Below are 144,179 nucleotides of genomic sequence, written 5' to 3'. Positions count from 1 at the left end.
ATTGAACGTAATAAATTCTAATATGGATGGAATGGAGATGGGACTCAGGTTAAAAACCTAGCAGACACAAGTACTCACCAACTTACATACTCTACAAAATGTTAACAAGTTAATAAGAGGAAATCCTATCTACACAGCGACAATGAGATAGCAACTTATGCGTGTTGTTGGGCTGGTGGATAAGGCGTTTTAACAGAGTTTTATGTACAATTGCAGTTTAATAATGTAAATACAGAAAATTGTCATGCAATATGAAAATGTACATTTTGGTAGTGATATATATATATATTTGCCACCCTAACTCATCCCAAAGGTGCTCTATAGGGTGTAAATCAGGTGATTGGCTCGGCAATTGCAACAAGCGAACATATTTCTTTCACAAGTAAGGAAGAATCTGGGGCACTGCTCCGAATGCTATTGCACTGATACCATACGATCGATGTCTATTTGACTTCAGTAACCAGGCAAACTTCCATGCCGCTCTGGGGTGCTCAGTCAAAAAAGAGACATATCCAGATAAAAATATATAAGAATGAATGAAGTTGGCACTCACCGGTTCTTGCTGTGCAGGAATTTCTTTATTAACACGTGGAGGTTACATATTTGGGCTAGCGGGGTGGGGAAGAACCACCCCACACGTCAGACAATGGCCGTTTCGCACTTTCTCTCAGTGCTTCAGCTGAAGCATTGAGAGAAAGTGCAAAGCGGCCTTCGTCTGACGTGTTCGTCCCCGCTAGCCCAAGTATGCAACCTCCACGTGTTAATAAAGAAATTCCTGCACAGCAAGAACCGATGAGTGTCTTCATTCATTCTTACATATTTTTATCTGAACAGATTTCTTTGCTAACCTGTTTTTTACTAAATTGGATGTGTGCTTAGGATCATTGTCTTGCTGGAATGTCCAGCCCCTGCATACCACTTTTACCATGTGGCAATATTACATTCTCTAGTATATCCTTGTACATGGTGGCATTCATATTTCCGTCAATTATATACAGACGGCCAATGGCAGATGCAAAAAAGCAGCCCTAAAAAGTATAATAAATTGGTCTTAGATATCTGAAAGTGAAATAATTATAAAAAATCTTTTTGCACATAAACGTTTCTACCTTTATTCTTCATTTTTAAAAAGCAGCCCCAAACCATGACATTGCCACCACCATGTTTGACTGTAGGTGTTTGGCACATTACAGCATTACATTTTACATCACTACCAAACAGATTGAACTTGGATTCATCCAACCACAACACATTAAACAAATCTGTCGCTCTCCATTGATTGTGCTCTTTGGCAAACTCAAGTTGGACCTTCCGGTTCTTTGCAGAGATGGAAAGCTTCTTGATTTAAACTCATGCATTCAAGCCTACTGCTCTTAGCTGCCGCAACAGTTAAGCATCTCTCTTTGATCCCATATTCTTTGGTCATTTCGTGCGACATCTGTACAGCACTTTTATGGTCATCAGATACAGACTTTTCTTAATAAAGTGCTCAACTTCGGAGGACGTTTTCGTTGGTCGTCCACTTCTATGTTTATCAGCTGTTCCATAACCTTCTTTTTCTTTCTTAATTATATGCGCCCACTTGACTCTAAGAACAGTTGAATTCCATAGCTACCTCTTTTTGGCTTTTGCCTGAATTATCTTGACAAATGCATTGTGGGCATGGTTTTTATTAATATATAAGTATTACAGGTTTTATTTCCACAATTGTTAGTTCAGTCTTTCTTGCAGACTGCACAGTCACTGTTCTCAAAATGGCTACTGATGGAGAGGCTTGTGACCAGACCCATATATGACCTTCTTTCAATTGAAAAACAGTGAGAAACACAAAAAAACATTTTTGAATTGGAGAAGGTTGACATATGGACGTCTGGTCGTGTGATGGGGTGACTGTCATGGTCTGAACAGTTGCCCATTTGGGTGATGCATGAACAAGAATAAGATCAGATCATGTCTTGTAAGATCAGGAATATATTTGTAAATGCTTTCTTTATGATCAAATTTCCCATTCTGCTTTGCTTTCCTTAACCTTAACACTGATATAGACCACCAGGGATGTTGGTGTTAATCTATTTGCAATTATAGATTCCAATGATCAAATGTTGACATTGATCAGTAAAGGCCGCTTTACACGCTGCGATATCATGACCGATATCATTAGCGTGCATACCCGCCCCCATCGGTTGGGCGACACGGGCAAATCGCTGCCCGTGGCGCACAACATCGCGCGGACCTGTCACACTACTTACCTGCCTACCGACGTCGCTGGGACCGGCGAACCGCCTCCTTTCTAAGGGGGCGGTTCATTCAGTGTCACAGCGACGTCACAGCAGCGTCACTGAACCGCCACCCAATAGAAGCGGAGGGGCAGAGATGAGTGGGACGTAACATCCCGCCCACCTCCTTCCTTCCTCATTGCCGGCGGCCGCAGGTAAGGTGAGGTTCCTCGTTCCTGCGGTGTCACACATAGCAATTTGTGCTGCCACAGGAGCGACAAACTACTTCATACACCGATCAGCAGCGATATTTGAGAATGGACCTCCATGTCACCGATGAGCGATTTTGAACGATTTTGCGACAATTCAAAATCGCTCATAGGTGTCACACGCAAAGACATCGCTAAAACGACCGGATATGCGTTACAAATTCCGTGACCCCAACGAGATCGCTCGAGTGATGTCGCAGCGTGTAAAGCCCGCTTTATTCAACAAATTATCTCCCTGTGTAAAAAACCCTCCATTCTCCTATGTGATAGTTATGATATATATATAATATACTAGCTGTACTACCCGGCTTCGCCCGGGTTAATAACTGCTGTTAACAAAATAGAATGTATTTACAAAAATTTATTTTGTACACAAAAACCACAAAACAAATAGAAATGTAATTATTAAAAGCCAAAAACTAAGCTAATAGAAGCATTTCACAACATATATTTCAACACCCCAGATATTCCATACAGATTTAACTAAATTGGCCAAGTAATGTGCTCCGTCTGTCTCTTTCCAGGTCTGTCTCTTTCCAGGTCTGTCTCTTTCCAGGTCTGTCTCTTTCCAGGTCTGTCTCTGTCTGTCTCTTTCCCCGTCTGTCTCTTTTCAGGTGCCTCTTTCCAGGTCTGCCTCTTTCCTTGTCTGTCTCTTTCCCCATCTGTCTCTGTCTGTCTCTTTCCCCGTCTGTCTCTTTCCCCCTCTGTCTCTTTCCCCCTCTGTCTCTTTCCCCCTCTGTCTCTTTCCCCCTCTGTCTCTTTCCCCGTCTGTCTCTTTCCCCATCTGTTTTTCTCCATCTGTTTCTTTCCCCGTCTGTCTCTTTCCCCATCTGCTTGTCTCTGTCCATCTCTGTCTTTGTCTGTCTCTATCTCTCTGTTTCTTTCCCCATCTGTCTCTTTCCCCGTCTGTCTCCCCATCTCTTTGTCTGTGTCTTTTCCTGTCTGTCTCTTTCCCTGTCTGCCTGTTTCTTTCCTTGTCAGTCTCTATTTCTCTGTCTCTTTCCCCGTCTTTCTCTATCAAGGTCTGTGTCTTTCCCCATCTATCTTTGTCTGTCTCTCTGGCTGTCTCCTCCTTCCCTGTCTGCCTGTCTCTGTCCCTGTCTGCATGTATGTCTGTCTCTTTCCCCATCTGTCTCTTTCCCCATCTGTCTCTTTCCATGTCTGTCTCAGTCTGTCTCTTTCACCGTTTGTCTCTGTGTCTCTTTCCCTGTCTGCCTCTATCTCTCAGTCTCTTTCCTGTCTGTCTCTGTCTGTCTCTCTCTGTCTCTCTGTCTGTCTCTCTCTATCCGTCTCCCCACCGACATCTTATTACCTCACATATAAGCTTCTTATACTATGAATGTCTTTTGTTCCTACAGCAACCAATCACAGCTCCTACTAATAACCTGTAGTTTCAGGCTACATTTACTTTAATGGAGGCATGTTTTTGAAGCGTAACTGTAAAACGCGGGGTTACATTTTCCTGTCAAAACATAGTCTGCGATGTTCCCTTGGGCACATGAGGTGTGTGTGCAAAATTTTGTGATTGTAAATGCGACGGTGAGGATACACTTTTCGTTTCACTTTTTCCCATTATGTAGATAGGGGCAAAATTGATTGGTAAATTGGAACGCACGGGGTTAAAATTTCACCTCACAACATAGCCTATGATGCTCTCGGGGTCCAGAAGTGTGAGTGTGCAAAATTTTGTGGCTGTAGCTGGGACGGTGCAGATGCCAATCCCGGACATACAGTACATACACACATTTAGCTTTATATATTAGATAATTTTATTTTTTTTTATTAAAAATTATGTCATATCCTTATTTTACAGAAAAATAATAGTTTAGCTTTTAAAACAAAGACAATTGCGGAAACTAGAGCCCTGAGCTTCTTATTTATTGCAATTATAATTAAGTACATTTTATTAAGTTGAAAGAATTCTTGCTGAACGAATAATTTACCATTTTCCGAAACATAAAATGCAAAACAGAGGTACGTTAAATCCAATGTATTAAGAAATTTAAAGAAAATGATCCAGTAGTTATTGCCCCAATGGCTCAGAATTATCTCAGCCAAGGGAACAGTAATTAATAGGAGCTGGCTAGAGTCGTACGCGCAAAGATAGTACAGAAATGTTGAGGAATTTGGAGGTATTACCAGGTAGACTATTTCTAGACATCATTATTCTTAGTGGAGACCAGCTAGGATGCTAAAATAAACACATTTTCAATTATAAACAACTCTGCTTTTTTGCAATATCAATCAAGATAAAAAATACATAAGATTACCTGATGTTTTTTTAATTAGATTGAGAGCGTTTTTTTCCCTTGTACTCAGAGGACACAAACAACAGATGGTACAACTCCAATTTGAAATGCTAAGTTGATCAAGAAATCATTTTCAGAATATTTTCCTGGTTTTCTTTTTTCCTTACGAAATTCTTATATGAAATAATGAAATAAAAAAGAAAACAACTAAAACATTTATTTTCAAATTTCATAGAAAAAATGAAAAATTTTGGCTTAGTGGATGGAATATGTTTTTATAAAAGTATTTAAATTCAATACAATTTAGATAAAGTGGCTTTCTGGTTATATGGGTCTAATCTCTGGCAACTAAGCTGGGTTAAAATAAAACAGTCATATTTATTTACCCTTCCTAATTCCAGCTCTGTATCTAAACCATTGCTCCGGATTGGCTGCTTCTGTGATATCATGCTGAGCTCAGTGATTGTCTGCAGGGGTGATGTGCGCTGCAGTCGTGGCATCACAGTTGCAACCATTTAATAGACATTGAAGTATCAGCAGAGAGGAAGCACTGGAATGGAGGAAGGTGACAAATGATTGACGGCTGGATATTAGAGGCTGGCATGCTACAACCAGAAAAACCTAATGTAATAATATTGTAGCTACTAGTTTGCTACAGCTAAGTTATTGTCACAATGTGACTACAGGTGTCACACCAGGTGCAACTGGTCTCCCAGCGCACAGTGCAACATAGGGGAAGCACCTGGTTGGTGTTACACCAGGAGAGGGGTAAACCACTGGCCAGAAATGCAAGAGAAAGCATACGCGATACAATGGTAGGTCCTTGCGCTAGGAGGGTGAATTGGGGTACCTCATAACAATCCAGTGACACTGATCCCAGCATTCCTTAATGTCCCTAGATGGATCCTTCCCCCTTTGCACCGAACATGTGCCTAGGTTCTCCCTGACCCTGAACTTATTGTGACTAGTAAGGTCCAGTGAGACGCCAGTCTCGCCACTACAATAAGCCAATATGAGGTAGGTAAGACAAACAGGTGAGGAAAGACACATCAATAAAAAGCATTCAAAGGTTTCTTCAGTAGGAACATTCACAGCTGCAATAGCATCAACAACTCAGCTATGCAGCGATGAGCTCCTTCAACATGGTCAGCTTAGGTATGAGCTATAGCTGGCATAGGGAGGTGTGAGGAGCAGATATTTATATCAGAAGGCAGTGGATGCAGCTGAGGTTATGACTAACTGTTAGATAGCTGCAGGATAGAAATGAACCTTAACCTTTCATTACCTGATGGAATTAAATACGCTCCAACTCAAGCTAAATTACAAATTTGCTATCCGCAATACACTGTGATCTTCTGTTCCTATATTGCCCCAAAATCACATCAGGTCGTGACGTACTGATGACAGTTACAGTATAAAGAGCACTATTAAAACTACACTGCCATAGGAGCATTGGGAACATCATTGCATCTCTGTAAAATTTTGAATTCAAATAAAGGCATTTGAATCAGATTCTCAGATCAGTGCAGAGAATTATCTGGAAGCTCAGTGCATTTAGACGTCTAAAGGAGATGTCTCTTGAGTCTGAGCAGATTAGCTACTTGCTGGAAAATGGGTGTTAATAACCTTTTTAGCACATTAGACCACTGGTGATGCTTACATAATCCACCAACTGTCCTAAAGCACACAAATGTTGGCATTAACCCTTACTTGGGCTACAAGGGATGCTTGCATAAACTATTTTGCTGATACCAATCATCTTCCTGAGCCAGTGCTCCGTCATGGCTACCATCCTGCTAGAGAGGCTATGGAGCATAACAAGATGTACCTTGTATTGGTGATTGCATACCAGGTCTGCTGCCAAGAATCTAGCCTTTGACCACTATTTAGTAGATAAAAAGGCCACAATAGGGTGGCCTGAATTTGACAGAAGCCCTTTAAAAAATCACAGTCGAAAACTTCTTTTTATTGGGTTTGGTTTTGAGCATGGACATTTTTAGACTCAGTATGCAAAAATTGTAATAAGTAATATCAAAGGGTAATTCATTTTTACTGACATTTCCCATTAAGCACGGGTAAGCATTTTTAGAATACATAATGGAATAAAAGCCTTTGCAATGCTATTCAAATTGTTGATTGAAAGATCACAAGGGAAGAGTTATATTGAATGGTTTTAAATCTTCAGAATATCTCTTATAAAGACTAAAAAAAAAAAATCTCTCCATATACTTACATTATAAATATACTACAGGATACTCACCTCACCTGACATCAAGGCGTGCAAAATAAGCTAGTCCTGAGGGATGAGTTGTTAACATGACTTCTGGACACGGGATGGACACTCATTTATTAGTACATGACCCAAACTACATAGCCCAATAAAATAAAATACACAACACATTGTTTTTGGTGTCAAAAGACTACAGCTTTTTCTTTAAAAATCAGATGTGCATAGTAAAGAGGGCGTTACAAGCTACAATATCGTTAATGTTTTATCGTCGGGGTTACGTCGTTAGTGACGCACATCCGACGTCATTAACGGTATCGCAGCGTGTAACACTTACCAGCGACCTTAAATGTCCTCCAAAGTGGTGAAAATAGTTTACCATGGAGAGGGCGTCCTAAAACCAAAAATTGTTAATGGTTGTTTATAGATGTTGTTCCTCGTTCCTGCGGCAGCACACATCACTGTGTGTGACACCGCAGGAGCGAGGAACCTCACCTTACCTGCGTCCCGCCTGCAATGAAGAAGGAAGGAGGTGGGCGGGGTGTTCGTCCCGCTCATCTCCGCCCCTCCGCTTTGATTGGCAGGCCGCTTACTGACGTCACGGTGACGTCCCCGTGACGCTGAACGCACCTCCCCCTTGGGGGAGGGATTGTTCGGCAGTCACAGCGACGACGACGACCAGGTAAGTGCATGTGACACTGCCGTAGCGATAATGTTCGCTGCGGCAGCTATCACACGATATCGCATGCACGACGGGGGCGGGTGCTTTTGCGTATGATATCGCTAGCAATTGCCTGAAATATCGTAGCGTGTAAAGCCCGCTTAAGAGTCAGGTGGGATGCTAGACAAGTATTTTTTTAGATTTATGGATATCGTGAGATCTCCGAGCTGCCTGCCATACAACAATTGGCAGACAGCAATCCAGGGACAGCACGCTCTGACTTGCCACAGTAGCGAAGCCAGTCCACATCAAGGGCTCCGAAAATCCTACCAAAGATCCTTATTCCTGTGCTTAACAGCAAAGCCGCCCCTGGATGACGTTACCATTATCACATCCTACAGGCTGGCCACCACAACTTAGCCTATTCACCACCATTGTGTAACAGCTTCTATTAAATTAAAATAAGTCCACCATAACTTGTTGGTCACTTCCGCCCAACTCGCCAACCGCAATATTATAACTGTGACAATAATAAACCAATCTGATTTGATTTAAATAACCTTTCATGTTGACTTTTTAATTTATTTGTTTATTTATAATTTATTTTTTTAAAACAAAACCAGGAAAAAACTACAAAAACACAGTAAACCCCAAACTTAGGAAGAGTCATCCTTCAGCACTCAGGAAAGGAAAAACCTCTGGTGGAGGAAACCTCTAGGGAACCATGACGGAGGAATTTCCCTCCCTTGGACTTAGAAGGTTAATGCCAAAAACACCAATCGACATTTTTGTTCTTTTTTTTATTATTTTAATAAAATTATATACTAACTTGTACATAGGATGGTTACAAATAAAAGATACATACAATTAACTTAGACAAGGTAAGCAGTCAAGTAAGATATCAAATATACAATTGCACAGTAAAACAAAGAAACAGAGGGTGTGTAGGAGGGAAATGCTTCTGCCATCTTTTCTGGTAAGAGAAAGAGGAAGAGACAATGAAGGAGAAAGTTATATTTTCCTAAGCTCCTCCCCTTTATCAAAAATAAGAATCTTGGAACCCAAATGGACTGTTTCTAAAAGGGGAAACACCCAGCCTAATACAAACAATATAAATAAAAACTCAAGGAGTTGAGGGTACCCCTCTTCCTATAGTCATGTGTCCCCTGCGCCTAGTACTCCGGAGAGTTCATGACTTCTGGATGTGGGATAGACCCTCATTTATTAGCACATGACCCAAACTACATAGCCCAATTAAATAAAATTCACAGCACATTATTTTTGTGTCAAAAGGCCACAGCTTTTTATTTAAAAATCACATCAGTATAGTAAGAGTCAAGTGAAATGCTAGGCAAGTATATTCTGAGATTCACAGATACCGTGAGATCTCCGAGCTGCCTGCCATACAGCAATCGGCAGGCAGCAATCTAGGGGTGGCACTCTCTGACTTGCCACAGTAACAAAGCCAGTCCACGTCAATGGCTCCAAAGACCCTACGAAGGATCCTCATTCCTGTGCATAACATCTAATCCGCTCCTGGATAACAGTACCATTATCACATCCTTCAGACTGGCCACCACAGCTCAGCCTATTCTCCACGATTGTGTAACAGCTTATATTAAATTAAAATTAGTCCACCATAACTTGCCGGCCACTTCCATGTGACTCACTAACCACCATTTGGAGAGGCCATTTGACAGCCTAAATGGCTCAATCTCCCCACAATATTAACCAATCTTAATTTCTAATGATTACTATGTTATCTGTAATACTGTATACACCCCTTCATGACTGGGTAATTTTCCGCGTTTCGTTTTTGTTTTTTGCTCCCCTTTTCCGAGAGCCGGAACATTTTTATTTTTTTGTCAATGTTGCCATATAAGGGCTTGTTTTTTGCAGGATGAGTTGTATTTTTAAATGAAACCATGAGTTTTACCATATAGTGTACTGGAAAATGGCAAAAAAATTCCAAGTGTGGAAAAATTGCAAAAAACAGTGTGATTGCATGATTGTTTTGGGGGTATTATAATCCCCGTGTTCACTATATGGTAAAACTGATGTGTCAGAGTAATGTCTCAGGTCAGTACAAGTTCACTGATACCAAATATATATTGGTTTACATTTATCTAAGGGGTGGGAAAAAATTCAGAAATTTGTCCAAAAAAAAGTTGTGCAGTTTTTGTGCCATATTCCGCAACCCGTAGTGTTCTCATTTTTTAGGATATGGGGCTCTCTGACAGCATATTTTTTGCATCTCGAGCTGACATTTTTAAATGCACCATTTTTTAATAGATGCACTACGATCACCTGTTATTGCATTTTGCGCAAAATTTGCGATGACCAAAAAACTTAATTTTGCCATTTGGAATTTTTTGCCGCTACACTGTTTACCGATATGATTAATTGATTTTATATTTTGATAGATCTGAAATTTTATAATGCGGCAATAGCAAATGTGTGTATATTTTGAATCTTTTTTTATTTTTTTATTGTTTAATTTTCAAATGGGGGTGAGTTCAACTTTTAGGTTTTTTTTTATTTTTTTTTCCCTTTTATTTTACTTTACTAGTCCCCTTAGGAGACTATAAGGATCACCAGTCTGATCACTGGTGCATTTCTGTCTGATCAGCAGAAATGCAGCCTTTTTGTTAGAGCTGCTGCTCTGCTGTCACTAACAGGAAATACGAAATGATAGTGAGAAAAGTCATCACATGACCCGTTGCCAGCATGGCAACCATTGGCTCCCCCTGATCGCATCACGGGGCCTCTGATGGCGGCGGTGAACCACCGCGGCCATTTAAATTGTGCTGTCACATTTTGACAGTGCAATCTAAGGTGTTAACAGGCGTGGATGGATCGTGGATCCACCCGTGCCTGTTAGCCACACATGTCTGTTGTTCAAATTAGCAGACATGTGCAGGGATCACAGCCAGCTCACCTCAGGAGCCGGCGGTGATTATACCGACATGACTTATGACTTACCAGTCCTCGGTCTTGAAGTGCAATAAAACATACAATAACCCAGACCTGATTATTGCTAAACTTTAAACTATGTGACAAAATGAAATAAAATAATCCTCCCCTTGCACTGTCTGTCAGTAAAGTATTGAATCCGTACTTATAAAATCAAGACTGCCAAAGCAGTGGGGCAATTGTAAACTAGCATCTATGTGTAGGGTTCCTAACTTACCTCTAACCCCTTAAGAAAATTCAATAATGGCAAGCATAACAACCCAAGACAATGAAATAAAATACTTACCCAAACACGTTTCTGCATCATCTACATTAAAAAATATAATGAACCCTTTATGATAATATGTAGCTAGACTCTGGATAACTAAGGTGTCTGAAACCACCAAAATCCAGTAGCCGCAGACCAAGCCTAGCTACTGTGGTGCCATCTGGGTATCCCTGGTAGAAAAACAGTGTATAAATATATAATTCAGCTTAACAATATTTTAGAACGGTTTACCACAGACAAAAACCTTTTTTTGACCATTCCACAATTACCACAAGCCACTAGCTGCAAAACGATATCAGATATAGTTGCATCATTTGTTCAGTGTAATCTGGAAAACCATGTAATAGGAGATTGTCAGTCATCTTGTGTTTCTTCCATTTTCTAATAATTGCACCAACAGTTGTTGCCTTCTCACCAAACTGCTTGCCTATTGTCATGTAGCTCATCCCAGCTTGTGCAGGTCTACAATTTTTTCCCTGGTGTCCTTAGACAGTTCTTTAGTCTTGGTCATGGGGCGGCAGAGGTGAAAGTGTGATTGATTGTGTGGACAGATGTCTTTTATACAGGTAAGTTCAAACAGGTGCAATTAATACAGGTAATGAGTGCAGAGTAGGAGAGCTTCTTAAAGAAACAATAAGAGGTCTGTAAGAGCCAGAATTTTTGCTGGTTGGGAGGTGATCAAATAGTTATTTCATGCAATAAAATGCAAATAAATTATTTAAAAATCATACAATGTGATTTTCTGGAATTTTGGGGTAATTCTGTCTGTCACAGCTGAAGTGTACGTACAATAAAAATTACAGACCTCTCCATTCTTTGTAGGTAGGAAAACTTACAAAATCGGCAGTGTATCAAATACTTTTTTCCCCACTGTATATATATTTTTTTGCTTAACATACAACAAAATGTGTCATTTTTAACTTTATGACTTTTAGATATCATTTCATGTGCAGCTAGCTTAATGGCTGCTTTACATGGTACGACCGATTGTGCGATTTCACAATCGATCGTACCCGCCCCCGTCCTTTTTGCGTCACGGGCAAATCGCTGCCCGTGGCGCACAAAGTCGGTAACCCCCGTCACACATACTTACCTCTCGTGCGACCACGCTGTGGGCGGCGAACGTCCACTTCCTGGAGTGGGAGGGACGTTCGGCATCACAGCGACGTCACACGGCCGCCGGCCAATAGAAGCGGAGGAGCGGAGATGAGCAGGATGTAAACATCCCGCCCACCTCCTTCTTTCCACATAGAGCCGGCGGCTAACGTGGGAGGCAGGTACGCGATGTTCATCGCTCCCGTGGTGTTACACGGAGCGACGTGTGATGCCACGGGAACGATGAACAACCGGCGCCCGATTTCAGAACCGATATTATGGAACCTAGCGACCAGTACACGATTCACGATTTGTGAGCGATACTGCGTCGCTAGGAGGTGTCACACAGGCCGGCATCGCCAGCGATGCCGGATGTGCGTCACAAAAACTGTGACCCCGACGATCTATCGCACGATAGATTGTCTGGTGTAAAGCAGCCTTAACTGTTCACGATAACAGTAATTTTAACCAGGAGTGTCCAAACTTTTGCATGCAACTCTATGTCCCTAATCCTGGGATATATGATCCCCTTCATCGGCTCATTATGGCATATATGTCCCCCATCATGGTATATATGTCCCTCATCCTGGGTCCATCCTGATATATATGTCCCTCATCCTGGTCTATATCTCCTTCATCCTGGGTCCATCCTGATATACAATGGGTACTGAAAATATTCAGACCCCTTTACATTTTTACTCTTTGTTTCGTTGGAGACATTTGGTAAATTCAAAAGAGTTCTTTTTTTTCTCAATGTACACTCTGCACCCCATCTTGACAGAAAAACAGAAATGTAGACATGTTTGCAAATTTTTTAAACATGAAAAACTAAAATATCACATGGTCATAAATATTCAGACCCTTTGGTCAGACACTCATATTATAGTCAAATGCTGTACATTTCCTTGTGATCCTCCTTGAGATAGTTCTACTCCTTCATTGGAGTCCAGCTGTGCTTAATTTAACTGATAGGACTTGATTTGGAAACACACATCTGATAAGACCTCAAAGCTCATAGTGCATGCCAGACCATATGAGAATCATGAGGTCAAAGGAACTACCCAAGGAGCTCAGAAACAGAATTGTGGCAAAGCACAGATCTGGCCAAGGTTACAAAGAATTTCTGCAGTACTCAAGGTCCCTAAGAGCACAGTGGCTTCCATAATCCTTAAATGGAAGACGTTTGGGACCACCAGAACACTTCCTTGACCTGGTCGTCCAGCTAAACTGAGCAATCGTTGGAGAAAAGCCTTGGTGAGAGAGGTATCGAAGAACCCCAATATCACTGTGGCTGAGCTCCAGAGATGCAGTAGGGAGATGGGAGAAAGTTCCACAAAGTCAACTATCACTGCAGCCCTCCACCAGTTAGGCCTTTATGGCAGAGTGGCACGACGGAAGACTCTCCTCAGTGCAAGACATATAAAGGCCCGCAGAGAGTTTGCAAAAAAACACATAAAGGACTCCCAGACTATGAGAAATAAGATTCTCTGGTCTGATGAGAATAAGATAGAACTTTTTGGTGATAGTTCTACGCGGTATGTTTGGAGAAAACCAGGTACCTCATCACAGTGAAACATGGTGGTGGCAGCATCATTCCTGGGGGGTAGTTTTCAGCTACAGGGACAGGACGACTGGCTGCAATCGAAGGAAAGATGAATGTGGCTAAGTACATAGATACCCTGGAAGAAAATCTCTTCCAGAGTGCTCTTGACCTCAGACTTGGCCGAAGGTTCACCTTCCAACAAGACAATGACCCTAAGCACACAGCTAAAATAACAAAGAAGTGGCTTCAGAACAACTCTGTGACCATTCTTGACTGGCCCAGCCGGAGCCCTGATCTAAACCCAATTGAGCATCTCTGGAGAGACTTCAAAATTCCTGCACACCCATGTTCACCATCCAACCTGAAAGAACTGGAGAGGATCTGAAAGGAAGAATGGCAGAGAATCCCCAAATCCAGATGTGAAAAACTTGTTGTATCATTCCCAAGAAGACACAAGGCTGTACTAACTCAAAAGAGTGCTTCTACTCTATAGTGAGCAAAAGGTCTGAATACTTATGACTATGTGATATTTCAGTTTTTCTTTATTATAAAATTTGCAAAAATTTCTACATCTCTGGGTTTTTTTCTGTCAAGATGGGGTGCAGACTGTATATTAATGAGAAAAAAAAACTTTTTTGAATTTAACAAAGAGTGAAAAATATAAAGGGGTCTGAATACTTTCCGTACCCACTGTATATGTCCCTCATCCTGGTATATATGTGCTTCAGTGCCGAGGGATGGGAGGGATTACGGGCATGAGGAGCAGTGAATATTCATTTTTTTTAATAAGAGACACATATATTCGCTCCAGCTACCAGCTTCCTGTAGCAGTGACCCATTTCCTACCTCCTGTGACCCTCTGCACCATCGCTGCCGCACCCTCCACAGTGTGCCAGGCACATCTGAACAATAAGATGCACCCGCACTTTCCTGCCAAATTTCTAGTCTGAAAAATTTGATATATCCAATTTTAAATTATGTTATAATACTGTTTCTTCCAAACTTTCTATTTTATACCTCTGTCTTTTGTGATTTATTAGGTCCATGCGCTTCAACAAACATAAAAGGTTTACTGTAAATATCTCCTTGCATCAGCAACTACACTATAAAAGTGAATGGATAAAGATAATTATCTCTCAAGCTTGCCATTATTTGTCAATGTTTCCTTAATCACTTCTAAAGACACTTTGTTGCTTTTATAGTGCATCTAAAATGTTTTTTGTTAACATCGTAAGCGGAGACATATTTATTGTTCATGGTTACCCTAGACATTAACATTTAGACAATAAGAGTAATTTATTGATGCAATTACATTAGCTTTTGTAATGATACTTAAAAGAATCTTTTCAAAACTTTAGCTGACACACATTTTTTGGGAATTTTGAAATTTGTCTGCAAAAAAAGGAAATCACCATCCTTTTGCTTACAGATTTTACTAAAATTCTACTCCACTTTTTAATCCTAGAAGAGCGGTGATGATTAAATGCCGCTTTACACACTGCGATATCGTGACCGATATCGCTAGCGTGGGTACCCGCCCCCATCGGTTGTGCGACACGGGCAAATCGCTGCCTGTGGCGCACAACATCGTGCGGACCCATCACACTACTTACCTGCCCTGCGACATCGCTGTGACCGGCGAACCGCCTCCTTTGTAAGAGGGTGGTTCGTTCAGCGTCACAGTGACGTCACAGCAGCGTCACTGAACCGCCGCCCAATAGAAGCGGAGGGGCGGAGATGAGCGGGACGAACATACCGCCCACCTCCTTCCTTCCGCATTGCGGGCGGGAAGCAGGTAAGGTGAGGTTCCTAGTTCCTGCGGTGTCACACGGAGCGATGTGTGCTGCCGCAGGAACGACGAACTACATCGTTACTGCAGCAGCAACGATATTCAAGAATGGACCCCCATGTCACCGATTAGCGATTTTGCACGTATTTGCGACAATGCAAAATCGCTCATAGGTGTCACACGCAATGGCATCCCTAAAGCGACCGGATGTGCGTCACAAATTCCGTGACCCCAACAAGATCGCTTGAGCGATGTCGCAGCGTGTAAAGTGGCCTTTAGACCTCACGAATCTTGGTGTTTAGTAGAATCAATGCATTTATACATAATGATTTTCCACGTCATATCACTACTAGTGATGAGCGAGCATGCTTGTCACTACTCGGTACTCGCACGAGTATCACTGTACTCGGGCTGCTCGGCGGGGACCGAGTAATCTCGCGATACTCGTGCTTTACTCGTGGTCTTCATTTCTGCATGTTGGCGCTCTTTTGAGAGCCAGCCCTCATGCAGGGATTGGCTGGCAGACCACTGCAATGCCACAGCCCTGTTAGTTGTGGAATTGCAGTGATTGGCCGGCCTGCACAGCGTCACCGAGCCTTTATATCGGCCGGCGCGCTGTGCTCTGCTCACAGCTATTCTGACAGTGAGTGTAGGGAGAGTGTCGCTGATTCAGGGAAAGCTTTGCGGCCCTTTATAGCTTTTTCAGTTGCAGGGCTGCAAACAGTGTGACCAAAAGTCCTTCTCAGGACTATTCTAGTTGTATACAGGCAGGCAGGGTATAGCCAGGTCGGAGTACAGTAGCAGAGTCCTTCTCAGGACTATTGTTGCTATATACAGGCAGGGTATAGCCAGGTCTGAATACAGGCTAGTGACCAAAAGAGTCCTTGTCAGGACTATTGTAGCAGTATACAGGCAGGCAGGCAGGCAGGGTAGTGGTGACCGTATACCAGCCTTCATATCTGGGGCTGGTGTACACAGTGTAAAACAGTCCAGATAGTGTCTGACTTGTCTGTACTGTAATTGTCGCTCCCCAAAAAAACCTGTTAGTAGGTTATTATTGCGTCCGTGCTTGGTTTTTAAAACCGCACGTGTGTGCCTGTTGGTGGCAGCGTACAGGTGCACTGGTGTGCGTTTACCAAACTATTATATAACGCACAAGTGTAGTGTATAATACACGTCAGTCAGCAGTGGCTGATAGTGTCAGAGTTCTTAATTTTTGCTCCTAAAACCTGTGTTAGGTTATTATTGCGTCCGTGCTTGGTTTTTAAAACCGCACGTGTGTGCCTGTTGGTGGCAGCGTACAGGTGCACTGGTGTGCGTTTACCAAACTATTATATAACGCACAAGTGTAGTGTATAATACACGTCAGTCAGCAGTGGCTGATAGTGTCAGAGTTCTTAATTTTTGCTCCTAAAACCTGTGTTAGGTTATTATTGCGTCCGTGCTTGGTTTTTAAAACCGCACGTGTGTGCCTGTTGGTGGCAGCGTACAGGTGCACTGGTGTGCGTTTACCAAACTATTATATAACGCACAAGTGTAGTGTATAATACACGTCAGTCAGCAGTGGCTGATAGTGTCAGAGTTCTTAATTTTTGCTCCTAAAACCTGTGTTAGGTTATTATTGCGTCCGTGCTTGGTTTTTAAAACCGCACGTGTGTGCCTGTTGGTGGCAGCGTACAGGTGCACTGGTGTGCGTTTACCAAACTATTATATAACGCACAAGTGTAGTGTATAATACACGTCAGTCAGCAGTGGCTGATAGTGTCAGAGTTCTTAATTTTTGCTCCTAAAACCTGTGTTAGGTTATTATTGCGTCCGTGCTTGGTTTTTAAAACCGCACGTGTGTGCCTGTCGGTGGCAGCGTACAGGTGCACTTGTGTGCAATTTCCAGAAACTTTGATATAACGCACAAGTAGTGAATATACACGTCAGCAGTGCACAGCATTGCAAAATGCGCAAGGGCATTGGCAAGGAACAAGGAAGTGGACGTGATGGTGGTGCAGGCAGAGGCCGAGGTCGTGGGCAAGCTCTAATTTCGCCACAACAAAGGGCCACATCTAGTCGCTCGCACGTCCTGTCCCAAATTCTTGGGGACCGCAGCAGTACACCGCTCTTGAACCAAGACCAGTGTCAACAGGTTGTTAGTTGGATAGCGGATAATGCTTCCAGTCAGATTGGCACCACCACAAACACTCTGTCTTCCACACGGTCAAGTGTCAGTAGCCGTGATACTGCACCGCACATTTCTGAACCTGATCCTCCTTCCTACCACCAGGCTGAGTACACGTCCTCCTCGGACATTAATGATCCCACACTTGGACACTCGGAAGAGCTGTTCACGTTTCCATTCACACATTCTGGCCTCTCGCCAGCTCATATTGAAGTGGGTCATGAGGAGATCGTCTGTACAGATGGCCAAATATTTGAGCAGCCACGTTCTCACGAAGTTGGCAACGTGTCTCAACAAGTGGTGGACGATGATGAGACACAATTGTCAGCAAGTCAGGAGGAGGAGCAGGGTGCGGAAGAGGAAGACGACGTGGTGGATGATCCAGTAACTGACCCAACCTGGCAGGAGGATATGCAGAGCGAGGACAGCAGTGCACAGGGGGAGGGAGGCGTAGCATCACAACAGGCAGTAAGAAGCAGGGTGGTGGCCCCAGGCAGAAGTCAGGCAACCGTTCCCCGGAACAACACGACGACACAAGGTGCCTGTCCAAATGTTAGGTCTTCACGAGTCTGGCAGTTTTTTAAGTTGGATCCAGATGATTCAAAAAAGGCCATTTGCAACACCTGCCGTGCCAGCATCAGCAGGGGTACCAAAACTAGCAGCCTGACCACCACCAGCATGATCAGGCACATGTCAGCCAAGCACCCGACTTTGTGGGAAGTACAACAGAGTCGAGGAGCAGTGCTTGCTGATGTCACTGCTACGTCTTCGCTGGTTGTGCATGCGAGCCAATCCTCTGTCCATGCTGCCTGCGAACAAGCCTCCTCCACTCCTGCACCTACAGTTGCCTACGCAGAAAGAACACCATCATCAAGCACGTCCTTGTCCCAGCGCAGCGTTCAGTTATCCATTCAGCAAACCTTTGAACGCAGGCGCAAATACACTGCCAACACCCCACATGCCACAGTTCTAAATGCTAACATTTCGCGACTGCTTGCGCTGGAAATGTTGCCTTTTAGGCTGGTGGAGACAGAAGCATTCCGTGACCTGATGGCGGCAGCTGTCCCACGTTACTCGGTCCCCAGCCGCCACTATTTCTCCCGGTGTGCCGTCCCCGCGTTGCATAACCACGTGTCACAAAACATCACACGTGCCCTGAACAACGCTGTTTCACCCAAGGTCCACCTAACCACAGACACGTGGACAAGTGCTTGTGGGCAAGGCCGCTACATCTCGTTGACGGCACACTGGGTTAATATTGTGGAAGCTGGGACCCAGTCTGAGCGAGGGACGCAACACGTCCTTCCCACACCAAGGTTTGCAGGCCCTACCTCAGTCAGTGTTTCACCCACACTCTACAGCTCCGGAATGTCATGCTCTTCAGCCTCCTCCTCCTCCTGCGCATCCTCATCCACTGTGCCCTCCACACCAGTCACAAGCTGGAAGCACTGCAGCACTGCCTCGGCGAAGCGGCAACAGGCTGTGCTGAAGCTAATCTGCATAGGTGACAAACCCCACAATGCAGAAGAGCTGTGGACAGCTCTGAAACAGCAGGCAGATCACTGGCTCACACCTCTGAACCTAAAGCCAGGAAAGGTCGTTTGTGACAATGGCCGGAACCTGGTGGCGGCTTTGAGGCGAGGCCAGCTGACACATGTTCCATGCGTGGCCCATGTGCTCAACCTCGTGGTTCAGCGGTTTATAAAGTCATACCCAGAGCTGTCTGATCTGCTGGTAAAAGTTCGCCGCCTGTCTGCACATTTTCGAAAGTCACCTACTGCTTCAGCCGGCCTTGCCGGCTTTCAGCGCCGTTTGCATCTTCCGGCTCACAGACTGGTGTGTGATGTCCCCACGCGTTGGAATTCAACTCTGCACATGTTGGTCAGGATATGTGAGCAGAAGAGGGCAGTTGTTGAGTACCTGCATCACCTAAGCCGTCGGGAAATGGGTCAAACTCCACACATAACACCTGAGGAGTGGAGATGGATGTCAGACCTATGTACCATCCTCCAAAACTTTGAGGACTCCACCAAGATGGTGAGTGGTGATGACGCCATTATTAGCGTCACCATACCGCTACTCTGCCTTCTAAAACGGTCCCTGCTGAAAAACAAACATGATGCATTGCAGGCGGAGCGCGATGAGTTGCAGCAAGAAACAGTAGTGGGTGTGGGTGATAACACACAGCCCAGCCTCGTCTCATCACAACGTGCAGTGGAGGACTATGACGAGGAGGAGGATGAAGACATGGAGCAACTCTCCGGCCAAATTGAGGATATGACATGCACACCAGTCATATCCTCGATTCAGCGTGGCTGGCCAGAGGACAGGGTAGATGAGGAGGAGGAGGAGGAGGAGGAGGAGGAGGAGGACAGCATGTTCAGTCATCTTGTTGGTCAGGCTACTGAAGTCCTGGCTGTTAAGAGTCTGGCGCACATGGCTGACTTTATGGTAAGCTGCCTGTCTCGTGACCCTCGCGTTAAGAACATCTTGGCCGACAATCATTACTGGTTGGTAACACTGTTAGACCCACGCTACAAGGAGAACTTTTTGTCTCTTATTCCCGTGGAGGAGAGGTCAACCAAAATGCAGCAGTTTCGGAAGGCCATACTCACGGAAGTAGGCAAAGCATTCCCCTCACAAAACGCTAGCGGCATAGGTCAGGAATCAGTGGACAACCGAGGCGTACAGCCGAGAGAGGCACAAGTCCAATCCGCCAGAGGTAGGGGAACAGTCTTTAAGATGTGGGACAGTTTTCTCAGCCCCTCACGTACCACAGCCCCTGAGGTGCGGGGTAGTGCCACAAGAAATCCTAAGTTTGCCCAGATGCTGAAGGAGTACCTTGCAGATCGAACAACTGTACTCCGACATTCCTCTGTGCCTTACAATTATTGGGTATCCAAGCTGGACACGTGGCATGAATTGGCTCTCTACGCCTTGGAAGTCCTGGCCTGCCCTGCTGCTAGCGTTTTGTCAGAGCGTGTTTTTAGTGCCGCAGGTGGAATCATTACAGATAAACGCACCCGCCTGTCAACTGAAAATGCTGACAGGCTGACTCTGATAAAGATGAACAAGGGTTGGATTGGGCCAGACTTCACCACACCACCAGCAAATGAGAGCGGAATTTAAAGTTTGCCATGTACCTCCACTCACCCATGGGTACACTTCTCGACTTTGGATAATCGCTGGACTGCTCCTCCTTCTCCTCATGCGCCATCATGATGACCGTTACAATAGTTAGGTCTTTGTTTCAGGTATACCCCCAGTGGTAAATTTTTTCGCCCATTCTTTGCAGAATGGACATTACAACGACAGGAGACCCGCTCCTTTGCAATGGGAACAATGTTTTGAGGCCCTCATGCACGTCTCTACCCAGGGACAACGTGTAGCCTCCCAATTTTTGGCTGCCCTGCCTAAGGGCTATACTATAATACACCCACTTCCTGACAATGGACACTTAATGTTTTGAGGCCCTCATGCACGTCTCTACCCAGGGACAATGTGGAGCCTCCCAATTTTTGGCTGCCCTGGCAAAGGGCTATACTGAAATAGACCCACTTCCTTACAATGGGCACTTCAGGTTTAAAGGCCATCATGCACGTCTCTATCCAGGGACAATGTGGAGCCTCCCAATTTTTGGCTGCCCTGCCTAAGGGCTATACTGAAATACACCCACTTCCTTAAAATGGACACTTAATGTTTTGAGGCCCTCATGCACGTCTCTACCCAGGGACAATGTGGAGCCTCCCAATTTTTGGCTGCCCTGGCAAAGGGCTATACTGAAATAGACCCACTTCCTTACAATGGGCACTTCAGGTTTAAAGGCCATCATGCACGTCTCTACCCAGGGACAATGTGGAGCCTCCCAATTTTTGGCTGCCCTGCCTAAGGGCTATACTATAATACACCCACTTCCTGACAATGGACACTTAATGTTTTGAGGCCCTCATGCACGTCTCTACCCAGGGACAATGTGGAGCCTCCCAATTTTTGGCTGCCCTGGCAAAGGGCTATACTGAAATAGACCCACTTCCTTACAATGGGCACTTCAGGTTTAAAGGCCATCATGCACGTCTCTATCCAGGGACAATGTGGAGCCTCCCAATTTTTGGCTGCCCTGCCTAAGGGCTATACTGAAATACACCCACTTCCTTAAAATGGACACTTAATGTTTTGAGGCCCTCATGCACGTCTCTACCCAGGGACAATGTGGAGCCTCCCAATTTTTGGCTGCCCTGGCAAAGGGCTATACTGAAATAGACCCACTTCGTTACAATGGGCACTTCAGGTTTAAAGGCCATCATGCACGTCTCTACCCAGGGACAATGTGGAGCCTCCCAATTTTTGGCTGCCCTGGCAAAGGGCTATACTGAAATAGACCCACTTCCTTACAATGGGCACTTCAGGTTTAAAGGCCATCATGCACGTCTCTACCCAGGGACAATGTGGAGCCTCCCAATTTTTGGCTGCCCTGCCTAAGGGCTATACTATAATACACCCACTTCCTGACAATGGACACTTAATGTTTTGAGGCCCTCATGCACGTCTCTACCCAGGGACAATGTGGAGCCTCCCAATTTTTGGCTGCCCTGGCAAAGGGCTATACTGAAATAGACCCACTTCCTTACAATGGGCACTTCAGGTTTAAAGGCCATCATGCACGTCTCTACCCAGGGACAATGTGGAGCCTCCCAATTTTTGGCTGCCCTGCCTAAGGGCTATACTATAATACACCCACTTCCTGACAATGGACACTTAATGTTTTGAGGCCCTCATGCACGTCTGTATGCAGGGGCATTGGTGAACCTCACAATTTAGGACTGCCCTGGCAAAGGAAAATACTACAAAGACTCACTTCCTCAAAATGGGCACATTAGACTCAAGAGGCCTTCATGTACGTCTCTTCTCAGGGACATCGGAGTGCCACACAATGTTTTCACGTAAAATCTTTCATGTATTGATCTCAAAAAGTAACATACACCAGCTCTATCTCACTATTGGGTATGTGCCCTTAACATTTCCGCCATGAAAAATCATTTTGGGGTCATTTTGGAAGGTTTTCTGGTGAGTCCGTAAAAATGGCGTAAAACGCGGACAAAATTGTTCACAGCTGTGACTTTTGAGTGATAAATGCTTCAAGGGGTCTTCCCCATGCTGTTGCCATGTCATTTGAGCACTCTTCTGAGACTTTTGTGACATTTTTAGGGTTTCTCCATGCTGCCGGGAGGTCATTTCACAAAAATACTCGGGTCTCCCATAGGATAACATTGGGCTCGTTGCTCGGGCCGAGTACACGAGTATCTTGGGAGGCTCGGCCCGAGCTTCGAGCACCCGAGCTTTTTAGTACTCGCTCATCACTAATCACTACTTTATGACCAAATATTACCATCATCAAGATCAATTACACTACCATGCTATACCTAAGTATAACCACCATATTGTACCTAAATATTACTGCCATACTGTAAGTAAATTACAGTACTTTATATTGATGATACAATGATCAGATAACAGATTTATGCAGTCCATAAAGGACAGCACAGTAATGATCAAACACTGTCACAAATAGACAAACAATAACATTCAATGACTCGCAGGTAACATCTGATTAAAGTTTCCAATTTGTTTTTTTCTACATTGGTCCAAAACCGCCATGACGACTTCTCCCAATCAAGTTTGCTGCACAGACAATTTTGTCTCCATCTTTTAAAATATCACCAACCTCCAATGCTTTAACCCAGGGGTCCCACAACTTTTTACACAGGGGGCCAGTTCACTGTTCCTCAGACCATTGCAGGGCCGCACTATAAGGAAGACTATGAACAAATCCTTATGCACACTGCACACATCTTACTTTAAAGTAAAAAAAACAAAACAGGAACAAATACAATATTTATAATAAAGAACAAGTGAATTTAAAGCAACAAACTGACCAGGATTTTAATGGGTACTAAGGGCCTGCTTTTGGCTAATTAGATGGTCAAAGTCCAGTTCCATATTTGTCACTGCTAGCCGTTACACGTGATGCAAGTGTGCATCAGTTAGTCTAGATCTGGTTGGAGATTTCAGATAATTCATTCTGGAAAAAGTCTGTTCACAGAACTGGTTCCTCCACCACCTTTCCAGTTCACACTACCCTGTGCGACCCGCACAGCGATCTGTGAACTCACACAGGAATCTGATTACATGGGTGAGAAGTCCCATTCAATCAGACTCCACGGCAGGAAAAAAGAAGGCACTACACTATTGTGTGTCCTAATGAGGTCCATATTTATGAATCTGTAATTATAGACCATAATACAAAAAACACATGCCTCACTTCCCCCACAGAATGCAACCATACTCCCCGAGATGCACAACATAATGGCCCCTATAACCTTCCTTTGCCCAAAAGTCTCTCCCCACATTACTACACAGTACAATGGCCCTCATACTCCCCCAGATGCCCAACATAATGGCCCCAATAATAAGCACTATTATGTTGTGCATTTGTGACTCCCTGGGCAAGCCAGGGGTCACAGGTCATAACACCACCACACCCTACACCCCATTTAGGAACACCAAGGCTAACCAAAAATCCTTGTTGCCTTCCTCCAGGAGCTGGTGTCCACACCAGGGGGTGGGCCAGGCGGTTGGCTCCACCCACCGAGGAGTTCACAGCTCTGGAGGCGGGAAAACCAGGCAGTTTAGCTCAGGGAGAGCTTGAGTACACAGTGGAGAGTGGAGTGAAGCTAGGGAAGTGAAGTAGTAAAAGAAGAGATGAGTTTAGGAGGAGGAAGTGGAAGGAAGTGGTAGAGGAGCGAAGGAGAGAAGTTGAGGAAAGGGAAAGTGACAGTTTGTAAAGCCTGAAGCAGGTCCGGGTGTGTGCCCCGGACTGAGAGACAGCAAGGTCAGCAGACGGCGGTGACTGTCTGCAGGGGTGACTGCTTGGAGGTTGCTGGAAGGACCGCGGACGGGTGGTGGCCCGGCGGTACCGGAGTGGTATACGAAGAGCAGTCAGCACCAGTGGCAGGGGCCTTTCGGATCCCGGCAAGGCAAGGAGTCGCCATAATTTGCCAAATCTGTCAGTGAAGGGGACGACTGTCTCCCAACAACCAAGTCCCGATTGAAGGCAACAGTCCAACCGTAACAGAGAGACACCGCCACCGCCAGGGCACCAGTTTCTCAGGGCCAGCGCCTGCGGGCAAAGTAGGGCTCCTCCGGCCCATATCCAAGCTGGGGAGCGGGTTACCGGTGGGAACCCATCGAAACCATCATCATCTTAGGTGCAGGAAAAGGGACTGTCACCGTCAACTACTGGGGAAAAGCAAGTGCAGCCGTCCGTGGGAACCGTCTTTCCAGCCGTGTGTTTTACCGAGAACTGTGTCATCGTTTCAGGCTGAGTGAGTACCACAGTGCCGCAAGGCACAGCGCTGTCCCCGCGTCCCTGCCCCCACCAAGCCCTGCATCTCCCACCACATCACTGGGCCCCGGGACAACCAACCCCCTACCCACGGAGGGGAGGACTAACATCTAGCTGCTCCATACCATCACTCCCGGGATCCCCATACAGAGCAACGGTGGTGTCAACAAATCACCACAACCGTGGGTGGCATCACGGACAATAAACAATCCCCACACCCAAACCCCCCTTTCACTCACGGGCGAGGAGCGCCGCTAGAGTCCCCGGGATTCGGCCCATCGCTCGAGCCACCGAGTAGCAGCAGGCTGCGGCAGCCGCCCCAACCGGACCCAAGCAGTGGGAGAGCGCGGCGTCCCCTCCTCCGCCCGCGACAACTTGGCGTCACGAACAGGATCTTACCGCTCTGCCGTTGGGTAGAGGTGCGCCTTGTAACCGCCGGAGGTGTCCGGCCGGAAAATTTCAGAAGCCGCCATCTTTGGCGCGAAGAGTTCCCGCTCGAGCGTCTTCTCGAGTAGCAGAGGCGCGAAGGCCAAAACCCCGCCCCGATACAGGAGGGGTCGGAGAGAAGCTAAGGGGGACGCGATTGCGGCTGGCTGCATGTGAGTGTGGCGGTGCAAATAGAAACACTGAGGCCCCACGACCCCCCCGACCTTCGCCGAGAATGTCCGCCCCGCCGAGTTATGCGGAGGCTACCGAGCTGGTGCCCGGGACAGCGCCATGGCTGAGGGCCTGAACGGCAGGGATCTGCCGGCACTACCGGAGCCAGATCTGCAGGCTGATGGAACAGTGGACCGCGGAGGTGGAGGATGCAGCTGCGGTTGCACGGGTGTATGGCATGGAGGCCATGATGGAGGAGCTGGTGAGTGACCCACGCCCCTGTGTCCCCGAGGGACCGGCCGCTGCGGCTGAGGGACCCGGTCTGCCCCTGGCCCCCATGCCACCTCCCTTCTTCGTACCCGTGCATCGCGCTACGTATGACCCGTCCAGTGTACACCCCTCCGTGACGGTGGCTGAAAAAGTGGCAAGCCTGGAGGCTGCGGCAGCTGGCAGGAACCCGCCTGGCACGGGGGCAGAAGATAGTGACTCCGGGCCTGACACTGAGCCCGTGTCGGAGGAAGAGGAGGGGGTCGTTGCCCTGCCTGGCATGGAGGCCACATATGTCCCCCGAACTGGAAACAATGGGTATCGGGCGGCCCTTCCACGCCATGCTTGCTATGCACTGGAGGGGCTGGTGCCCGTGTTCTTCCACCCCGAGCCGGGTGAGGAGGACGAAAATGCCCAGTAATGGCAGCGGAGCACCATTGCACCGTCCCCGTTGGGACCACCAGTCTGTGTGAGTTTATGTTTGAAAAAGTTTTGCAAAAATGAGAATGATTACCGAAGCTTTACCTGATTCAACCGTGATTGAGAAAACCGGCCGTTGCCGGCACCGTTGTCCCCGTGGGGACCGTTTAAAAAGTTGCATGTGGAACTGCTCATGGACAAGCCCGTGATCTTGCAGGGCAACCACAAACGTTAAGTGGCATGTAAATAAGTTGTTTTACCGTTACCGTTTCCGCAGTTGCCGCCTCCGGAGAGGCAGGTTGGAGGGAGGGCACGCAGTGGAGCCGGCTGGGGCCCAGCCACCACAGGAACCGGTGGCTACCCTCTGGAGGGGAAGGACAGATCCCGCTCGGGTAACTTGTGCTGGACTGGGGTCAAGGGGTGCTGCCTGGGTTTTAGGGGCAGCATCAGGGCCAGGTTGCTTGGGTGGGAGAGAGCGGAGACCGTAACCGTAAACCGTTTGCAACGTTTAAGTACTGAACCTCCCAATGTGGGATGATGTCATAAATTGTTATGTTTACCGTTTTAGCTTTTATATATTTTCAGAAAATAAAACCGGTGTTGGACGGGCAGCCCGCGGACGGCCTGCATTTTGCTAAGTGGGAATGTGACGCCCTGGGAAAGCCAGGGGTCACAGGTCATAACACCACCACACCCTACACCCCAGTTAGGAACACCAAGGCTAACCAAAAATCCTTGTTGCCTTCATCCAGGAGCTGGTGTCCCCACCAGGGGGTGGGCCAGGCGGTTGGCTCCACCCACCGAGGAGTTCACAGCCCTGGAGGCGGGAAAACCAGGCAGTTTAGCTCAGGGAGAGCTTGAGTACACAGTGGAGAGTGGAGTGAAGCTAGGGAAGTGAAGGAGTAAAAGAAGAGATGAGTTTAGGAGGAGGAAGTGGAAGGAAGTGGTAGATGAGCAAAGGAGAGAAGTTGAGGAAAGGGAAAGTGACAGTTTGTAAAGCCTGAAGCAGGTCCGGGTGTGTGCCCCGGACTGAGAGACAGCAAGGTCAGCAGACGGCGGTGACTGTCTGCAGGGGTGACTGCTTGGAGGTTGCTGGAAGGACCGCGGACGGGTGGTGGCCCGGCGGTACCGGAGTGGTATACGAAGAGCAGTCAGCACCAGTGGCAGGGGCCTTTCGGATCCCGGCAAGGCAAGGAGTTGCCATAATTTGCCAAATCCGTCAGTGAAGGGGACGACTGTCTCCCAACAACCAAGTCCCGATTGAAGGCAACAGTCCAACCGTAACAGAGAGACACAGCCACCGCCAGGGCACCAGTTTCTCAGGGCCAGCGCCTGCGGGCAAAGTAGGGCTCCTCCGGCCCATATCCAAGCTGGGGAGCGGGTTACCGGTGGGAACCCATCGCAACCATCATCATCTTAGGTGCAGGAAAAGGGACTGTCACCGTCAACTACTGGGGAAAAGCAAGTGAAGCTGTCCGTGGGAACCGTCTTTCCAGCCGTGTGTTTTACCGAGAACTGTGTCATCGTCTCAGGCTGAGTGAGTACCACAGTGCCGCAAGGCACAGCGCTGCCCCCGCGTCCCTGCCCCCACCAAGCCCTGCATCTCCCACCACATCACTGGGCCCCGGGACAACCAACCCCCTACCCACGGAGGGGAGGACTAACATCTAGCTGCTCCATACCATCACTCCCGGGATCCCCATACAGAGCAGCGGTGGTGTCAACAAATCACCACAACCGTGGGTGGCGTCACGGACAATAAACAATCCCCACACCCAAACCCCCCTTTCACTCACGGGCGAGGAGCGCCGCTAGAGTCCCCGGGATTCGGCCCATCGCTCGAGCCACCGAGCAGCAGCAGGCCGCGGCAGTGGGAGAGCGCGGCGTCCCCTCCTCCGCCCGCGACACATTTAAGGGAGAATGAGGGCTATTGTACTACCTTGTTTCCCCGAAAATACGACAGTCTATTTTTTTGACCCCCCCCAAAAATGGGCGTGTCTTATAAAATATCCAGTGGAAGTGGTGGGCTTCTCACAGTAGAGGCCCCACTGCTAATGTCACAGGCCAGATCACCGCTATCCGGTGCCTGTATACAGCACTAGAGGCAGTGCTGGGCCTGTGACACTGCATACTGCTGTCTGGGATAACGGAGGCTGCAGCGCTGGTTGTGATGGGCCTCTCACACTTTGCAGCTGGAAGTCACAGACTGGATGTACGTCATATGATGCGCTTCTGGAGTCGTGACCTGTGCTTCCCGTGCCACTGGAAGTAGTACTGTATGTGAGCGATGCCGCACTTTGCGGCGCCACCACATACAGTACTCCAGGAGCACAGGATGTGGATGCATCCTGTGCTCCTCTCACTGATAACCAATGAAAGAGGTGCTCATTCAGGAAGTGTGGCAGGGCCAGATAAATGGCCTCAGGGGGCCGTATTTTGGGGGTCTGTAGTTTGGGGACCCCTGCTTTAACTCATTCTCAATATAGAATGTAACAGTATGTCCTACGTCAGGTCCCCATGTCTGTAATAAATGCGAATGGCACTTGCACCGATCTCGGCCGTTTATCCATTTAAATTCAACGTATAAGCAGTTAAGCATCCTTTTAGTTTGGAACCCGGCTTATAATGAGTGCTTTCAGGATTATTTTTTTTAACTAAGATTAAACTCTGTATTTTAATCAGTTTTGACAGTTTCCCTGTATATTTATCAGGTGGCATATAATAACCAAATCACAGCTTTGCTTCTTTCTTAGAGGACAAGGAGCTTTGATTGGTTGGTATAAGCAACGAATGACATTGTTAGTAGAGGACAGCTTATGTGTGAGTTAATATGATTTCGATGGTGAGAGAGAGAAGTAGAGAGGTAGCGTGGGAGAGAGAGAAAGAGAGGGATAGTGGGAGAGCGACAGAGAGAGGGAGAGTGGGATAGTGGGAGAGAAAGAGAGGTAGAGTGGGAGAGAGACAGAGAGAGGGAGAGTGGGATAGTGGGAGAGAAAAAGGTAGAGTGTGATAGTGGGAGAGAGAGAGGGAAAGTGAGAGAGAGGGAATGAGGTTGAGTGTCAGAGTGGAAGAGAGGAAGTGAGGGAGAGTGGGAGGGAGGAGGAGTGTCAAAATGGGAGAGAGACAGAGAGAGAGAGAGAGACTTAGTTACTATCCCGAGCAACGCCGGGTGCTACAGCTAGTCAGTAATAAAAGGAAAAAGTTATATACAGATTGATGCCTAGCAGCAGATCTGGTGTGACTAGTGCATGGCAACAAGCCTGGCATAAAAAATGGTTAAAGCATAACCTAATAGGTAATGCAAATGTAGAGCCAACAGAACAAAGGGACCTGATAAGGATGCAGCAACACTGATGCATCTGTAGTCTGAGATAGTGATGTCACTTGCTCCATTCTCACCGCGTCTGAGGTTTCCAATATAGCCGCCGGCCAGTGCTCTCCTGTTACGCGTGCTCATTGCCGCCATTAGCGATTTGACTAGTGTTGACACTAGAGATGAGCGAACCGGTCCCGGTTCGGCTCGAGGCCGGTTCGCCGAACGGGGGTCCCGTTCGAGTTCGGTTCGTCGAACGTTCGACGAACCGAACTCGAACCAATAGGCTATAATGGGAGGCAATCACAAACACATAAAAATGCATTATAAATGTACACAAACAGTTAATAAACATTGCCATAACACTTACCGGTCCTCGCGATCCCTTCTGCACTCTGTCTCCTGCCGCTATTCCATCCGATGATCGCTGAATCCTCCCGGTGACCTGCACTGCCAGCAGAGAAGCAGGACCTATCGTGACGTCAAAATAGCCATGTGACCAGTCACGTGGCTATTATCTCATTGGCTACAGACTGGTCACATGACTATGACACGTCATGTAGGACCTGCGAGTGCATCTCTCCGGTACACGGTGCACATATGTGTATCGCCGTGTACCGGCGACATGCTCTAGCACACGGTCGACTCCCCGTTCCGTTAGGGACCGGCTGACACAGCCGGTCATTAACGGAGATCACCGTTGCCATAGCAACGCAGTTAGCGGTGACGTCACCGCTAACCGCGGCTCCGGGAGCACCGTTGCTATGGTAACGCGTCTGTCAGCGTTACCGCTGTTACCGCTAGCAGCCAGCAGTGATCACTCACGGAGTGAAGGCTGCACGCTGCTTCCCGATTGTAGTGAGCATTGTAGTTAGGATGGAGGTTCCCCAGCCCCAAGTGATGCCCCTCACTACAATCGTCACTACTACTACACTAGAAAGAAAGAAGACAGAAGAGCAGGATCGTGGAGGGCTGACAGGGGTAATAAAGATGGAGTCTCTAATGTGTCTGTGTATTTATTTCTATTAAAGTATTTTTTCTCTGTGTGGTGTCTTTTTTTAACCCTTTATTGGAGATTCTTAATGGCCGGGTCAAACGTGCCTGACATTAAGAATCTCTGGCTTAATACTGGCTGGTAAAACAAAGCCAGTATTAACTCATGATTACCCAACAAGCCACCCGGCTCCAGGGCTGTTGGAAGAGTTGGATACAGCGCCAGATGATGGCGCTTCTATGAGAGCGCCATTTTCTGGGACGGCTGCGGACTGAAATCCGCAGCAGAGGCGCCCACAAACCTCGGGCTAACCTGTGCTGCGGATTCCAATCCCCAGCTGCCTAGTTGTACCCGGCTGGACACAAAAATAGGGCGAAGCCCACGTCATTTGTTTTTTAATTATTTCATGAAATAAGTGAAATAATTAAAAAAAACGGGCTTCCCTATATTTTTGGTTCCCAGCCGAGTACAAATAGGCAACTGGGGGTTGGAGGCAGCCCGTGGCTGCCAGCTGTACCTGGCTAGCATACAAAAATATGGCGAAGCCCACGTCATTTTTTTGGTGGGCAAAAAACTTCTGCATACAGTCCTGGATGGAGTATGCTGAGCCTTGTAGTTCTGCAGCTGCTGTCTGCTCTTCTCCATACAGACAGACAGCAGCTGCAGAACTACAAGGCTCAGCATACTCCATCCAGGACTGTATGCAGAAGTTTTTTGCCCCCTGAAAAAATTATGTGGCTTCGCCATATTTTTGTATGCTAGCCAGGTACAGCAGGCAGGTACGGCTGCCCCCAACCCCCAGTTGCCTATTTGTACCCGGCTGGGAACCAAAAATAAAGGGAAGCCCTTTTTTTATTATTTCATGAATTTCATGAAATAATTAGAAAACAAATGACGTAGGCTTTGCCCCATTTTTGTGTCCAGCCAGGTACAACTAGGCAGCTGGGATTGGAATCCGCACCACCGGTTGGCCTGAGCTTTCTGGGCCCCACTGCTGCGAATTGCAGTCTGCAGCCACCTCAGAAAATGGCATTTTCATAGAAGCGCCATCTTCTGGCGCTGTATCCAACTCTTCCAGCACCTGCCTGCTATACCTGGCTAGCATACAAAAATATGGCGAAGCTCACGTCCTTTTTTTGTAGCTTTTTGGCAAAAAAAAAAAAAAATGCTTCCCTGGATTTTCCATTGCCAGTGAAGGTAACACCAAGCAGTGGGGGTTAGCAGCCAGTAGCTGCTTGGATTACCCTTAGCTAGCAATACAAAAAATGCAGTGGGAGCTAACATATATTTTTTTTAATTATTTATTTAAATAACTAAAAATAAAATGGGCTTCCCTGTATTTTGATTGCTGGACATCACAGTGCTGTAAAAATAAATCTTTAAAAAAATGACGTAGCGCTCCGCGGTATTTTTGATTCTCAGCGCAGATAAAGCAGACAGCTATGGGTTGCCACCCCCATCTGCCTGCCGTTACCTTGGTTGGCAATCAAAATACAGGGAAGCCCATTAATTTTTTCTATTTAAAAAATAGTTAAAAAAAAAAAATTACGTTGGGTCCCCCCATTTTTGATAGCCAGCTAGGGTAAAGCAGACGGCTGTAGCCTGAAAACCACAGCTGGTAGCTTTACCGTGGTTGGGGATCCAATGTGGAGGTCCCCTCAGGCTCTTTTTTATAATTATTTTATAAATATTAATAATTACACAATAAAAGTAGGGGACCCCCCAAATTGGATCACCAGCCAAGGTAAAGCGGACAGCTGTGGTCTGGTATTCTCAGGGTGGGAAGGTCCATAGTTATTGGGCCTTCACAGCCTAAAAATAGCAGGCCGCAGGCACCCCAGACGTGGCGCATCCACTAGATGCGCCAATCCTGGCGCTTCACCCCAGCTCATCCCGTGCCCTGGTGCAGTGGCAAACGGGGTAATAAATCGGGTTGATACTAGCTGTAAAGTCACCTGAGATCAAGCCCAGCAGTTTGTGATGTCATGGCGTCTATTAGATACCCAACATCATAAACTGTCAGTACTAACAAAAACAAAAAATCGACAAAAGAAATTTATTTGAAAAAACAGTCCCCAAAACATTTCCTCTTTCACCAATTTATTGTAAGAAAAAAAATAAAGGGGTCCCACGACGACTCTGGACCGTCTAGAATATGGGGGGGAGACACTCAGGGAACGTATCCCCCATTTTCTAGGAGTGCGGACCCTTCATGTGAGGAGTGTGGGTGCAATGAATCTGCACTCACTCTCCCCGGGTCCACAGCAGCAGAGTCCATGTCGTAATGGTTGCTACCAAAGCTGCAATGCCCTGCTCATGAGGTAAGGGCATGCCTAATCAGGAGAACTACTGTAGAGGAAGCTCTGCTCACTGGTATATAGGTGCTCAGAGGTAATAATAGATAAAATTAGTGAGTAACCTCGGCACTCTATATCTCCCAGACTAAGTCAGTAAGTCACAACGGATAGTAATGCAAAATCACTCTTTATTGGTCCGTATTAAGAAAATTTTTTTTTCATAAGCATATATGTTTTTGTCCAAAACAAGTTACAAATGACGTTTCGGCCTGAGCCTTCGTCAGATTGGACTTATCTGCATGTAATCATGAAAAATGACAATAATCAGTATCACATAAGAGTGAGAGAACAATAACATAAACTCGAACAATGTAGAGGTACAATTGGGATGCAGCAAAAAAATTGCAACACAGCAAGAAATGAAACACATGATACAAATGTCATAATACAGTACAAGGACAATATAGTAATGACAAATATGGGGTCAGAGTAGACTTAGACAGCTCTGGTACGAAAGAGATGTCAATCATAAAGTAACATGTGCAGTAGGTGTAGAGCTACACTATGCATGGCAGAGCTAATGGGTAGACCGACCATAGAAAAAGTAGAGAAAAAGTGGAGAAAAAGTGGAGAATAAGTGGAACATAAGAGGAGAAAAAGTGGAGAAAAAGTGGAGAAAAAAGTGGAGAAAAAGTGGAGAAAAAGTGGAGAAAAAGTGGAGAAAAAGTGGAGAAAAAGTGGAGATTAAGAGGAGAAAAAGTGGAGAAAAAAGTGGAGAAAAAGTGGAGAAAAAGTGGAGCATAAGTGGAGAAAAAGTGGAGAAAAAGTGGAGAAAAAGTGGAGCATAAGAGGAGAAAAAGTGGAGAAAAAAGTGGAGAAAAAGTGGAGAAAAAGTGGAGCATAAGAGGAGAAAAAGTGGAGAAAAAGTGGAGCATAAGAGGAGAAAAAGTGGAGAAAAAGTGGAGAAAAAGTGGAGCATAAGAGGAGAAAAAGTGGAGATTAAGAGGAGAAAAAGTGGAGAAAAAGTGGAGCATAAGAGGAGAAAAAGTGGAGAAAAAGTGGAGAAAAAGTGGAGAAAAAGTGGAGAAAAAGTGGAGCATAAGAGGAGAAAAAGTGGAGATTAAGAGGAGAAAAAGTGGAGAAAAAGTGGAGAAAAAGTGGAGAAAAAGTGGAGCATAAGAGGAGAAAAAGTGGAGAAAAAAGTGGAGAAAAAGTGGAGAAAAAGTGGAGAAAAAGTGGAGATTAAGAGGAGAAAAAGTGGAGAAAAAGTGGAGATTAAGAGGAGAAAAAGTGGAGAAAAAGTGGAGCATAAGAGGAGAAAAAGTGGAGAAAAAAGTGGAGAAAAAGTGGAGAAAAAGTGGAGAAAAAGTGGAGAAAAAGTGGAGAAAAAGTGGAGATTAAGAGGAGAAAAAGTGGAGCATAAGAGGAGAAAAAGTGGAGAAAAAAGTGGAGAAAAAGTGGAGAAAGTGGAGAAAAAAATGGAGAAAAAGTGGAGAAAAAGTGGAGAATAAGAGGAGAAAAAGTGGAGAAAAAGTGGAGAATAAGAGGAGAAAAAGTGGAGAATAAGTGGAGAAAAAAATGGAGAAAAAGTGGAGAAAAAGTGGAGAAAAAGTGGAGCATAAGAGGAGAAAAAGTGGAGAAAAAGTGGAGAAAAAGTGGAGAAAAAGTGGAGCATAAGAGGAGAAAAAGTGGAGAAAAAAGTGGAGAAAAAGTGGAGAAAAAGTGGAGCATAAGAGGAGAAAAAGTGGAGAAAAAGTGGAGAAAAAGTGGAGCATAAGAGGAGAAAAAGTGGAGAAAAAGTGGAGAAAAAGTGGAGAAAAAGTGGAGCATAAGAGGAGAAAAAGTGGAGAAAAAGTGGAGAAAAAAGTGGAGAAAAAGTGGAGAAAAAGTGGAGAAAAAGTGGAGAAAAAGTGGAGAAAAAGTGGAGATTAAGAGGAGAAAAAGTGGAGAAAAAGTGGAGAAAAAGTGGAGCATAAGAGGAGAAAAAGTGGAGAAAAAAGTGGAGAAAACGTGGAGAAAACGTGGAGAAAAAGTGGAGAAAAAGTGGAGAAAAAGTGGAGCATAAGAGGAGAAAAAGTGGAGAAAAAGTGGAGAAAAAAGTGGAGAAAAAGTGGAGAAAAAGTGGAGATTAAGAGGAGAAAAAGTGGAGAAAAAGTGGAGAAAAAGTGGAGCATAAGAGGAGAAAAAGTGGAGAAAAAAGTGGAGAAAACGTGGAGAAAACGTGGAGAAAAAGTGGAGAAAAAGTGGAGAAAAAGTGGAGAAAAAGTGGAGCATAAGAGGAGAAAAAGTGGAGAAAAAAGTGGAGAAAACGTGGAGAAAAAGTGGAGAAAAAGTGGAGAAAAAGTGGAGCATAAGAGGAGAAAAAGTGGAGATTAAGAGGAGAAAAAGTGGAGAAAAAGTGGAGAAAAAGTGGAGAAAAAGTGGAGCATAAGAGGAGAAAAAGTGGAGAAAAAAGTGGAGAAAAAGTGGAGAAAAAGTGGAGAAAAAGTGGAGATTAAGAGGAGAAAAAGTGGAGCATAAGAGGAGAAAAAGTGGAGAAAAAAGTGGAGAAAAAGTGGAGAAAGTGGAGAAAAAAATGGAGAAAAAGTGGAGAAAAAGTGGAGAAAAAGTGGAGAATAAGAGGAGAAAAAGTGGAGAAAAAGTGGAGAAAAAGTGGAGAATAAGAGGAGAAAAAGTGGAGAATAAGTGGAGAAAAAAATGGAGAAAAAGTGGAGAAAATGTGGAGAAAAAGTGGAGCATAAGAGGAGAAAAAGTGGAGAAAAAGTGGAGAAAAAGTGGAGCATAAGAGGAGAAAAAGTGGAGAAAAAAGTGGAGAAAAAGTGGAGAAAAAGTGGAGCATAAGAGGAGAAAAAGTGGAGAAAAAGTGGAGAAAAAGTGGAGCATAAGAGGAGAAAAAGTGGAGAAAAAGTGGAGAAAAAGTGGAGAAAAAGTGGAGCATAAGAGGAGAAAAAGTGGAGAAAAAGTGGAGAAAAAAGTGGAGAAAAAGTGGAGAAAAAGTGGAGAAAAAGTGGAGAAAAAGTGGAGATTAAGAGGAGAAAAAGTGGAGAAAAAGTGGAGAAAAAGTGGAGCATAAGAGGAGAAAAAGTGGAGAAAAAAGTAGAGAAAACGTGGAGAAAACGTGGAGAAAAAGTGGAGAAAAAGTGGAGAAAAAGTGGAGAAAAAGTGGAGCATAAGAGGAGAAAAAGTGGAGAAAAAAGTGGAGAAAACGTGGAGAAAAAGTGGAGAAAAAGTGGAGAAAAAGTGGAGCATAAGAGGAGAAAAAGTGGAGATTAAGAGGAGAAAAAGTGGAGAAAAAGTGGAGAAAAAGTGGAGAAAAAGTGGAGAAAAAGTGGAGCATAAGAGGAGAAAAAGTGGAGAAAAAAGTGGAGAAAAAGTGGAGAAAAAGTGGAGAAAAAGTGGAGATTAAGAGGAGAAAAAGTGGAGCATAAGAGGAGAAAAAGTGGAGAAAAAAGTGGAGAAAAAGTGGAGAAAGTGGAGAAAAAAATGGAGAAAAAGTGGAGAAAAAGTGGAGAAAAAGTGGAGAATAAGAGGAGAAAAAGTGGAGAAAAAGTGGAGAAAAAGTGGAGAATAAGAGGAGAAAAAGTGGAGAATAAGTGGAGAAAAAAATGGAGAAAAAGTGGAGAAAAAGTGGAGAGAAAGTGGAGAAAAAAATGGAGAAAAAGTGGAACACCCTTTGGTACCTTTCATGTGGCACTAAGGGGTGCTTAGCTTTGTATTTAGCCAAAAAAATGAAAAAAAATGACATAGGGTTCCCCCTAGTTTTGTAGCCAGCTAGGGTAAAGCAGACGGCTGCAGCCTGCAGACCACAGCTGGCAACCTCACCTTGGCTGGTAATCCAAAACTGAGGGCACCCCACGCTGTTATTTTAAATTAAATAAATAATTAAAAAAAAAAAACACGTAGGGGTCCCCCAAAATTGGATCACCAGCCAAGGTAAAGCAGACAGCTGGGGCCTGATATTCTCAGACTAGGGAGGTCCATGGTTATTGGAATCTCCCCAGCCTAAAAATAGCAGGCCGCAGCCGCCCCAGAAGTGGCGCATCCATTAGATGCGCCAATCCTGGTGCTTCGCCCCAGCTCATCCCGCGCCCTGGTGCGGTGGCAAACGGGGTAATATTTGGGGTTAATACCAGATGTGTAATGTCACCTGGCATCAAGCCCTGGGGTTGGTGAGGTCAGGCGTCTATCAGATACCCGACATCACCAACCCAGTCAGTAATAAAAAAAAAATACACGACAAACACATTTTTATTTGAAAAAACACTCCCCAAAACATTCCCTCTTTAACCAATTTATTAGATTGAAAAACAAATCCAGGTCTGGTGAAATCCAAGGGGTTGCCATGACGATGCACACTGTCCCAGTCAATGAAGAGCAGGATGTTCCCCATTGGCTGGGAGAGCAATGCAGTGACCTGAGCTAACATCAATGGGTCAGCCCAGGTCACTGCAGGGGATGACAAGTGCTGCTGTCAGCGAGGTACATTACCTGCGCTGATCTCCAGCACACTGACAGCCCCTGTCACTGAGGTCAATGACCGGCGCCTTCACATCAAGTATCGCGAGAGGTCCGTGACGTCACCGCCAGTGTCAGTCTCGGGTCGGAAGCGATAGGTGATGTGACAAGCGGCGGCCATGGAGGACAGTGACAGCGCTGAGGTCGGGATGGCGGGACTTCATCACCGCAGGTAAGCCGAGCGAGCGAGCGAGCGAGCGAGCGGGCGGGCGGGCGGGCGGGCGGGGGGGGGGGGTGGATGTGTGTGTGTGTGTGTTTGTGTATGTGTATGTATGTGTACATGCCGCGGGCAGGAGGGGGTGGAGCGAGCTGAGCGGGAAAGTGTGGGCTTCCTGCACGTAACTAAGATAAACATCGGGTTACTAACCAAAGCGCTTTGCTTGGATACCCGATGTTTATCTTGGTTACCAGCTTGTGGCAGGCTGCCAGCGATGGCTCCTGCTCACTGTAGCTGTAAAAAGCCCTGCTTTTTGCTGCTAGAACCGTTCTCGAACGTATCTAGAACTATCGAGCTTTTAGCAAAAAGCTCGAGTTCTAGTTCGATCTCGAACAGCCCAAAAATCACTCGAGCCGCGAACTGGAGAACCACGAACCACGAACCGCGCTCAACTCTAGTTGACACCTGGACTGGGTAACAGGACCACTACCACTGCAGCTAGTGATCTCACTTAAGCTGACACTAGGACTAAATATTAGCATTGCTAGAAGGGCTGCTGATAAGTCTTTGGCTTTGTGATCTTTTCTTGTTTCTATGGTAACGAATGTTACATCACATGAAAGCCTTATGTGTCTAATATATGTTTTCAAAATTTTGTGTTTGAAGCTTATGGCAACAGTGATCTACGCACGCGGGAAAACAAAATGGTGAAGTATAATGCCATATTCACAGCAACTCAGAGCAGAGGAGTGATAAAATTCTTGTTTCTGTAAGGAAAGTCCAAGAAGGATATTCATCATGATATGTTGCAGACGTTGGGGGATCAATGCCCTTCATATTCCACAGTTAAAAACTGGGTTGCCAAATATAAAACGGGCCACTTCAGCACCAATGATGAGGAATGTCCTGGACGACCAAGAGTGGTTGTTGTTTCGGAGATTTTCGATGTTGTGCACAACCTCATATTGGAGAATCGACAAATTTTAGCTAAAGCAATAGCAGACATCATGGGGATTTCCCATGAATGTGTTTGTATCAGTATCCATGAACATTTGGACATGAGGAAGCAATCTGCAAAGTGGGCAGACAATAGATCAGAGAAGCATGTAAGTGAAAACTTCCCGTTCCATTTGTCAGCGTTTCCAGACTGATAAGAACTTCCTGGATGGACTGGTCACTATGGATGAGACCTGGATTTATTTGTAAGATCCTGAAAACAAGGAGCTGTCAAAAGAATAGAGGCACAGTGGTTCTCCTCGTCCACAGAAGTTCAGGGTGCAAAAATCAGCCACTAAGGTGATGGTATCTGTGTTCTGGGATAAGGAGGGCATGCTGCTAGTGGAATACCTTCAAAAGGGTTCAACCATCAATGCAAGGTATTACATTGAACTTTTAGACCAATTGAAAGCATCTCTGAAAGCCAAAAGGTGCGGCAAGCTGTCCAAAGGAATCTTGTTCCTGCAACACAACGCCTCCGCTTACACTGCACAAGCGATCATGGCAAAACTGTCAGAGTTTGGCTTCGAGCTGGTTGACCACCCACCTTATTCACCAGATCTAGCTCCCTCCAACTATCATCTGTTTCCAAACCTGAAGAAACACCTAAAGGGTACCAAATTTCACACTATTTCTGATGCCATGGCTACTACGGATGCCTGGTTTGAGGCACAACCAAAATCCTTCTTTTTGCTAGGCTTGCAGAACTTGGAATACCGATGTAAGAAGTGTGTTGACTTCAGTGGAGAGCATGTGGAATAAACGTAAAGTTTCATCATCCTATCTCATTTCTTTCTGGGTAAAGCCAAAGACTTATCAGCAGCCCCTCGTATCACCACAATAAGGTACATTATACCTACATCTGCGATACCACTGAACTAGATATCTAACTTGAGCTGTTATAGGACTGGTTAAGAATACCGTTATCACCGTATGAGGCACAATATATTTACCTCTGTGCAAGCAGTACGCTTGTTATTTTATGCTTACTCCTTATCTCCCCTTTATTGGGTTTCTTTCATTGATCTCAATTATCTGTGCTCTCCTTTTCTTATGCCTTTATGGGCACATTATTCTATTAAGTCAAAAACCTGATCAGCATTTTCTTAATATTGAATTATTCTCCTGGAAGCAAGCACTTAACACACTATCATCTGTGCAGGCAAGCAAGTGTTTTTGCAACAGCACCACCTCTTTGAATCTTTCGACAGTGTTGCCGCTACTGCCTTTTTAACACGTTATCTGTCATTTACAGTACCTACGAGTCATTAAGCAACATTTATTTTGTAAAGAAGGCACAGACATGGATACATTTTTTCATGCATTTTTGTTATCCTTAAGCCCCTTTGTAACCAGTTTGGCAGTATGCTTCGGGCCATTGTCCATTTGGAAGACCCATTTCTACCCAAGCTTTAAGTTCCTGGCTGATGTCTTGAGCTGTTACTTCAGTATTGCCACATAATCTTCTTTCCCCATGATGCCATCTATTTTGTAACGTGCACCAGTCCCACCTCCTGCAAAACAACCCCACAGCATGATGTTGCCACCCCCATGTTTCACAGTTGGGATGGTTTCTTAGGCTTCAAAGTTTCTCCCTTTTTCCTCCAACCGTAATGATGGTCATTTTAACCAAACAGTTCAATTTTAGTTTTGTCAGACCATAGGACATGTCTCCAAACATTAAGGTCTTTTCTGTGTGCATTTGAACACATTAATCTGTTTTTTTTTTTGTTTCTTTTGGAGTAATGGCTTCTTCCTGGCAGAGTGATATTTCAGTCCATGTTGATACAATACTCGTTTCACTGTGGATAATGGCACAATCGAACAAGCTTCCGCCAGCATCTTCACTTTTGCTTTTGTTCTTGAGTTGATATGCACATGTCTGACCAAAGCACATTCATCTCTGGTACACAGAACCAGTCTCCTTCCTGAGCGTTATGATGATTGGACATTCCCATAATGTTTTTACTTGCATATAATTGTTTGTACAGATGAACGAGGCACCTTCAGGTATCTGGAAATTGCACTTAAGTATGAACTAGATCTGTTCAAGTCCACAATTCTCTTCTTGAGATCTTGGCTGATTTCTATTGACTTTCCCATGATGCTACACAAAGAAGCAGTGTGTTTCAGGTGTGCATTAAAATACAACCACAGGTGTGTCTCTAATTAACTCAGATGTTGCCAATAAATCTATTAGAAGCTTCCAAAGCCATGATTTCATCATATGAGTTGTCTGATATTGTTTAAATGCATAGTACGCACGTACTATAAATGCAAGTGACGCACATCCGGCATCGCATGCGACATCGCAGTGTGTAAAGCCTGGATGATACGATTAACGAGCGCAAAAGCGTCGTAATCGTATCATCGGTACAGCGTCGGCGTAATCCATAATTACGCTGACGCAATGGTCCGATGTTGTTCCTCGCTCCTGCGGCAGCACACATCGCTGTGTGTGAAGCCGCAGGAGCAAGGAACATCTCCTACCGGCCTCACTGCGGCTTCCGTAGGATATGCGGAAGGAAGGAGGTGGGCAGGATGTTTACATCCTGCTCATCTCCGCCCCTCGGCTCTGATTGGCCGCCTACCGTGTGACGTCGCAGTGACGCCGCACGACCCGCCCCCTTAACAAGGAGGCGGGTCGCCGGCCACAGGGACGTCGCACGGCAGGTGAGTGTGTGTGTGAAGCTGGCGTAGCGATAACTTTCGCTACGCCAGCTATTACCACATATCGCTGCTGCGACGGGGGCGGGGACTATCGCACTCGACATCGCAGCATCGGCCTGCGATGTCGTAGTGTGCAAAGCCCGCCTTAGAGTATGTAAACTTTTGACTTTGCGAAAGTAATTAAAATGCCTTGAAACATTCTCTCTCTTCCTCTCATTATTGTAAATATAAATAATTTTGGTTCCTAGTTGACTTAAAACGGGAAAGATTTATATTGATTTCATGTCAGATAGTAAGAAAAACATGCATATGTGTCTTTTTAGTTAGTGTATGTAAATTTCTAATTTCAACTCTTACCACATTTGGTTATCTTGAGCCCATGTGTTTTCTCATTTTTTGCTTTTAGTATAAGGCTGGGATCACATTCTTGTGTTTTGTGCTGAGAACTTATGTTGGGGTTTCCATGTAAATCCCCTAAAAAAGTGATCAAGATGAAACCCCCGATAGAATCACTATAATGAGGCAGATAGAGTCATTTTGGACTACGGTTTGTGCCTTTTTTCGCTGGTGTCCATCTTTTTAGATGTGCACTGAGCTGTGGTCCTCCATATTTGTATCCTAAAAGGATGCCTAAAATGATGACACACCGTTGAAGCAGAGACAAAATGGAGCCCAAACTGTCTCCATCTGCCATATTATAGTGAGTGGCTACAACAGGTTTTTTGCTTGAATGTTTTTTTTGGGGATTTATGTAGCGCCCCACGGGGCAGGTGGTTAACCTACTCGTTGCCGGGCCATTGAGGGTTGGGTCAGGCGATGTCATCTGTTGCCTTGCCCGATTACGTTGCCGTGAGGCGTACAGTAAATGGTGGGGAAAGCGGGGTGTTGGGGAAAGTTTTTCGTGACGCAAACTTGTGGAATGCGGCCAGTAGTAGCCGCCGCTGCAGAATTCCTCACCGGGGCAGGTGTTAAGGCAGCCGTGATGGCATCGCTCCCCACAGGCGGAGCAGGCTCCGGGTGGATGAAGAGGGAAGGTAATGGCGGTTGGTGCCTAAGCGCTGGGCAGCGACGCCGGTAAGAACAAGCCAACACAGTCTCTGCGGGTTCAAGGTGTAGTTTACTCACAGCTTCAGTCGCCAGCCCAGTATCACTGGTCACTGCCGATATGCGCTCCGGTCAATCCCAGGCAAGCAAGAGGCCACCACCGGTGTTTGAACAGAGAAGAAGAAAGAGAGTGTCCTATTTCTAGGGTGTGCCCCTCAGCAGGTAGGTACCCTGGCTGTGCTCCTGCTTCAAGCCCCGGGCCTAGTAAAGTTCAAATTTTCTAGAGATGTCTTGCCAGAACTATGGTCCCGGCGGATCTGATGATGTGCGTCTGAGCCTATATCTACCCCCAGGTGGAACCCGCCCCCCAGGTGGCTGGCTTCAGTGACCGGGGAAGTCCCATGATTGTGATAACCACCCCCCTGCCCACCCTGAGCCATCCCACCCTGTGTGAAGGCTCCTAAGCTGTATGTAGTGTGTGAATGTGAAACACCAGTGATTAACCCCCCTCTTACCTGAGATAGATACCGCACCTTAATTGGGGTGAAGTTGGGATGCCCTGGACTAGCCAGGTAGTCACAGACATGACACCACACACACCCCCTCCCCTGGATAGTTAACACCAGTCAAACAAAACCCTTGTTGCCTCCCTCCAGGGTCTGATGTCCACACCAGGTGGGGTGGAGCCAAGCGGTTGGCCCCACCCACCGAGGAGTTCACAGGACCTCTGTGGAACTGTAGGACCGGGGTCGGGCGGTGGCCTGCCAGTACCGAACCAGACAGCGGAGTGAAGCTAAGCACAAAGGCAGGGCCATCAGACCCAGACTAGGCTTGGAGCCGCCGACAACGGTCAAATCCGAGAGTGACCGGAACCCCAGGGGTTTCCTAACACCCAAGACCCGACAGAAGGCAACAGTCCACACCGGGAGGATACACAGCCACCGCCATTGGCTAGAGATCCAAGGGCCAGCGCCTGCGGGCAAAACGGGCTCCTTCGGTACCTATACGCCGGGGAGCAGACTACCGATGGGAAACCATCGGAGTCAACACATTCTACACAGGTGCAGGGAAAGACAGCCACCATCAACCTGTCCGGGGAGAGCAAAGACACTGCAGCCGGCTGCGGGACCCGTCCATCCAGCCGTTTGGTTTACCAGAGACTCTGTGAATTTGTGCCTGAGTGAGTACCACAGTGCCATCCGGCACCACGCCGCACTGCCCCTGCAACCCTGCACCCCAGCCATCCAGCCTTCCCGTTCCACAACTGGGCCCCGGGATCACCAACCCCTACCCACGAAGGGGACAACATCCTAGCTGCTCCCTGCCATCGCTCCCAGGATCCCCGTCACCAGCAGCGGTGGTGCCCATTATCACCACGACCCATGGGTGGCATCACGGACTATCTCCCCAAAACAAACCACCCGCTTTTCACTCGTGGGCGAGGAGCGCTGCTCAAGTCCCCGGGTCCGGCCCACCGCTCGAGCCACCGAGCAGCAGCAGCCGCGGACCCGAGCATAGCGAGCACGGCCCCTCCACCCACGACACAGTACCCTGTGACGACCAGAGCCTCAGGGATGCCACATTCCCCCACGGCAAATGGCAGCACCCCCAGACTGAAACAAAACACAGTTAACGCCGCAATTTTTATATATGCATGTAACAGGTTAGCAATTAACACTTTCCATTTATGGGAGGCAGCAATAATTTCAAACATTTCAAACATTTTCAACAATATCGGTTACAGGTCATTAAAACATTTCGAAATCAGAAAATATCAGCAATGAGAAAACATTCTGCATATCAAAAACATTAACAATTATTCTTGCTTGGTTACTGGTGTTTCCAGAGGGCAGTGTTGACTTCCCATAAAACATTCTCGAGCAAAATGTCCAGCCTTTCCATAGCGACGGCAGATAGGTATTAAGACATTCACAGTACCTGAGGTTGGCTTCCTCTCAGGAACTGCTCCAGGATAGTCCTCCATGATAGTCTGCTGCAGTGGTTGAATCGCAAATACTTAGGTTTCCTTCCACAATGGCACTCTGCATGATATAACTGCCAAGACCGAATCCCTCCAGGACTCGGGTAGACTGAAGGTGTCATCTTTACTGCCACAGCCAAGTGGGATGTGACGGACAGGTCACAGGGCCTGTCTGCACTTTCACCCTGCGGTTGCAGCGTTGGCAGTTTCTGATCTTCTCCCTTACTAAAGGAGTCCGGTATCACAGGCATGAAGCCTTCAAGGGTTGGAACCACCTGGTCCCCTACATCAATTGACATATCCTGTCCTTCTGCCTCTATGAGCATTAGGGCATCTGAGATAGTAGACTCCACCTCTGGCAATATTTTTCTGAATGTGAACACAGCTCCACCCCTTTCGGCCATGTGTTTCCCATCTCCTATATAAGCAAGTCCTTGGTTACCCCTCTCAACACACAGCAGTTCTTAATTGCAATGAGATGACACACAGTTAAGGTCAAAGAGTTAGGGACCCCAATATAGAGACATACCTTGACGAGGTTTTGGGGCTCAGTTACATTGATCAATGCGATTGCTAAATATCTCCTTTTTCATAATATTCATGGCAGGTATGCATTTCAATATTCACACTTTCAAGTTAGCAAGTGGCATTTTTCATTGTATGCTTCAATATTTTTCGGCATGCTTATGGCATTATACTATTATCTAAGTTTGATGTGCAGCCTTATCCTTATGTAAACATCTCTTATATTCCTATTATTCATAGCAGTTATGCATATACCATTTTCATGTTTTTCATTTTTTCAGATAGTTCATTGTATTTTTCAGTCTAGTATTCCCATAGCAGTTTTGCTTTTCATCATTCCCATATACATTGTGACTTGTGTGCAACTCTTTATCCTATTGTGTAGAGGAAAGATTGTCGTGATGCCACATGTAGAATGTGGCCAGTAGTAGCTGCCGCTGCAGGGAAAAAGTGCCCCTGGAAAATGCGCCTTAGCAAAACGATTGTTGGGGGATCCCCCCTCCCTCCCACCGTGACCACACATCTCCACAGGTAAATATTGAACCCCTTCATAAAGATTCCTTATCATTGTTGCCCCCTATTTCCATCTTTGTGTCATTGCTAATCATGTAAGATATCTCTGCTATCCAATATAGCCTCAGTTCACACTTACTATCAACTATTTCTCCTTTATATGATTGCATACTACACAGGATATTCAGCCATGTTACAGGCATGCTGTCAGCCCCTTTAAATTGCTGCATATCTACTCCATTTATATGCTTAATACAGAGGTGTATCTAAGCTTTCCAGCACCTGGGGCAATAAGTCAGTTTGGCACCCCCCCACCAAGCAATTTGGGTGGTCGTCATGTGACCAGTCACTCATATGTGATTTGCACACTTACAGTCATGTGGTAACGAGCTTCTCTTAATAATTCTTTCAATGTTCAATGAGAAACGTGTGAAGAAAAGCGAATTGTCACATGTAAGTATGAAAATCACTTATGAGTGGAGTGGCCATGTGGTGACCAGCGAGCGATACTGAATTGTGACAGTGGGTATATTACACACTGTTAGAACTGAGGATACTACACTACTTAATTTTGTAATTAAAGGGATTGTCCAGATTAGAGATGAAAGTCTGCAGTGACTCTATTCGTGACTTCAGGCTTCTGAATTCCTACAACGCATGCTCTGCACACTTTTAGGATACTCCAGTGCTAGTGATGAGAATGGACGATCATGTGAGCACAAGTATGAGATTTGTAGACATCTGGCCACATTCTGGTTTGATGTGTCCAGCCTCAGTCAATTCATTTTCATTGAGCATGTCTGTTCAGCACGTGACCACATCTATGTAAATCGCATACTTGCAGCTTCATAAGCTCCCACTGTCACTGCCGGCATCAGAGAATCCTGACAGCAGGCAGTGTGCGCACTGTGAGAATTCAGAATTCTGCAGTCACATAAAGTGACACATAGAGTGACTGCAGACTCATCACAAACTTGTACAACCCCTTTAATTCTCCTAACAACATAAATAAAAACATAGTAACCCTTAACTTGTCAGACGGCACAAGACTTTATTAAAGAGATTGTCCACTACTTTAACACTGAAGGCCTTTGCTTAGGATAGATCCCCAATGTCTGATTGTTCAGGATCCGGGAATCTGGCACCCCCGCCAATCGCCTGTTCTAGGTGCCGTGCCCGTGGTGGCAGGTGGCCGGAAGTGCTCAGTTCTGGATCTGCTCCGTCTTCAGATAGTGGCAGCAGGTTCTTATTAAAATCAATGAGGTGGACATGCAGTACCCGGCTGCGGACACTATCAAAGAACGAAGCAGATCCAGAAATAAGCATTTCTGGCCACCTGCACCAAGAACAGCTGATCAGTGGGGGTCCCATTGCGCTCACATCAGAAGCAATGCGCAAGTGGGACCAAGGACTAATGATGGGACATAGTCAGTATCACAAATAAACATTTACATTCAGGTACCTTATAGATGATGTTGCCTTGTTAAGGTGAACTCTTAACCAGAGATCACTAGTTGCCTACTGCCTGGCCGAATTGATATGGGCCAAGTGCATGCATAAAAGAATTCACACCAGACACAGTCGGATATGAAGTCTCTTCTTGGTCACAGTAGAAAATGGCACAAAACAGACTGAGGAGACCCATGCATCCTCTTGATATAGGCTAGGGGCGTACACAAGTTCAGATATGCCCATTTAGTGGGACAGTTCATGGGCTAGCGAATGGGGAGATCCGTGTTGCTGTTGATGGGCAGGTCTGACTCCAGTGGATGAAACCATGACGATGGGAGGGACGTCATCTGGTGCATCCATGCTGATGGTTTGGTCTGTGATGTCTTCTAGCTTGACCAGGGATCTTCCCTTATATGGTGGTCTTCTTTCATCTGGACATTCCTTGCATTCCAAGCAAGGTGTGGATAACAGGAAATGGTGGCCATCTTTATATCTGTGTCATGTATATGATCTGAAACCTGAATTATGTAAGGCAAATCGATATATTTCCCACAATCCCTTGTCAAAAGGTTAATTAAGTATTTGATGTAAAGGTCCTCCTCAACAGCCTCTGAGTCGTTTCTTTCTATTCACCTTGTCCTGACGCCTTGATGAATTTTCACATTCACATCTCATCTCTGCAGATTTCCATCTTCTCCAGTCTTCTGCAGCACATCCCATCATGATGCCCCTAAAATAGCAGAATAATTATAATACTTCTATTTAAAAATATCTGCCCTACACTGTGCCCCAGAATAAATAATGGCCCCTCAATGTGTTCTCTGCACAAAATATGACCCACACACTGCCCCTCTTATCTTACATGCCCCACACACTCCCTCTTCTTTCCATACTACTCTTCACACTGTGCTCTCACTGTATCACCCTATACTGCCCAGTCTTTATACTGTGCCCTCTCATCACACCCCCTCCTCGCTATGGCCTCACACTGTCTTCCAATTCTGCCCCCTCTCCACACCACGTCCCTCCACTACCCAGTCTCTATTCTGTGCCCCCTCACATTTTTCTCATCCCTTACTGTCTTCCTCACTACCTCTTGCGTGTCCATATACCTTTCCACCCAACTCCCCATCCTGCCCACTTGCTCCTCATACCATGTCACTCCTTATTCTGTGTCCTCAAAATTTCTTTCCCATTTGCTCCCCATACCATGTCTGTATACGTCACCCCTCCCTCTCCCCATACATCCCCTCGCATCCTCCCTCTCCCCATACATCCCCCCACATCCTCCCTCTCCCCATACATCCCCCACATCCTCCCTCTCCCCATACATCCCTCCGCATCCTCCCTCTCCCCATACATCCCCCCGCATCCTCCCTCTCCCCGTACATCACCCCTCATCATTTCTCTCCCCATACATAATCCCTCATCATTTTTCTCCCCATACTATGCCCAAAGATGCTTCCCCCTCCCCAACCTCTCTTCCCACCATACTGTCAAAAGATCGTTCCCCCTCACCCCTACTGTGTCTATAGATACTGCCCCCTCCCCAACCTCTATCCACTCATAATATGTCCACTGATAGTTCTCTCTCCCTACCCTCTGTCCCCCCATTCCGTGTACATAGATACCTCCCCCCTCACCCCATAAAGTTCCTCCGTCCGTGTCTTCAGCTCCCCAGTGGAGCACTTATCAGCGCTCTCTGCCGCCTCTGCGCTGCGGCCCTGACTTCCGGGTCAGCAGTGTAATCAGCTGACCTGATCACATGACAGCCGTCGCTCTGACCCGGAAGTCAGCACGGGCGTCACTGCTCCAATTGTCCTCGGGTCTGACAGATACAAGGACAAGTGAGCAGTGGGAGCCGCGTGCTGCACTTTCTATGAGTGCGGCTGTCAGCGTGACAGCTGCGCTCAGAGAATAGCGGCTCCCACTGCAGATCGGTAACCGCAGCCCCCGGGGAGACTTTCACAGCGCAGCATCTGGCAGCCCGACAACGCCCCCCTCACAGTTGTGCCCGGGGCAGATGCCCCACCAGCCCCCCTGGATATGCCTCTGCTTAATAATTTCTTTGAGCTGGAATTATAACGGTTGCTTTTTTGATAGCCTCCATTTTTGACCTTATATGCCTGATAATTTCCTCTGGCCTTCCCTCTTATTTACTATAGGAGTTTTGCACTTTTTTATGAGGACACTTTGATATTTTACAGTATATGGAATCACATCATACTTGCAATACATAGGATTATATCCATATAATCCTTTTTGTGTGGTCACGCTGCCTGGGAGGGGGGCTCTATTCCTTTTTTCCTGTCTAAATCTGTGCAGGTTATTATGCAACCTGGCTGTCATTGTCTTTGTACCTGATCTACATCTTTTTGTAATTTTTCACTTTTTGCATATCTAAATTGTAAAAAATATACAAATGTTTATTAATAAAATTAAATATATTTTATTACAAGTTTTTGGTTTTCGTTCTTCCTTTCTCCTTCTCATATACACAATCATGGGGAAGAATGCTGACTTGACAGATGTCCAGAAGGCGCAGTCATTGACACACTTCACAGAGAGGGTAAGCCACAAAAGGTCATTGCTAAAGAAGCTGGCTGTTCATAGAGTGCTGTATCCAAGCATATTAATGGAAAGTTGAGTGGAAGGAAAAAATGTGGTAGAAAAAGTTGCACAAGCAACCAGGATAACTGCAGTTGTTATAGAATTGTTAAGAAAAGGCCATCCAAAAATTTGGGGAAGATTCACAAGGCGTGGACTGCTGCTGGAGTCAGTGCTTTAAGAGCCATCACATACAGACGTATCCAGGAAATGGACTACAACTGTCGCATTCCTTGTGTCAAGCCACTCATGACCAATAGACAAGCCAGAAGCATCTTACCTGGACCAAGGAGAAAAAGAACTGGACTGTTGCTAAGTGGTCCAAGGTGTAGCTTTCAGATGAATTTAAATATTGCATTTTGTTTGCAAATCAAGGTCCCAGAGTCTGGAGGAAGAGAGGAGAGGCCACAATCCAAACTGCTTGAGGTCTAGTGTGAAGTTTCCACAATCAGTGATGGTTTGGGGTGCCATGTCATCTGCTGGTGTAGGTCCACTGTGTTTTATCAAGAGCAAAGTCAGCGCAGCCATCTACCAGGAAATTTAAGAGCACTTCATGCTTCTCTCTGCCGACAAGGTTTTTGGAGATGGAAATTTCCAGCAGAACTGGCACCTGTCCACACTGCCAAAAGTACCAATACCTGGTTTAATAACCACAATATCACTGTGCTTGATTGGCCAGCAAACTCGCCTGACCGAAACCCCCATAGTGTGGCATTGTCAAGAGGAAGATGAGTGACCCCAGACCCAACAATGCAGACAACCTGAAGTCTGCTATCAAAGCAACCGGGGCTTCCATAACACCTCAGCAGCAGTGCCACAGGCTGATCGCCTCCATGCCACGTCGCATTGATGCAGTAATTCATGCAAAAGGAGCCACGACCAAGTATTGAGTGTATTTATTGTACATTCTTTTCAGGATGCGCCAACATTTCTAAGTATAAAATCATTTTTTCAGTTTGTCTTATATAATATTATAATTTTCTGAGATAATGACTTTTGGGTTTCATTGGCTGTAAGCCATAATCATCAACATTAACAGAAATAAACACTTGAAATAGATCCCTCTGTGTGTAATGACTCTATATAATATATGTGTTTCACTTTTTGTATCGAATTACTGAAATAAATTAACTTTTTGATGATATTCTAGTTTATTGAGATGCATATGGGCATCCAATCTGAGCTCTGCATCCTCTGTGTCCTCTGATGATCTTGTGACTTTGTCTCCGCAGGTGCTGGTGGGCAACAGCTTCGATCGTTCAACAGATGGAACTGTGGCATTTGAAGGAAGTGTGTAGGTTGCAGCCCACCGGCGGACACTGATAATTGGCAGTGTTCATGTGACATTAACAATGTCAGAAAATCGCCAGAGGACACAGTGCTTACAAAAGAGATACAGTGCTGGTCCAGGAGGTAAGTATGCTTTTTCTCTTATTTTATTTAGCTCACAAGTGGCCTTCAAACAGAGTTTTCCAGTAGTGAATGACCACTTTAAGAAATATTGAATAATCTAATAAATTATAAAATAAAAATATTACAAATTCTGTTTTGCGATAAAACTTTTACATCTTCCAAGTGATACCAAAGCCATACAAGAAAATAAAAGATTACAGTAATGTACTTATATTCATAGCCAAAAGCAAGACACCTGCTAAATAATTAAAAACCAGATCTCAATGTTCAATGATTCCGCTTTAATGATATTAATATTCTTTAATATTACAAACATGGAAAGAAGTTCTGTTCTCAATCTTTTGATTTGCCAGAGGATACAATTAAATTTCAAAAAGGGTTGCTTTTTTTTTCTTCAATTAAATCATTTCTTGAGCTAGGCGGAGTTGTGGGCATTTATGGGTGCTGAATGCTAATTAGTTGATTAAAGTGTTAAAAGGTTATTAAGGAGTCTATTATTCAAGGCTTTTGGTTTATTATCTTTTGCCTCCCCAAGCTCTCTTTAGCTTTTAGGGATTTGTCCTTTTCCTTTTCTAGGCCAGAATATTATTATTATGCAAATGTTGCGTTCAGTGTCCAACTTTATGTCTTTGATTTTTTTATTGGCTTTTTTATCACTCCGTAATAATACAGTATCAGTACGTATCATTACAAAACAATAAAAGTAAATGTCAGTGTAAAGTAAATATCTGATTTCTAGATTGGAAAGATATGTTGACCTTGAAAAGGAATCTCTAATTACGGAGCACAGTTTGACATTCCCACTTATATCATTAGATATAATTTACCAGCCATGTCTACAGCACATAGAGATAACGTAATATTTTTGTACAGTTTAGCATTGAATTGCCTTTTTATACTCTAGCCTATTTCCTAGTCCTACATAAAAGATTAATGTACGGGGTAGATTTTTGTTATTCTAGCTAGACGTGATTGTTTCTAAGAACATTAATCCTGTCTGTATTTAGCGCTCCTGTGGTGCAGATCAGATGTGCAAAATGCTATGAACAGACAGGCAGTGTCAGCTTAGAGGAACATAACAAAACAAATAATGTCTCCAGAAAAAGTTTTGCATCTGGTAACTAGACGTCTTAATGGAATATTTCCTATTGTGAAAAGGTCATGTTTTTCTATGAAGGTTCTGTAAGAGTGGTGGACAATGGTGGTCACATTCCTACTCCAGAAGACATCAATCAAGGGTGTAGCTGACAGGAAAAAGATGGTTCATTCTAGGAGGAGTCAGTGAAGGCCTAGTGAGCAAATGTAACAGACATATAGTTGGTTGGTCATGAGGGTTGCATGCAGTGGGTACTTTGTGGCAAAAGAGCAAAGGATTCAGAAGGCAAAATAGTTGATTCTCAAGAGAGGTAGGAGACACAGGGTTTGAATAGCATTGTAACCAGAGTTCCATCCTCAGACGGGGAGGGAAGCCTTACATCCAGACCCCTTAACTGTCAAGGTACAGGGTGACTACTTCTACTGGTGCGGGACTCTACTGGCCAGGCCGCTTAACCGTCAAGATACTGGGTTAACTTCTACTGGAGTGTTATGTTGTCAACCAACCTAGCGGTGTCCTGCTAGACATCCAGGTGTGCAAAACTTTACTCTGGTCACTATGGGATCCCTGAGGAAACTGGATGTGCGACCGCAGGAAGGGAAGGAGACTGTCATAGTGTGCACTGTCACTCTGGCCTTGGTTGCACTGGGACTCACTGGACCAATTAGATCAAACGCAACCCAGTGGGAAGTTGAACTCTGTCTGTTAATGCAAAGTAAATATGTAATGTTCTGGAAGAAGCAGTATGCCCGCTCTCTGGAGTGTAGAACTGTGATTAGGCATTCTTTCCCCCTTAGCTCCGCATCCCCCCCTTCTCCCTTCCCTGGGTATTTAGTATGTATAATATTGTACCGCCCCAGCAGCGGTCGAACCGCTTGGATCCGGGTGTCACTACTCGTGGCTCGAGGGTCTCCGGACCCTTAGGCTCAGGGTCACTCTAAAATGTGATGGGGGATTATTTACAGGGGATTAGATAGTTTGTGAAGCCACCCGTGGTGTGCGGTAATAGGGAGTACCGCCGCTGCCGTTGGGAATACCCGGGGTAACGGAACGGGGGCAGCCAGATGACGTTACCCTCCACGGGTAGCTAAGGTCCTGGGACTCTGGATAGTGGGATGGATTGCAGGGAAGCGCAGACTCGCTGGGAGCAGTGGGTGATCAGGTACTCACTCAGAAGGAAAGCAGACGCTGACAACGTAGTAAACTAAGTCTCTGGGTGCCGCTGCCCTCTTGGGGGAGCTCGTCCGGGTCTCTGTCCCCTGCAGTACTGCCTTATGGTCCGGAACCTGCTTCCGTGCACAAATTTTAGTAGTGTCCAAGTGGCCCGTAAGCTTCAAGCTGTCCGGGCCCCGCTCCCCAATTTTTGGTGTGAAGGAGCTCACGCTTGGGATTTCAGTAGGCTGTTTTGGTTGGAAAGCCCTATCCCCCTCATTGCGCTAGTGCCCCCGATCTCTGAGCTTCATGGGGACAGTCCATAAAGGCCTTATCCTCCTCAGGTTAATTGCCGGGTTACTTGAAGCCTCTCCCCGACCGAGGGTCCAGTACCCCGAAGTGCCTTCGGTCCCAGCCCGGCTATTGTACTTGAGCTACCGACCGTCCTCAAAGACTAAATGCCTATTTACACACAACGATATCGCTAACGAGATATCGTCGTGGTCATGGTGTTTGTGACGCACATCTGGCCTCATTAGCGATGTCATTGTGTTTGACACCTTTTTGCGATCAGTAACGATCGCAAAAAGGTGTCAAATCATTCATTGTTTACACGTCGTTCATTTTTAAAAAATCGTTCCTCGTTTGGAACACAGGTCGTTTGTCATTCCTGCGGCAGCACACATCGCTATGTGTGACACCGCAGGAACAAGGAACAATGTCGTACCTATGGCCGCTGGCAATGAGAAATGAAGGAGGTGGGCGGGCTGTTCCGGCCGCTCATCTCTGCCCCTCCGCTTCTATTGGGCGGCCGCTTAGTGACGCCGCTGTGACGCCGAACGAACCTCTCCCCTAAAAAAGAGATTGTTCAGCGGCCACAGCGACGTCGGTGAACAGGTAATTGCGTGTGACGCTGCCGTAGCGATATTGTTCGCTACGGCAGCGATCACCCCGTGACGCGCCACCGACGTGGGCGGGTGCTATCGCTCACGACATTGCTAGCGATTTCGCAGCATGTAAAGCCCGCTTAAGTCCAGGTACCCAGTCCCAATATCCCACGACTGGGTCTCCGACTCCTCCGGTTCCAGACCATCGTCTGCAACCCAATCTTCTCCTCCCCGGGAGCCATACGCTCCCTCCTAGCTCTTCACTGCTCGAGGGCTACCACTGAACTGACTTGTCACCTCCCACCTCCCTGCCTGACCCCTAGGTGGGTGGCCCTATTCCAGCTTAGCAGCCTATTGGTATGCCTGATAGGGTGTGATGCGAGGTGTGATTGGGATTTTTGGATGCTGATGGAGGCAGTACTGCAGGTTGGGAACCCGGAGCCAAGAGGGGTGGAGTCTTGCACTAAGAATAAAGAGCGTGCAGTACCCTGTGATGCCCTGACTAGTCCAGGGGCGTCACAATATGTTCTTGAACTTTGTTCTCTATATTCTTTGATGTAGAATAAAAGACATAAGCTTACTATACATTTAATTGGAAGAATACTCTTATCACCTTGTTTTTATAAGCCTTATGAAAATCAATAAAGTTTTTGTTTAAAAAATAAGTTTTGGTTTAATGATTGATGATGTTAATATTTGGTCCCTAGTGTCTACTGATCACCATAAAGTGGCTAAGGAATGTCGTTCCTTTGATAGGCCATTTGACAGTACCAAAAGTTGCTAAGACAATTAATTATTAGTTGCAGGAATTGTTTATCATGTGGTGCATCATGGGTCAAAAACATCCATTCCTGAGTGGTGCCCAGAGAAGTTAATTTGCCTTGAGACTATTATAATTCCTACAGTCCTACAGTATGTAGAGAGTTTCTCTCAACATATAATGCTAATACTTGTTTTCAGTCTCCAAAATCACATATATTTATCCTTCTTTTCCAACAAAGCCGGATATTCGGGTTTGGGGGTAATTTTTGAGGATTAGTGGTGTGCAGAACAATGCATGGAGCCCTGGTGCTCCAGGGGTTTGACAAAAAAAATCTAACTTTGATAGAGATGTTCCCTATCATTGCAGCCATTTCTATTTGGGGTTCTTTGCTCTAGTAATAAAGTTACTCAATTTCATGGTATTAAAATTCCTAATTTTTAACATCTGGTTTTGGGCTCGTCATGTCCCAGGTGTTGATAATATAATTGCTGAATCTCTTTCTCATTTTGGTTCGCAGAGATTTATAGAGCTTTGTCCCAATGCCGAAGTGGAGGGTCATGTATGTCCATTCCTCATTTGGGAAGTGGTGAAGAACAGCTGATGATTCTGATGAGGTCTTCGGTGGCTCAGTCAATGTGGCAACTTTACAATAAGGTGTGAAGAGAGAGTGGTATGACTTTGTGCATGATACACCTATTTCGTCATCTGATTCCATTCAATTGGATATTACTGTTCAGTGCTTATTTTGCCTTCATAGTACGAGTATTTCAGGTACAGTTGCCTAGCTGCCTAGCTGGTTTAAATTTTGATTTACAATGTGTCTGGACAGATGTTATGAAGTGTTTCATCATTCGCCAGGCAATTAACAGCTGGAGAAGGGTTCACACATAAGATGGACCTTCTCTTTTTATCTGATTGACCTTGCCACTGGTTTTGTCTAAAATAGTCGGGATCGCCAGGTCACCTCATCTCCCATTATTTTAGCACTTCTTGCTGGCGGAAATGACCTCTGCTTTTTCTATTTAGTTGAACTGCTCACCATGATGAAGTCTAATGTGGAAAAGTTCAATCAGTTCTTGTCAGAGCTTGTTCTAGAGTGGTCGGAAGTGATTCCTAGAGTTGTATGGCAAGGTGCCATGGAGGATGTGGCAGTTCAGCACTCGCGACTCATTCTGAATGCATGAATGTCTCAATTTGTACGTCTTAAGGCTGGAGTTATTGTAAAACACCATCTGCTTGAACGGACTAATTTGCAACTCATGTTGCCAAATTTTGTCCACTTGACGGATATTGGCACTATATTTGATGGGTGGGGGTCGGAGCCAGAGTTTGAGACTTTGCTCCTCCTTGGTGGTAATTTGTACAATCTTGATTCTTTTGTAAGTAGGCTGACTAGCGCTGGGAGACCAGTTGTTGCATAACGCTTTGTACCAATTGTTTACCAAGCCAATCATTCCTTACTTCTATGATTCAAATTTTTTCTGCTGTGACCAACCACCATCCATTAAAATATTAGAATTGTTCTATACATATATCTCCATTAACCCCTTTACCCCGGACGATTTTCCGTTTATGTTTTTTGGTCCAATCCTTCCGAGATCCATAACTTTTTCATTTTTACATCTGTCTTGCCATATGAGGACTTTATTTTTGCAGGACAAGTTTTACTTTGGAATGAAACCATTAGTTTTACCATATAGTGTACTGGAAAAAAGAGAAAAAATCCAAGTGCAGTGAAATTGCAAAATAATTCAACTGCACGATTGTGTTGGAAATATTTTATTGACCATGTTCACTATATGATACAACTGATGAGTCAGTATGATGCCTCAGGTTGGTATGAGTTTGTAGATACTAAATATGTATACTTTTATCTAAGGGGTTAAAAAATTTCAGAAGTTTGTACAAAGCAAATTGGCACCTTTTTGCGCTATTTGCTGAGACGGCGCGCTGTTTCATCTCGCTGTCAGAATTTGACAGCGAGATGTAAGAGGTTAATAGGCGCATTTGGAACGCAATTCCACTTGCGCCTAGCAGGCACACAAGTCAACTGTTGATATCAGCTGACATGTCCGCAGATCGCCGCAGACTGCACACAGCAGGCGGCGGGGATTAACCTCACAAGATCCAAGACGTACCCAGTACGTCATGTGTCATGAAGAGGTTAACAGATGTATCAGCATGACTGTCTTCAGCAGGCTTCTGGCTTCCATGGCAACCCTTCACCAGTCAACAGTCACCAAAATCCAATGTGTGGCTAAGGGCTCGCTTACATGTCTGAGTGCAATCCGATGTTTTATAGGATAGAATGTTATTCTATGGTTGCAGAGCCGATCAGCACTTTTTTTCTCATGCTGATTTGGCATGCTGTGATTGGCAGCTTATATTGGATGGTGCGCACCCATACAAGTCTATGGCTGCAGGTGCATGGAAATAATTGGACTACATTAGGATGTACTCTAATTTATGCCAACATCGACAAGGGAGAAGATGGATAAATTAAGTTCTTTATCTTCTCCACACCTGTGATCAGATTTTTGCATGCGAGAGAATGGGATCACAGTAAACTGACAATTAACGCAAATGCGTATCATTTGCATTATCAGGCCGATCTTCTCACATGAGTGAATAAACGCCGATGTGACTCCAGCCTAATATGTATGTCACCTGTCAAGAAGAGGTTAACCGGTGAGTGAATCTCATGTGTTCATTTTCCTTGAGCAACACCAAGGGTTTTATACACTTACCTGTCCTACCCTCCTGCACTCTACCTCCATTCTGAAGAGCCACTGTTCTGAACTGTTCTGATGGCAGAAAGGGCAGCTCTTGGGTTATTGGTGAGTGAACAATGGCACAAATTAGTCAGCAAACCAATAGTAGGACAGATTTAGTGACTTATCAGGATACATGCCCTTTTTAAATCCCATTATGTCATCATGTTCTTGACAGTTATTGTATTATTCTGCTCCTGATGCGGCTATTACTGATACCAAATTGGATCATTTACTACTACTCTGCGTATTATCCTTAGATTAATACTTTAACTTAACCCTGGGCTGCCTTAATCCTTCCCTTGCCTGCTGATTTTGTCATTGCTTCCATTATTCTGGTTATCCACTTTTCTTTGTCCCCCCTGGCTAGTCACCTTACTTCATTCTTGTACAGCGGTGAAAGGGTGTACACCAAAGTTTTTCCAGTGACTGCTAAACAGAGAGTTAAGTGCAAAGACATGGAAGCCTTAATAAAGGTTGCCAAAATTCACATATAGGGATGAATGGATCTTTTGAAATTCTAATTGCCAACTTTGTCAAATTCTTCTTCAAAAATGTGATCTACGGTGAATAAATCTGAGCAAATGTCAATGCAGAAAAGCTTGTAATTGTTCAGAAAATACACAGAGTGGAGAGGAAAAAGCGAACTCTGCTGACCAAAAGAATTTGCACTCTACAGAAGAGAAAGAGGACCCGGCAGGTCATAAGAGCTTACACTCTAAAGTACAGAAATACTTACCCAGTTCTTCTGGCTGTACAAACTGCTCCATTGGGAACCACTGATCTGTGATGGCCAAGGTATTGACCCCCACTGTACAAGGTATGATAATCTGTTAAATGTCATAGCTAGAGTTGAGCGCGGTTCGTGGTTCTCCAGTTCGCGGTTCGAGTGATTTTGGGGGCTGTTCTAGATCGAACTAGAACTCGAGCTTTTTGCTAAAGCTCGATAGTTCTATTTACGTTCGAGAACGGTTCTAGCAGCAAAAAGCCAAGCTAATTACTAGCTGGCTTTCCGCTGTAATAGTGTAAGTCACTCTGTGACTCACACTATTATGAAATTTCAGCGTATAGTGTGCGGGAACAGCGCATTCAGATCACTTCTGCTGGGATAATGGCGATCGCCATTTTGTTTTTTTCCTTGTCTTCCTTCCCTAAGCACGCGCGAGTAGTGGGGCGGGCCAGCATGTCAGCCAATCCCAGACACACACACAGCTAAGTGGACTTTTAGCCAGAGAAGCAACGGCATGTGTGATAGGATGTCCATGTCACATGTCCCTGCATTATAAAAATGGGTATCTGCCCGTCCGGACGCCATTATCTCTTCTGTGTCTGGGTGTCAGTCACCGCTGGCGTAGCTCCTGTCTCTGATACTGCTGTGTACGCTCTACACACAGCGCTATACAGAATAGGGATAGAAGTTTCTATTAGCCCTTGTAAGGGCTAATTACAGCAGGCTCAGAGCCATAGGTGACAGTCAGGTCCGTGGAAACAGATTTTAACAGCTACAGAAGATAACAGCGTCTGTGTAGCTAAGGTCAGGGACTTCCTCGCTGCATTTCCCCATTAGGAGGGATAGAAAGTGAGGCTTCCTTTCCTGTACACTGACCCACAACCCTGCCACTCTACCCTCCTGCCCTTTGCACACTCAAGATCATTGTTACTAAGCCATTATACTAGTAAACACTGAGTAAACTTAGTGGCATCCTAAAAGTGACTGTTGGACTTCCATTAGTGTCCCACTAGTGCAAAGCTATTTGCAGCACCACTGCATTGCACACTCAAACTCATTGTTACTAAGCCAATATACTAGCAAACACTGAGTAAACTTAGTGGCATCCTAAAAGTGGCTGTTGGACTTCCATTAGTGTTCCACTAAAGCAAATCTATTTGCAGCACCTCTGCATTGCACACTCAAGCTCATTGTTACTAAGCCATTATACTAGCAAACACAGAGTAAACTTAGTGGCATCCTAAAAGTGGCTGTTGGACTTCCATTAGTGTCCCACTAGTGCAAATCTATTTGCAGCACCTCTGCATTGCACACTCAAACTCATTGTTACTAAGCCATTATACTAGCAAACACTGAGTAAACTTAGTGGCATCCTAAAAGTGGCTGTTGGACTTCCATTAGTGTCCCACTGGTGCAAAGCTATTTGCAGCACCTCTGCATTGCACAATCAAACTCATTGTTACTAAGCCATTATACTAGCAAATACTGAGTAAACTTAGTGGCATCCTAAAAGTGGCTGTTTGACTTCCATTAGTGTCCCACTGGTGCAAATCTATTTGCAGCACCTCTGCATTGCACACTCAAGCTCATTGTTACTAAGCCATTATACTAGCAAACACTGAGTAAACTTAGTGGCATCCTAAAAGTGGCTGTTGGACTTCTATTAGTGTCCCACTAGTGCAAATCTATTTGCAGCACCTCTGCATTGCACACTCAAACCTATTGTTACTAAGCCATTATACTAGCAAACACTGAGTAAACTTAGTAGCATCCTAAAAGTGGCTGTTGGACTTCCATTAGTGTCTCACTAGTGCAAAGCTATTTGCAGCACCACTGCATTGCACACTCAAACTCATTGTTACTAAGCCATTATACTAGCAAACACAGAGTAAACTTAGTGGCATCCTAAACGTGGCTGTTGGACTTCCATTAGTGTCCCACTAGTGCAAATCTATTTGCAGCACCTCTGCATTGCACACTCAAGCTCATTGTTACTAAGCCATTATACTAGCAAACACTGAGTAAACTTAGTGGCATCCTAAAAGTGGCTGTTGGACTTCCATTAGTGTCCCACTGGTGCAAAGCTATTTGCAGCACCACTGCATTGCACACTCAAGCTCATTGCTACTAAGCCATTATACTAGCAAACTATGCTGCCAGTTTAAGGGCCGTAGCTGCATTATCAGGGATAGTTATTGTTGTTTATTCTGCTGTTAATAAAGATAGACCACCGCTGCAATCTACACCACCTCTTAATTTTTACTAATACATTTTAAGTGCACAATCTTGTCGCAATCAAAATGAGTGGCAAAATGACAGATGCTGGTGGAAAGGGGAAGAGAGGTGTTGGAAAAGGAAAAAAAGGGTGTGTCCGTGGGGAAGGTGGCAAAGCTCCATTAACATCTGCTGAAGATAGACCATCTTGCAGCAAAAGTAAGATGTCTACTACTTATTTTTACGGACACGAACAACTGGAACAAAGGTAGATGATGGCCAAAAAAAGACAATGCTTGCATGGATCTCAAGTAGTCCAACAAGTGCCCTCTCCGCCACCTCAACTACCGCAGCCAAAAAATACTAGTCCTCTGAGTTGTCATCCCAATCACACTTGCTTTCTCCCAGCTCTGAAGTCTCCATCCGCCCTGCACAGTATGGTGGAACTGAGATGGCTGAGTCTGCAGAGCTGTTCAATCACACTATAGCCTGGGAATCAGAGGTGTGCTCCCAAGCTACAGTGAGTACGGACCAGGAAATGATCTGCAGTGATACCCAGAACCTTTGTGACTCTGATTCAGGCGTGTGGACCAAGTTTCTGAGCATAATGTTGACCCTTTTTCACAAACTGTAACACCTGTTGTTATAGACAATGAGGAACATACTGATGACGATGAGACGCAGGTACCAGATTGGGATGACAACTTAAATATTCGGTCAGGGCAAGAAGAGGCTCGGTCTGAGTGCAAACACAACAATTGATGAGGAAGTTCTAGATCCCACCTACTGTCAACCCACAGTCAGGCACTCGAGGAGGTCAACAGAGGCGGTGGAGGAGGATGCTACTGACGACAAAGTTACCTTGTGCCTTCCTGGACAGAGGAGTAGTACTGGTAGCACGTCTACAACTGCATCCTCAGCCACCACTCTGCCTCTGAGCACTTGTCGGGGGGTCTCAGCAGGTCACATGCCCTCTAAGCCTTGCCTAGCCTGGACCTTTTTTGACATAGAAAAAGATCGCCCAAATCATGTGATCTGTAAAATATGTCGCGATTCTGTTAGTAGAGGGCAAAACCTCAGCAGTTTGACAACTTCTTCCATGAATCGTCACATGAATAAATATCATATGTCCCGGTGGGAAGGTCACCGTGCTGCAATACGGCCTAGCGGAACGAACCATCCACCGCCTGCCCCTTCCAGTGCATGAATGCGCTCTTCATCTTCTAGGACTGTGGGGACAGCTGTCACACCTGGTTTTCCACGCACAACTTCCACCACTGTAACCGCAACAGGCAGTTTGCTTGGTAGGTCGTCAGTTGGTTTGGAAGGGGAAACAAGTGCGTGTGTACAGCTCTCTCAGTGATCTATAGCACCAACGTTGGATGAAGGCAACATCATGTCTACGCCTTCACTTTCCTCACAAACCTGCATTTTTCCAGGGACACCCTACTCAACACCGTCTACACACAGGATTTAAGAGACCTTATGTCTGTCGCTGTGCCCCAGTACCAGATGCCCAGTCACCACTACTTCTCTAAGAAAGGTGTGCCTGCGCTACACCAGCATGTCCCACACAACATCACTGCTTCCTTGAGAAACTCTGTGTGTGAACGGGTGCATTTCACCACCGATACGTGGACCAGTAAGCATGGACAGGGACGTTACATGTCGCTGACTGGGCACTGGGTAACTATGGTGATAGATGGTGAAGGGTCTGCTGCACAAGTCTTGCCATCCCCACAACTTGTGTGTCAATCCTCTGTCTGTCCAAGTTCCGCCACTGCTTCTGCCTCCTCCACCTCGTCTGGGTCCTCCATCTCCGCCCCAAGCCTACCTGGTCAGGCCACCAGCGTTCTAACTGTGCAGAAGGAATCACGCACCCCTCATTACTATGCTGGCAGAAGAGCGCAACGGCATCAGGCGGTCTTTAGCTTGAAATGTCTTGGGAAAAAGAGTCACACAGCGGCTGAGTTGTGGGCAGCTCTGGAGACTGAGTTTAATAAATGGTTGTCTCCACTCAACCTGCAGCCTGGTAAGGCCATGTGCGACAATGCTGCAAACCTGGGTGCGGCCCTTCGCCTGGGCAAGGTGACACACGTGCCTTGTATGGCTCACGTGTTGAACCTTGTTGTCCAGCAATTATTAACACACTATCCCGGCCTAGATGGCCTTCTGAACAGGGCAGGAAAACTGTCTGCTCACTTCCGCAGTTCAACCACCGCTGCTGAGCGACTTGCATCGCTCCAGAAGTCTTTCAGCCTGCCGGTTCATCGCCTGAAATGCGATGTGCCGACACGCTTTAATTAGACTCTCCACATGTTACAGCGATGGTGGCAGCACCGTCGAGCCCTGGTGCAATACGTCATGACGTATAGCCTGGGCCAACGAGATGCAGAGGTGGGGCAGATCACCCTGATGGAGTGGTCTCAGATCAAGGACCTATGCACCCTTCTGCACAGTTTCGACATGGCGACGAATATGTTTAGCGCTGACAATGCCATTATCAGCATGACAATTCCAGTCATTTACATGCTGGAGCACACGCTAAACACTATTCGGAGTCAGGGGGTGGGACAACAGGAAGGGGAGGAACTACAGGAGGATTCATATGCGCAAGACACAACAACATCACCAAGGTCCAGACGTTCATCATCACCAACGTGGCAGGCATGGGACCATGGGGGACAGGGATCAACAAGGGCGCATAGTAGCAGGCGAAATGTTGAGGAAGGTGCAGGAGAACATGAAGAAATGGAGGACGAACTGTGCATGGACATGGAAGACTCAGCGGATGAGGGAGACCTTGGTCAAATTTCTGTTGAAAGAGGTTGGGGGGAGATGTCAGAGGAAGAAAGAACGGTTAGCACCTCTATGCCACAAACACAGCGTGGACTTGGTCCGCATGGCTGCGCAAGACACATGAGCGCCTTCTTGCTGCACTACCTTCAACATGACCCTCTTATTGTCAAAATTAATACATAATAAAATTACTGGCTTGCCACAGTATTAGATCCCCGGTACAAGTCCAAATTTTGTGACATAATTCCAGCCATAGAAAGGGACGCACGTATGCAGGAGTATCAGCATAAGCTGTTACTTGATCCTAGCTCGGCTTTTCCACCAAACAACCGTGGTACAGGGAGTGAATCTCCCAGTTGTAACTTGACAAACATGGGACGGTCTCGTCATCTTCAACAGTCTACCTGTACCAGTAGCACCGTATCTGGTGCTGGTACCAGCAATTTTATTGAATATTTTCATAATTTTTTTAGACCATCCTTTGCAAGGCCACCAGAGACAACAAGTCTGACACATAGTCAACGGCTGGAGAGGATGATACAGGAGTATCTCCAAATGAACATCGATGCCATGACTTTGCAAATGGAGCCTTGCTCATTTTGGGCTTCAAATCTTGAAAAATGGCCAGAGCTCTCCACTTACGCCTTGGAGATTTTGTCGTGTCCAGCTGCCAGCGTTGTCTCTGAACGTGTCTTCAGTAGAGATGAGCGAACCGGTCGCGGTTCGGCTCGAGGTCGGTTCGCCGAACGGAGCTCCCGTTCGAGTTCGGTTCGTCGAACGTACCACGAACCGAACTCGAACCAATAGGCTATAATGGGAGGCAATCACAAACACATAAAAATGCATTATAAATGTACACATACAGTTAATAAACATTGCCATAACACTTACCGGTCCCCGCGATCCCTCCTGCACTCTGTCTCCTGCCACTATTCCATCCGATGATCGCTGAATCCTCCCGGTGACCGGCACTGCCAGCAGAGATGCAGGACCTATCGTGACGTCAAAATAGCCATGTGACCATTCACGTGGCTATTATCTCATTGGCTACAGACTGGTCACATGACTATGACGCGTCATGTAGGACCTGCGAGTGCATCTCTCCAGTACACGGGGCACATTTGTGTATCGCCGTGCACCGGCGACATGCTCTAGCACACGGTCGACTCCCCGTTCCGTTAGGGACCGGCTGACACAGCCGGTCATTAACGGAGATCACCGTTGCCATAGCAACGCAGTTAGCGGTGACGTCACCGCTAACCGCGGCTCCGGGAGCACCGTTGCTATGGTAACGCGTCTGTCAGCGTTACCGCTGTTACCGCTAGCACCACTGATCACTCACGGAGTGAAAGCTGCACACTGCTTCTCGTGCAGCTTTCACGGAGTGAATGCTCCACGGGAAGCAGCGTCTTCCCCCATGCAGCAGTGATGTAGCAGAGCTGCATTTGTTGAACGAGAAAGACAGAAGACCATGGATCGTGGAGGGCTGACAGGGGGTAATAAAGATGGAGTCTCTAATGTGTCTGTGTATTTATTTCTATTAAAGTATTTTTTCTCTGTGTGGTATCTTTTTTTTAACCCTTTATTGGAGATTCTTAATGGCCGGGTCAAACGTGCCTGACATTAAGAATCTCTGGCTTAATACTGGCTAGTAAAACAAAGCCAGTATTAACTCATGATTAACCAACAAGCCACCCGGCTCCAGGGCTGTTGGAAGAGTTGGATACAGCGCCAGATGATGGCGCTTCTATGAGAGCGCCATTTTCTGGGACGGCTGCGGACTGAAATTCGCAGCAGAGGCGCCCAGAAACCTCGGGCTAACCTGTGCTGCGGATTCCAATCCCCAGCTGCCTAGTTGTACCTGGCTGGACACAAAAATGGGGCGAAGCCCACGTCATTTGTTTTTTAATTATTTCATGAAATAAGTGAAATAATTAAAAAAAACAGGCTTCCCTATATTTTTGGTTCCCAGCCGGGTACAAATAGGCAACTGGGGGTTGGAGGCAGCCCGTGGCTGCCTGCTGTACCCGGCTAGCATACAAAAATATGGCGAAGCCCACGTCATTTTTTTGGTGGGCAAAAAACTTCGGCATACAGTCCTGGATGGAGTATGCTGAGCCTTGTAGTTCTGCAGCTGCTGTCTGCTCTTCTCCATACAGGCAGACAGCAGCTGCAGAACTACAAGGCTCAGCATACTCCATCCAGGACTGTATGCAAGAGTTTTTTGCCCCCTGAAAAAATTATGTGGGCTTCGCCATATTTTTGTATGCTAGCCAGGTACAGCAGACAGGTACGGCTGCCCCCAACCCCCAGTTGCCTATTTGTACCCGGCTGGGAACCAAAAATAAAGGGAAGCCCTTTTCTTATTATTTCATGAATTTCATGAAATAATTAGAAAACAAATGACGTAGGCTTCGCCCCATTTTTGTGTCCAGCCAGGTACAACTAGGCAGCTGGGGATTGGAATCCGCAGCACAGGTTGGCCTGAGCTTTCTGGGCTCCACTGCTGCAAATTGCAGATGGCAGCCGCCTCAAAAAATAGCATTTTCATAGAAGCGCCATCTTCTGGAGCTGTATCCAACTCTTCCAGCACCTGCCTGCTATACCTGGCTAGCATACAAAAATATGGCAAAGCTCACGTCCTTTTTTTGTAGTTTTTTGGCAAAAAAAATAAAAAATGCTTCCCTGGATTTTCCATTGCCAGTGAAGGTAACACCAAGCAGTGGGGGTTAGCAGCCAGTAGCTGCTTGGATTACCCTTAGCTAGCAATACAAAAAATGCAGCGGGAGCCCATATATATTTTTTTTAATTATTTATTTAAATAACTAAAAACAAAATGGGCTTCCCTGTATTTTGATTGCTGGACATCACAGTGCTGTAAAAACAAATCTTTAAAAATATGATGTAGCGCTCCGCGGTATTTTTGATTCTCAGCGCAGATAAAGCAGACAGCTATGGGTTGCCACCCCCATCTGCCTGCCGTTACCTTGGTTGGCAATCAAAATACAGGGAAGCCCATTAATTTTTTCTATTTAAAAAATAGTTAAAAAAAATGACATTGGGTCCCCCCATTTTTGATAGCCAGCTAGGGTAAAGCAGACGGCTGTAGCCTGAAAACCACAGCTGGCAGCTTTACCGTGGTTGGGGATCCAATGTGGAGGTCCCCTCAGGCTCTTTTTTATAATTATTTTATAAATATTAATAATTACACAATAAAAGTAGGGTCCCCCCCAAATTGGATCACCAGCCAAGGTAAAGTGGACAGCTGTGGTCTGGTATTCTCAGGGTGGGAAGGTCCATAGTTATTGGGCCTTCACAGCCTAAAAATAGCAGGCCGCAGGCACCCCAGACGTGGCGCATCCACTAGATGCGCCAATCCTGGTGCTTCACCCCAGCTCATCCCGTGCCCTGGTGCAGTGGCAAACGGGGTAATAAATCGGGTTGATACTAGCTGTAAAGTCACCTGAGATCAAGCCCAGCAGTTTGTGATGTCATGGTGTCTATTAGATACCCAACATCATAAACTGTCAGTACTAACAAAAAAAAAAATCGACAAAAGAAATTTATTTGAAAAAACAGTCCCCAAAACATTTCCTCTTTCACCAATTTATTGTAAGAAAAAAAATAAAGGGGTCCCACGACGACTCAGGACCGTCTAGAATATGGGGAGAGACACTCAGGGAATGCATCCCCCATTTTCTACGAGTGCGGACCCTTCATGTGAGGAGTGTGGGTGCAATGAATCTGCACTCACTCTCCCCGGGTCCACAGCAGCAGAGTCCATGTCGTAATGGTTGCTACCAAAGCTGCAATGCCCTGCTCATGAGGTAAGGGCATGCCTAATCAGGAGAACTACTGTAGAGGAAGCTCTGCTCACTGGTATATAGGTGATCAGAGGTAATAATAGATAAAATTAGTGAGTAACCTCGGCACTCTAAATCTCCCAGACTAAGTCAGTAAGTCACAACGGATAGTAATGCAAAATCACTCTTTATTGGTCCGTATTAAGAAAAAAAATTTTTCATAAGCATATATGTTTTTGTCCAAAACAAGTTACAAATGACGTTTCGGCTTGAGCCTTCGTCAGATTGGACTTATCTGCATGTAATCATGAAAAATGACAATAATCAGTATCACATAAGAGTGAGAGAACAATAACATAAACTCGAACAATGTAGAGGTACAATTGGGATGCAGCAAAAAAATTGCAACACAGCAAGAAATGAAAAACATGATACAAATGTCATAATACAGTACAAGGACAATATAGTAATGACAAATATGGGGTCAGAGTAGACTTAGACAGCTCTGGTACGAAAGAGATGTCAATCATAAAGTAACATGTGCAGTAGGTGTAGAGCTACAGTATGCATGGCAGAGCTAATGGGTAGACCGACCATAGAAAAAGAACGGAGAAAAAGTGGAGAAAAAATGTAGAAAAAATGGAGAAAAAGTGGAGAAAAAGTGGAGAAAAAGTGGAGAAAAAATGGAGAAAAAATGGAGAAAAAATGGAGAAAAGGTGGAGAAAAAGTGGAGAAGTGGAGAAGAAGTGGAGAAGAAGTGTTTGTTCATGCCAGATGGGAGATAAATAATTTTTTACCGGCGCTGTCATTTACTGTAACGTGATCATCGGTGTACGGTGTATACCTGTGATCACGTGAGCGGGGACCGGAAAAACCGTCCTGAATCATGATCTCCAGGGTCTCAGCTAGCCCTGAAACACCGGAGATTTTCTGACGCCGGGGGGCGCTATTCACTTATTTCTGCCTGCTGTTTATCAACGGCAGATCAGAATAAGGCTACATTAACACGACCGATCCATTTTTGCAGTCTGCAAAAAACAGTCCGTTTTTTTTCACGGGTGCATCCGTGTGGCATCCGTTTCCGTTCCGTAGACGGTCCGTATGTCATCGGTTTGTCATCCGTGTGCCTTCCGTTTTTTTTGTGTACTGCAAAAAAACTGAAGGAGGGTAAATGCATAAATTTACCCAGGATCCATAGCTTCATCCTACATGAGGCGGTCACATGTTCACTCCAGTGCCATTTTCTACTGCTTTTCACAGCGTAGAGCGCTCTGGTGATTTTCTTGTGCTTGTGCACGTCATATCAGTCTTTTCTGTCATTATAATGGCAGAAAGACACATAATGTACCACTCTCCTGCATTTTGTAATTTTGCACCCTTTGGTGCCTTTCATGTGGCACTAAGGGGTGCTTAGCTTTGTATTTAGCCAAAAAAATGAAAAAAAAAAATGACGTAGGGTTCCCCCTAGTTTTGTAGCCAGCTAGGGTAAAGCAGACGGCTGCAGCCTGCAGACCACAGCTGGCAACCTTACCTTGGCTGGTAATCCAAAACTGAGGGCACCCCACGCTCTTATTTTAAATTAAATAAATAATTAAAAAAAAAAAACACGTAGGGGTCCCCCCAAAATTGGATCACCAGCCAAGGTAAAGCAGAAAGCTGGGGCTGATATTCTCAGACTAGGGAGGTCCATGGTTATTGGACTCTCCCCAGCCTAAAAATAGCAGGCCGCAGCCGCCCCAGAAGTGGCGCATCCATTAGATGCGCCAATCCTGGTGCTTCGCCCCAGCTCATCCCGCGCCTTGGTGCGGTGGCAAACGGGGTAATATATGGGGTTAATACCAGATGTGTAATGTCACCTGGCATCAAGCCCTGGGGTTGGTGAGGTCAGGCGTCTATCAGATACCCGACATCACCAACCCAGTCAGTAATAAAAAAAAATAGACGACAAACACATTTTTATTTGAAAAAACACTCCCCAAAACATTCCCTCTTTAATCAATTTATTAGAAAGAAAAACAAATCCAGGTCTGGTGTAATCCAAGGGGTTGCCATGACAATCCACACTGTCTCAGTCAATGAAGAGCAGGATGTTCCCCATTGGCTGGGAGAGCAATGCAGTGACCTGAGCTAACATCAATGGGTCAGCCCAGGTCACTGCAGGGGATGACAAGTGCTGCTGTCAGCGAGGTACATTACCTGCGCTGATCTCCTGCACTGCTGACAGCACCTGTCACTGAGTTCAATGACCGCCGCCTTCACAGCCAAGTATCGCGAGCGGCCCGTGACGTCACCGCTAGTCAGTCTCAGGTCGGAAGCGAGAGAAGGTGATGTGACAAGCGGCGGCCATGGAGGACAGTGACAGCGCTGAGGTCGGGATGGCGGGACTTCATCACCGCAGGTAAGCCGAGCGGGACCATGTGTGCAGAGTGTGTGTGCAGAGTGTGTGTGTGTGTGTGTACGTGTGTACATGCCGCGGGCAGGAGGGGGCGATGCGAGCTGAGCGGGGAAGTGTGGGCTTCCTGCACACCTAACTAGGATAAACATCGGGTTACTAACCAAAGCGCTTTGGTTGGATACCCGATGTTTATCTTGGTTACCAGCTTGTGGCAGGCTGCCAGCGATGGCTCCTGCACACTGTAGCTGTAAAAAGCCCTGCTTTTTGCTGCTAGAACCGTTCTCGAACGTATCTAGATCTATCGAGCTTTTGCAAAAAAGCTCGAGTTCTAGTTCGATCTAGAACAGCCCCCAAAATCACTCGAGCCGCGAACTGGAGAACCACGAACCGCGAACCGCGCTCAACTCTAGTCTTCAGTGCTGCTGGGTGTGTGCTGACAGATAAGCGCACGCGTCTGTCCAGTGACAATGTGGACAGACTAACGTTCATCAAAATGAACAAGTCATGGATCCACAAGGAATTTACTACCCCTGTGTCATCCTGGGGAGAGTAAATGCTTGTGGATTTTGAATGTGCTTGATGCAAATCTAGCTGTGAAGTGTACAACTGGGGCACAAGTGCTGCCACTGGAGGGGTGGGTGTGTGTGGGGCCCAATTTTTGGAAAAAAGGGAGACTCCGCTTGGAGTAACCCTTGCTTGCTGTGTTTTTTAAAAGGAGCCAAGATGAACAAGTCATGGTTCAGGAAAGACTTTGCTACCTTCCCCGGGGTCATCCTGGGGATGGTTAAGGATGGCGTATTTTTGAATGTGCTTGATGCAAATCTAGTTGTGAAGTGTACAACTGGGGCACAAGTGCTGCCACTGGAGGGGTGGGTGTGTGTGTGGCCCAATTTTTGGAAAAAAGGGAGACTCCGCTTGGAGTAACCCTTGCTTACATTGTTTTTAGAAATGATCCAAGATGAACAGAGCTGGGATCAGGAAAGATCTAGCTACCTACCCCGGTGTCATCCTGGGGACGGATAAGGATGGCGTATTTTTGAATGTGCTTGATGCAAACCTACCTGTGAAGTGTACAACTGGGGCACAAGTGCTGCCACTGAAGGGGTTGGTGTGTCTGTGGCCCAATTTTTGGAAAAAAGGGAGACTCTGCTTGGAGTAACCCTTGCTTGCTGTGTTTGTTAAAAGGAGCCAAGATGAACAGAGCTGGGATCAGGAAAGATCTAGCTACCTACCCCGTTGTCATCCTGGGGACGGTTAAGGATGGCATATTTTTGAATGTGCTTGATGCAAATCTACCTGTGAAGTGTACAAATGGGGCCCAAATGCTACCACTGAAGGGGTGGGTGTGTGTGTGGCCCAATTTTTGAAATTTTTTGAAAAAAGGGAGACTCCGCTTGGAGTAACCTTGCGGTGTTTTACATGATTTTAGAAGGGCATGCCATGCCTATTTCTGTGTCTCCTCTTTTTCCTTGTCCAGCTCTTTTGTTTTCGCATGAGTATATGTCCTTGTCACTTTCCCATGTGTTTGTGTTGTTTTGTGAGTTGTTTGTCACCTTTTGGACACCTTTGATGGTGTTTTCCAGGTGTTTTTATGTGTTTGTGATTGCCTCCCATTGTTTCCTATGCGGTTCGAGTGGTTCGCCGAACCAAACTCGAACGAGACCTTCTCGACCTTCCGTGACCGGTTCGCTCATCTCTAGTCATAGCTGCAGGTTATTATGGGGAAGCCCACTTGGCAGCGCAAAATGATTTTAGCCTTCTCACTGATTCTTTTACAGTGTGGGAAATGGTGGTGGGTACATGTGCAGTGTGTGAGGAAGTCAGGAGGAGGACCTCTAATACCTATTAGTAAGTACCACAAAATAATTTCCCTAACCTATTTGTTAAAATCCAAATATAGTGTATAACCTCTTTAAATGGATTTTTCCAAGTTCAGAAAAGTGGACCCCAATTTCTTTAAACTACATAACACCTCAGTACAGCCGCTAATCTCAGTTGATGCAGCCAGTGGAGGGTGAGTACCCATTTTGTTTGTTATTTTAGAGCACTTGGAGTTTGCTTTCCTGAAAGTGGAAAACCCCTTATGCTTTACAGAGCTCCTGCTAAAATAAATGCATTGTGGAAGAGTTAAGGGGGCTTTACACGCTGCGATATCGTTGATGTTTTATCGTCGGGGTCACATCGTTAGTGACGCACATCCGGCGTCATTAACGATACCGCAGCATGTGACACTTATGTGCGACCTAACCTGAAACAATCACAAAAGCGGCCAAAATAGTTTGCCACAGAGAGGTTGTCCTAAAACAAAAAATCGTTTACCTCTTATTAGCGATGTTGTTCCTCGTTCCTGTGGCAGCACACATCGCTATGTGTGACACCGCAGGAGCGAGTAACATCTCCTCACCTGCTTCCACCGGCTATGTGGAAGGAAGGGGGTGGGCGGGATGTTACGTCCCGCTCATCTCCGCCCCTCCGCTTCTATTGAATGCCTGCCGTGTGACGTCGCTGTGACGCCGAACGACCAGCCCCCTTAGAAAGGAGGCTTTTCGCTGGCCAGAGCAACGTCGCAGGGCAGGTAAGTCCGTGTGATGGGGGAGTGCGATTTTGTTCGCGATGGGCAGCTATATGCCCGTGTCGCACAAACGATGGGGGCGGGTACGCACGCTAGCGATATCGGTACCGATTATCGCAGCGTGTAAAGCCCCCTTTACGCTTTCAAGTTTCCTTATGTTTTTTGCTAATCAAAGAAAGCCGTGAACACTTGACCATCTCTCTCTAAACTCGGTATTCTCTAGTAGAATTTTCTAAAACAGATATTCCATTTGACAGTTCAGTACTAAACTACAAACAGCAAAAAAAGAACTAGATCCCAAAAGATTTCAGGATTGATTAAGTATGAGGTCTTTAAAACCTGCATAAAACCATTCTCTCTGACTGCACGTCTCTGAAAAACCATTAAGATTCTTGTTACTAATTCTCTTCCCGTACGTATTTCAGTAACGCAGAAATGTTCTCAGAGTCAAAGTTCAATTTACAAAAAGAAATTTGAAAGAATGTCATGCTGCTGACTCTGTGTGTGTTAATGGAAGCAGAAACAAACTTTCTCGAGTTGTGTCAATGTGCAATACAGGGTAATATTGTGGTTCCGTTTTAGCCATTAAAATCAATTGAAATACTATGTCCTGCGCATGCGCATTTCAGGACACCATTAGGTTATGATTAGAAACATATGTGCTGACCCTTCATATAGCTGTCAGCACCACTAGACACCTTATCTCCCTCGAAAAAGCGCTCAGGCGAAACAGACGTTGGGACCGCTCATCCGCCGCCACGCTCCATCACCCCACCCGGTATACCTTGATTTACTTCCTAGCTGTGCCAGCGACGCACTATTTTGTGCGGTACTTTCGCTCGCTGGCACATCTAGTACCCCTCTCCCTTTTTTCCACTTGCTCAGTTTAGATCTCCCTGTGCTGACCAGGAGTTGCGCCCAGTTTTGGCACCACTGCCTTACCTCTTTTCCCCACGACTATTGTCACTCTGGACGCATTCTCACTTTTTCGCTTTTTCTTTCATACCTTTACCTCTCTGTTCCATGACTAGTCTAGTTGCAGCCAAACCAAAACTATTTTTCATGGTACCTCTCGGCTCCATGACTATTTTCTAATACATTACTAGCCAGTAGCTTCTTCTTTCCTGGCTCCACGACTTGTTTCTGCAACTTTCTATATCACTTGCACCTCTCTTTTCACGACTATTTTTTACCCTTCACCCTCCCCCTTTCTTCCCCCCCCCCCCCCTCTCCCCTGGTGTACGGGAGCACCAGTGACAATCCTCATTATCCACATTTTTCAATTTTTGTTTACTATTTTCCCTTTGGCATTCCCTGTTTTATACAGGTTTATGCATCTGGACGGTAATTAACCCTTACCCATTTTTCTTTTACGGACTGCCACTGGTGCACCTGTTTTAACACCTTTCCTCCCCTTCCCCTGGTTTTCACCACCTGGGTACATCCTCTCAGCCACTGATAGCGAACAGAGCCTTGTCTGTATCTTATTCAGTCGTTTAGGGGCCTTACGCTGGTTTTTACCTGCTGGGGTTTGTTTTTGGAGGCATCATCTTTCCCATGTCCTGTTGTAACATTCATTTAAATGTTGTGATTTGGTCTCAGTAATTCATTTGTAATTTGCCTGAAGAAGGAGCATTTGTCCTCTGAAAGCTTGCTAATATAATTTTTCTGGTTAGCCTATAAAGGTATGACTCCTAATATACTTTTGTCATTCTTGGGACATAGTATTTCAATGGAGTTGTGTCAAAAGCAAAGTCAAAGTATTCAGGACACAAAATGCATCCCACCAGGTATGTAGTGTCTGCCATAAATCCCTTGCAAGACGGGCCCATGAAATGTTTACATATAGAACAATGAACCTTTTTGTACCCTGGGTTGAAATGCCTGACATAACGTTGGCAAGTGTAAAGCTGGGTTTACACACTGCAACATCTCAAACGACATCGCTGTAACGTCACCGGTTTTGTGACGCAATAGCGATGTTGTTTGCGATGTTGCAGTGTGTGAAACCTATCAGCGACCCGGCCCCTGCTGTGAAGTTGTAATCGTTACAAATCGTTCAGGACCATTCCTAGGTCCTTTGTTTCCCGCTGTGCAGCATGAAGTTTCAGTGTGTGAAGACTTTGCAGCGACTTTGTTAGCAACTTCCCTTTCAAAAGGCTGCTTATCAACGTCCCCAACAACCAGCTAGGTCGCTCTGCAGGTCCGGATCGCTGTTGAGTTGTTGGCCAGGTTTGCCTGTTTGAACGCTCACCAGAGACTTAGCAGAGACTTAGGGAGGTCGCTATTGCGTCACCAAACCGGTGACGTTACAGCGATGTGCTTTGCGTTGTTGCAGTGTGTAAACCCAGCTTTAGTGTGAATCACTGTACAGAATTACTAACTTCTAAATTTTAGACAGCGGTATAAAGTTTAAAATCACAGACTAAAATTATCTATCAGCAAAAAAACCTTGTTACCCTTTTTTCACTGAAAAATGTTTCTGAAAACTTTCTATGACTCAAGTCTGCTGGAAACAATTATTCAATGTGGATCCAAGTATTTCCTTATATATAAGGATTCCCAGATTGAAATACTCCATTGTTTTCACGGCAAAGACTAAATCTTAAATATGATGTTAAACGAAAAAGCTGAAAAAATAAATACATTGGCTGTTTGGAACTGTCTTCCAGTTTAGAGAACTGCCAGCAGGATTTAACCTCCAAACTATTGCTATGTGCATGTAGTTGTTTCAGAAACAGTCCAGCAATTCCCTTACATGGCCAGTCTTTTGCTCTGTTATTAAAAAAAAATCAGAGTTTAAAATCATTTGCAAGTGAAGCTGAATAAGGGTATGTGCTCATGATCAGGACTCACTGCGTCCTGGACACAACGGGTCCTGAACTGCAAGGCCGCTCGTCTCCTCCGCAGGAGAACACAGTAGACCGCAGCTGCTCATTCCCACGATCAGGATTCAGTGCACTGTGGTCTCTTGCTTGTGTTCTCCCTACGGAGGACGTCTGCGAATCCGCAGAAAACAATTGACATGCTGTGGTCTGGAAAGACTCATCACAGGTCAGTGTTTGCTGCGGAAAAAACAAGCACAGTGGGCACAGGATTTCTAGAAATCCTCTCCACTATGTTTGTACTGTACACCGCAGCATGTTGGACGCAGCTGAAGCATGCTGCATTCAAAGCGCTGCAAACACTGATCGTGGGCATGCAGCCTAAAGGCCCTGTCACACACAGAGATAAATCTGCGGCAGATCTGTGGTTGCAGTGAAATTGTGGACAATCAGTGCCAGGTTTGTGGCTGTGTACAAATGGAACAATATGTCCATGATTTCACTGCAACCACAGATCTGCCAAAGATTTATCTCTGTGTGTGACGGGGCCTTAAGAGTTTGTAGAGCTAAAGATTCAGTCACTTTAACTATATTCTCCACCCAGTCCCACCTCCTCCTATGACTGGAAAAGGGACCATCAATAATGCTGGAGAAGGCAGCACTTGGTTGAGAGTAGAGCTGGAATGACAGAGGCTTCAGATCTACCATAGGCCTTCAACCTTATTTGCAGTGGAATACTGCAGACAACACAGTCGCTATGACACCGGGCCCCCTCACCCTTCATTGCACATTCAACTATATCAACATTGTAGATGCCTTCTCCATCATTCTCTTGCTGTGTCTGAGATCTGATGTCTCAGCACAGCGGGCTTTATCATGTTGCTACAGCGCTCCTGCTTTGCCGAGATGTACAGTGCTGCAGAACACTCGGCATGGAGATCGGAGCAGCTTGGGAACAAGGGCAGGTGAGTTGTTAGTTTTTGGGTTTTTTTTAAAATCATTGAGTATGCAGGTGGCCATAATACTACATGGATGACAGTGGACTGTGCATTATACTATATGGGTGACTATGGACTCTGCATTATACTATATTGAGCACTATGGAGTGCATGAAACTATTTGGAGGACTATGGGGTGTGCATTATACTACATGGAGGACTACGGAGTGCATTATACTATATGGAGGACTATGGGGTGCATTACACTATATGGAGGCCTATGGGGGTCCACTGACAAGTAGAGATGAGTGAACCTTTCAAAGTTCGATTCGCTGAGCCTTCCCAAAAAAATGCTATGTTCAACAAGCCGAACTCCGAACCTTTTCAAACCTTTTCCAAACCCATTGTATTTAATATCCCCCCATTTCCTCATAGTGTGTTTGCACACCAGGCAAGTATAGTCCATGCTACACACAGGATGTGGGCTGGCATTTTAATTTTAAAAATCAAGGAATGCATGAGTGACAGGCATAAGCCTTTTGCACCCAGAACCCTGTCAATATAAACAAAAGACAATTTGGAGATCCATCTTGGAGTCTTGAGATTAAAAACTTTTCAGGCAGACAGCAGGTCAGTGTCATCAATCCCCTCCCCCCATTTCCCCATAGTGTGTTTGCATAGCAGGGAGGAATGGTCAATGCAACACATAGGACGTGGCTTCGGTGTCTCACATGGCTCAAAAACACCAGGCATGGTCACTTCCATAACAGCTGATGGGGTCTCACTCACCCTGACTGTTCAAAAAGTGTAAGAAAGCAGGTTGATATACCGCGCCACACCACAGAAGCCAAAGGTTGTTAAAAGTAAATCCCTTGTTCTTTATTTTCACAGGTCTACGCGTTTCAGGGACATATCCGTCCCCTTCCTCAGGACAATGTACAGAAAATACTATAACAAGAGGCAGGTTGTGAGCTCTCATATATACATCTGGAAAAAAAGAGCCACGTAATCATTCAGTGCGTCATGATACTCTGACTCATAGGTGCACGAGGTGGAGGATAAAGCTGTGAACATTGACAAAAGAAAAAAAGGGGAAAAAAAAGGGAGGAAAAAAAAGGGAGAAAAAAAGGAAGAGAAAAAAAGGGAGAGAAGAGAAAAGAAAAAAGAAAAAAGAAAAAAAGGGGACGAAAAAAGAAGAAAAGAGAAAAAGAAAATAAGAAGAAAGAGCTATAAACAGAGGAGAATGAAAGGAAGAAAGAGAGAAGAAAAACGCAGTGAACAAATATTTATTAATATTAAAAGATGGAAGGATTTCGAGGCCTTCAAATGGATACAAAAACCATGAAAATATATATGAAAATATATATATGTAAAAAAAGAAAATGAAATATGTGTATATGTATAACTATTGTAAAAATATGAATAATAAATAAAAATTTGAGAAAAATTAAAATAAAAATAAACCTGAACTGTAAGATTGTTAATTTAGCCCATAAGTGAAAAAGGGAAAAAACTTGTATATATAAAAATGGAAGGAAATACCCCCAAATGTGGACAGATTCACAACATAGATACAGGGAACTAATCAATTAGGTGAAACTGAAGGGAGAATTATGCCAGCGATGGGAAAATAATCGAAAGCTAAGCAGGAGCAGGAGGAGCCCGTAGGGAAGATAATTGCAGGGTGACAGCGTGGGAAAAAAACTAAACACGCTTGCGCGAAAGGTGAATTGAGTTTAAGGAACAGTAAAAGGCGCCTGCGCAAGGGGTGACCCGAGGTTAATACCGTGAAACAATGTTAAAGTGCCTTGCAGTGCAGGGATAATACTATATCCAAGCTGCACAAGTGATAGCCGTATCAGCGGCTATGTGATCATATCAGGATAGTGCAAGGGAAAAAGATGAGTTAAATGTTCAGAGCAGGGAAAGAGAAAAGTGTGCCGACGTGTGAGGAAATATACTAAAACCGGGCAGTAAGAAAGTTAACATTATCAGCAGCTGGATCGTGAATAGCAAAAAAAAGGGGTGGTATCACTAGAAAGGTGAAAAGCTAGGCGTGGTGGTAAAAAAATATATATAGGCATATTTAAGCAAACCTTCAAAGGATAGGAAAAAAGAAATGGAAAAAATAAGAATAAAAAAATAATATAAAAATATAAATAAAAGGGGAATGAACAAATACATAGAAAAGGAGCTCCCAACGGAGCTAGATGTGGTTTTTTAGGGTCCAGAACAATAAAGGACCCAAAAAGCCGAAAATGTTCAAAAGTGAGGCCATGGGAAATAATTTAAAAATAAAAACCATTTCTTATCAAATCTCTATAAAAAAGGGGGGGGCTTGATGATACCTATTTAAAAGGTATAAAAATCTCAGGATAAAATAGAATGAACTAACAAAATATATCATATTATGTATACCCCATTAAGGAATCTACCATATAGAGATGAATGTTCATAATTCCGAAAAAGAAATACAAGAAATTAAAGAAGAAAAGATAGTGAGAGGTATATCATGAACCATACAGAGAAATTGTAAATATATCTACAACATAAGTATATACATGAAGTAAATATATGGAACTGAAGTGATGCAACTATTAAATAATGATGAAATAAATAAATACAATTGAAGAATATTAAAAGACAAAAGCTATAAATAAATTCAATAAATATCATATAGGACCTCATGGGATATATAAATATATGTATATATATAAAAAATATTTAAAAAATTTTATTAATTAAAAAATATAGAATAAAAGGATTATAATTACTTATTAAAAAGACAAATCAGTTACTAAATTCAGTCCCATGGGTTTCAGAGTGCCCAGTTTATGTATCCAATATGATTCTTTTTTATTTAGACTATCCATTCTATTGGGACAATTCGGAGGTATTTGCTCAATAGGAGTGATAGTAAAGGCCATAGTTTTATTATGGAATAGTGTACAATGCTTGGACAATCCATGTAGCATATAACCGATCTTAATGTTATGCCTATGCGCATTTAGTCGGTTATGCAGGGCTTGACAAGTCCTGCCTATATACTGTTTGCCACAATTGCAGTCTATAAGATAAATAACAAAATTAGACAAACAGTTTAAATGATTCTTGATGGTAAATTCCTCTGCTCCCTTCGAGGAGCTGAAGGATGTCCGTTTATGACTGATAGTTCTACAACAAAGGCAATTCTTAGAGCCACATCGGTAAGATCCTGGGGGGGCAGCAGAAATGGAATTACTAATATGGTTCTTGAGAGGGGCAGGTTTAAGCCGACTGGGGGCTAAAACATTCTTAATGCTGGAGGCCTTCCTAAATGTAATACCTGGAAGGGGGGGAAGGATAGTTTTTAGAAAGGGGTCATTTAACAGAACTCCCCAATGTTTAGAAAAAATCTTCCTAATAATATTATTATCACTGCTGTAGGTAGTCAGAAAATTCAAAGTGAAAGTGTTCTCAGTGTTGCAGGAGGTGGAAGCAGTGGAAATTTTGGGTAAAATCAGGTCTTTTTGTTGCAAGGTAGCAGTATTTAGGTAAGCTCTTTGTACAAGAGTTCTAGGGTATTCTTTATCTAAAAACCGTTTCCTAAGTATTTTAACCTGATCATTAAAATCATTAAAACGAGAGCAGTTCCTCCTAATGCGCTTATACTGGTTAATTGGAATGTTCCTCAGCCATTTGGTATAGTGTTCACTATTATACTGGATATATCCATTAGAATCTACCTGTTTGAAATACGTTTTGGTTAAAATGTTACTGTCACAATGAAAAATGGTGAGGTCCAAAAAATTAATCTCAGATTTGTGGACAGTAGAGGTGAAGCTGAGCCCCCAGTCATTAGAATCCATGTGCCCCAAGAAAGAATCAATATCATTGTGTTTATTATCCCAGATTATGAACAGATCGTCAATAAAGCGTTTATAAAGAACAATGTTATTTTTAAAATTACTATTTTGGATAAATAAGAATTCAAATATCCCCATGAAAAGGTTAGCATATGCGCATGCAGCTCTAGAGCCCATCGCTGTGCCAAGCTTCTGGTGGTACAGATTACCTTCAAAAGTAAAAAAATTATTATTCAAAATGAATTCCATACTCTCTAAAATAAACTTTTTTTGAATGGGTGGAAATCTACTATCTTTTTCCAAAAAGAGGGACAAACTAAACAAACCAAGATGGTGCGCAATATTAGAATATAAAGCCGATACGTCAATGGTAAGAAAAAGAAAGGAATCTTCCCATTTAATGTCATATAGTGAAGTAATGAGGTGAGAGGAATCTCTCAGAAAACTATCCAATTCACGCACATATGGTTGCATTAATTGGTCTAGGTATGCAGCCAGATTTGCAGTAAGGGAGTTGATACCTGCAATGATCGGTCTCCCAGGTGGATTAATAAGATCTTTATGAATTTTTGGAAGGTGATAAAAAAACGCTAGGTTGGGATTTTTTATTTGCAAAAATTTTTTCTCCTGAGCATTAAGGATTTTATGTGTCACGGCAGTTTGTATGAGCCCCTGATAAGCAAGGATAGCTGCATCATATTTACTCATTTTAACTATTTCATAATATATGGGGTCTGAAAGAATCCTCCAGGCTTCCTTTAAGTAATCCCCCCTATTCTGGATGACAATGCCACCCCCTTTGTCTGCTGCCCGAATAACAATGGCCTGATTATTTTTAAGGTTATCCAATGCTAATTTTTCATTTTTGGTGAGATTATGTTTCAAGTTCCTTTTTGTGCTCATAACAGTTTTGAGATCTGTTAACTAGAGATGAGCGAACCGGTCCCGGTTCGGCTCGAGGCCGGTTCGCCGAACGGGGGTCCCGTTCGAGTTCGGTTCGTCGAACGTTCGACGAACCGAACTCGAACGTATAGGCTATAATGGGAGGCAATCACAAACACATAAAAATGCATTATAAATGTACACAAACAGTTAATAAACATTGCCATAACACTTACCGGTCCTCGCGATCCCTTCTGCACTCTGTCTCCTGCCGCTATTCCATCCGATGATCGCTGAATCCTCCCGGTGACCTGCACTGCCAGCAGAGAAGCAGGACCTATCGTGACGTCAAAATAGCCATGTGACCAGTCACGTGGCTATTATCTCATTGGCTACAGACTGGTCACATGACTATGACACGTCATGTAGGACCTGCGAGTGCATCTCTCCGGTACACGGTGCACATATGTGTATCGCCGTGTACCGGCGACATGCTCTAGCACACGGTCGACTCCCCGTTCCGTTAGGGACCGGCTGACACAGCCGGTCATTAACGGAGATCACCGTTGCCATAGCAACGCAGTTAGCGGTGACGTCACCGCTAACCGCGGCTCCGGGAGCACCGTTGCTATGGTAACGCGTCTGTCAGCGTTACCGCTAGCAGCCAGCAGTGATCACTCAAGGAGTGAAGGCTGCACGCTGCTTCCCGATTGTAGTGAGCATTGTAGTTAGGATGGAGGTTCCCCAGCCCCAAGTGATGCCCCTCACTACAATCGTCACTACTACTACACTAGAAAGAAAGAAGACAGAAGAGCAGGATCGTGGAGGGCTGACAGGGGTAATAAAGATGGAGTCTCTAATGTGTCTGTGTATTTATTTCTATTAAAGTATTTTTTCTCTGTGTGGTGTCTTTTTTTAACCCTTTATTGGAGATTCTTAATGGCCGGGTCAAACGTGCCTGACATTAAGAATCTCTGGCTTAATACTGGCTGGTAAAACAAAGCCAGTATTAACTCATGATTACCCAACAAGCCACCCGGCTCCAGGGCTGTTGGAAGAGTTGGATACAGCGCCAGATGATGGCGCTTCTATGAGAGCGCCATTTTCTGGGACGGCTGCGGACTGAAATCCGCAGCAGAGGCGCCCACAAACCTCGGGCTAACCTGTGCTGCGGATTCCAATCCCCAGCTGCCTAGTTGTACCCGGCTGGACACAAAAATAGGGCGAAGCCCACGTCATTTGTTTTTTAATTATTTCATGAAATAAGTGAAATAATTAAAAAAAACGGGCTTCCCTATATTTTTGGTTCCCAGCCGGGTACAAATAGGCAACTGGGGGTTGGAGGCAGCCCGTGGCTGCCAGCTGTACCTGGCTAGCATACAAAAATATGGCGAAGCCCACGTCATTTTTTTGGTGGGCAAAAAACTTCTGCATACAGTCCTGGATGGAGTATGCTGAGCCTTGTAGTTCTGCAGCTGCTGTCTGCTCTTCTCCATGCAGACAGACAGCAGCTGCAGAACTACAAGGCTCAGCATACTCCATCCAGGACTGTATGCAGAAGTTTTTTGCCCCCTGAAAAAATTATGTGGCTTCGCCATATTTTTGTATGCTAGCCAGGTACAGCAGGCAGGTACGGCTGCCCCCAACCCCCAGTTGCCTATTTGTACCCGGCTGGGAACCAAAAATAAAGGGAAGCCCTTTTTTTATTATTTCATGAATTTCATGAAATAATTAGAAAACAAATGACGTAGGCTTTGCCCCATTTTTGTGTCCAGCCAGGTACAACTAGGCAGCTGGGATTGGAATCCGCACCACCGGTTGGCCTGAGCTTTCTGGGCCCCACTGCTGCGAATTGCAGTCTGCAGCCACCTCAGAAAATGGCATTTTCATAGAAGCGCCATCTTCTGGCGCTGTATCCAACTCTTCCAGCACCTGCCTGCTATACCTGGCTAGCATACAAAAATATGGCGAAGCTCACGTCCTTTTTTTGTAGCTTTTTGGCAAAAAAAAAAAAAAATGCTTCCCTGGATTTTCCATTGCCAGTGAAGGTAACACCAAGCAGTGGGGGTTAGCAGCCAGTAGCTGCTTGGATTACCCTTAGCTAGCAATACAAAAAATGCAGTGGGAGCTAACATATATTTTTTTTAATTATTTATTTAAATAACTAAAAATAAAATGGGCTTCCCTGTATTTTGATTGCTGGACATCACAGTGCTGTAAAAATAAATCTTTAAAAAAATGACGTAGCGCTCCGCGGTATTTTTGATTCTCAGCGCAGATAAAGCAGACAGCTATGGGTTGCCACCCACATCTGCCTGCCGTTACCTTGGTTGGCAATCAAAATACAGGGAAGCCCATTAATTTTTTCTATTTAAAAAATAGTTAAAAAAAAAAAATTACGTTGGGTCCCCCCATTTTTGATAGCCAGCTAGGGTAAAGCAGACGGCTGTAGCCTGAAAACCACAGCTGGCAGCTTTACCGTGGTTGGGGATCCAATGTGGAGGTCCCCTCAGGCTCTTTTTTATAATTATTTTATAAATATTAATAATTACACAATAAAAGTAGGGGACCCCCCAAATTGGATCACCAGCCAAGGTAAAGCGGACAGCTGTGGTCTGGTATTCTCAGGGTGGGAAGGTCCATAGTTATTGGGCCTTCACAGCCTAAAAATAGCAGGCCGCAGGCACCCCAGACGTGGCGCATCCACTAGATGCGCCAATCCTGGCGCTTCACCCCAGCTCATCCCGTGCCCTGGTGCAGTGGCAAACGGGGTAATAAATCGGGTTGATACTAGCTGTAAAGTCACCTGAGATCAAGCCCAGCAGTTTGTGATGTCATGGCGTCTATTAGATACCCAACATCATAAACTGTCAGTACTAACAAAAACAAAAAATCGACAAAAGAAATTTATTTGAAAAAACAGTCCCCAAAACATTTCCTCTTTCACCAATTTATTGTAAGAAAAAAAATAAAGGGGTCCCACGACGACTCTGGACCGTCTAGAATATGGGGGGGAGACACTCAGGGAACGTATCCCCCATTTTCTAGGAGTGCGGACCCTTCATGTGAGGAGTGTGGGTGCAATGAATCTGCACTCACTCTCCCCGGGTCCACAGCAGCAGAGTCCATGTCGTAATGGTTGCTACCAAAGCTGCAATGCCCTGCTCATGAGGTAAGGGCATGCCTAATCAGGAGAACTACTGTAGAGGAAGCTCTGCTCACTGGTATATAGGTGCTCAGAGGTAATAATAGATAAAATTAGTGAGTAACCTCGGCACTCTATATCTCCCAGACTAAGTCAGTAAGTCACAACGGATAGTAATGCAAAATCACTCTTTATTGGTCCGTATTAAGAAAATTTTTTTTTCATAAGCATATATGTTTTTGTCCAAAACAAGTTACAAATGACGTTTCGGCCTGAGCCTTCGTCAGATTGGACTTATCTGCATGTAATCATGAAAAATGACAATAATCAGTATCACATAAGAGTGAGAGAACAATAACATAAACTCGAACAATGTAGAGGTACAATTGGGATGCAGCAAAAAAATTGCAACACAGCAAGAAATGAAACACATGATACAAATGTCATAATACAGTACAAGGACAATATAGTAATGACAAATATGGGGTCAGAGTAGACTTAGACAGCTCTGGTACGAAAGAGATGTCAATCATAAAGTAACATGTGCAGTAGGTGTAGAGCTACACTATGCATGGCAGAGCTAATGGGTAGACCGACCATAGAAAAAGTAGAGAAAAAGTGGAGAAAAAGTGGAGAATAAGTGGAACATAAGAGGAGAAAAAGTGGAGAAAAAGTGGAGAAAAAAGTGGAGAAAAAGTGGAGAAAAAGTGGAGAAAAAGTGGAGAAAAAGTGGAGAAAAAGTGGAGATTAAGAGGAGAAAAAGTGGAGAAAAAAGTGGAGAAAAAGTGGAGCATAAGAGGAGAAAAAGTGGAGAAAAAGTGGAGAAAAAGTGGAGCATAAGAGGAGAAAAAGTGGAGATTAAGAGGAGAAAAAGTGGAGAAAAAGTGGAGCATAAGAGGAGAAAAAGTGGAGAAAAAGTGGAGAATAAGTGGAGCATAAGAGGAGAAAAAGTGGAGATTAAGAGGAGAAAAAGTGGAGAAAAAGTGGAGAAAAAGTGGAGAAAAAGTGGAGAAAAAGTGGAGAAAAAGTGGAGCATAAGAGGAGAAAAAGTGGAGAAAAAAGTGGAGAAAAAGTGGAGAAAAAGTGGAGATTAAGAGGAGAAAAAGTGGAGCATAAGAGGAGAAAAAGTGGAGAAAAAAGTGGAGAAAAAGTGGAGAAAGTGGAGAAAAAAATGGAGAAAAAGTGGAGAAAAAGTGGAGAAAAAGTGGAGAATAAGAGGAGAAAAAGTGGAGAAAAAGTGGAGAAAAAGTGGAGAATAAGAGGAGAAAAAGTGGAGAATAAGTGGAGAAAAAAATGGAGAAAAAGTGGAGAAAAAGTGGAGAAAAAGTGGAGCATAAGAGGAGAAAAAGTGGAGAAAAAGTGGAGAAAAAGTGGAGCATAAGAGGAGAAAAAGTGGAGAAAAAAGTGGAGAAAAAGTGGAGAAAAAGTGGAGCATAAGAGGAGAAAAAGTGGAGAAAAAGTGGAGAAAAAGTGGAGCATAAGAGGAGAAAAAGTGGAGAAAAAGTAGAGAAAAAGTGGAGCATAAGAGGAGAAAAAGTGGAGAAAAAGTGGAGAAAAAAGTGGAGAAAAAGTGGAGAAAAAGTGGAGAAAAAGTGGAGAAAAAGTGGAGAAAAAGTGGAGATTAAGAGGAGAAAAAGTGGAGAAAAAGTGGAGAAAAAGTGGAGCATAAGAGGAGAAAAAGTGGAGAAAAAAGTGGAGAAAACGTGGAGAAAAAGTGGAGAAAAAGTGGAGAAAAAGTGGAGCATAAGAGGAGAAAAAGTGGAGAAAAAGTGGAGAAAAAAGTGGAGAAAAAGTGGAGAAAAAGTGGAGAAAAAGTGGAGAAAAAGTGGAGAAAAAGTGGAGATTAAGAGGAGAAAAAGTGGAGAAAAAGTGGAGAAAAAGTGGAGCATAAGAGGAGAAAAAGTGGAGAAAACGTGGAGAAAACGTGGAGAAAAAGTGGAGAAAAAGTGGAGAAAAAGTGGAGAAAAAGTGGAGCATAAGAGGAGAAAAAGTGGAGAAAAAAGTGGAGAAAACGTGGAGAAAAAGTGGAGAAAAAGTGGAGCATAAGAGGAGAAAAAGTGGAGATTAAGAGGAGAAAAAGTGGAGAAAAAGTGGAGAAAAAGTGGAGAAAAAGTGGAGAAAAAGTGGAGAAAAAGTGGAGCATAAGAGGAGAAAAAGTGGAGAAAAAGTGGAGAAAAAGTGGAGAAAAAGTGGAGCATAAGAGGAGAAAAAGTGGAGAAAAAAGTGGAGAAAAAGTGGAGAAAAAGTGGAGCATAAGAGGAGAAAAAGTGGAGAAAAAGTGGAGAAAAAGTGGAGCATAAGAGGAGAAAAAGTGGAGAAAAAGTGGAGAAAAAGTGGAGAAAAAGTGGAGCATAAGAGGAGAAAAAGTGGAGAAAAAAGTGGAGAAAAAGTGGAGAAAAAGTGGAGAAAAAGTGGAGATTAAGAGGAGAAAAAGTGGAGAAAAAGTGGAGAAAAAGTGGAGCATAAGAGGAGAAAAAGTGGAGAAAAAAGTGGAGAAAACGTGGAGAAAACGTGGAGAAAAAGTGGAGAAAAAGTGGAGAAAAAGTGGAGCATAAGAGGAGAAAAAGTGGAGAAAACGTGGAGAAAAAGTGGAGAAAAAGTGGAGAAAAAGTAGAGCATAAGAGGAGAAAAAGTGGAGAAAAAGTGGAGAAAAAAGTGGAGAAAAAGTGGAGAAAAAGTGGAGATTAAGAGGAGAAAAAGTGGAGAAAAAGTGGAGAAAAAGTGGAGCATAAGAGGAGAAAAAGTGGAGAAAAAAGTGGAGAAAACGTGGAGAAAACGTGGAGAAAACGTGGAGAAAAAGTGGAGAAAAAGTGGAGAAAAAGTGGAGCAAAAGAGGAGAAAAAGTGGAGATTAAGAGGAGAAAAAGTGGAGAAAAAGTGGAGAAAAAGTGGAGAAAAAGTGGAGAAAAAGTGGAGAAAAAGTGGAGATTAAGAGGAGAAAAAGTGGAGAAAAAGTGGAGAAAAAGTGGAGAAAAAGTGGAGATTAAGAGGAGAAAAAGTGGAGTATAAGAGGAGAAAAAGTGGAGAAAAAAGTGGAGAAAAAGTGGAGAAAGTGGAGAAAAAAATGGAGAAAAAGTGGAGAAAAAGTGGAGAAAAAGTGGAGAATAAGAGGAGAAAAAGTGGAGAATAAGTGGAGAAAAAAATGGAGAAAAAGTGGAGAAAAAGTGGAGAAAAAGTGGAGCATAAGAGGAGAAAAAGTGGAGAAAAAGTGGAGAAAAAGTGGAGCATAAGAGGAGAAAAAGTGGAGAAAAAAGTGGAGAAAAAGTGGAGAAAAAGTGGAGCATAAGAGGAGAAAAAGTGGAGAAAAAGTGGAGAAAAAGTGGAGCATAAGAGGAGAAAAAGTGGAGAAAAAGTGGAGAAAAAGTGGAGAAAAAGTGGAGCATAAGAGGAGAAAAAGTGGAGAAAAAGTGGAGAAAAAAGTGGAGAAAAAGTGGAGAAAAAGTGGAGAAAAAGTGGAGAAAAAGTGGAGATTAAGAGGAGAAAAAGTGGAGAAAAAGTGGAGCATAAGAGGAGAAAAAGTGGAGAAAAAAGTGGAGAAAACGTGGAGAAAACGTGGAGAAAAAGTGGAGAAAAAGTGGAGAAAAAGTGGAGCATAAGAGGAGAAAAAGTGGAGAAAAAAGTGGAGAAAACGTGGAGAAAAAGTGGAGAAAAAGTGGAGAAAAAGTGGAGCATAAGAGGAGAAAAAGTGGAGATTAAGAGGAGAAAAAGTGGAGAAAAAGTGGAGAAAAAGTGGAGCATAAGAGGAGAAAAAGTGGAGAAAAAGTGGAGAAAAAGTGGAGCATAAGAGGAGAAAAAGTGGAGAAAAAGTGGAGAAAAAGTGGAGCATAAGAGGAGAAAAAGTGGAGAAAAAGTGGAGAAAAAAGTGGAGAAAAAGTGGAGAAAAAGTGGAGAAAAAGTGGAGCATAAGAGGAGAAAAAGTGGAGAAAAAGTGGAGAAAAAGTGGAGAAAAAGTGGAGCATAAGAGGAGAAAAAGTGGAGAAAAAAGTGGAGAAAAAGTGGAGAAAAAGTGGAGAAAAAGTGGAGAAAAAGTGGAGATTAAGAGGAGAAAAAGTGGAGAAAAAGTGGAGAAAAAGTGGAGCATAAGAGGAGAAAAAGTGGAGAAAAAAGTGGAGAAAACGTGGAGAAAACGTGGAGAAAAAGTGGAGAAAAAGTGGAGAAAAAGTGGAGCATAAGAGGAGAAAAAGTGGAGAAAACGTGGAGAAAAAGTGGAGAAAAAGTGGAGAAAAAGTAGAGCATAAGAGGAGAAAAAGTGGAGAAAAAGTGGAGAAAAAAGTGGAGAAAAAGTGGAGAAAAAGTGGAGATTAAGAGGAGAAAAAGTGGAGAAAAAGTGGAGAAAAAGTGGAGCATAAGAGGAGAAAAAGTGGAGAAAAAAGTGGAGAAAACGTGGAGAAAACGTGGAGAAAACGTGGAGAAAAAGTGGAGAAAAAGTGGAGAAAAAGTGGAGCAAAAGAGGAGAAAAAGTGGAGATTAAGAGGAGAAAAAGTGGAGAAAAAGTGGAGAAAAAGTGGAGAAAAAGTGGAGAAAAAGTGGAGAAAAAGTGGAGATTAAGAGGAGAAAAAGTGGAGAAAAAGTGGAGAAAAAGTGGAGAAAAAGTGGAGATTAAGAGGAGAAAAAGTGGAGTATAAGAGGAGAAAAAGTGGAGAAAAAAGTGGAGAAAAAGTGGAGAAAGTGGAGAAAAAAATGGAGAAAAAGTGGAGAAAAGGTGGAGAAAAAGTGGAGAATAAGAGGAGAAAAAGTGGAGAATAAGTGGAGAAAAAAATGGAGAAAAAGTGGAGAAAAAGTGGAGAAAAAGTGGAGCATAAGAGGAGAAAAAGTGGAGAAAAAGTGGAGAAAAAGTGGAGCATAAGAGGAGAAAAAGTGGAGAAAAAAGTGGAGAAAAAGTGGAGAAAAAGTGGAGCATAAGAGGAGAAAAAGTGGAGAAAAAGTGGAGAAAAAGTGGAGCATAAGAGGAGAAAAAGTGGAGAAAAAGTGGAGAAAAAGTGGAGAAAAAGTGGAGCATAAGAGGAGAAAAAGTGGAGAAAAAGTGGAGAAAAAAGTGGAGAAAAAGTGGAGAAAAAGTGGAGAAAAAGTGGAGAAAAAGTGGAGATTAAGAGGAGAAAAAGTGGAGAAAAAGTGGAGCATAAGAGGAGAAAAAGTGGAGAAAAAAGTGGAGAAAACGTGGAGAAAACGTGGAGAAAAAGTGGAGAAAAAGTGGAGAAAAAGTGGAGCATAAGAGGAGAAAAAGTGGAGAAAAAAGTGGAGAAAACGTGGAGAAAAAGTGGAGAAAAAGTGGAGAAAAAGTGGAGCATAAGAGGAGAAAAAGTGGAGATTAAGAGGAGAAAAAGTGGAGAAAAAGTGGAGAAAAAGTGGAGCATAAGAGGAGAAAAAGTGGAGAAAAAGTGGAGAAAAAGTGGAGCATAAGAGGAGAAAAAGTGGAGAAAAAGTGGAGAAAAAGTGGAGCATAAGAGGAGAAAAAGTGGAGAAAAAGTGGAGAAAAAAGTGGAGAAAAAGTGGAGAAAAAGTGGAGAAAAAGTGGAGAAAAAGTGGAGATTAAGAGGAGAAAAAGTGGAGAAAAAGTGGAGAAAAAGTGGAGCATAAGAGGAGAAAAAGTGGAGAAAAAAGTGGAGAAAACGTGGAGAAAACGTGGAGAAAAAGTGGAGAAAAAGTGGAGAAAAAGTGGAGAAAAAGTGGAGCATAAGAGGAGAAAAAGTGGAGAAAAAAGTGGAGAAAACGTGGAGAAAAAGTGGAGAAAAAGTGGAGAAAAAGTGGAGCATAAGAGGAGAAAAAGTGGAGATTAAGAGGAGAAAAAGTGGAGAAAAAGTGGAGAAAAAATGGAGAAAAAGTGGAGAAAAAGTGGAGAAAAAGTGGAGCATAAGAGGAGAAAAAGTGGAGAAAAAAGTGGAGAAAAAGTGGAGAAAAAGTGGAGAAAAAGTGGAGATTAAGAGGAGAAAAAGTGGAGCATAAGAGGAGAAAAAGTGGAGAAAAAAGTGGAGAAAAAGTGGAGAAAGTGGAGAAAAAAATGGAGAAAAAGTGGAGAAAAAGTGGAGAAAAAGTGGAGAATAAGAGGAGAAAAAGTGGAGAAAAAGTGGAGAAAAAGTGGAGAATAAGAGGAGAAAAAGTGGAGAATAAGTGGAGAAAAAAATGGAGAAAAAGTGGAGAAAAAGTGGAGAGAAAGTGGAGAAAAAAATGGAGAAAAAGTGGAACACCCTTTGGTACCTTTCATGTGGCACTAAGGGGTGCTTAGCTTTGTATTTAGCCAAAAAAATGAAAAAAAAATGACATAGGGTTCCCCCTAGTTTTGTAGCCAGCTAGGGTAAAGCAGACGGCTGCAGCCTGCAGACCACAGCTGGCAACCTCACCTTGGCTGGTAATCCAAAACTGAGGGCACCCCACGCTGTTATTTTAAATTAAATAAATAATTAAAAAAAAAACACGTAGGGGTCCCCCAAAATTGGATCACCAGCCAAGGTAAAGCAGACAGCTGGGGCCTGATATTCTCAGACTAGGGAGGTCCATGGTTATTGGAATCTCCCCAGCCTAAAAATAGCAGGCCGCAGCCGCCCCAGAAGTGGCGCATCCATTAGATGCGCCAATCCTGGTGCTTCGCCCCAGCTCATCCCGCGCCCTGGTGCGGTGGCAAACGGGGTAATATTTGGGATTAATACCAGATGTGTAATGTCACCTGGCATCAAGCCCTGGGGTTGGTGAGGTCAGGCGTCTATCAGATACCCGACATCACCAACCCAGTCAGTAATAAAAAAAAAATACACGACAAACACATTTTTATTTGAAAAAACACTCCCCAAAACATTCCCTCTTTAACCAATTTATTAGATTGAAAAACAAATCCAGGTCTGGTGTAATCCAAGGGGTTGCCATGACGATGCACACTGTCCCAGTCAATGAAGAGCAGGATGTTCCCCATTGGCTGGGAGAGCAGTGCAGTGACCTGAGCTAACATCAATGGGTCAGCCCAGGTCACTGCAGGGGGGTGACAAGTGCTGCTGTCAGTGAGGTACATTACCTGCGCTGATCTCCAGCACTGCCGACAGCCCCTGTCACTGAGGTCAATGACCGGCGCCTTCACATCAAGTATCGCGAGAGGTCCGTGATGTCACCGCCAGTGTCAGTCTCGGGTCGGAAGCGATAGGTGATGTGACAAGCGGCGGCCATGGAGGACAGTGACAGCGCTGAGGTCGGGATGGCGGGACTTCATCACCGCAGGTAAGCCGAGCGAGCGAGCGAGCGAGCGGGCGGGCGGGCGGGGGGTGGATGTGTGTGTGTGTGTGTGTTTGTGTATGTGTATGTATGTGTACATGCCGCGGGCAGGAGGGGGTGGAGCGAGCTGAGCGGGAAAGTGTGGGCTTCCTGCACGTAACTAAGATAAACATCGGGTTACTAACCAAAGCGCTTTGCTTGGATACCCGATGTTTATCTTGGTTACCAGCTTGTGGCAGGCTGCCAGCGATGGCTCCTGCTCACTGTAGCTGTAAAAAGCCCTGCTTTTTGCTGCTAGAACCGTTCTCGAACGTATCTAGAACTATCGAGCTTTTAGCAAAAAGCTCGAGTTCTAGTTCGATCTCGAACAGCCCAAAAATCACTCGAGCCTAGAACTGGAGAACCACGAACCACGAACCGCGCTCAACTCTACTGTTAACACAAGATCACTAAACGTTTTTATGTGGTGGCCTTTATTTTCAAGGGGGTAGAATTTGGATTTGGCCTTGCATGAAGTGTGAAAAAAAGGACTAGGTTCCGGGGCAACTTGGACGTCATTGCCTTTGACTAGAAAGTGTCTCTTTAGTGTTAGTTTACGAATATAGTGTTGGACGTCCAAAAAAACGTCAAATTCATTAGATTTTTTTGAAGGACAGAAAGATAAGCCTTTATTCAGCAGGCTGATTTCATCCTTTAAAAGTTGGTGACTGGATAAATTATATATATTATTAGTGCCGGATGTGCTGGGGGGAGCCGAGAACATTACATTTTCGTTTTTTCTTTTTTGTTTGTGCTTAACTCCTGCTCTAACTCCTCTGTGAGGTTTTTTCTTTTTTTTGGAGTTTATTTCGGCACAAAAAAATTTGTAATTAAGTTGGAGGTTTTGGCTGGGGGCAAAAAAGGAACCAAAGGTGTGGATTTATTAGAGTTGTCTAAAGTGATGATCTCTCCAATATGAAGGGAATCAGAAGAAATGCCATCATTGGAACAACCGGGGAGGGGGTCATCATGAATGGACAATTCCATTAGATCCATGATATCATTGTTCTGGGGAAAAGGGTTATCCACAGTATCAGTGATATCAATGGGTGTATCTAATTGTGCTCTTTTCTTTTTAATATTTTCTATTTGCAGCCTAATGGAGGCCAGCTGCTGTCGAGTAACTTCACTATTATCAGCATTAGAATTAGTATTAGAATCTGGGGCACCAGAGGAATTAGGAGGAGGACAAGGACTAGTTTTACTAGTCCTGGAAGCGGCATCCAAATTAGCCTGGGAAAAAACCTCATCTGTTAATAGATCAATTTTATCAGGAATGTGATTGATGACATCCATGGTTCTTACGATAGGGGGGGGATTCATCTCTTTGGTATCAAGGGGAGCAAGATTTTTAGATGGTTTACTTCTATTAATATGGTATTTGCTATTAGAGAAACTCCGATAGGAGGTAGAACTAAAGCGCCTGTCTATTTTAGTGGGAAAGACCGGCGGTTCATTGGACACTTTTGTCATGGGTTTGTGTAGTTTGTCATGTCTGTCCCTTTGCAGTTTCTTCGATTTCCTAATGATTGTGTCATGTTCAAGTTGGGCAAGACGTGTGCTAATGCCGGAATTAAGATTCCTGTATTCAGGATGCATGCTAAAACGAGCCAAGTCCTCATACAGACTATTAATAAGTTCAGGGGACACATCTGCAAAATGAGTCCTTTTCTTATGGAGACATTTAAGCATACCTCGCATGCATGTGGAGAAAAGTCCATCCCATTCAGCCGAAAATGTGGTATCCTGGGGGTAAGGAGAAGTCCGATGGATGTTGAGTCCTCTAGGGCATAGGTTTTCATCCATATAAATGGAAAGAAATCTGGCATCCAAACTGAAATGCAATTCTTCTTTGAGGGAATCTTCCAGACGATGAAAAAGCTTCCTCATGGACGAAGTATCCTCTTCAGTATATGAAAGCAGCGGTGTTATATCCGTATCAGGAACACTATCCTCCAATGATCCGACAGTTTGCAAAATTAACCTCTCCCTGGATGAGAGTCGATTATTAAAGTAATCCATGATCTGGGGTAAAAGAAACGGTGACCCTCTGCTGCCTAGATCCACAAGGAGAAAGGTATACGTCCAATCCCAGGGTCCAATAGATAAGATAACTGTGGAAAGATAAGGCGCAAATAGGGTCTTACCCGGTATACACGTGGAAGTGAATACTGGCAGGTCAACTCACCTGGTTCGGTTGTGCCAGTCACAACCCCTTTCAAAGCATGTAAATCACGATGTGATGGTGTGGGAGGCAGCGGTCCCGCGGTGATGAGAAAATTCAAAAAGTGTAAGAAAGCAGGTTGATATACCGCGCCACACCACAGAAGCCAAAGGTTGTTAAAAGTAAATCCCTTGTTCTTTATTTTCACAGGTCTACGCGTTTCAGGGACATATCCGTCCCCTTCCTCAGGACAATGTACAGAAAATACTATAACAAGAGGCAGGTTGTGAGCTCTCATATATACATCTGGAAAAAAAGAGCCACGTAATCATTCAGTGCGTCATGATACTCTGACTCATAGGTGCACGAGGTGGAGGATAAAGCTGTGAACATTGACAAAAGAAAAAAAGGGGAAAAAAAAGGGAGGAAAAAAAAGGGAGAAAAAAAGGAAGAGAAAAAAAGGGAGAGAAGAGAAAAGAAAAAAGAAAAAAGAAAAAAAGGGGACGAAAAAAGAAGAAAAGAGAAAAAGAAAATAAGAAGAAAGAGCTATAAACAGAGGAGAATGAAAGGAAGAAAGAGAGAAGAAAAACGCAGTGAACAAATATTTATTAATATTAAAAGATGGAAGGATTTCGAGGCCTTCAAATGGATACAAAAACCATGAAAATATATATGAAAATATATATATGTAAAAAAAGAAAATGAAATATGTGTATATGTATAACTATTGTAAAAATATGAATAATAAATAAAAAATTGAATAATAAATAAAAATTTGAGAAAAATTAAAATAAACATGAATTTATTTTAATTTTTCTCAAATTTTTATTTATTATTCATATTTTTACAATAGTTATACATATACACATATTTCATTTTCTTTTTTTACATATATATATTTTCATATATATTCTCATGGTTTTTGTATCCATTTGAAGGCCTCGAAATCCTTCCATCTTTTAATATTAATAAATATTTGTTCACTGCGTTTTTCTTCTCTCTTTCTTCCTTTCATTCTCCTCTGTTTATAGCTCTTTCTTCTTATTTTCTTTTTCTCTTTTCTTCTTTTTTCGTCCCCTTTTTTTCTTTTTTCTTTTTTCTTTTCTCTTCTCTCCCTTTTTTTCTCTTCCTTTTTTTCTCCCTTTTTTTTCCTCCCTTTTTTTTCCCCCTTTTTTTCTTTTGTCAATGTTCACAGCTTTATCCTCCACCTCGTGCACCTATGAGTCAGAGTATCATGACGCACTGAATGATTACGTGGCTCTTTTTTTCCAGATGTATATATGAGAGCTCACAACCTGCCTCTTGTTATAGTATTTTCTGTACATTGTCCTGAGGAAGGGGACGGATATGTCCCTGAAACGCGTAGACCTGTGAAAATAAAGAACAAGGGATTTACTTTTAACAACCTTTGGCTTCTGTGGTGTGGCGCGGTATATCAACCTGCTTTCTTACACTTTTTGAATTTTCTCATCACCGCGGGACCGCTGCCTCCCACACCATCACATCGTGATTTACATGCTTTGAAAGGGGTTGTGACTGGCACAACCGAACCAGGTGAGTTGACCTGCCAGTATTCACTTCCACGTGTATACCGGGTAAGACCCTATTTGCGCCTTATCTTTCCACAGTTATCTTATCTATTGGACCCTGGGATTGGACGTATACCTTTCTCCTTGTGGATCTAGGCAGCAGAGGGTCACCGTTTCTTTTACCCCAGATCATGGATTACTTTAATAATCGACTCTCATCCAGGGAGAGGTTAATTTTGCAAACTGTCGGATCATTGGAGGATAGTGTTCCTGATACGGATATAACACCGCTGCTTTCATATACTGAAGAGGATACTTCGTCCATGAGGAAGCTTTTTCATCGTCTGGAAGATTCCCTCAAAGAAGAATTGCATTTCAGTTTGGATGCCAGATTTCTTTCCATTTATATGGATGAAAACCTATGCCCTAGAGGACTCAACATCCATCGGACTTCTCCTTACCCCCAGGATACCACATTTTCGGCTGAATGGGATGGACTTTTCTCCACATGCATGCGAGGTATGCTTAAATGTCTCCATAAGAAAAGGACTCATTTTGCAGATGTGTCCCCTGAACTTATTAATAGTCTGTATGAGGACTTGGCTCGTTTTAGCATGCATCCTGAATACAGGAATCTTAATTCCGGCATTAGCACACGTCTTGCCCAACTTGAACATGACACAATCATTAGGAAATCGAAGAAACTGCAAAGGGACAGACATGACAAACTACACAAACCCATGACAAAAGTGTCCAATGAACCGCCGGTCTTTCCCACTAAAATAGACAGGCGCTTTAGTTCTACCTCCTATCGGAGTTTCTCTAATAGCAAATACCATATTAATAGAAGTAAACCATCTAAAAATCTTGCTCCCCTTGATACCAAAGAGATGAATCCCCCCCCTAGCGTAAGAACCATGGATGTCATCAATCACATTCCTGATAAAATTGATCTATTAACAGATGAGGTTTTTTCCCAGGCTAATTTGGATGCCGCTTCCAGGACTAGTAAAACTAGTCCTTGTCCTCCTCCTAATTCCTCTGGTGCCCCAGATTCTAATACTAATTCTAATGCTGATAATAGTGAAGTTACTCGACAGCAGCTGGCCTCCATTAGGCTGCAAATAGAAAATATTAAAAAGAAAAGAGCACAATTAGATACACCCATTGATATCACTGATACTGTGGATAACCCTTTTCCCCAGAACAATGATATCATGGATCTAATGGAATTGTCCATTCATGATGACCCCCTCCCCGGTTGTTCCAATGATGGCATTTCTTCTGATTCCCTTCATATTGGAGAGATCATCACTTTAGACAACTCTAATAAATCCACACCTTTGGTTCCTTTTTTGCCCCCAGCCAAAACCTCCAACTTAATTACAAATTTTTTTGTGCCGAAATAAACTCCAAAAAAAAGAAAAAACCTCACAGAGGAGTTAGAGCAGGAGTTAAGCACAAACAAAAAAGAAAAAACGAAAATGTAATGTTCTCGGCTCCCCCCAGCACATCCGGCACTAATAATATATATAATTTATCCAGTCACCAACTTTTAAAGGATGAAATCAGCCTGCTGAATAAAGGCTTATCTTTCTGTCCTTCAAAAAAATCTAATGAATTTGACGTTTTTTTGGACGTCCAACACTATATTCGTAAACTAACACTAAAGAGACACTTTCTAGTCAAAGGCAATGACGTCCAAGTTGCCCCGGAACCTAGTCCTTTTTTTCACACTTCATGCAAGGCCAAATCCAAATTCTACCCCCTTGAAAATAAAGGCCACCACATAAAAACGTTTAGTGATCTTGTGTTAACAGATCTCAAAACTGTTATGAGCACAAAAAGGAACTTGAAACATAATCTCACCAAAAATGAAAAATTAGCATTGGATAACCTTAAAAATAATCAGGCCATTGTTATTCGGGCAGCAGACAAAGGGGGTGGCATTGTCATCCAGAATAGGGGGGATTACTTAAAGGAAGCCTGGAGGATTCTTTCAGACCCCATATATTATGAAATAGTTAAAATGAGTAAATATGATGCAGCTATCCTTGCTTATCAGGGGCTCATACAAACTGCCGTGACACATAAAATCCTTAATGCTCAGGAGAAAAAATTTTTGCAAATAAAAAATCCCAACCTAGCGTTTTTTTATCACCTTCCAAAAATTCATAAAGATCTTATTAATCCACCTGGGAGACCGATCATTGCAGGTATCAACTCCCTTACTGCAAATCTGGCTGCATACCTAGACCAATTAATGCAACCATATGTGCGTGAATTGGATAGTTTTCTGAGAGATTCCTCTCACCTCATTACTTCACTATATGACATTAAATGGGAAGATTCCTTTCTTTTTCTTACCATTGACGTATCGGCTTTATATTCTAATATTGCGCACCATCTTGGTTTGTTTAGTTTGTCCCTCTTTTTGGAAAAAGATAGTAGATTTCCACCCATTCAAAAAAAGTTTATTTTAGAGAGTATGGAATTCATTTTGAATAATAATTTTTTTACTTTTGAAGGTAATCTGTACCACCAGAAGCTTGGCACAGCGATGGGCTCTAGAGCTGCATGCGCATATGCTAACCTTTTCATGGGGATATTTGAATTCTTATTTATCCAAAATAGTAATTTTAAAAATAACATTGTTCTTTATAAACGCTTTATTGACGATCTGTTCATAATCTGGGATAATAAACACAATGATATTGATTCTTTCTTGGGGCACATGGATTCTAATGACTGGGGGCTCAGCTTCACCTCTACTGTCCACAAATCTGAGATTAATTTTTTGGACCTCACCATTTTTCATTGTGACAGTAACATTTTAACCAAAACGTATTTCAAACAGGTAGATTCTAATGGATATATCCAGTATAATAGTGAACACTATACCAAATGGCTGAGGAACATTCCAATTAACCAGTATAAGCGCATTAGGAGGAACTGCTCTCGTTTTAATGATTTTAATGATCAGGTTAAAATACTTAGGAAACGGTTTTTAGATAAAGAATACCCTAGAACTCTTGTACAAAGAGCTTACCTAAATACTGCTACCTTGCAACAAAAAGACCTGATTTTACCCAAAATTTCCACTGCTTCCACCTCCTGCAACACTGAGAACACTTTCACTTTGAATTTTCTGACTACCTACAGCAGTGATAATAATATTATTAGGAAGATTTTTTCTAAACATTGGGGAGTTCTGTTAAATGACCCCTTTCTAAAAACTATCCTTCCCCCCCTTCCAGGTATTACATTTAGGAAGGCCTCCAGCATTAAGAATGTTTTAGCCCCCAGTCGGCTTAAACCTGCCCCTCTCAAGAACCATATTAGTAATTCCATTTCTGCTGCCCCCCCAGGATCTTACCGATGTGGCTCTAAGAATTGCCTTTGTTGTAGAACTATCAGTCATAAACGGACATCCTTCAGCTCCTCGAAGGGAGCAGAGGAATTTACCATCAAGAATCATTTAAACTGTTTGTCTAATTTTGTTATTTATCTTATAGACTGCAATTGTGGCAAACAGTATATAGGCAGGACTTGTCAAGCCCTGCATAACCGACTAAATGCGCATAGGCATAACATTAAGATCGGTTATATGCTACATGGATTGTCCAAGCATTGTACACTATTCCATAATAAAACTATGGCCTTTACTATCACTCCTATTGAGCAAATACCTCCGAATTGTCCCAATAGAATGGATAGTCTAAATAAAAAAGAATCATATTGGATACATAAACTGGGCACTCTGAAACCCATGGGACTGAATTTAGTAACTGATTTGTCTTTTTAATAAGTAATTATAATCCTTTTATTCTATATTTTTTAATTAATAAAATTTTTTAAATATTTTTTATATATATACATATATTTATATATCCCATGAGGTCCTATATGATATTTATTGAATTTATTTATAGCTTTTGTCTTTTAATATTCTTCAATTGTATTTATTTATTTCATCATTATTTAATAGTTGCATCACTTCAGTTCCATATATTTACTTCATGTATATACTTATGTTGTAGATATATTTACAATTTCTCTGTATGGTTCATGATATACCTCTCACTATCTTTTCTTCTTTAATTTCTTGTATTTCTTTTTCGGAATTATGAACATTCATCTCTATATGGTAGATTCCTTAATGGGGTATACATAATATGATATATTTTGTTAGTTCATTCTATTTTATCCTGAGATTTTTATACCTTTTAAATAGGTATCATCAAGCCCCCCCCTTTTTTATAGAGATTTGATAAGAAATGGTTTTTATTTTTAAATTATTTCCCATGGCCTCACTTTTGAACATTTTCGGCTTTTTGGGTCCTTTATTGTTCTGGACCCTAAAAAACCACATCTAGCTCCGTTGGGAGCTCCTTTTCTATGTATTTGTTCATTCCCCTTTTATTTATATTTTTATATTATTTTTTTATTCTTATTTTTTCCATTTCTTTTTTCCTATCCTTTGAAGGTTTGCTTAAATATGCCTATATATATTTTTTTACCACCACGCCTAGCTTTTCACCTTTCTAGTGATACCACCCCTTTTTTTTGCTATTCACGATCCAGCTGCTGATAATGTTAACTTTCTTACTGCCCGGTTTTAGTATATTTCCTCACACGTCGGCACACTTTTCTCTTTCCCTGCTCTGAACATTTAACTCATCTTTTTCCCTTGCACTATCCTGATATGATCACATAGCCGCTGATACGGCTATCACTTGTGCAGCTTGGATATAGTATTATCCCTGCACTGCAAGGCACTTTAACATTGTTTCACGGTATTAACCTCGGGTCACCCCTTGCGCAGGCGCCTTTTACTGTTCCTTAAACTCAATTCACCTTTCGCGCAAGCGTGTTTAGTTTTTTTCCCACGCTGTCACCCTGCAATTATCTTCCCTACGGGCTCCTCCTGCTCCTGCTTAGCTTTCGATTATTTTCCCATCGCTGGCATAATTCTCCCTTCAGTTTCACCTAATTGATTAGTTCCCTGTATCTATGTTGTGAATCTGTCCACATTTGGGGGTATTTCCTTCCATTTTTATATATACAAGTTTTTTCCCTTTTTCACTTATGGGCTAAATTAACAATCTTACAGTTCAGGTTTATTTTTATTTTAATTTTTCTCAAATTTTTATTTATTATTCATATTTTTACAATAGTTATACATATACACATATTTCATTTTCTTTTTTTACATATATATATTTTCATATATATTTTCATGGTTTTTGTATCCATTTGAAGGCCTCGAAATCCTTCCATCTTTTAATATTAATAAATATTTGTTCACTGCGTTTTTCTTCTCTCTTTCTTCCTTTCATTCTCCTCTGTTTATAGCTCTTTCTTCTTATTTTCTTTTTCTCTTTTCTTCTTTTTTCGTCCCCTTTTTTTCTTTTTTCTTTTTTCTTTTCTCTTCTCTCCCTTTTTTTCTCTTCCTTTTTTTCTCCCTTTTTTTTCCTCCCTTTTTTTTCCCCTTTTTTTCTTTTGTCAATGTTCACAGCTTTATCCTCCACCTCGTGCACCTATGAGTCAGAGTATCATGACGCACTGAATGATTACGTGGCTCTTTTTTTCCAGATGTATATATGAGAGCTCACAACCTGCCTCTTGTTATAGTATTTTCTGTACATTGTCCTGAGGAAGGGGACGGATATGTCCCTGAAACGCGTAGACCTGTGAAAATAAAGAACAAGGGATTTACTTTTAACAACCTTTGGCTTCTGTGGTGTGGCGCGGTATATCAACCTGCTTTCTTACACTTTTTGAATTTTCTCATCACCGCGGGACCGCTGCCTCCCACACCATCACATCGTGATTTACATGCTTTGAAAGGGGTTGTGACTGGCACAACCGAACCAGGTGAGTTGACCTGCCAGTATTCACTTCCACGTGTATACCGGGTAAGACCCTATTTGCGCCTTATCTTTCCACAGTTATCTTATCTATTTCACCCTGACTGTAGCAGGTAAACAGCTGGAGGTTATGCAGTCGGAGACCTGTGTGGGAATAGTTTAGAGAGTCATGCAGGAGGAGGAAGAAGCAGCAGACACGGTTGATTTGGAAGCCAGTGGTTGTGTAGGCCCGGTAGTCTACATTTTAGTGCAGTAAGATACCCACAGTAATGCATGTTGTTTGTGCATGTGTTGGTTCATGCATGTAGTAGTCAAATAATTTGAATTTTTACCTCAACTGAGTCGTTCTTTACAAAATTGGCAGGTAACGAAAGTTGGGTCATCCTCTGCAGTTTCAAAAAAATCCCAAGCTAGGCAACCCTTCCTGCGAATTGCAGACCCACAACCACTGCTGGACACATTCAGAGTTGTGGCTGAGGATGCAGTGCTTCTCATGGTTGCATCACTATGTGTTTGTATGGGAATTGCCAATGTAACCTCCTTGGCTTCCTCCTACTAATCATCTGCTAAGCTACACAGCTGCATGCCTCTGGGTTCACACTGTGTTGGATTTACAACTTCATCATCAGGCTCTATGTTGTCCCACTCTTCCTCTTCCTGACCTGACATCACATAACATTATGCGTGCACCTCCAGTATATGAGTCCCATCATTATCACCTCCACCCCTAGGGGATAACTTCAGTGTGATGGGGGGTCAGGATCCAACTCGAACCCTACTTCGTCCAGACCAAGATCCAAATCACAAAGATTTTGGGAATCTGTACATATGCTTTCCTCCTCTTGAGTCTGGGACTCTTTGGAGGAATGAACTATTTGTGATGTTGAGATATGGGAAGAGGAGAGGCCACTTGATGCAGCTCTTGCCATCCACAGTAGCACATGCTGTTTATCAGTCTCATTTGGAAATTGAAATGATATGTGGCTGCCAAAGAAATCTAGTGGAGTAGGCTGTCCAGTAATGGAAGTTGTTCTCATTTCTTTTGGGATAGGATGAGCTGTCGTTTTCTCACTAGAGCTTTGACTAACAGAACGTCCCACATTCTCGAAGCACTTATTCACTTCCCTAATCTCTGCTGCCTTTCTGTTGTGGCAGGTTATTACCAGGCAGTATTTTAAAAAATACTACCTTTGAGTACCTTGACTTAAGCTTTTGGTCCACGTCTAACATTGTCATTGGTGCTAAAAGGCTCTGCGTCCTCCCCAGCCCCTCCCAGTAATCTGTAAACCTAGTTTGCAATGTGTCAAACTTGAGCACCAGGAAGGTAACTCACCATTCAGCGATTCTGGTCTTTGTGTCTTATTGCACTGTATGCTCCCTTAATAATAAAATCCTCCACTGCCATCACCTGCCCTGTGCTCCTATTTCGCCCTTTATTGGAGAAGACATTTCCACAGCTTTCAGTGGACATTTCTTGTTGCAGCAGTGCTACACTTAAGAGGGTGTTACGCAGCTAGCGATATCGCTGGTGGAAGCACCCACCCCGTCGTTTGTGCGTCACGGGCAAATCGCTGCCCGTAGCGCACAATATCATTCGGAGCCGTCACATGGGACTTACCTGCCTAGCGACGTCGCTGTTTCCGGTGAACCGCCTCCTTTCTAAAGGGGCGGTTCATGCGGCGTCACAGCGGCGTCACTAAGCGGCCGCCCAATAGAAGCGGAGGGGGAGAGATGAGCGGGACGTAATATCCCACCCACCTCCTTTCCTTCCGCATTGCCAGCGGCCGCAGGTAAGCTGCAGTTTGTCATTCCCGAGGTGTCACACGTAGCGATGTGTGCTGCCTCGGGAACAACGAACAACCTGCATGCTCAACAATCAACGATTTTTTGAAAAGGAGCGACATGTCAACGATGGACGATTTGGTGAGTATTTTCCATTGTTAATGGTTGTTCATGCTTGTCACATGCAACGACGTCACTAACGATGCCGGATGTGCTTCACGAATTCCGTGACCCCGGCGATATATCGTTAGATACGTCGCTGCGTGTGACGGGGCCTTTATACTGACAGCCCTCTCATCTGCCATTATTGGGGTGTACCAGATCAGGACTAGACTCCCTGACACACTTCTCTCTTCCCAACCTCAAGAGAGCATTATATTAGTTGATTTATGAAGCAATTATTAGCATTTTATATAGTCATTGCAATAGCTCCATTTTTTTCTATAGCCACATTGACTTTTTGTAAAAAACAAAAGTAATATAAGCATGATGTCTTAGAAAAGTTGCTCTCTGGTTTGTTTAATCGAAGAAAGTCCTAAACACTTGACTATTGCTCTATAAGCTCAGTATTCTTCAATAGGATATTTGAAATTATTTTTTCAAAAAAGATATCCCCTTTAACCGATCGGCATTAAACTACAAACAGCAAAAAAAGAACTAGATCCCAAAATATGGCAGGATTGGTTAGATATGGGATGTTTAAAAAAAAGCATAAAACTTTTGTCTCGGACTACGAGTCTTTGAAAACTATCAAGTTTCTTTTTACTAATTCCCTTCTCGTAGGTCTTTCAATAACTCAGAATGTTCTCGGATTCAAAGTTGATTCACAAAAAGAAATTTGAAAGAATGTCATGCTGCTGACTCTGTGTGTTAATGGAAGAAGAAACAAACTTTCTGGAGTTGTGTCAAAATCAAAGGGAATGTATTCAGGACACAAAATGCATCCCACCAGGTATGTAGTGTCTGCCATAAATCCAGTGCAAGAAGTGCCCATGAAATGTTTACATACAGTACAATGAACCTTTTTTCTACCATGTGTTGAAATGTCTGACATAAAGTTGGTGGATATATAAGTGTGAACCACTGTACAGAATTACTAAATTCTGAATATTAGACAAAGAGAGATAACATGTTGATCTGGGTAAGTATGATTGGCTATTTCTGTGGGGATCCATGTTTAGTAGCATCTTTTGATTATATTAATTTTGCTGCTGTGGTGATCATTGCAAAATTAATGTTTACTCTGCTAGGTTATCTGATGGGGTTTCTGTTCTTTTATACCCTTACCCTCCTGATGAACCCCTAACTATGGGGAAATGCGTTGAGGCATAAGTATGTACGATTAACCGCTTCAGATGTTGGAGGACCCGGTTGCCCGAGTTTACATCTAAGCAATGATTTACTACAAGCAGTTCCCGAGTAATCATCCTATATACATCTCTGCATAAGAACTCTTAAGGTTTTTCTTAGGGAAGCTGAATATCTTTCTTTGGAGTTTATTGCATCATTCTATCTACCTTGGGAATGTCACAATGTGCAAAGGGCTAATAAGATGTAGTACAGCGTATTCCCCACTAGGTGGCAGCAGAGTAGTGAAGGAGAGACAAAGTGACACTGTAGCAGATGCTGCAGCTGAAGTACAGCAAAGTAACTTTAGCAGTCAGTTAACAGGCAAACCTCCAGGGGGCAATAGAGTAGTCAAACAGTCAGGGTCAGCCAGAAAAGCTAAGTCACTGCAAAGGGAGGATCAAAATCAAGTCAAAAAACAGAACCGAGTCAGAAGCCAATCAGGTATGCAGAGGGAAACACAAATGACGCACCCACTGGAGCCTGGGGCGACACGTTACCGGGCAGCGGTTCTGGCTCTGGGGCACAGCGGTGGCATGGCCCGGTTCCGTGACCCCGGCGGTGTCGTTTAATATAAGGGAAGGAGATGATGATAGTTTATTCGTGACACCATCTGTGGTATGCGGCAAGTTAGGTGCTGCCGCTGCGAGATGGGGCTCCCTGGCGCAGATGGTGATGCAGCTTAGATGATGCAGCTCCCCACAGGTAGAGCTAGGCCTCAGGGTGGATGGTGGTGGTAGTAGTCTAGGATGGCGGGCGAGCGCAGGCGAATAATGGAGCAACACAGGGATGCAGTCTCAAGGTCTTTACTCACTGTAGCCGGTTACACAAGCCAGGGACCACCTTTGGAGTGTCGGGATTCACTGTGATGGGCTCCAGACGATCCCGGGTGGTTCGGAGGTCGAGTTCGGTGCACCTTTCTTAAGTGTCTCTTTCCTGGTCGTCTCTGTGCTTGCTTTGCCCTCCTGCCTTGTGACCTCGCTCACTTCACCCTGTATAAGTGCCCATGAACCCTGTGGGATGGTGTGAAGCTTTATGCTATTGGTCCTTGAGAGTCACCTCCCAGTGAATTCGTGGTGATGGTAGCTTTGGTGCTTGAAGATACATCAGCCGTTGATTTTGCTAGCGGAGCCCATAGGTTATACTCCTCTAGCCTAGAAACCAATCCCCGTGATGCGACCTAGTCCTTCCACCTATAGATTATATGTGGAGCAAGGCCACGGAAGGTTAGCTCCCGTGGTCTCTAGGACCCATTCTGTCGGTGCCCGGGCCAAGTGGTACCTACTCCAGGCTGCGGGTCTTAGTAAGTCCACTACTCCTCCAACTGAACTCCCTCCACACTTCACATTGTGTTCCCTCTTGTACTATGTGTTCCCACCCCTACGACTCCACCCGCCAGCATGGCTTTGTGTATTATCACGCCTTCTGCCATGTTTGATGAGGTGTTTCTGAGCCTGGGTGTTTGCTTTTGTGTGAACCGGTGTTGACCTCCTCCTTACCCGAGATGGAATACCACACCTCTGGCTGAGGTACAGTACCTCTGTGGCGACTGAAACCTCAGGGGCGCCACACAAACAACAGACAGGAGTGGGAAGTCAGGGACCGGGACAGGCAGACAAACGGGGGAGGGGGTATAAGTCAGGACACAGTAGCAGGGAGGCAGGACAGATCGGGAGCACTCACCAGAGCCAGTATACATGCTGCAAGGCAAAAAATCACTGGCACTGAACCATAGTTAGAAAGGCAAGATATAGCGTCCTGGGATCCAGAATGAGGCAAGGGAAGTTAACCCCTGACATGACCAGGCCAGTGCTGGGTGTAACCACAGCAGGGAAAAGCCGGCCTGCATCATGACAGGGAAAGTGGTTTTCCTGCAGTTTCACATGCATCTATCTATATATACCTAGGCTTTCTCCTGCTCCTTTTTGTGAGGCTTGGAGAGTCGTTAGGTATAAATGGGTGCTTTCATTAGCATTTTTTGATATCTTAGGGTCCTGTTACACGTAGCGACGTTCCAGCGATCCCGACAATGATACGACCTGGTCAGGATCGCTGGTACATCGCTACATGGTCGCTAGTGAACTGTCAAACAGGTAGATCTAATTAACGACGCAGCAATGATATGGCGATCCGTATAACGACTTTGGCGGTCATTAGGATGATATCTGAGTGCAGTGCGATAATTGCATCAGCTGACAATGGAGGAGATTAATCACTCCCTCTCCTCCTCAGTTGTGATCCCATCGCAGGATCAGATCACAGTTGAAGCACAGCTGGAGTCGATTTGCATTAGCATATTGCATCTGATGTTCTCTCATCGGATACTGTACCATCATGTGAATCCCGCCCTATACTCAGCCTCCAGTGTTTTTATCCTTTTTTTGTGCAGCTCCTGTCTTGCCCATAACTTTTGACTAACCGGGAGTCAAAAGTTATATCACAAGCTCTCAATACAACTCTATGAGAGACAGAATGACGCTCTCATAGAGATGTATGGAGGTTTGACCTCCATGAAACACTGGAGCTACTGGCAGATCATAAATCGCCAGAGACTGACCCATGGAAACAGATGAAAATGGCGGCAGGTGAGTATAAGACAGGTGGCAGGGGATTTACATTTAAAACACTACTCCAGTTCTGAAATAAAAAAAAACACTGGAGTTGTCATGCAATGTTCGGCTCTGCACGCACTTGGTGGCATGTTCACACCATAGAGTGAGACAAGCAACCTGTGGCTTCAGAATTGTTCAGCCAGATCTGGGTGTCAGCTGATTTAGGTTCTTTGGTCTTCAGCCCTGCAGGAGTTAGTGAGCAGTAACTAGGAGCTCAGGTTACTAATTACCATGTGCAGCTGCCTCCTTCCTATTTAAGGCCAGAGTCACACTTGCGAGTGCTTCGCGTGTAACTTGCGCGAGTCTCGCATCGCATCACCTGGCACGGCCGCACACTCTCCGGACAGGAGCGTCTCAGCTGCATAGAGATACATGCAACAGACCCGTTCCTGTCACTCGCAAGTGTGACTTTGGCCTAAAGGGGGCCTTACACACTACAATATCGTTAATATTTTATCATCTGGGTCACGTCGTTAGTGACGCACATCCGGCGTCATTAACGATATCACAGCGTGTGACACTTTTGTGCGACCTAAAACAATCGCAAAGGTAGCCAAAATCGTTTGCCTCGGAGAAGTCGTCCTAAAACAAAAAATCGTTTACCTCTCATTAGCGATGTTGTTCCTCGTTCCTGCGGCAGCACACATCGCTGTGTGTGACACCGCAGGAGCGAGGAACATCTCCTTACCTGCCTCCACCGGCTATGCGGAAGGAAGGAGGTGGGCGGGAGGTTACGTCCCGCTCATCTCCGCCCCTCCGCTTCTATTGGACGCCTGCCGTGTGACGTCGCTGTGACACCACACGACCCACCCCCTTAGAAAGGAGGCGGATCGCCGGCCAGAGCGACGGCGCAGGGCAGGTAAGTGCATGTGACGGGGGTGCGCGATTTTGTGCGCGACGGTCAGCGATATGACCGTGTCGCACAAACGATGGGGGCGGGTACGCACGCTAGCGATATCGGCACTGATATCGTAGCGTGTAAAGCCCCGTTAAGTCTCAGGAAATCACTGCACACTAAAATTTTGAGCAACAATTTTTTTAAATGCAAATTTTATTTGTGAAATTGTGAACAAGAACGACTGTCTCTGACAAAAAAATATACAAAAAAAATATTTACGATATATACAAGTGAAAAAATAGATGTATCGCTTCATAAGGCAAAATACAGAATGAGAAAAGGCAAAATGCAACTTAAAAAAATGTGTGAAAGAATATTTCTGGTATAATGGAAAATGAAGAAGACTAACACGTAATACCATAAACATGCTGAGGGTATACTGATAAATTCATATATTCATGAGGTTCATATGGTGGGGTACACGGAGTTACATGATAAAATATGAGAAAAAGAAAATGTTCAGCTCACCCCTCTTCACTCTAGGATCCACCACCGATGCACGGAACGCCCTGGCCCGGGCGGAGAAACACAGTCATGGAGAGGAAAATATCCAGCATCAGAAGAAGGAGAGGTTGTAGTAAAACTGGAATTTTATTGAATCCATTAAAAACAGGATACAACACGCAAAAAAAGCTGGGGACACACAGTGAAACACAGGACTATCCTACGCGTTTCAACCTTACGGTCTTAATCATGGATTATTTGGTATCTCCAGAATGAGAAATTTAAGGCTGTGCAAAAAAGGGGCGTCATAGGTGCTAATTAAGAACAAACATTCACAAAGCTGTGCACTCATTTAAAATCATAGGAAAAAAAGCACAATGAAACCACAATGTGATGTAAAGACAGAGACACCAAAAAAACACAAATAAACACAAATTAATGGAAAGAAAAAAGAAATTATTTTTTTTTTAAAAAAAAAAAATACATGAAAAAACAGGATAAAAGTGAATGTGTGTATATTCATAATAAAACCTTTATATCCATGTATATGAAATATAAGGAAGCAAAAAACGAGATTTCTTTATGCATATGCATAAATACATACAAATACTTAGGCATGTATCTATGCAAATATAAGACATATATGCCTATATGCAGGAGTGTAAAGAGAGCAGACGACTTATTGAGAGAAAAAATATGTACCCCCCAATAAATATAGGAGCTATAAAGGAAGACTTGTTTTAATATTAGTGTCAAGTGCCCTACTGATTTATTATTTCATAAAAACAAAAAAGTGAGCCGGAGTATGAGATGGTATACATGGAACTTGTGAGACCATGTTCACACTGGCCATGAGACAAAGAGAAACCAAGGAAAAAAAAAAGGAAGACTTGTTTTAATATTAGTGTCAAGTGCCCTACTGATTTATTATTTCAGTGGGAGCTGCCAAACTTATGTATAAAGTATTTTCACTTTTGTGAAGTCGCAGGTGCGGCCCGCCACGGCCAGACACTCAAAAACACCGCAGGAGAAACTGCAGTGCAATTAGTATGTGGTCGTGGCGGAAGCCGCAGCAGCGGCAATGTATATCAGCACTAAAGTAGCTTGTAATATGTTTATTAAAGAGTTGAATGGTTAGGAAAGTAAGGCATACTGTAGTACAACAAATTGGTTGTAACATGCATTGGTGTGGGGACATAAATGTGAAAGAAGGAAGATGAAAATATTCTTTGCTAATGTGTCAAAGAATATATAAGTCAAGGTAATGTCAGTTTAGCTAAGCTGTGAGTGCGGCTCGTCGAGACAGGACCCAAAACACGCCGCAGCAGAGGCTGCAGCGTGATTTAATGCGGCCACGACGAGAACCGCAACAGCAGCCCAGTACATATCCACACCATCAAAATGTATCAAACCAATTGTTCTATAATTGAAAAGTATGACATATCATTAGAGATTTGATAGTCATAATATATGTTAATTTAAAGATATTCAATATGGCTTCATGGTATAGCATATGATTGGAGGAATTGTATTAATAATGTATATTGGTGTGAAAAACATCAATATGAAGGGTGAATTTAAGGAAAGAGAAAACTAACTTCGTCAGGTATGAAAAAAAAAAAATAATATATATATATGTCAGAAAAATGAAATATTATTATTAGAGATGAGCGAACCGGTCCCGGTTCGGCTCGAGGCCGGTTCGCCGAACGGAGGTCCCGTTCGAGTTTGGCTCGTCGAACGTTCGACGAACCGAACTCGAACTGCATAGGAAACAATGGCAGGCAATCACAAACACAGAAAAACACCTAGAAAACACCCTCAAAGGTGTCCAGAAGGTGACAAACAACTCAAACACATGGGAAAGTGACAAGGACATATACTCATGCGAAAACAAAACAGCTGGACAAGGAAAAAGAGGAGGACACACAGATATAGGCATGGCACGCCCTTCTAAAGTCATGTAAAACACCGCAAGGTGACTCCAAGCGGAGTCTCCCTTTTTTCCAAAAATTGGGCCACACTGACACCCACCCCTTCAGTGGCAGCAGTTGTGCCCCAGTTGTACACTTCACAGCTACATTTGCATCAAGCACATTCAAAAATACGCCATTCTTATCCGTCCCCAGGATGACACCGGGGTAGGTAGCAAAGTCTTTCCTGATCCCAGCTCTGTTCATCTTGGCTTCTTTTAAAAACACAGCAAGCAAGGGTTACTCCAAGCGGAGTCTCCCTTTTTTCCAAAAATTGGGCCCCACACACACCCACCCCTTCAGTGGCAGCAGTTGTGCCCCAGTTGTACACTTCACAGCTAGATTTGCATCAAGCACATTCAAAAATACGCCATTATTATCCGTCCCCAGGATGACACCGGGGTAGGTAGCAAAGTCTTTCCTGATCCCAGCTCTGTTCATCTTGGCTTCTTTTAAAAACACAGCAAGCAAGGGTTACTCCAAGCGTTGTCTCCCTTTTTTCCAAAAATTGTGCCCCACACACACCCACCCCTTCAGTGGCAGCACTTGTGCCCTAGTTGTACACTTCACAGCTAGATTTGCATCAAGCACATTCAAAAATACGCTATTCTTAACCGTACCCAGGATGACACCGGGGTAGGTAGCAAAGTCTTTCCTGATCCCAGCTCTGTTCATCTTGCCTTCTTTTAAAAACACAGCAAGCAAGGGTTACTCCAAGCGGAGTCTCCCTTTTTTCCAAAAATTGGGCCACACAGACACCCACCCCATCAGTGGCAGCACTTGGGCCCTAGTTGCAAACAGGATGTTTTGATTTGCATCAAGCACATTCAAAAATACGCCATAATTAACCGTCCCCAGCATGACACCGGGGTAGGTAGATAAAGTCTTTGCTGACCCATGACTTGTTCATCTTGGCTTCTTTTAAAAACAATGTAAGCAAGGGTTACTCCAAGCGGAGTCTCCCTTTTTTCCAAAAATTGGGCCCCACACACACCCACCCCTTCAGTGGCAGCAGTTGTGCCCCAGTTGTACACTTCACAGCTACATTTGCATCAAGCACATTCAAAAATACGCCATTCTTATCCGTCCCCAGGATGACACCGGGGTAGGTAGCAAAGTCTTTCCTGATCCCAGCTCTGTTCATCTTGGATCATTTTTAAAAAACACAGCAAGCAAGGGTTACTCCAAGCGGAGTCTCCCTTTTTTCCAAAAATTGGGCCACACAGACACCCCATCAGTGGCAGCACTTGGGCCCTAGTTGCAAACAGGATGTTTTGATTTGCATCAAGCACATTCCAAATCCACAAGCATTTACTCTCCCCAGGATGACACAGGGGTAGTAAATTCCTTGTGGATCCATGACTTGTTCATTTTGATGAACGTCAGTCTGTCCACATTGTCACTGGACAGACGCGTGCGCTTATCTGTCAGCACACACCCAGCAGCACTGAAGACACGTTCAGAGACAACGCTGGCAGCTGGACACGACAAAATCTCCAAGGCGTAACTGGAGAGCTCTGGCCATTTTTCTAGATTTGAAGCCCAAAAGGAGCAAGGCTCCATTTGCAAAGTCATGGCATCGATGTTCATTTGGAGATACTCCTGTATCATCCTCTCCAGCCGTTGACTATGTGTCAGACTTGTTGTCTCTGGTGGCCTTGCAAAAGAGGGTCTAAAAAAATTATGAAAAGATTCCATAAAATTGCTGTTACCAGCACCATATACGGTCCTACTGGTACGGGTAGACTGTTGAAGATGACGAGACCATCCCATGTTTGTCAAGTTACAACTGGGAGATTCCCTCCCTGCACCTGCACGGTTGTTTGGTGGAAAAGCCGAGCTAAGATCGAGTAACAGCTTCTGCTGATACTCCTGCATACGTGCGTCCCTTTCTATGGCTGGAATTATGTCACAAAATTTGGACTTGTACCGGGGATCTAATAGTGTGGCAATCCAGTAGTCATCATCACTTCTAATTTTGACAATACGACTGTCATGTTGGAGGTAGTGCAACAAAAAGGCACTCATGTGTCTTGCGCAGCCATGCGGACCAAGTCCACGCTGTGTTTGTGGCATAGAGGTGCTACCCGTTCTTTCTTCCTCTGACATCTCCCCCCAACCTCTTTCAACTGAAATTTGACCAAGGTCTCCCTCATCCGCTGAGTCTTCCATGTCCATGGACAGTTCGTCCTCCATTTCTTCATGTTCTCCTGCACCTTGCTCAACATTTCGCCTGCTACTATGCGCCCTTGTCGATCCCTGTCCCCCATGGTCCCATGCCTGCTGCGTTGGTGATGATGAACGTCTGGACCTTGGTGATGTTGTTGTCCCTTGCGCATATGAATCCTCCTGTAGTTCCTCCCCTTCATGTTGTCCCACCCCCTGACTCCGAATAGTGTTTAGCGTGTGCTCCAGCATGTAAATGACTGGAATCGTCATGCTGATAATGGCATTGTCAGAGCTAAACATATTCGTCGCCATGTCGAAACTGTGCAGAAGGGTGCATAGGTCCTTGATCTGAGACCACTCCATCAGGGTGATCTGCCCCACCTCTGCATCTCGTTGGCCCAGGCTATACGTCATGACGTATTGCACCAGGGCTCTGCGGTGCTGCCACAGTCGCTGTAACATGTGGAGAGTTGAATTCCAGCGTGTCGCCACATCGCATTTCAGGCGATGAACCGGCAGGCCGAAAGACTTCTGGAGCGATGCAAGTCGCTCTGCTGCAGCGCTTGAACGGCGGAAGTGAGCAGACAGTTTTCGTGCCCTGTTCAGAAGGCCATCTAGGCCGGGATAGTGTGTTAAAAATTGCTGGACGACAAGGTTCAACACGTGAGCCATACAAGGTACGTGTGTCACCTTGCCCAGGCGAAGGGCCGCACCCAGGTTTGCAGCATTGTCGCACACGGCCTTACCAGGCTGCAGGTTGAGTGGAGACAACCATTTATTAAACTCGGACCGCAGAGCTGACCACAACTCCTCAGCTGTGTGACTCTTATTCCCAAGACATGTCAAGCTAAAGACCGCCTGATGCCGTTGCGCTCTGCTGCCAGCATAGTAATGAGGGGTGCGTGATTCCTTCTGCGCAGTGAGAACGCTGGTGGCCTGACCAGGCAGGCTTGGGGCGGAGGTGGAGGACCCAGATGAGGTGGAGGATGCAGAAGCAGTGGCGGAACTTGGACAGACAGAGGATTGACACACAAGTCGTGGGGACGGCAAGACTTGTGCAGCAGACCCTTCACCATCTATCACCATAGTTACCCAGTGCCCAGTCAGCGACATGTAACGTCCCTGTCCATGCTTACTGGTCCAAGTATCGGTGGTGAAATGCACCCGTTCACACACAGAGTTTCTCAAGGAAGCGGTGATGTTGTGTGCGACATGCTGGTGTAGCGCGGGCACACCTTTCTTAGAGAAGTAGTGGCGACTAGGCATCTGATACTGGGGCACAGCGACAGACATAAGGTCTCTAAAATCCTGTGTGTCCACTAGGCAGAAAGGCAGCATTTCGGTAGCCAACAGCTTACAGAGGGATAGAGTCAACCTCTTAGCTTTGTCATGGGTCGCAGGAAGTGGCCTTTTATTTGTCCACATCTGAGGGACAGAGATCTGGCTGCTGTGTGTAGACGGTGTTGAGTAAGGTGTCCCTGGAAAAATGCAGGTTTGTGAGGAAAGTGCAGGCGGAGACATGATGTTGCCTTCATCCAACGTTGGTGCTATCGATGTCTGAGAGAGCTGTACACACTCACTTGTTTCCCCTTCCAAACCAACTGACGACCTACCAAGCAAACTGCCTGTTGCGGTTACAGTGGTGGAAGTTTTGCGTGGAAAAACAGGTGTGACAGCTGTCCCCACAGTCCTAGAAGATGAAGAGCGCGCGGATGCACTGGAAGGGGCAGGCGGTGGATGGTTCGCTCTGCTAGGCCGCATTGCAGCACAGTGAGCCTCCCACGGGGACCTATGATATTTATTCATGTGACGATTCATGGAAGAAGTTGTCAAACTGCTGAGGTTTTGACCTCTACTAAGAGAACCATGACAAAGTTTACAGATCACATAATTTGGGCGATCTTTTTCTATGTCAAAAAAGGACCAGGCTAGGCAAGGCTTAGAGGCCATGCGACCTGTTGATCCACCCCGAATAATGCTCATAGGCAGAGTGGTGGCTGAGGATGCAGTTGTAGACGTGCTACCAGTGCTCTGACTCTGTCCAGGAAGGCGCAAGGTAACTTCGTCGTCGGTTGCATCCTCCTCCACCGCCTCTGTTGACCTCCTCGAGTGCCTGACTGGGGGTTGACAGTAGGTGGGATCTAGAACTTCATCATCAATTGTTGTGTTTGCACTCCCCTCCCCCTCAGACCGAGCCTCTTCTTGCCCTGACCGAATATTTAAGTTGTCATCCCAATCGGGTATCTGCGTCTCATCTTCATCAGTATGTTCCTCATTGTCTATAACCACAGGTGTTACAGTTTGTGACAAAGGGTCAACATTATGCTCAGAAACTTGGTCCTCACGGCCTGAATCAGACTCACAAAGGTTCTGGGCATCACTGCAGACCATTTCCTGTTCTGTACTCACTGTAGCTTGGGAGCAGACCTCTGATTCCCAGGCTATAGTGTGACTGAACAGCTCTGCAGACTCAGCCATCTCAGTTCCACCATACTGTGCAGGGCTGATGGAGACTTCAGAGCTGGGAGAAATCAAGTGTGATTGGGATGACAACTCAGAGGACTAGTGTTTTTTGGATGCGGTACTTGAAGTGGCTGAGAGGGCACTTGTTGGACCACTTGAGATCCATTCAAGCATTTTCCTTTTTTGCCCATAATCTACCTTTCTTCCTGTTGTTCGTGTCCGTAAAAAAGGGAGCACATCGGATTGTCCACGGTAAGTAGTAGACATCTTACTTTTGCTGGTAGATGGTCTATCTTCAGCAGATGATAATGGAGCTTTGCCACCTTCCCCACAGACAAAACCTTTTTTGCCTTTTCCACCACGCCTCTTCCCCTTTCCACCAGCATCTGTCATTTTGCCACTCATGTTGATTGCGACAAGATTGTGGACTGAAAATGTGGTAGTAAAAATTGAGAGGTGGTGAAGATTGCAGTGGTGGTCTAGCTTTATTAACAGCAGAATAATAAAGAATAAATATCCCTGACAATGCAACTACGGCCCTTAAACTGGCAGCAAAAATTGCTAGTATAATGGCTTAGTTATAATGAGTTGGAGTGTGCAATGCAGGCAGACGCGCTCTGCAAATGTCTTTGCACTAGTGGGACTATAGCAAAGTCCAATAGCCACGTATAGGATGCCACTAGGTACACTGAGTGTTTGCTAGTATAATGGCTTAGTTATCATGAGTTGGAGTGTGCAATGCAGGCAGACACGCTCTGCAAATGTCTTTGCACTAGTGGGACTATAGCAAAGTCCAATAGCCACAGATAGGATGCCACTAGGTACACTGAGTGTTTGCTAGTATAATGGCTTAGTTATAATGAGTTGGAGTGTGCAATGCAGGCAGACGTGCTCTGCAAATGTCTTTGCACTAGTGGGACTATAGCAAAGTCCAATAGCCACGTATAGGATGCCACTAGGTACACTGAGTGTTTGCTAGTATAATGGCTTAGTTATAATGAGTTGGAGTGTGCAATGCAGGCAGACGCGCTCTGCAAATGTCTTTGCACTAGTGTGACTATAGCAAAGTCCAATAGCCACGTATAGGATGCCACTAGGTACACTGAGTGTTTGCTAGTATAATGGCTTAGTTATAATGAGTTGGAGTGTGCAATGCAGGCAGACGCGCTCTACAAATGTCTTTGCACTAGTGGGACTATAGCAAAGTCCAATAGCCACGTATAGGATGCCACTAGGTACACTGAGCTTTTGCTAGTATAATGGCTTAGTTATCATGAGTTGGAGTGTGCAATGCAGGCAGACGCGCTCTGCAAATGTCTTTGCACTAGTGGGACTATAGCAAAGTCCAATAGCCACAGATAGGATGCCACTAGGTACACTGAGTGTTTGCTAGTATAATGGCTTAGTTATAATGAGTTGGAGTGTGCAATGCAGGCGGACGCGCTCTGCAAATGTCTTTGCACTAGTGTGACTATAGCAAAGTCCAATAGCCACGTATAGGATGCCACTAGGTACACTGAGTGTTTGCTAGTATAATGGCTTAGTTATCATGAGTTGGAGTGTGCAATGCAGGCAGACGCGCTCTGCAAATGTCTTTGCACTAGTGGGACTATAGCAAAGTCCAATAGCCACGTATAGGATGCCACTAGGTACACTGAGTGTTTGCTAGTATAATGGCTTAGTTATAATGAGTTGGAGTGTGCAATGCAGGCAGACGCGCTCTGCAAATGTCTTTGCACTAGTGTGACTATAGCAAAGTCCAATAGCCACGTATAGGATGCCACTAGGTACACTGAGTGTTTGCTAGTATAATGGCTTAGTTATAATGAGTCGGAGTGTGCAATGCAGGCAGACGCGCTCTGCAAATGTCTTTGCACTAGTGGGACTATAGCAAAGTCCAATAGCCACGTATAGGATGCCACTAGGTACACTGAGTGTTTGCTGGTATAATGGCTTAGTTATCATGAGTTGGAGTGTGCAATGCAGGCAGACACGCTCTGCAAATGTCTTTGCACTAGTGGGACTATAGCAAAGTCCAATAGCCACAGATAGGATGCCACTAGGTACACTGAGTGTTTGCTAGTATAATGGCTTAGTTATAATGAGTTGGAGTGTGCAATGCAGGCAGACGCGCTCTGCAAATGTCTTTGCACTAGTGGGACTATAGCAAAGTCCAATAGCCACGTATAGGATGCCACTAGGTACACTGAGTGTTTGCTAGTATAATGGCTTAGTTATAATGAGTTGGAGTGTGCAATGCAGGCAGACGCGCTCTGCAAATGTCTTTGCACTAGTGGGACTATAGCAAAGTCCAATAGCCACAGATAGGATGCCACTAGGTACACTGAGTGTTTGCTAGTATAATGGCTTAGTTATAATGAGTTGGAGTGTGCAATGCAGGCAGACGCGCTCTGCAAATGTCTTTGCACTAGTGGGACTATAGCAAAGTCCAATAGCCACGTATAGGATGCCACTAGGTACACTGAGTGTTTGCTAGTATAATGGCTTAGTTATAATGAGTTGGAGTGTGCAATGCAGGCAGGCGCGCTCTGCAAATGTCTTTGCACTAGTGGGACTATAGCAAAGTCCAATAGCCACGTATAGGATGCCACTAGGTACACTGAGTGTTTGCTAGTATAATGGCTTAGTTATAATGAGTTGGAGTGTGCAATGCAGGCAGACGTGCTCTGCAAATGTCTTTGCACTAGTGGAACTATAGCAAAGTCCAATAGCCACAGATAGGATGCCACTAGGTACACTGAGTGTTTGCTAGTATAATGGCTTAGTTATAATGAGTTGGAGTGTGCAGAGGACAGGAGGGTACAGTGGCAGGATTGTGGGGTCTGGGTAGAGGAATGGAAGCCTGCCTTTCTATCCCTCCTAATAGGGAAATGCAGGGAGGAAATCCCTGACCTTGGCTACACAGACGCTGGCGCTGTTTTCAGGACCTGTCACCTTAACTCTGACCCTGCCGGTTTGAGCCCTTAAAAGGACTGCTAGAAAGTGCTATCCCTATGCTGTCCAGCGCTGTGTATGGAGCGCATACAGCTGTATCGGCGATAGGACTCAGGAGGACGGAGCTGCGACAGTGATGTCTGACACCAAAGACGCAGAAGAGATAATGGCGTCCTGGAGGAAAATGTCCGTTTTTATAATGCAGGGACATGTGACATGGACATCCTATCACACATGCCGTTGCTTCTCTGGCTAAAAGTCTACTTAGCTGTGTGTGTGTCTGGGATTGGCTGACATGCTGGCCCGCCCCACAAGACGCGCGCGCTTAGGGAAGGAAGACAAGAAAAAAAAAAAAAAATGGCGATCGCCATTATACAAACAGCAGTGATCTGAAGGCGCTGTTCCTGCACAGTATACACTGAAATGTCATAATAGTGTGATTCACAGAGTGACTTACACTATTACAGCAGAAACCAAGCTAGGATTTAGCTGGTTTTTTGCTGCTAGAACCGTTCTCGAACGTTTCTAGAACTATCGAGCTTTTGCAAAAAAGCTCGAGTTCTAGTTCGATCTAGAACATGCCCCAAAATCACTCGAGCCTAGAACTGGAGAACCTCGAACCGCGAACCGCGCTCAACTCTAATTATTATGTATACGTTATATGTATATATGAATTTGGGAAAAATGTAATAAATGTTTGTATTATTTTTATATACTAAAAGTATTGAGTAATGAGATCCTGACGAGTATTTAGGCTATGTGGTATACGGGTATTAAGTTTGAAAATCCAGAAGGATTCCCTGTTTAGGAGTTTTCTCCTGTGATCTCCTCCTCTAGCTGGCCTAAAAACCTTTTCTATACCCATGAACTTGAATGTATCAAGACATCTATTGTGTGTATCTTCAAAATGTTTAGAGACCGCTGAGATGTTGATGGCAGATACATTTAAAGTATCAGACATGTGCCGTCTAATTCTTTTTTTTAGAGGACCACCTGTACAACCTATGTATTGAATTCTACAGGTGGTACACTCAGCAAGGTAAATTACATAAGGAGTATTGCAATTTATGTAGCTTTTTACGTTGTATGTGGCGCCTGTGTGTGTGGAAGTAAAGGTTCTACTTTTATTTTTGTAGCCAAACGAGCAACGAGTTTAGCTAACATCTTGTCGCCAAGTGTCATTAACAGCCAAATAACAAGAAAAACGTGGTTATCCTGTTCTGGCTTCTATGGCTGTGGACATAACCAATGCATTTCATGCAAACATGTAAATAAAAGTAGAACCTTTACTTCCACACACACAGGCGCCACATACAACGTAAAAAGCTACATAAATTGCAATACTCCTTATGTAATTTACCTTGCTGAGTGTACCACCTGTAGAATTCAATACATAGGTTGTACAGGTGGTCCTCTAAAAAAAAGAATAATAATATTTCATTTTTCTGACATATATATATATATATATATATTTATTTTTTTTTTTTCATACCTGACGAAGTTAGTTTTCTCTTTCCTTAAATTCACCCTTCATATTGATGTTTTTCACACCAATATACATTATTAATACAATTCCTCCAATCATATGCTATACCATGAAGCCATATTGAATATCTTTAAATTAACATATATTATGACTATCAAATCTCTAATGATATGTCATACTTTTCAATTATAGAACAATTGGTTTGATACATTTTGATGGTGTGGATATGTACTAGGCTGCAGTTGCGGTTCTCGTCGTGGCCGCATTAAATCACGCTGCAGCCTCTGCTGTGGCGTGTTTTGGGTCCTGTCTCGACGAGCCGCACTCACAGCTTAGCTAAACTGACATTACCTTGACTTATATATTCTTTGACACATTAGCAAAGAATATTTTCATCTTCCTTCTTTCACATTTATGTCCCCACACCAATGCATGTTACAACCAATTTGTTGTACTACAGTATGCCTTACTTTCCTAACCATTCAACTCTTTAATAAACATATTACAAGCTGTGCTGATTGATTTATTAGTGCTGATATACATTGCCGCTGCTGCGGCTTCCGCCACGACCACATACTAATTGCACTGCAGTTTCTCCTGCGGTGTTTGAGTGTCTGGCCGTGGCGGGCCGCACCTGCGACTTCACAAAAGTGAAAATACTTTATACATAAGTTTGGCAGCTCCCACTGAAATAATAAATCAATGGGGCACTTGACACTAATATTAAAACAAGTCTTCCTTTATAGCTCCTATATTTATTGGGGGGTACATATTTTTTCTCTCAATAAGTCGTCTGCTCTCTTTACAATCCTGCATATAGGCATATATGTCTTATATTTGCATAGATACATGCCTAAGTATTTGTATGTATTTATGCATATGCATAAAGAAATCTCGTTTTTTGCTTCCTTATATTTCATATACATGGAGATAAAGGTTTTATTATGAATATACACACATTCACTTTTATCCTGTTTTTTCATGTATATTTTTTTTTTTTTTAAAAAAAAAAAAACATTTTCTTTTTTCTTTCCATTAATTTGTGTTTATTTGTGTTTTTTTGGTGTCTCTGTCTTTACATCACATTGTGGTTTCATTGTGCTTTTTTTCCTATGATTTTAAATGAGTGCACAGCTTTGTGAATGTTTGTTCTTAATTAGCACCTATGACGCCCCTTTTTTGCACAGCCTTAAATTTCTCATTCTGGAGATACCAAATAATCCATGATTAAGACCGTAAGGTTGAAACGCGTAGGATAGTCCTGTGTTTCACTGTGTGTCCCCAGCTTTTTTTTTTTGCGTGTTGTATCCTGTTTTTAATGGATTCAATAAAATTCCAGTTTTACTACAACCTCTCCTTCTTCTGATGCTGGATATTTTCCTCTCCATGACATGATAAAATATGGTGTTGTCATAAACGGTACAATTAGTGGTATATACGTACTAAGGGAATGACCATACATGTATCTACATTATTTAATTAGTAACATATCACTCTGGAAAATACATTTAGGATGCATGGAATGGGAATAAAGGAAAGAGGAATCGGGTAGTCAAGCTCTATGTGAATATATATAGAATGTACCTGTCACAAATGGTCCTAGGAAAAGGATATTTAGTGTGCAATATAAGGTATGCTGACATTCCTAGGGAGGATAAAGATGGTAAAGGTGAAAAAATTGAAATGCAGCCCAGGTAATATAAGCCATACCTACAGTATGTTAGGAATTCTGTCGAAAGGATAGACATATATAGAAATATATCCTGTAAGAGACAATGAGAAGTTCCTGGGTAAATGCTCAGCCTGGTTACGCTAACTAATCAAAGTGTCTAGGTAAATATTCAGCCTATTCAGGCAATCCCCACTATCACAATCACAATGCCATAATACCTGTATTCTGGTGGCATGAGGCACCTCAGTGACTATTCTTGCTCCTGTGCAGCTAACAAGCAACCTGTGGCTTCAGAATTGTTCAGCCAGAGCTGGGCATTGGCTGATTCAGATTCTCTGGTCTTCAGCCCTACATGAGTTAATTCCTGCAATCTTGTGAGCAGGAACTTGGAGCTCAGGTTGCTAATTGCCATGTGTAGCTGCCTTCTTCCTATTTCAGGCATAGGTTTCATCCAGTATGCACCAATGTTAGCTTCAGCATAGCTCCAGCAATCCCGGTCTTTGTGGTGAACCTGTTTATGGTGATCTCTGTTGCGATTTTAAGTGGTGTGGATGTTGCCCTGTCGTGTGTTAACTTCCAAAATGTAATGATTTCACCTCAGGTCAGGTCACACAGCTCTGACCTCAGGTGAACTCAGTAACGTCACCGTTCACAACTGTGGCTACATCAGTGTGTTCCTGATGCTGCAGTGATCAGTCACATGTTCTAATGTGACCATGCACTGCGACTTCAGATGTAGCAGCGCCGGGATCGTCGTGAGACCTCGTGTGGATTATGTAGGACCAGCATGATGTTTTGGGGATTAATAAATTGGATTGGGTGGTTCTTTTTGTGTTGTCGTTTTTTTTAAATAAAGGATTTTATGTGTGTGTAGTGGGATTTTTTGCTTACAGGGTTAGTAATGGGGTTCATAAACCCATTTCCATTACTAACCTCAGGCTTCATGACAGCTGTGATTTTTTGACAAATCACACCTGTCATTAATCCCTTATATTAAACCGAATGCAACCGCACCAGGGCAATCAGGATGAGGTTGGTAATCTAATAGATGCAGCAATTCCAAGGTGGCTGCAGACTGCTATTTTTAGGCTGGGGAGGCTCAAAAACCATGGGCTTACCCAGCCTGAGAATACCAGCCCACAGCTGTTGACTTTATCTTGGCTGGGTATCAAAATTGGGGGGGCACCGTTTTATTTTATTATTTATTTAAATAATTACAAAAAAAGCCACATGGGGTCCCTCGTATTTTGATACAGAGCCAAGATAATGTACGTAGTTGGGGGCTACAGTCTGTAGCCATCTGTAGCCATCTGGTTTATTTTCACTGGGTATCTATATATGGGGGACCCTTTGCCATTTTTTTTCCAATTATCTATTTATTTTTACACTCCACTACCAATCGCTGACTGCAACTAATCACAGATGCTGTCACAGAGGGTGGATGGGGAAACAGTGAATATGTATGAGAGCTAATGAGCGAACCCAGAAGCAGTGTGACAGACTCTAAGTATAATTCTCCTGTTAAAATCTCTATTTTGCTTCCCTTTATCCTTTTTTATTTTTTTATCTGGATGGCCAAACCCGAACAGTAATACGGATTTCCCTAAGGAGTACATGTTCGGGGTCCACACTAGGTGCCCAGTACGCACTCCAAATTTTACAGTTCAGGTTCATCCATCACTACTAAAGAGTTTTATTGAATGGCTGTAGAGCCAATCAGCAAGCTTTATGCATGTGGAAGATGAGCACTACTGTAAACAGTAAAGATAAAAATAATGACTTGAGCTCCCATCTATTTTTGATTACCAGCGCAGATAAAACAGATAGCTGTGGGCTGAAACACTCGGCTGTCTAATTTACCTTTGCTTTTGATCAAAAATAGAGAGATCCCACACCGTTTTTTTAAATTATTTCTTTAAATATTTTTTTAAAAAAACAGCATGGGATTCGTTTTATTTTTGATAAACAGCCAAGGTAAAGCAGACAGCTCGGGGCTGGTATTAACAGGCTAGGAAGGCCCGCAAAACCAAATTCTGGAGCTTTACTCTTCCCGATTGCCTTGGTGTTTTGGCAATCATGATAATTCTTGTGGGGTGACCTATGGAGTGTTGTTCTAGGATAGTTCTCAGACCAAAGTTCTGAGACCAAAGGAGACCAAAGCAGAGCTGAATGGGTTGAAGAAAACAGAAGACCATGGATTGTGGAGGGGTGAGAGGGAGTAATAAAGATGGAGTCCCTAAGTGTGTCTGTGTATTTATTTATAATAAAGAATTTTTTCTCTGTGTGGTGTCTTTTTTTAACCCTTTATTGGAGATTCTTAATGGCCGGGTCAAACTTGCCTGACATTAAGAATCTCAGGCTTAATACCAGCTGGTAAAACAAAGCTAGTATTAACCCCTTATTACCCAGCATGCCACCCAGCACCAGGGCCGCTGGAAGAGATGGACACAGCGCCAGAAGATGGCGCTTCTATGACAGTGACATTTTCTGAGGTGGCTGCGGAATGCGATTCACAGCGAGGGGGGCCCAGAAAGCTTGGAACAACCTGCGCTGCGGTTTCCAATCCTCAGCTGCCTAGTTGTACCTGGCTGGACACAAAAATTGGGCAAAGCCCACGTCATTTTGTTTTAAATTGTTTCATGAAATTCATGAAATAATTAAAAAAAGGGCTTCCCTATATTTTTGGTTCCCAGCTGGGTACAAATAGGCAGCTGGGGGTTCGGGGCAGCCCGTTCCTTTATACTTGTCGGATTAGTAATGGAGGTGTCTAAGAGACACCTATCCATTAAGAACCCCTTAATATTAGCTGTAAATTCACAACTGACATCAACCCAACTGACATCAACAAGTATTATCCCAATTGCCACCGCACCAAACCAATTGGGAAGAGTTTGGTAAAGCACCAGAATTGGTACCTCGAGTGGATGGCAGCTGAGGGCTGCTATTTGTAAGGCCGTGAAGGGCCAAGAAACCATGGGCCTCCCCAGTCTGATAACATCAGCCCCCAGCTGTATGCTTTACCTTGGTTGTTTATCAAAAAAAGGGAAGAGCTCATGCGGGGTTTTTTTTGTTTTTTTTTTAAATAAATAAACACAGAAAGCTGAAGGTTGCAGTCCACAGCTGTCTGTTTTACCTGTGCTGGTTATCGCAAATAGGCAAGAGCCCACACACTTTTCCTTTTTATTTATTCATATTTGCCGGGTAATTTCCCCCTTTTTACTACCTTTTGTAGCCCCCTAGCCATTACTATGACCATTTTGCAGAAATTTTACATTTTGAACAGACGTTTAGGTTGCTATTGCCTTATATGGGGTTTGGGGTCTGGGGTCAAGTTCGGGTCAAGTCCAGGTACCAAACCAATCTTAATTAAAGTCCGGCCAAATTTGGCAAACCTGAACTACCACGTGTCCACTCATCCCTACTGCTGAGCTACAGCTTGGTCAGTCCCTGTCCAAATGCTGATGGTCTTTTATTTTTGCTTCTATCCTTTTTGTTTGCAGTTATCTGAAGTTTTTATGTGCTCATTTTCTCTGTCTTATCACATCCTGGGTGTAGCTATTTATACTCTCCTTACACCAGCCTTCTGTGCTGGCTATATTTCTATGTGGATTTCTGCTAAGAAGTTCCAGCCCTACCGCTAAGGAATTTAGGCAAAGACCAATGTTGTTTTATCTGGTTTTTTTTTATTTAGCTGTCCTACACCTATCTTCTGTTAGGTTGCTAGGAGTTTACCCTTGCTTGCATTTATTATTTCTCCTTTCTCTACTTGTGTAGGTGTTTTATGTTTCCTTACCTTGGTTTCCTGTCTCTCACTTTACTTTTTCCCTTTCTTTGTTTGAAGTGGGTTGCGATCTCCCTTCTGATTTCTTAGGCTGTTTTCACACTTGCGTTGTTTTGCATCAGTCACAATCCGTAGCCTTGAGGAATTACTGAATCCTGCAAAATATTTTGCAGGATACGTTTTTTCCCCATAGATTTCTATTAGCGACAGATTGTGACTGATGGCCCTGTGTTTCATCCGCCGCGTGACGGATCAGTCGTTTACTGACTGACCGTCAGGTGAGAGCAACACTGAATATAACGTGTTTTGTGTGTGGTGGATCGTTTTTTTACTGTGAGCATGCGCACAGTAAAAAACCATGATCTACTGTAAATTCAGTTCCAGGGCCGGAACGATCAGCTGATCGCCCGGCAGCCACTGATCATTCACAAAAGCCGGCCCCCGGTAAAACAGTAAAAAAAAAAACCAAAACAACTGATCGTTTTTTTGCAGCATCAGTCACATCAGTTGTGCCACTATCGGCAACGCATCCGTTGCATCAGTCACACAACTGATTGAGACAGATGTAAAACAACGCAAGTGTGAAAGCAACCTTAGGAGAATATGAGAAACAATTCAATTGCCTTTCAGGAAGACCAAATTGTGGTTTTCAGTTGTGCGGCCGGGGATACTCCAGTTTGTTAGAGACTATAAGGCCCTGTGCACACGCAGTTTTTTTTTAAATATGCATCAAAATCTGCATGCCTCTCCTGAAGCCAGCAAAGTCTATGGGATTTTAGATTTTGCTGTGCACACAGTGCAATTTTTCTGCATCAAATCTGCAGGATTTTCACATTGCCTTAGCCTTGATTTGGTGCAAAAAATTTCTGCACCAGATTTGCACGCTGTGGCAAAAAAGTGTTAAAATCGAATACAGTTTTGACGCTGTTTTGATGACGGTTTATTGTGGTTTTGATGTGGTTTTTTAAGTCAATAGGTGAAAAAATGTTGCTAAACCTGACCAATAATTGAAATGCTGCAGATTTTTTCGGAATCAAAATCTGCACCACAACCACACTGAAGAAAAAATGCACCTTGTGCACAGCAAATTTAAAATCCCATAGACTTTGATGGCTCAGGAGAGGCATGCAGATTTTGATGCAGATTTCTGAAAAACTGCGTCAACAAATGCAGCGTGTGCACAGGGCCATATGGATACTAGTAGGGTATGGTTGTGGTTGCAGTGGGATAGACTTTCTACTCTTTTTACGCTTGTTGAAATATGTACGGGCAAAACACATTTCTCATACGGTCTTCTTTTCTTTTCTCCCGCCACAGGTCATCCACTGCATGCAGCATTGACAACCTACTGACTATACATCCGTTTTTGACATGCACTGAAACTTTTCTAACTTTCTAGAAGAAACTCTCTTTCTCCAGAAGCTAACCCTCCCATTTTGGGCTAGACCCAATGTAACTCTAACTGTCCCTACGGTCTGCTGCTGTGCAGAACCCAACCTCCTCCCAGCACAGTGTAATTATAATAATACATCATGCATTACATTGAACAGGCAAATATCACATCACATTACATTACTACATATCATAGCTCACATGGCACATTATCTACAAAGACCAAATTCACATGACCATTGAGGAAGGATTCTCCAGTCGTGCTGTGTGTGTGTGTTACCCACCAATACCATTTGTAAATAATACTCGGACTGCATGTGACTTGGTTTAAATTGGCCACAGCAGCCTTTATTACCTATTATTTGCATTCTAAACACAAGGGGGCGCCGTCCAACAAATAACAATAGGTAACACAGTAACCAATACAGTAAATATATAACCCTGAGTAGGCCCAGTCCAGGAACAACTTCTCACTCCAATATCCCTGGCCGCAACACACCGACCCAGAGATGAGGTATTAATCACCGATGGATTAATACCCCCAACTTTGCAGAACCCCGTGCCTGCAACATCCCGGAACCCGGAGCCACCATACCAAGATGGTGTCTCTCTGTCCAGTTACCATTGCCTTCAACCGCCTCTGGACCAGACCTACCCCCCACCACAGGACAGGGCACGTGACTCCTTACGTGGCCTGGACCCGCCACTCACCAAAAGCTTGTGCCACACCTCCACGCAATCCCAGCGCCCACAAATAGCACCAATATCATTAAGATGCACCCCCATTGCATCACCGGAACCGCCAGTTCAGCGACACCAATTTTTGGTGCCGCACCCCAATAAGGCTCGATTGATACCGCCTACGGAACGAGACCCTCTCCACTCCAAACTGGCCACACTATCAAACCACCCCACGATTAAAGCCCGGGTACATCTTCCACAAACGCAACAACCAATTTTTTTTTTTTTTTTTTTTATAAACATTCTAACTTAACTCTTGAGATGCCCGGACCGCCCAATCGCTGCTTCCCACATACAGGACCAGAACAATCGACCCATCCCGACCCCGCTGGCAACAATTCGGGCGAGCCTCAGCCCGCCGAGCCCTGAAAACAAACGAGTGCCTAAATATCCAAATGAGGCACACCCTCACCACAAAAACCCACAGGTTATGAACCCACAGATACAACACCAACCGGTTACACTAACCAAGACAAGTTCCACATCCAAAAGACTCAACCCCCCCCCCATTGGCCTTAACACGATAACAACGTAGGCCGAACGTAACAACGAAAATAAAACAAGAGGACTCCCCGCCTCCAAAGACGTTTCCCAACCTCTTTCCCGAGACCACACTGAGGGGCCTCCGTAGCAGCCCCAATCCAGAAGGCATGCGACCTGTAGTACTCCGGGTCCAGGCGCCCACCCCCCGCCCCTTGCAAGCAAGTCTTCAGCACTGCCACAAACTGGTACCTTAACAAAAGAGGAGGGGGGGGAGGGGGCCCATCCACGTGACACACTAACGGGCCTGGGCGTTCTCCCGACATAAGTCCGCACCCAGGGACCGCGTATAACCTCACCAACCTGCACAACCCGCCTGATCTCACTCCGTGAGCCACTAAGCTGGCACTCAACCCTCTGCCCCACCGCAGACACATATTCCAACATCAAACCACCGCCCGTAACCGTAGATAGGCTGACCAACTCCCCGACTTGCAAAGCCCTCAAAAAAGGCTAACACAAACCGTTTCGGACAAAAGGAAACAAAGACCTGCTCATAATCAGAAGAACATATCAACCACATACCACTCCCAAAACGCTTTAACGCAACAAAGGAGATCGGACCCTTGTGTCCTGCTCCTTCATACCCTTGCGAAAAAACCCTTTAAGGCCTTGCCACACCCGAAAATCCTGCGAAAACATCCCTCTCACCCCTAGACTTCAACCAAAAGCCACAGCCACCACCCCATGGTCCACTGCTGATGCCAACCGACAAACCTGAAAATGTGTTACTTACCGCTGCCAACAATACCACCAAACACACCACCGGGCCCTCCCAAAACCTGCTCCCAAACAACGTTATCCATGCCGCCCACACTTCGGTATATCAACACCAATTAACATCAGTCACCGAGGTCCTGAACCAGCTCCCAAAACACACCTCACCAAAGTCCACAAGCCCTCCTGGCCACCCCGTTTCAACCTCGTCCGCTCCCGGCTTCAACTCCCGAGACCTGCGGAACTGAAACAAAACAAAGCCACAGCTACCCTTTTGTTGACCCCCGGCACAGGTTATGCCACACCTGTAATTTTTTTTTTTTTATTTTTTTTTTTTATTTTACTGCATAGATTTGAGAACCAAATGCCGCAAATACACCACCCTTGGCCCAGAATTAGCCAACAAACCATTAATCGAATCCACCAGCACTGATAGTCACTATGACAGCACACCTGCCTCTCAGAAAAACTGATCACCCCCACAACTCGACCACCACCACAAATTGGAAGCAATACCCACCATGCCAAACCAACCAACCGGTCTCGCTGCATCCGAGTACAGCTGCAACGTTCCATCAGGTACCACCTTACCCAGCCACAACGCGCGACCATTGAGTCGCCTCAAAGAGAAACATCCTACACCATCAGATTGTCCTTGATCTCCCTCGTGCTCCCCCATGTAATGAGCCGATGGCTGCACCCTTGGTGCGGCCGTCGACAGCTGTCCCGCAAACACACGCCCCATCGGCGTAACTCTGCACCCGCAGTTCAACTGCCCCAGCAAAGACTGCACCACCTTAAACCGCACCGTCTTAGCCGATCTAACTGTCTCTATCGCAGCCCATAGGACCACACCATTACCCACGAGGCCTACACTCCATAGCCATAACATCAATCTCTATCCCCCACCAACCGCATCACTGACGCTGGACCTTCAGTCCCTTTCTGCGACAACGGGTCGCTAAAAGGGGTATCTGCCACCTGCTGCATTGAAACAACAACCCACACGAATCATTGGACCCGCCGACCCAATGCAAAAGAGAATCATCCTATAATGAATGAGTGATGTAAGCTTGGACACACCACGCACAATCCACTGCACAAAGAAATAACCGCCTCAAATAGGAACACGAAATGGAACAACCCGTCAGCAAACCGATCAACGTAATAACTCCCATCCCCACAGCAGCACCAGAACTGCTGTGGGGATGGGACTGCTGGTGGACCAGTAACAACCTAAATGTCGCCTCCACATCCGCCTTCGCCATCAATGCTCCACGGCTCACTGCCTTTACCAAATCCCACACTCTGTCAAACGACACATAATAAACCGCCGACCATTCTGGAGCAAAGCAGGCATATACCGATGACTCCTCCGGATAAGATACGTTTTTGAACAAGCTGAAATATATTCGGCTCCTTTTTGGCACCAACCCCAACAGAGAAACCCAATCATGAGAAGGAGGGGGCCCCAAATGGCCACCCATCCTGCCCAAAGCCACTTCCTTACCCCAATTTCCACTAACAACATCCGGGCGTCCCCTAGCCAAGCGCCAATTCCAATAAGGAGGCGAAGATCCACCAACACCAACAGAATGCCAAAACGCGGGAATTACTATGTCTCTTTCCCCAGCCCCGAACACTTATGCTTAAGACAACCGGCTGTGCCAAATCTGCACTGCCCGTCATTCTACAGCCCCCCAACAAACCCCCATCATCTGGTTCGCCGGGATTCCAAGTCCTGAACACCCGACTGCCCCCCGAAAGGGCTGACTAGGAGCCGCCATTAACCGCATCCATAAGGATATGCCCGTATGATCCTACCGCATACTCGCACGCAACACCTTTCCCTGCCGAAATTACTCGGCGTACAGAAGCCAGGCTAAACCACCATATAACCGAACAAGCCTACCCAAATGCATCCATATAACCAAACCATGCCGAACAAGTACCCAATTCCTTCTCCCGATACACACACCAAAACGCAAATGCCCGCAGCCACGTTGCAAATGTACGAGGGGTGAGCCTATAACGGCACTTCCCCTCCCTCTACTTCTCCTTCCTGGAGTCACTTGACTTGACCTTATCCAGGTGAAACTGTTCCAGGGGGAGCAGCGAAATTATTTCTACACTCTCCCCATTCAAATCTTATCCCTCACATCCTCCAGCAGGTGAGCCCCCCAGCGGGCCTTCGAAGCACCCATACCTCTCACACTTGGCCACTGTCATCCAAACGCACCGCCTCATCCCCCTCTTCTTTCCTCACCACTTACTCTGTCACAGCCCTTGCTGCCTCTGCCCGAAAACGCTCCCCTGCCGCCTCATGCGCCCTCACTCTGCCTGCCGTACCTGCGCCTACTACCACCGATCCCGTCCATGCCGCCAGCGGCGCATGCGCACTCTCCGCAACGATATACACCATCCCCTGCAGTAAAACCCCATACCTGGTCAAAATCACAGACCCCCTCGGAGCTGCCGTGTCCGCAGCCGCCCCCCCCATCAACTGTGCCCCAACCCTGCCGAATCCACGGCCATCTCACCCGAACGCGACCCAGCGTATCCTGGAATAAAAGTCACGCCATCCTCCGTCATCCGGACATCCGATTCTTCCGTCGCTGCTTCCTCCTCCTCGCTGGAGCCGACCGCCTCTGGCTCATGTAACGCAGATGCCGCCGAAGAGCTGCCGCCACCACGGCCATCCTCCTGGTACGCCGCATGGGCACTGTCCTCCAAGCTCCATCTTCTGTCCCGCGGCGACAACCCTGGAAACCGTCCCGTCCCACGGACTTTCACCGCGGGCCTCATCTTCTGGCCCGACCCCCCCCCCCGCTGCCTGCAAGGACAGGGGTTACCTGTGGCCCGACCCGCTGCCAGCACACTCCCATCTAGAGCCGCCACCGCATCCTGCCCTCCTGGGCCCAGAAAGCATCCGTCCACTGGGCCCCCTGCTGGGGGGGGGGGTAACGCTGGCCTCCGTCCTCGCCGGGCACTCTCCTGGCCAGGAGCCGCCGCATCCGGCCCTCCTGGGCCCACGAAAGCCTCAGTCCGCTGGGTCCTCCCCCTCCTGGGGGAGACCGCCGCGGCCGGGAGCTGCATCTTGATCTGGGTGACCGGGCAGGAACTGGAGGGCCCCCTACTGTCACCCCCACTCACCGCCACCTCCTGGGCACCCGTCGCACCAGGCTCGCCTGCCCTGGTGCCGGACTCACCACTGGCTGCAGCTCTGCGGCCCCCCCCACCGTCCGCGGGGGGTAGAGCTGGCCTCCGTCCACCGCCGGGCGCTCTCCCCGTCCAGGAGCCGCCGCATCCAGCAATCCAGGCTGCGGCTCGAAACCGGAAGTAGGCCGCAGACTAGCCACGCCCCCCTCCCAGCTGCCGCGGCCCAGACGGAGTTTCCTCCCGCGGCTGGAGGAGCAGCTGAGTACCATTGCTGCCCACGTCACTGCTGCGGAGGGTCCCCGAAGGGGCTCTCATATCTTCTCCTCGCTCCCCCCAAACACGGCAAGTACCTGAAAGATGAGGGGGGGGGAACACCGCCCGCTGCTGACAGGGGAGCGAGGGGAAAGTGCCAACGGGTTAACCTCCGGCAGCCAAGACGTGGGACCGCGCTGCCAGGGACCCGTGCACTGCCATGTTGAATCCGCTGGTCCTGGATAGCAGCCTTCCTGTCGCACGTCCGGATCGCTCCATATCCGGAAGTCAAGAGAGAGGGGGTAAGACAAGGTTCTTTACTTACACCCCTCATCTGCCCCACCTCTTCCACCGGAGAACTCCTCCTACCCACCAATCCCCTTTTTCTGCCCTATACACAACCATTCCTGCTCCTATTAACCCCCATCACTCCTTCCCTTCCCTCTAGTCATGTCTCCCCTCCACCCTATGGGTTTCATGGCTTTCTTGACATAAGTAATCCTCTAATGATAATCTACTGCTGATTAAACAGTGATTTTATCAAAACTACACTAACCAGTGACACATATCAAGCATATTCATGAGCTCTGTATAACTGCTAGATCTGCAGAAAAAATGTTATGACAGCAAACAGCTCATTAAGTGACACATCGTTGGAATCAGGACCTTTGCCCTTACGTTATGCTGCTCTCATATTACGTTATGCTGCTCTCATATTAGGTGGCAAAAACCTGGTGAAAGATTCCCTTTAAGAGAACAGGTGAGGAAGAGACATTTGATGTTTGCCAGGGGACACTGAAATTGTATCCTCCATTGCATTATGGATGTTACTTAGCAAAATTCTTGAATATCATGAAGAAATGTCTTTTTGCACATTCCTCTATTTTTTGCAGTGTCTGTAAATATGAACATCTTTCTCTCTCTCTTTGGTACCATAGATATAAAATGGAATTTAAAAGATAGTTATACAGTATAATAAGCTAACTAAAGAAGTTTATATCTACCGCATAGAGAACAAACTGTCCAGGCCAATTACTGTACATGGTTTATATTCCTGTACTTTATTTAATCTGCAGAAACAGATTTGTCATAAAAGTCCCATGCAGACAGCTATGTTATAGACTCTTTTAGTACAGACCAATAATATAGAGACTATGAGTCAAAACGTAATAAACCTAACATTTTTATGAAGGGTTTTCACATACAGTACCTCAAGGGATATACTGAACAGAGCATTCTGTACAATGTATTTCCCAAATGAATGCATACATGCAGTCTTTACAAGTGCCCTTGAACATTTAGTAGTGGGATGAACCCTCCTGTCTCATTAAAACCTTTGAGCTTTTCCCAACAACAAGAGCATTTTACATGTTATAGTTTTAAAACATAAACATTTTTAAAATAAAAAATACTCATTGACGTGTATACCTTTGTACTGTGCAAAATAAATATACCAAACTTGAAGGGGTCGCGCATGCGCACCTCTGCTCCATTTGTTCTTCATGGGACTAACAAAAATTGCCAAGTCCTGTGATTGGGCTGCTTTCACACTTCTGTCTTTTTCCATCAGTCACAATCTGTTTTGTTGTAGCAGTTTGTACCAGAATCCAGCTGTGGCCATGGGTAACCTGAGTGAAGTCACCGCTGACAGCGCGACTCACTTTGAGTTGCTCTGTGGAGCTCACACTGAGCGGCGGTGCTCTATAGCCGCTCCTGTCAGCTTCTGATGTAGCAGAGATGAAAGCATCTTCGGACCTTGTGTCAATTACGCCGGACCTGGAGGGGTATTTGGGGATTTTAATAAAGTGGTGAAAAAGGGTGTTTTTATGTCTTTTATTTCAAATAAAGGATTTTTCAATGTTTGTATTTATTTACTTTCACTACAGATTAATCATGGGGGGTGTCTCATAGACGCCTGCCATGATTAACCTAGGACTTAGTGGCAGCTATGGGCTGCCATTAACTCCTTATTGCCCCGATTGCCACCGCACTAGGGAAATTCGGGATGAGCCAGGTAGTGTCCTGGGACTGTCGCATCTAATGGATGCGGCAATTCCGGGCGGCTGCTGGCTGATATTTTTAGGCTGGGGGGCTCTCCATAACATGGGGCTCCCCATCCTGAGAATACCAGCCTTCAGCCATGTGGCTTTACCTTGGCTGGTATCAAAATTAGGGGGGAACGAACGTCGTTTTTTTTTTAATTATTTATTGTACTGCATGATATAGACCCGCCCACTGGTGGCTATGATTGGTTGCAATGAAACATCTGTCACTCAGCGTGAGGGTGCATCAATCATAGGCGCCGGTGGGTGGGGGAAGCAGTAAATACAAGATGGACTAATGAGTGGCTGGCATTTTCAAAAGCAGGAGAAGCCGCCGGAGCAGTGTGACAGCTGTGCAGCACCGCGCCGGTGATCGGTGATTTGTGAGTGTGAGAGAAGGGGTGAGAGGGAGAGACCGACAGAGAGAGAGAGACTGACCAACAGACCGACAGAGAGAGAGACCGACATCGACAGAGAGAGAGAGAGAGAGACTGACCGACCAACAGACAGAGAGACTGATAGACAGAGAGAGAGAGAAAGAGAAAGATATTTTCTAACCAGAAAGGAAACATCTAAGCATGCTCTGTTGCTAAAAGATGAAACCGTCGCCGGAATCCATCATTTGACGGTTTAGATGGATTCAGGCGCCCATAGGCTTCCATTATAACCAAGGACAGATGCCGACGGAATCTTGTGCACTGCATTTTGTCAACGCTACAAAAAACATTACATTCTGCACTGCTTCCGCCCAGCGATCAGTCATCCCATGACTGATCAGTCTCATAAGCGGATGCAATACAGGGCCATCAGTCGCAATCTGTCATTAATACAAGTCTATGGGGAAAAAAACGGAATCCTACAAAATATTTTCCAGGATACCGTATTTCCTCAAGGTGATGGATTGTAACTGATGCAAAACAACAAAAGTGTGAAAGCAGCCTTAGCTATCTCCTGCAGTCTCATGGAGCAACAGTGCACATGCTCATCCTCTACTTCACGGTGCATGGTTGAGATCCACTCGATTCAGCATTCTCCAAAATGCGCTGGGCTCTCATTGTTCAGCCCCTAAGCCATCAGTAAGTCATCACCAATTTGCAGACTTGGTAAACCCCTTAAAAAAACCTTCCTAACAACTCAACCTGAGCTTGCACTATACCAGACAGACACTGGCTCTTAATCCATTCAATGCCATAGTTAATCTTGGATAGAGGCATTTAAGGCACCGGTTCTGGGCAGTCATTGTTTCCCTTGCAATAAGACTGTGGCGTGTCATTTGGTTGCCATAGCACTCTAGTGAACCCTAGCAAGTGGCTTTCCTTCATAGGAGACAATTACTTAAGCTATAGCCTGCGATACAACTGGATTCCAGTATACAGAGCAATCAGATAATTGTAAGTTAAAGTCCACTAAGAAAACTAAAGTAAAAAGTAAAAAAATTAAAAAAAATAAAAATTTGAATCACCTTTTTTTTTCCCCATTAAATATAGACATTGAAAAAAATTGAAAAATAAACATTCATTGACACATCCATTATAGTCTAATCTATCAAATGCAAAATAATCTGACCATTACCGAAAATGTCGCACTGAAAGAAAAACAAAAACAAAACACCAGAAATGCAACTTTTCAGTCACAAATACCTATACAAAAAATAAGGGGTCAAAATATCATATTTCCCCAAATTGTCATCAATAAAATGGCCAGTTTGGCGTGAAAAAAAAACCCACAAGCGCTGACTCGGCTGAATCGAAAGAAGAATTAATAAGTTACGGGTCTCAGAAAATGGTGATAAAATTTCAGAATTTTCTTTTCATCACTAAAATAATAATAAATAACTATACACGTGTAAGATTGATGTATTTGTACCGACCCCCGGAGTCATGTTCCCAGGTCATTGTTAATGCACAATGCACAATGAATTCTGTAAAAGCAAAGCTAAAAAAAAGCAAATTATTGAATTGTTTAGTTTTTTGCTGATTTCACAATATTTGAAATTATACATTTAGAAACAAAGCAAGATTGGCTTATAGAGTTTATCCCAACATGACACTATCACTTATCCTTTCTATAGGAGATAATGATGCCCAGAAATTTGCAATGCTCCATTGTAGTGGAATGGTTTCTGCAGATGGATGACACTTGTCCATTACTTATTTTTTGGCCTGCTGAAGGTCCTAGAACACTGTAATTGGCTATCTTCTTCGGTAGTCCCATAGACAATTGGAGCAGTGGATGTGACCATGTTGGGAATAGTTGTTTAACCGTTCACAAGATGCGCCATACATGTACGGAAGCATTCCCGCAAACCACAAATTGCATGTATAGCATGACAATCGCTCTCGCTCACTAGCAGAGACGGCAAAATTATCAGTGGGTGTCAGCTATATATCATACAGTCATATGGAAATGTTTGGGCACCCCTATTAATGTTAACCTTTCTTCTTTATAACAATTTGGGTTTTTGCAACAGCTATTTCAGTTTCATATATCTAATAACTGATGGACTGAGTAATATTTCTGGATTGAAATGAGGTTTATTGTACGAACAGAAAATGTGCAATCTGCATTTAAACAAAATTTGACAGGTGCATAAGTATGGGCACCTCAACATAAAAGTGACATTAATATTTTGTAGATCCTCCTTTTGCAAATATCACAGACTCTAGTCGCTTCCTGTAGCTTTTAATGAGTTCCTGGATCATGGATGAACGTATTTTTGACCATTCCTGTTTACAAAACAATTCCAGTTCAGTTAAGTTTGATGGTCGCCGAGCATGGACAGCATGCTTCAAATCATCCCACAGATTTTCAATGTTATTCAGGTCTGGGGACTGGGATGGCCATTCCAGAACATTGTAATTGTTCCTCTGCATGAATGCCTGAGTAGATTTGGAGCGGTGTTTTGGATCATTGTCTTGCTGAAATATCCATTCCCTGCGTAACTTCAACTTCGTCACTGATTCTTGCACATTATTATCAAGAATCTGCTGATACTGAGTTGAATCCATGCGACCCTCAACTTTAACAAGATTCCCGGTGCCGTCATTGGCCACACAGCCCCAAAGAATGATGGAACCTCCACCAAATTTTACTGTGGGTAGCAAGTGCTTTTCTTGGAATGCCGTGTTTTTTTGCCTCCATGCATAACGCCTTTTTGTATGACCAAACAACTCAATCTTTGTTTCATCAGTCCACAGGACCTTCTTCCAAAATGTAACTGGCTTGTCCAAATGTGCTTTTGCATACCTCAGGAGACTCTGTTTGTGGTGTGCTTGCAGAAACGGCTTCTTTCACAACACTCTCCCATACAGCTTCTCCTTGTGCAACGTGCACTGTATTGTTGACCGATGCACAGTGACACCATCTGCAGCAAGATGAAGCTGCAGGTCTTTGGAGGTGGTCTGTGGATTGTCCTTGACTGTTCTCACCATTCTTCTTCTCTGCCTTTCTGATATTTTTCTTGGCCTGCCCATTCTGGGCTTAACAAGAACTGTACCTGTGTTCTTACATTTCCTTACTATGTTCCTCACAGTGGAAACTGACAGTTTAAATCTCTGAGACAACTTTTTGTATCCTTCCCCTGAACAACTATGTTGAATAATCTTTGTTTTCAGATCATTTGAGAGTTGTTTTGAGGAGCCCATGATGCCACTCTTCATAGGAGATTCAAATAGGAGAACAACTTGCAAGTGGCCACCTTAAATACCTTTTCTCATGATTGGATACACCTGCCTATGAAGTTCAAAGCTCAATGAGGTTACAAAACCAATTTAGTGCTTCAGTAAGTCAGTAAAAAGTAGTTGGGAGTGTTCAAAACAAGAAATTGATAAGGGTGCCCATACTTTTGCACCGGTCAAATTTAGTTTAAATGCAGATTGCACATTTTCTGTTAGTACAATAAACCTTATTTCAATTCAGAAATATTACTCAGTCCATCAGTTATTAGATATATGAAACTGAAATAGCTGTTGCAAAAACCCAAATTGTTATAAAGAAAAAAGGTTAACATTAATAGGGGTGCCCAAACTTTTCCATATGACTGTACTGTCCATTGTGACCCCAGGTCGAAAAATGGCGTTGAGTTCACGCGGTTCCCTTTCCACATTGACACAGGCTCATTACAGCCCCCATTTACCCACATCATGGGATCGTCTTAGTTATTGATATACCTTCTACGGGCCACATATTTCCCTGCAGGCATATCTGCTTATAAAATTATCACACTATACTACCGAGTTACTGCCTCTTCTCATCCATCATCTATGATTCATATTTCACCATTGGTATTGGATGGTTGTTAGGCCATTGAGATATTTCGGACATTGTCCATTTACACGTTGAACTTCCTTTTTCTATTCCTAAGGTACATAACCTCCTCGGAGAAATACAATTATATACTTACCTTTATAGACTAAATTGTCCTTGAAAAAGACCCCTGAAGGGTCGACACGTTGAACTTTTTTTCCTTATATACCTTGCCAATAAATCACACGAGTTATTGATCAAAGAACCTTTTTCCTTTCTACTTTTTGGTGTGCCGAAATTAGTCTAATTTTTTAGCATTTGTTTTCTGTTTCTGGCACCCTACTTTTTATAGTTGAGCCAGGTCTTACTAAATACACATACACCCAGGTACAGTGGCCTGTGAGGTCCTGCCTTGACCACGACCTGACTTGCCACCAGTCTGTGTCTGATTTGACAGATCTAATACCCTGTAATGCAAAAGAAAAAGAATGGAACAAATGGACTTTGTCTATTTTACTCTTGTGAAAATGAAAAATTTGGGGCTAAAGCACCATTTTTGTTTCATTTTCACAGCTCAACATTATAAAATTCTGTAAAGCATCTGTGGGTCCAAGCTAGTCAATCCGTTAGATAAATTCCTTGAGAGTATAGTTTCCAACAAGGGTCACTTGATGGGTGTTTCCTTTGTTTACGCACATCAGAAGCTCTGCAAACGCGACGTGGCGTCTGTTAGCTATTCCAGCCAACTTTGCTCTCCAAAAGTCAAATGGCTCTCGTTCCTTTCCAAGCCCTGTTGTGCGCCCAAACAGTAGTTTTCCAACACACATGGGGTATTTATGTACTCAGGAGAAATTTCAGGACAAATTTTGGAGTCTAATTTCTCCTCTTACACCTTGTGAAAAGGAAAATTTTGGGGCTAAGCATAAAGCAACCTTTTTAGTGGGAAAAATTGAATTTTATTTTTTTTTCCTAACACATTGCTTTATTCATGTGAAGCACATAAATAGTTAAAGCTCTTGAATGTGTTTTTGAGCATAATGAGGTATGTAGTTTTTAAAATACTGTCACTTCTGGATATTATCGGTCACATAGGCCCCTCAAGGTCAGTTCAAATGTGATGTGGTTCCTATAAAAATTGGTATTCTAAAGTTTGTTGGAAAAATAAAATTGTAATCCTTCTGATGTACTAACAAAAACTAATGTTTTAAAAATGTTGCTGATATAAAGTAGACATATTGCAAATTTAATTATTTTTTTGTGGTATAACTATCTTGTTTAACACCATAAGGCCCTGTGCGCACGCTGCAGATTTACAGCGGATTTTGACGCGGATTTGCCACGGAATTGCTGCAGAAAATGTGTCTAACATTGCTGCAGTCATTCCCCAGCAAATCCTATGGGTTTTAAAAACTGCTTTGCGCACACTGCGTTTTTTATACCCACGGATTTACTTGCAGATTTTCCGCTGCGGAATTAATAAGCATGTCAGTTCTTTTCCGCAGGTACCTGCGGTTTTTGCCATAATGGTAAAAGCCGCGGGGACCAACTTGCGAAAAATCCGCAGTAAATCCGTGGTAAACCTCGGCAAAACCGCGGCAAAACTGCGGGTGCGGTTTTACCACGGTTTTTACCACGGGTGTGGGATTCTTTCAGAGGGTCCATTTTTTTCTTAAGAAAATGGCACTTTCTAGTGCGCACATAGCCTTAAAATTCAAAGTTAGAAAATTGCTAAATTTTCATTTTTTTGTCACATTTCCAATATTTTCATAAATAAGTGCAAATCATATTGATCTAAATTTACCACTAATATGAAGTACAATGTGTCATGAAAAAACAATTTCAGGATCACTGCCAGGATCAGGATGGTGACAACAGGCTTTCAGGTGAAGAATTTAAAGACCACCTTTAACTCGCTCAAAAAACTTGAATTAAATAACTTGTAAAAATCCCTGAGCCTCCCTCATTATGCTGCTCTTTTCCTTTTTGTGTTGCATTAATCCATTGCAGAGATATTCACATGTATTGATTTTGCAATTCAATATTTGAAATCTAAGCTTGTAGTGCAACTGGGCGTTTCTTCAGGGTCTTCTGTAGGGTGTGCACTTTCACCCCTCCCTCCCATATGCTGCTAATCACAGGTTGACATCTGATCTAGCATTCTAGCAGTCTCAGACGTTGCCGAGCTGTGATCCTGAAGGTGTAAAAAGCACATGCACCTCAAAAAAACTCAGAAGAAACCCCCAGGTGCACTACAAGCTGAAATTTCATATACAATACCGTACTCCAAAAGCAAAAAAAATATAAATATCTTCTGCAATGGAGTGATGTAGAGAAAAATGGAAACGTGGCAAGGTCAGAGAAGCTTAAGGATTTTAAGGATTTTAACAAGACATTTAACTTTTTTTTTAGCATGTAACAAGCCCTCTTTAAGTTTAGAATATAGCTTGTATATCACTCCCTGCATGACTCCGGAAAGTCTGACTGAGGGCCTTACCTTACCGTACCGACCGTCACCCCACCCCCAACCCCCGAATTCTTACCTAAAATTAAGAGACAAAGCCTGCGTGACATTGAGTGTAAAAGGCCACAGCTGCCCCATTTGTTAATTAACAACAAACAATAACTAACATTTTTCATAAATCCATATAATAATAACATATAATAATAACAACATAACCACCCAAAAAGGAGGGGTAAATGAAGGTTCCCATTATGCTAGATTGCTTACCAGCTCCACCACCTGCCCTCAGCCGTACCACAGCAGCTCGAGGACATCTAGTCGAGTGTTGCACAACTATTGTCCTGCTAAGACTTTAGCCCAGTAGGGACCCACATTAAAACCAACCATACCATTGCACCACCAGGGGTAACCCGTTCATACACTGGGTTCCCACCTCATTCTTTTGTGCAATCCACCACTTTACAATACTCCCCTCCATCCTCCTACTACTGCGACAAAGCAAAAGGGTGGCTATCTATCGACATCAACCTCTAAAATTCTACAATAGGGCGGGATGATTCTGAATGTCTACCAGGTACCGATTGGACCACCCACACCCCAGAGCCCTGCCTTATATACCACCCTATAATTACTTCCCCCTGACCATTTATAGAGCCCCAAAACCCAACGGCTCTTATAACCCTACCCTCTAAATTTCCCGCACAAAGTGCTTTCTACACTTGACCCCTTGCTATACCAACAGACCTACCATCCTTTGGGGCAAGCAGTTCGGGCTGTTATAATATCTTTGATTCTGCTCCTAAACTTCAGATTGAGTAAGAGCAATTATTGTGTAGAATAATTGCTATAATGTGTGGTGTCAAATATTTAAGAGGGAAGTGTGAAGATCACAACCTATTTTTTGGCCTTTATAATATGTCTCACTCTCACTAACTGACTTCGTATCTTGAGTTACTTCATTGCATTAGTGTATATTGTTTTCCCCTGTGGTAGTCTATTAGTGTTATTATTGATAGTTATGGTTTGATTGTAACATCACATATTATTGGAAAGGAAGTCTTTTAAATTATAGAATAATAAAAGCTCAGGTTTTTTCTTGTTTTTGCCTGTATGATATGAGCTTATTTGACATTAGTGTTTGGCTACATTAACACATCTGTTCGACTGTTACCATTAAAGAAAAGCAGATCAATTTTTTTCTCAGGTTTCATTATAATTGCATCTAGGGGGGTTTTCACCGAAGCAGGAAAACCATGACCTTTTTATCCATTGACTTTTATAAATGGATCCCTTAAAAAGGAATGAAACTAAGTTCCGTATATCTTCAGTTTCTCATCCAATTTTACACGGACACCCAGTGGCGTAACTAGAGTTTGATGGGCCCTGGTGCAAAATTTGGACCGGGGCCCCCCCTCCACGTACACCGACACTTAGGGTACGGGATAATGACACTGACACTCGGGGTACAGGATAATGATGCTGATACTTGGCTTTTACCCTCAGCACCCAGGTTTCCCATTATCTGAAATCCCTCTATCAGCACCCAGCTTTCCCATGTTCTGATATCCATCTTGTCCTCGGCACCCAGCTTTCCCATGCTCTGCTATACATCATTCTTCAGCACCCAGCTTTCCCATATCAGAACATGGGAAAGCTGGGTGCTGAGAGATGTACAGCAGAGCATGGGAAAGCTGGGTGCTGAGGGAAAGAGCCTTTTTCCCTCAGCACAAAACAAATCCCATTCCATGCTTGTATCTTTGTCCCCCCTCGTACATAGTACTCCAAATACTATAATGGCCCCCACATAGCCTTCCATATAGTATAAAGGGTCCCACATAACCCTTCATATATTAGAATGCAGCTACATAGTCCTTGATGTATTATAATGCATTTCCCATAGTCCTCCATGTATTATAATTCACCCCATAGTTCTCCATATAGTATACTGCACCACAGTCCTCCATGTTTTATAACGCACCCCCATAGTCCTCCATGTGTAAAGTAGCCTCCATAATAATCCATATATTATAATGTAGCCCCCATAGTCCTACATGTATTACAATGCAGCCCCATAAACCTTCATATTGTATTATGCAACCCCATACTCCTCCATGTATAATGCACCCATATAGTCCATGTATAAGATGTCCATGTTTATTATGCAGCCCCATAGACCTCCGTGTATAATGTATCCCCATAGACCTCCATGTATAATGCAGCCCCATAGACCTGCATGTATCATGCAGCCAGCTCCCCAGGGCCTCCATGTGTCATGCAGCCAGCCCCCCAGGGCCTCCATGTGTCATGCAGCAAGCCCCCCAGGGTCTCCATGTGTCATGCAGCCATCCCCTTGCCAGGCCTCCATGAGTCATGCAGCCAGCCTCCCCCCACCAAGGCCTCCATGAGTCATGCAGCCAGCTCCCCCCCCAAGGCCTCCATGTGTCATGCAGCCCCCCTCCAGGGCCTCCATGTGTCATGCAGCCAGCCCCACCAGGGCCTCCATGTATCATGGAGCCAGCCCACCCAGGGCCTCCATGTGTCATGCAGCCCCCCCAGGGCCTCCTTGTGTCTTGCAGCCAGGCCTGCCCAAAGACTCCATGTGTCATGCAACCAGCCCCCCCAGGGCCTCCATGTGTCATGCAGCCAGGCCTGCCCAAGGACTCCATGTGTCATGCAGCCAGCCCCACCAGGGCCTCTATGTGTCATGCAGCCAGGCCCCCCCATGGCCTCCATGTATCATGCAGCCAGCCCCTCCCGGGCATCCATGTGTCATGCAGCCAGCCCCCCAGGGCCTCCATGTGTCATGCTGCCAGCCCCCCAGGGCCTCCATGTGTCATGCTGCCAGCCCCCCAGGGCCTCCATGTGTCCTGCAGCTAGGGCCCCCCCAGGGCATCCATGTGTCATGCAGCCAGGACCCCCCCAAGGACTCCATGTGTCATGCAGCCAGCCCCCCCCAGGGCCTCCATGTGTCATGCAGCCAGCCCCCCCTAGGGCCTCCATGTGTCATGCAGCCAGCCCCCTCCAGGCCTGCATGTGTCTTGCAGCCAGTCCCCCCGGGTCTCCATTGTCATGCAGCCAGCCCCCCAAAGCCTCCATGTGTCATACAGCCAGCCCCCCAGGGCCTCCATGTGTCATGCAGCCAGGGCCCCTCAAGGACTCCATGTGTCCTGCAGCCAGGCCCCCCCCAAGGACTCCATTGTCCTGCAGCCAGCCTCCCCGTGTACTCACTGATTTCTAAAAAATAAAAAATAAAAAAAAACTACTCACCTTTCTTCTCCTTCTACCGCAGCTCTGTCCTCACCTCTATTTGTTTCACCGCTATTCGTTCTCACTTCTGTCCTCATTCCCCCGTGGCTTCGGTCGGTGTCCTCCTGCGCTCTGTGCTCTCACCACACACAGCAGTCACACAGGAGTGACATCACTGCACAGGCACGGGGGAAGACTGATGATGCATAGAGCGGCGCCGCAGTATGCAATATCAAAGCAGTGTGCGGGCCACTCTATGCAATATCAAAGCAGTGTGTGGTGATGGCAGCGCGGTGACGGGAGCGCGGTGACAGGAATGCGGTGACACCACCACTGACACCAGGCAGGGGGGCCTGGTGTCAGCAGCGGCGACCGGGTCATATAGCGGCAGAACAGCGCAGCTCCTCTCTCACAGAAAGGAGCTGGCTGCTGATCTGGCGGGCAGCCGCGGGCCCCTAACCTCCCTGGCCCGGTCGCAATGGCAACCGCTGTGACCACGGAAGTTACGCCCCTGCGGAGACCCATAAACTTTACTGGCTGAGTCTGATTTCCAAAATAGATAAGAATGGTGCTCTGATTCTCACAAATGGGAGACATGGACCCGTTTTTATAACTATAGTGTATATGGCTCAATGATACTATGGGACTGTATGCTGTCCATTAAAAAAAACAAATAGACAGCACAAGGATGTGTCAGACAGATGTGTGAATGAAGCCTTAGCTGTGTGCAGAATTAGTAGGCAAGTGAGTATTTTCACAGTATCATCATTTTTATGTAGATTTCCAACCCCAAGAAGTATAAATCTTATTGGATGAAGCAGATCAATGTGTATTGTGTATTGAGGGAGGGTGTGGCCTAAGGATACCAGCAACATTTATTAAGGAGAGTAGAATTATTAGGCTGTGTGCCCACGCTGCATTTTTTTCACGATGTTCATGCATTTTTTCTTACAGATTTTAATCAAGGAAATGCAAGGAAATGATTTTAATGCAAGGAAAAACACATCCCAGGAAAGTCTATGAGAATCTGCAGCATGTAAATTCTTTCAGCGTTTTTTCCTGCAGATATAATCCACTGCAGTTCTCGATCACTGCAATGGATTATATCTGTCAGATTATATCTGGCAGCACTGACACTACACCTCACGCACCATGCATCCGGCTTGGTGTGTGAAGCTATCTGTAGCTCAGTAACCCGGGGTCCCTCTGATCACATTACAGGGACCTGATCACCAGGGAGAGGTAAGTGATTCCTCTACCTTCCTCCTGAATGCTGCTATCACATTGATCGCAGCATTCAGGGGCTTAAAATTTCAAGAGTGGTGCAGACACCACTCCAGGCAGTGAGAGTCAGGTCCCAGCTGTAATATCAGCTGGAGACCTGGTGACGATTGTGGGAGTACCCTGAACCCCTGCGATCTCCATGATTAAAAGAAATGAATGGAGAGACGCATTAAAAAAAAATGCTAAACGCAATAAAAAACAAGTGTTTTTTCTGCTGAGTTTTTCCTTCCAAAACATGCAGTTTTCTGTGCAGAAAATCTGCATACAAATCTCATATACG

The sequence above is a fragment of the Anomaloglossus baeobatrachus genome, chromosome 3 (genome assembly GCF_048569485.1).
Source record: "Anomaloglossus baeobatrachus isolate aAnoBae1 chromosome 3, aAnoBae1.hap1, whole genome shotgun sequence".
Classification (NCBI taxonomy): Eukaryota; Metazoa; Chordata; class Amphibia; order Anura; family Aromobatidae; genus Anomaloglossus; species Anomaloglossus baeobatrachus.
This window is presented reverse-complemented; position numbering follows the sequence as displayed.